This window comes from Patella vulgata, chromosome 9 (assembly GCF_932274485.2).
Source record: "Patella vulgata chromosome 9, xgPatVulg1.2, whole genome shotgun sequence".
Taxonomy (NCBI): domain Eukaryota; kingdom Metazoa; phylum Mollusca; class Gastropoda; family Patellidae; genus Patella; species Patella vulgata.
Window position 1 is genome coordinate 20582905 of NC_065887.2, and position 144179 is coordinate 20727083.

Here is a 144179-nt window from a genome sequence, read left to right on the forward strand (position 1 = left end):
ATGATATTACAATAATTAGTCTGCGAATTTGTGTCGTACACCGCCTTAAGGCTTTTGACGTAGTCATGGATAACACGTTACCGAGATACGTGCATTTAGAAAAGAACAAAATCAGGCCAATCGTGATAGGAGATTTCTTCACACGCTAATAAAATTAAAACTATTTATTGCAGAACTCTGATATTTTGATATGATGTATTTTATGTTGATAAAATGAGTTATGCAAAAAGGTCATTTTCTAAAACAAAATCGACATGGTCCATCTGCTGGCCCTTCACACCCCATTGATCACTATTAAGAATTCAATATAGTATTGTTTCAACTGTTTAAAGTCAAGAAAACAATATTTCTGTTGACATCTTCCATTCAGTACAGGCACACGGTCTTTATATTCATCTTTGTATCATTTTTAGTCTATTTATTCATTTAAATCATACCAAATATTCACAATTTAGACAGAGCAAATTTACTGCCCAACTGCTCAGCCGTTACATACGGAAACAACCGAATAAGTAACCATTAGTGACAATTTGCCGCAAGTGACACAAACGGATCTTCATCAATCCAAAGTTATCCATACGGAAAAAAACGATAGTCACGCACACACGATGAGTTCTATTCAATTGGCAAAATTTAGTGGATCTGGCGAAGAAACAGCCTCATCTTTTATTGTGGATTTTGAAAATCTTATGGCAATTCAGAAAGTGAACGATGATAAATTAAAATTATCAAATTTATCTTTCTATCTTAGTAGCGAAGCTAAATTGTTGATTCAAATCCTTTCAGCTACACAAATGGTGAATTTTGATAATGTAAAACAGTCATTTTTGAACGAACACAAAATAAATATGTTCTCGATACGTCAAAATTAAAGTACTAATTACAACAGCAAACAAGTGAAAGTATAGAACAATATGTTGTTAAATTAGCACAAATTGCTTTCGCTAGTGAAGGGAAAGTGCCCAATGAATTATTAGTTCACACGGCAATAGAAAATCTGTTGCCTAGAGTGAGAGCCAGTGTGACTCAAACTAACCCAAAGACAATCAACGATTTGAAACATGCCAAATGCTATTATAATAGCTAACAGAGTAGCCATGCTACAACCTTCGGATACTGTGGTAGCAGCAGTTAGCAGTATTGGTGTCACCGAAGGCGCCTTATTAAAATGTGCACAGAAGACTTTGAAACTGATGATGGCTAGAAACTACTAACCCACAGTACTAAAACAACCATTATCATCAACCTAACCCACAGTACCAAGACAACCAATACCATCATCAAAGACCACAGTACCAAAACAACCAATACAATCATCCAAGACCACAGTACCAGAACAACCAAGACCACAGTACCAGAACAACCAACACCATCCACCAAGGTCACAGTACCAAAACAAACAATATCAGCAACCGAGACCCAGACAATTTAATAACAGACAACGGTTTAACAGCAAACAAAACAGAGAATGAGTAAGTTTAATTGTTCTTCTAGAAATTGTAGTGGGGAGTATTGTCATATGTGTAAAGCAAAATAACCAATGTTATTATCGCCAAAATAATAATAGATACCAACTGAAATATACTGAGCGCCATGGAAAACGCATCATTTAGTTTTTCGTATAACAAAATGATCCTGTAAACATATCTTATTTATTTTGCTTCTTATTGTGAACAATATTCAAATGGGAACACATCAATAACAACACATTTGTACACTTATGGATGTTTAATCTGTAATCAACGGTACAAAGTCAGAGGGGTCAAAACCAAAAGTACGACACAGATGTCAGTAGCGCGTGTGTCCTCCACGTGCTCTTACGCACGCTGTGCAGCGACGTCGCATGGAATTTACCAATGTTTGAAAGAAGGCCTGGGGCAAATTGTTCCATTCTTGGACAGGAGCAGCTTCTAAAGCAGCAATGGTGTGCATCTGTGGTCTCCGATACAGACGGCGTCCAATCTCATCCCAGACATGTTCTATCGGTTCCATCTCCGGAGATGTGGCTGGCCAGTCCAAGACATTGATGTTGTTAGCAGCCAGGTAGTCCATGCTAAAACGGGCGGTATGCGGACGTGCATTATCCTGTTAGAAGTGATGAAGTTGTGGGTGCGCTCCATGTCTGGTGTCCTTGAGCCCATATCAAACGCCGCTGACGGTGATGATCCCTGAGGATAGCTCCAACATAAGGTCGTCGTGCACGGAGTCCTACTTCTCTTAGACGACGTCTTACGGTGTTGGCACTTACTGGTCCTTGTCTTCCGACGACTGCTGCACCTGTTCGAGTCGCTGGGCGGAATCTGTCACGCAGATGAGTGACCCGGATGTAGCGGTCTTGAGCCTGGGTTGTAACGCGTTGTGGACCAGGACGTTGACGGTCACGTGTTGATCCAGTAACTCGAACACGTTCCACCAACCTTACAATAGTGGACTGATGACAATTGAAGTGTTTGGCAATAGCACGTGTAGACATGCCAGCCCTGGACATTCCCATGGCTTAATTCCGTTGATTTTCAGTAAGTCTCGGCATCTCTAGCTCGATTCCTTCACACGTCCAACAACAAATTACAGTTCATGTACTGCACATTAAGTTGAAAACATGCTTTTAAAGGGCTCACACATAATGCTGCACGTGAATATTGGGGTTTTCATGTGCATCTCGTGCAATTTTTTTTTTGTGCACGCGGGCCGATATTTTTTGCGTTTGGGAGCATTGTGTGTAACAATAGTTCATAGTATTGCATAATATTATACATACAAAACCACCTAGTAATAACATATTTGGGAAAAAAAGTGATGCATTTTCCATGGCGCTCAGAATAGGATAAGGCGCCAGTTTCAAGCAACTCTTTGAGCAGGCATAATGATGACAAAAATACTTCGGCAAATAAAATTGGCCAAGTAATAATTATAGATACGCCTTTAGAACGAAATATGATTGAAATTTCAATTAAACACAAAGGAGAAAGTACACCATCCAATAATAATAGGTTTGGATTTTATGGAAAAATTTAAAGCAAAAATAGATGTTAGTAAACGTATTGTTTCATTCGGCAAAGGATTACCTAGCATAGCATTATAATCAAATAATATAGGATTAGTAAGACCTTAAAACAACTATATTAAAAGCTCACCATCACGTTGATTTACCTGTTCGCATTAGCAACATTGATAATGGGAAAATTGTATTGTTAGAGCCAAGTCCGATACTAGGGGTGACGAATGTCTTGTTAAGGTAGAAAACGGAACATCGGTTTTACGTCTCCTTAATCCAAATCCAACAAAGAAAGATATTCAAATGGTAAATGAAATAAATGAATCAATGATAATTGATCTACCTGAGGGTGATGAAATTAAAACATTAAAACAATACAACAAATGTTATGTTAACAACAGTTAAAACAAGCGCAGAAGCCAATGTAGATGTTTCAGAATTTGATTTGAGTTACTCCAACTGAACCAACTTAGGGAAGACAAAGGGCTAAAAACACCATATCGAAACCGGAAATTCTAGTCAGGTTCGAATACCATTTTACCGCCAAACACCAGAGTTACACAAGGAAACTTCGAAACAAATTAACGAAATGCTTGAAAATAACATTTGCGTAGATTTAGTAATTTTCCATGGAGATCGCCAGTAATTATGGTACAGAAAATGTCAGGAGAATGGAGATTTGCAGTTGACTATAGAAAATTAAATAAAGTAACTAAACCATGCTATTTTCCTATCATCCGCTTTGCAGATGTAATAGATTCGGTAGGCCCAGTTCAGGCCAAAATATTTTCGGTGCTTGAAATGGATGAACCATCTAGACATAAAGCCGCATTTAGTACAGAGAAAGGTGGTTATAAATGGACACGTATGCTTTTTGGATTCACTAACGCCCCATTTATCTTTCAAATAGTTATGACAGAGATTTAAGGAGACATAAATTGGCGGTATGCACTTGTATATGTTGATGACATAATAATATTTTGTATAATTTTTAACGAGCTCCTTCAACATCTGAAAAATGTATTTCAAAGTCTCGGAGAAGCAGGCGTAACATTGAAACAGTAACAGTAAATGCAAATTTGCAGCAAAAATCGTTAAATATATAGGACATATACTATTCAAAAAAAGTAGGGGATATTTGATTTTGGGGGCATAATACTAAAATATGCAAATGACTACGAAAAAAGTCACTATAGAACCTAACAGAAGAAACATTTCCAGTTACATGTGACGCCCAAACGCACCAATAGCTACCGCATGGAATGCAGGTGATGCTTGGGATCATCATGGGGGTCCAACCCAAGATTTGCACGACTCTGACTTTGAATGTTACAGTCATTGTGGCATTGAATTCCAGGGTGGAAACATCAGTTTAATTGTTTTAGTGACCAGAAAACAAATTTTGATATGCGTCGGCTTACCCAAAATGAAAGGTTACGTGCCCTTGGCATGCTACAGATCGGCACAACACAGGCGGTTGTGGCGCGGACGATGAATGTTTCTCAGTCTGTCATAAGCAGGCTATGGTCCAGATACCGTGATACACAATCTGTACAGGACAGACCACGCTCAGGTCGACCAAGGGCGACAACTCAAGCCCAGGATCGATTTATCCGTACCTTGGCCTTGAGAAATCGTGTCATCACAGCAAATCAGATCAGCGCTCGTCTTCAAACAGAAAAATGTCGCACAAAGTAGAGTGGCTCCAGACAAAATGTTTTAATCCATAGTCAACTCATTACAAATTCGTGATATTCAATTACAAGAAAAGTAAAATTAGTGTTTTATTAGGGCTCGATGAAAGTTAGGGAAGCAAAACTAGAAATGCCCGAAAAATTTCGGATTTATAGACAGCGGCGCCGGTTTTCTTTGAGAGGCGAATGACCCGCCAAGAAAATTTTGGAATATTTGACGGTCGCAAACGCGTTTTACTGCTAGTTTCCTCTGCCGCTTTCCGGCCCGATGCCTGTTTTTCGGGCAATACCTATTTTCGGGCAATACCGTTTTTTCGGGCATACCTATCATAAGAGAGCTTCGGGTATATTTTCGGGCATATGCATTGGACAAGAAAAAGACGAGAAAATACTTTTCGGGCAGTGTGGATCTCATAGAAATAAGTTAGTTATATTTTTTCTCTAAACGTTAATAGAAAAAAAAGGTCGTCGAATTTTTCATTGCCCGAAAATAATTTTTTGGGGGGCCCCCTTGCCCCCCCGGCTCCTACGCCTATGTTCTGGTCCCTTGTCAATGATAACAAAAACTCTTTAATCAATGATTATATGAAATCAGTCATTTAAATGTTTGATTTACAATCAAATTTTAAAACTTAATTTTAATCGTTGACGAAAAGGAATCTAGTCTTTGATTAGCTAATCTGACTTTTGAGAATGCCAAATTTAGTCAACTACTAATCTCTAATGAACTAGTTACTGTCATAGATTATTTCAGGTACAGTTAGAAAATATGGGCCTAAATTACTTAAGCAGCATTAATACAGAGAGAGAGAGAGAAATGGGTTTAACGTCCACTCGACTCAAACTAGGTCATTTCGGGACTTACATACATGTATGTTTTAATTTTATTTCAATAATTCGCTTGCGCGCAGGGGTCTTTAGCATTGGGAGGAAACCGGAGGACCCGGAGAAAACCCACGAGATTGGACAGGCACCACTACTCCTTGTCACGTACAACCGGGGATTCGAAACCACGCCAGTTGACTCAATGACAGGCCTTATGATACAGCAAGCACGTGCTACCATTCGGCCATCCAATCCCCCTAGCATCAGTACAACATTGTATGCTCTTAAGCATGGATGTCATTAGAAGCCGGCAACCGGCAAATTTCGCCGTTTACATTAGGCCAATTTCCGGCTACTTTTCAGCTAAAAAAGATCAGCAATTTAATTTTAATAAAATAATTTGGCATTATATTAATTGAAAATAATTTAATTCCTAAACGCAAAGCACACAGACGTATCAACTAACCAGTTTTTTCCGTGATACTCAAAGATTTACGACCTTTCTCCCGATATCCCGCACGGAAGGCTATTTCTCACGGTAAATGTTCATAATTATGCCAATGCTAGTTTTAGTTTCAAAAAGGGAGGTAACCCCCTTACTTCCGTTGTATAAATGGAGGCAGACCACCATTAAATTTCATCATCTCGGTACCCCACGAATTGTAGTTCGTCTATTTATAGCAATTCTCTCTCTCTCTCTTTTCTCCCCTTTTGTATGCCCATTTGTGTTGATTTTTTGGTCTAGAATGGATGAAGAGGGTTTGAATTAACATTTTCTGCCAGGTTTTGGTAAATATTCATGATTTTGAGGCGGAAGGATAAGAGGGTTATCAGGTTAGCTACGGCGATATGTACGGCAACTAGTTACATGTTTTTAGTATGCTTCTTCAAGTTTGTGTATCTCAAAATTTTGGTGGTCAACCTCATACAAATTTTAGTGCAAAGACATGACCATTTGTTCCTCTGTCTGTAGTGGAAAGCATTCAGCCCAACGAAAATTTGGGGAAAAGTTGGAGGTGGGCAAATAGGCCAGAATTAACATTGAAGTCAATGGGGAAATTAATGGTGGTCTGCCTCCAAATCGACCTTATGATTCTTATAAGTATATTGTAATCAATAGGTACATGAGCGTACCCAATCTGTTTCACAGAGAATTACGAGTCTCGTATAATATCTCTGTCATACATGACTGCCTTAACACGTGCTGTCACAGCACGCGGTGTGAATCATTGGCTGAATGGCGCGTGCATTGTTTACATAAGACATAACTGCTTCGGAGAGAATGCTGCATTTTAGTCATTTTAATACCCATTTACACTAAATCGGAAATAATTTTTAACTACAAATACGTCAAACGCCTTTATTTATTTTTCCAATATATGCAAAAAATGTTTTAGAATTTAATTCGTCGCGGGAAAAAAGTTAATATTTCTAGCTCATTAATAAGCCGCATCAATGTCATCCTTATCAGTGATTGTCGCGGCCAAGCAAATATTCACTGCGGATCAGTGTGGAGCGTATCTAATAAAATAGAGACCTGTATACTGACTGTACAAGGTCCGTTCCCTCACGCTCATTTTTCCTCATGGCTAGTAGTAAACGTCTATACGATTTTGACAGTTCTCCCGTGAACAGAAAACGTTTCACGCTACGTGACTTGAGCGTGAAATCGGAAGCCATTGGCATTGAGTGATTGACTGAAATTTAACTGACTTTCAATCTGCGATTTTAGATTACTTTTTCGTTTAAATAATATTACTAGCGGTTGTATTATAATGCTTTGATATCGATCTCAATATACGAAAATAGTCGGACTAAAAAGTTATAGAAATATAAGCGCTATTACTGTTTATGTGGGAGGCACTTGCGGGAAAATAAAACTCTGATGTCACGTTTCTAGGGATTTACATTCACGCGATTACACCCATAATTAGAAAACGGGATTTATTGGTTTTGCAGACTGAAAATGTGCTAATTCCGAATAAATGCAGCCTGCCTTTTATCTGGTATCATGAAGATTAAAAATATTTTATATATTTTTTCAAATTGTTACGATTTTATAAGTTTTAGCAAAGCCTAAACTAATATTCCAGTTTTTAAATCGGTAGACGTGCAATTCTATAATAAGGCTTATTATATCTTAAGACTTTACTCAGATATGACTGAAAAGCACTTATTTAGATTATTAAAGTTTTTTTGGATAGAGTTTTTATGTATATTTTCACAAAATGTTTTAAAAAAAACTTTCTGTCATTTAAAATATTGACCCGAAATGCACCTAACGCCATAACACACTCCCCACCCTTCGGTTTGCCCGCAGATTCAGGCCTGAGGCCCTAAACATTTGCTGCCCCTTACTTTAGCAAAATTTCCTGTTACTTGAAAAGTTAGTGACATCCCTGCTCTTAAGCAGTCATTGAGTGCAGTGAAACTCATAGAAATGATGTTAGAATGAAAAATAATCCTGGACAAGACAATTTAATCAAATCCACTCAAACGTCATTATGTGACCCAAAATATGATCTTTTTCACCTTTGAACTTTAAAATCTGGAATTTCTGACTAAAATCGCGAAAAAAAACCCCATGTTATTATTAATTTTTATTAGAAATTTCATATCATTATTGCCCATTTGTCAAGTAAACGTTTTTTTTTTTTAATAAATATGCATCAGTAGTAAAAAAACTCTTTTCACTTCTATGTCATTAAATAATCCATTGTGGTCCAGAAAGTTCATTGAGAATTTCTGGCGTGGTTCCCTTTGGCAGTGGTGCAGGGGGGGGGGGGGTGTCTGCCAACAGACAATATATAGTCCTTCATATGGGACAAAAAACATGGGTCCGAGGTATGTAAAAGAAACTGTGACAGTGGAAATCTAAATAAGAGCAGGCTGTAGTGCCACTGTCTGGGCAAATTTGCCCCATATAACACAGGATTCATCCTTTCTCCTCAAAACCTTGTTGGCACAGTTGAGTCTTAGGTTTTTATATGCACCTATATTTTCATTTCAATCGGAAAGGATGAACTCAGCTGACTTTTAGAAATCTTGAATTTTCTGTTCCAGAGATATAATGTTTTAACATAAGATAACGATTAGATTTCTTGGAAGGATCCTAGATCCTTATTAAATTTGGTCAACATCCAAGGTCCTTCTGGAAAAGCTGCTGTTGAGACATACAGGTATGAGGTAGCTGCTGTGTAGCCATAGGCCTATTTCCATGATTGTCATGAAGTTGTGTGGCTTCTTCAACGATAACACTCTATTTCTAAAATAATTTATTTTTTCAGCTTATAATTTTATGCTTCTAATTTAATTTTATATAATTGTCATGAAGTTTCATGACTTCTTCAACGATAACACTCTCAATTTCAGTTCCCTTTTTTAAATCTTCTTCAGATAATATTATAGGGTTTACGGTTTCTGTTGTCACAAGAGTAACTTCCCTTTTTCGTTTTTCCAGTTCATTGGCTATCACTAACTGATGTTTGTATTTGTCTAAAGCTTGTTTTGATTTTGAAATCAGCAATCTACTATCGGTTTCTAGTTTAAATGAAATAATATAAGCTGAGGGTAACCAGTCTTTCACTAATGGTTCTAACATCTTTGGGACTAACTGTAATTTAAGTTCCAGTGGTCCATTTGAAGACTGTATTTTGTGTTCACTCATGTCAGCTTTAGGAATGTAGAAATCTGACACTGCAGCAGCTAAATAAAGCATGACAGATGTTCCTAGTTTATTTAGTCGCTCGCAGGTAGCTTTCAATAAATGTAGATAATCACCAAGTGATGTAAACTCTAACTTGAGTAACAATTTCTCATCTTCTATTGTCTTGTACTGTTTTATAATCTTTGCTAAATGGTCTTTATTCTCGTGTTTTACTATAATATCTCCTGTAGATGTCAATTCTAAACTGTCGAAAAGGTCTCTGTTTAAGTGTCTATAAAATGGTTCCAGAGATTTGTGTCGATGTAAAAATATAACAGCATAGTTGTTTTGTAGAAAATATTCGGCGGATGTGGAACCCCTTGTACCAGAGCTAAAGTTGTCAATAAATCTAACGGTTCTACTTTCTAACGGCACAGTTGTTCCTCCTGAAGTAATTAGTATGATTTTTCTATTCAGACCAACTTGATGTTCAATGAAATCATCTAATTTTAAGCAGCTTTCTTCAAATTTGTCTGGAATTGAAGTTTGACTAAAAAATAAAATTTTATCAGTACTTTTCGACGCCATGTTTCTTTGCTGTTATTTAGAGTTATCTCCCTTTGTCTTAAATTTAATTTGCAGTCCGTCTGCATTGGTTTTGCACGTCGTGTATAATTTATTTCTATGAACATAACGGGATGCAGTTTAATTAGACATAATTCCATTGTCCTTGAGTTGACTCCAGCTCTTTATTCCAGAAATCACAAGTACGGCATGCACACCGTCTTAATAATGCATTTATTATTTACTAGATGAGTATATCTGACATCGCTAGATACGACCTTATATCAGGCCACTCATGAGTAAAAAATCAGTAGGTGTTCAGCTTTGATGTAATCATAAGCTTCAATACCCGTTAATAAATTAAGAGAATAACGTACAGGATTAGTATGGGCAATTTGATTAATTACCGGTCTATGTGTTTGTTGTTGCACCGTCAGTATCTGTTGTCAAGTATCCATGACAACCATTGATAATTTTAAGCCACACTGGTTCATTTCAGGTTCAGAAAGCAATATGGAAGAACTGAAGATTTGAATAACATGGTCGAATTTTGTTTAGTATGTATATGATAACTATAGAAACGACAGGTAATAATTATTAGATATCAATTCATATTAAGCAATATGGATTATAGATAAGGCCTAGCTAGATTATTAAACATACATATGCAAGAGCTAAATCTGATTATTGCAAGTCTTTTTTTAGGCTTCAGATGTCATAGAAATTATAATTTAGATCTTTATTTACACAACAACTACAAGCACAAAATCAACTCTGTAGACCCACGGATGGCTTGGATTTAAACAGGATTTCGTTGATTGATTAAATTTTTAAATGGCGTCTTAAGCGGAGATTAACCGTTACGTTGACGTCATACTCCCGAAAATAATTTTAGATCGAGGCTATAATGATAGATTGTACGAAGCGAGGCCGCTGTTGAGCAAGGCCGCATGTCAGTCAATTTGATTGAAAGTTTGATAAATACGGCCTTGATATAATGTTTAGTTGTGGTTAAAATGAGAGTTTGGATGTCGGTATTATACGCTCTTTTGTCACTTGCGTTTACAGAAAAATTATAGAAATTGATAAACATCGCAGCTAACATCACCCGAGTTGAATTGCAGCTCCATTGGATCACTGTTCGTGAGTTACGTAGACCTACCAGTTACAGTACAAGAGTACACGCAGGCTAACAAGAAGTCGGCTATAATTATGCCTCATTGATTTGGTCCATTCCTTTCAAACTTTCGCTTCTTATCTATATATAAAAGTCTTATTTTTAATTTGTAGTAAAAATAAATGGGATACGAATTGAATTGCAACCCCGTCTCAAACCACAGCCATTGAAAACATTACTTGAAAATCGAGATTATGTAGGTGGAGTTAACGCCTGTCAATCAAACGATCGGAGACGGTGAAGAGAGATTTGACTCCTAGATTTCTAGTCAAAAATTACAATAGTGATAACTTTGTTCAGAATAAAGTAATTTGACTGAAATTTTCAATATATTCTTCTTTCATCATCTATTTTTGAACTGTTATAGCAAGAATGGCCAACTCTCTATTAAAATCTCCCATAATGTATCTTTAATAGTATTATAGATTGAAATATTAGTCCACAGACCCAGGAGGTTGCACACTTATTTATACCTTCACTGCAATAGCCAAGGAACTCCTTTCATACATGGTTTATTTATAATATCATTAGCCAGATAGTGATGCATAATGTCGAATGTAGGCCTAGGCCTATCAATATATTCAGGCCTGGCTTGGCTGCAGAGGGGCAGCAAACATTTTTCTTTTGAGGGGGGGGGGGTGATGTCTGAACACTTGATTTTTACCCGTTATCTATCCGTGTTTCACATTCAAATGCACTCAACTATACTTATGTTTGACTAACCACAAATTCTCACTTGAAATGTATTGCCTTCGGTCTGAAATTATCTTGGTTGCATATTTTCTATGCAAATCTCCTCCACCAGAATTCCATATAAATAGACTTCTGCTCTGACATCCATCAGATAGAAAGTGGAGGGGGATCAAACAAAAAATCTTTTGTTTTTATTTAAAGTACTATGAACAATAGGATAAGGACAGTAATATATCAATCTGATTAAGGTACAGATCTATATTTCATTACGATTTTTTTATACTTTCAATGGTCTTACATGAAGATCTGGCCAGTTGTAGCGGAAGGTCACATCAGCGGCCTTTGACCCTGTGACGTCAGAGATTTGTTTAACCAATCAGCGTTGATGTTTCTTCTAGTGGATTACCCACAGTTCCGTGCACCTCATGCAAAAACACGCCGTAACAGACCATTTCATTGGCTAATCCCTTTCATCATCCAGAACCCGGGTTATATAACAACTAGATAACTTCCAGATCCTAATGTAGTAATGTCAAGTAAAACAAAATTTTGAACTATAAAAAATGAAACGAATTAGGATCTATGTTTTAATCAGATTGGTAATATATCATTTGCTGAAATAAGTAGATAGAATCAATTTTATTTTGTTCCAGTTAAAGATACATTTCCGCGTACAAACTGGGTGATTTGATGATATATTTGGACTAAAAACATATTCAAACTAATTAATTTCTCATAATTTTGCTTCAAATCCTTCTCAAAATATTGCAATTGCCAAGGAATACCTTTACTATAAAAAAAATCGATCAAAAGAGGTCATGTTTGTGTCACATGACTTACCTCTCTCAGTAGGGCGAAGTTGGAGGAGAATTCATTGCATACATAAGACGATGTTGTCTTTAATCGCTTACTATTTATTACAAATATCGAAGCCTAATTAAATTCTCAGATTATCCACTGCCCAAGTTTTTTTCCGTGGTTTTTAATTCAGAAACTGTTGTACGTCAGGATGCACATGTCAGATTTTTAACAAAGCCTTTAATCTTGATATTGTTATTGTATAGCCTAATTTTTAATCATATACGTTTGGTGAAATATGCATTGCAAACAGTCAGTATTTAATTAAAGGGGCATTTAGGTAAGATTAGATAAAGAGCTGACAGTTTTGGCTATAATACTAATAGTTAAAAAATAGATAATGAAAACAGAATATGCAGAAAATTTCAGTCAAATTGCTTCACTTTGAACTGATTATATTAGACAAAATGGCCGCTCCATGTACGCAAATAGTGTAAAAGTATGGTATATCAAGGTTGTGGACCCTCTTAATGGTCACATTTTTATTCGATTTTGATGAAACTTAAAATATGTTTATATACCAAAGATCTATAAGGTTCCTTTCGATTCTTGCTCTTATCGGACCGTAACTGCCTGGATTATGGCCCCTGATTATACGAAAAATTGCATTCGCTGTCATGCTGACTATCTCTTGCAAAATGTGGGCATATCTTGCATGGCAACCCCTTGTTTTTAATTTTTATTATTTTGTCGTTTTTTCAAATGGCACTTGAAACCATTATATCCGTAGAATACACGGCTCGAGTACCGTAGTGGTTGTAAAATGTTCACTGTGTGGACTCTTGATATGAGGATCGCATATTTCACAGTAAGATAACAACATCAATATTGGATTCTAATTTGTGTTTTTAATTTCGAATATTATGGATAATATTAAACTGGAGGTTTAGCTCCTTCAAAGAGGCGTTATGGGAGAGGTAAAGTTGCATATTGTCAGGCGTCGTTCTTGTATATAGATTATTATTTAGACGTTTAATCACATGCCAGCCCATTATCAATTCTCATAGACCATCGTAGAGTTAGATAATTGAGTGGATTATAAAATGCCTGCCATATCTGCGTTAAGCTATAATATGGCCAGGTTTTGGCCAAGCATAAATTTCTGGTAATTCGAATGACATTACTTATGGAGACTGCCGATAAAGAACAGACAATTGATAGGGCGTCCCCCATGGTCAGACAAATATGAAACAGACAATATTTGGGGCTTATTTCAGCATTATATGAAAGGCTTACTATAAAAACTTCATTCAGCAATAATCAAAGTCTGGCCACGTATTATTTTTGAGGATATAACCATATTGTCATTTTTTGAAAATTGGTTCAAAATATGATCGGGGCGCATTATCCAGGCAGTTAACTCTTAGTGACAAAATGAGTTATGATCTTGGTCACATATTTAGATCTACACCACTGGAGTGAAAATTTCTTCATCACAGCTGGGACCATTGAATTTTCGGGGATCACGTGGCTAAGTGGGTAAAATGCTGGCTCGCTAGCTTGGAGGTCGGGTGTTCTATCCCTGCATTGGCCGAGAAAATTATGCCAGATTTTTCGGCGTGGTTTCCTCTTGTCAGTGATGCAGGATGGAGGGCCTGACAAAGACAGCTGTCTAGTCGTTTGGATGGGACGAAAAATTGAGGTCCCGTGTACACATTGGCGTGCACGTAAAAGATCTATTGGCAGTTGGAATTCGATATAAGTGTAGGCCATAGCGCTGCTGCCGGGGCAAAATTTCCCTCATAGCACATTGTTTGCCGTATGCCCGTCTTCATTAGTCTTCATTTGATTTCACCATTGAATTTTCAACATCTGTAGGCCTATGCTCTATAAATCTAATAATTTGAAACTTTAATTTTAGTCCCACAGATAAAAAATATTTGTACAGTATTATCCTTGTTATGAAAAAAGAAAAAAAAACACATTGCGGGATAAAGTATGAGGAAATTATAATGGCACTTAATACAGAGAGGGAGGGGGATAAAGGCCTATATATATTTAATAATTTAACAGTTTATTTTTAGTCCCACAGATACATAAATATATTGTGCAGTATGATGTAGTCTGGAAAATAAAGACTACAAGTAAACATTTTGTTTTGCTTATTTTTCCAGTCTCAAATAAACTCACTAAAACGGCAACTAACCACAATGTTTAACGGTTGAATAAAGTAAATTTCACACTCTTTCGGTGGTGTTGGTAAGTTGCCGCCTGAGTGAGTTTATAAGATAGAAAAAGAACGAAACTACATGAGACGACTCTGAACCAAGAAACATTACAATGCATACGTCAATAAGTAAAGAAGAATATTTTTTCATGGCTTCATAAATAAGTTAATGAATGTTGTAACGTGAATGCCTATTTTGGGCGAATGTTTGCTGCCGGCACTGCACAAACAAACCTGTGACTGAACTTTTCTCATTCGCTGTTGTTATGATTAGAGCAGAAACAGGCTAAACGACAGGTTAGTAATTAAAGCACAAATATTTGAGGCTGTGAATCACCCTTCAATTGAAACGTTTAATATTTTGGCAATGGTACTTGAAAACAGTCTAGGACAACGCGATACTTCACAGTCGAGAATATATATATGAACTGTTTCCCTTAAAAACGCATTATGTAAGATTTAGAGAAAGGGTTGGCCATTCTTGCTATAATAGTTCCAAAATAGATAATTCAAAATTAATATATTGAAAATATCATTCAAATTACTTTATTCTGAACGTTATCATTGTTTGAAATTTTGACATAGATTGTTTATTATCATAGCAACATTACTTGTTAATCGAGACTCAGCCTCGCTTCTCCATTATTTTAAATTAAATCATTAAATGGCAGTTGTTTATGTCTGCACCATCCGATGATCTAGCTAGAGAGTTGATTATAGGCTTGTCATGTGAATAAATGTCTTAATAATAATTTACATAATATTTGAAGCCAAATAAAAACCTGCAATAGGCAGATTTAGATCTTACATAATGCATCTTTAAGGTTAAATTCTTTTAACTTTAGATTAAAATAAAAATGAACCTGTTTTATGTAAAGTGATTGACAGTTAAGTTATCAAAAAATTGTGAAAAAGTGCCTATAGTCAGCCTATAAAGTGCATAAATTATTCAAATATAGTTCAATCTATTAATCTTTTATTTTAAAAGTATTTTGTAATTATCTGATAAGGTTTCTATCCTGAATAGAAAATAAATATCATTGCTTAATATCTTCTGTTTGATTAATTGTGTTTGTTATCAGCCCATTATTACAACATAGTTGACTTGTTTATCTTGGATACAGCTAGGCTTATTATGGACATATATTTTACTGTGCTGGATGAACAAGGCTTAAATATTATTTGGTCATACATGAATAAAATAGGTCAAGCATGACTGAGTTAACAGGTATACTGAGTTAACATTCACTTAATTGTATACCTAGCTAGATGTTGTCTATTTAATAGTTGCAGGCTATTTCAATGTATATGGGGTGATATTGTGAAATGGATTTAAGATGTTTGATGTCGACATGTAATGGGTAAGGCTATGTGTATCATACATGTATGGATGTCAACATCATTTACACCTGTCACATAACAAGTGAGTAGCTGAGAGTATAAATTTAAGTTTATATATATGATTTTTGATATTGTGTTTATTATAATATTAAACACAATTCCCATTTAATCTTATTACAATGACTAGTAAATTGTACAGGTAGTTTGTTTTGAAGATATGTCTGTCTTATTGACCTAGAATGAAATTGTATAGTTACATATTATATGTATTTGAAGATGGATTATTGACCTCAAACAAAATTGAAGATAAAGTATGGTAAGCTTCTCTAGGTTTAATGAAATTATATGGAATATGTGTGACTTTCCAAAATTGAGTTAGTCGTTAATTGGTATTTTTGAAGTCTACCCTGCCCACCTGCATAATTAACACTTGTCATTATTATACTATAATTAGCTCGGTTATTATCTGACTTTGACAATTTTCTTATTATTTTTGCCTTCATCATGAGTTTAATGTTTTAAAATTGCATTTTAGTTCATCAATCAACTTGATACTTATTAATTAACCAACATTTATATTGTTTAGATATTTAACATACCAAAACACTACATACTCCCAGTGGTTCTCAACCTTTTTTTGCCAACTGAACACCTTGGAACACATGAAAAAATAGCGGCACACGAACAATATTTGGATTTTGCAAAATAAAATCAACAGAGACATAGTCATAGACACATAGAATGACTCGAACTATATAAATAAAGAAAAATGCAGAAAGCTATGAAATTATCAGTAGACACCAGTGAATACTCAATTGGGATCACATGGACATGGTTTTGCACATTTTCTAAGTGTGCCGTTCAAAATTTCACGGCACTCTTAGGAAGATCTCACAGCACACCTGTGTGCCACGACACACTGGTTGAAAATCACTGTTCTAGAACTACAATAAATGTTTTTAAAATTAACTTTATATAGAAAATAAGAGACAGGAAGAACTTTCCAAATTTCTTGAATTGGTTCCACCTTAATTACCAGGATTGACATATATTGTTGGATAAAATTACTGCAAATTCAGAAATTGGCAGGATTTTGTGTAATTGAGAATGCAGCTTTTAGCAATATTTGTCCATATTTTAGTTACTGCAAATTCAGAAATTGGCAGGATTTTGTGTAATTGAGAATGCAGCTTTTAGTAATATTTGTCCATATTTTAGTTAATTGTTCGATATGTTTCCTGAGGCATTAGGAAATATTCATTTTATTATGATTGTGAAATTGACAAATTATATAAATTTTAACATTGCCAATAGGACTACAGCGTATATGAGGAACACCGATATTACAATATTTGACATACTTTATGCAAATCAATTATTTATGACATATTAAATGCAGTGCTCAAAACATTAAGCAATAGTTTGTGAATATGCTGTGTATATATATGTGTATATTTTAATTGGTTGTGGTGGGGTTATTCCACACATATACATTAAATATTGCGAAATCTCATGTTGTTATAGTACAAGGTTATAATATATAATGACATTTTTATGGAGCTTGTGTTTTGTCTAATATGAATAGGTTATACAACAGGTCTGAATTTATAGCTATTAATATGGAGGGATATGACAAGTTATTTATGAAGCACCATTCTTATTAAGAATAATTTGATTGTTGTGAAATTCCTATGGAATAGTTTGACAGAGGTCGACTACTGGGTGTTTTATATATTTTGATATTAATGATTCTCGTTAGATGAACGATAGATAGTGACTGGTTTGTTATTTATCGTTGGATGAACGATAGATAGTAAGTGGTTTGTTATTTATTTAGTTCTTTGCTTAATGTATTAATTGATTTATAGTCGGGAATGTATTTTATTGATTATGTAAAGGATAGTAAATATAGAATAATAAATATATATATATAAATAGAATAAAGTGCTGTTGCAATATATGTATTAAAATTAAAACAGCCATACAAGTGCTAAATCTGCCTATTACAGGTCTTTCTTTGGGCCTTAAATATTATATAAATTATTAATTAGACAATTATTAACATGACAAGACCATAATCAACTCTCGAATGCCTCCAGTTTTAAGTAGATTAGAATGGTTTGGCCATCTAATGATTTGATTTAAAAATGGAGAAGCGAGGCTAAGACTTGAATGACTAGTACGGTGGTTAAGATCAATGCACACATCTTGTTAAAACTACAACCGTTGATAACTTCGCTCAAAATAAAGTAATTTGAATGAAATTTTCAATATATTAATTTTGCATTATCTATTTTTGAAATCTATCTTACATAATGCCCCTTTTTCTCAGAGAGGTATACCATTCATGATAAGAATTATATATCCTACATAGGTTGCTTAGATTCTCCACTGATTTGTATGTCAGGAGTTGGAATCTCAGCGCGATACAAGAAAAATCAATGAGGTTTCTCAAGCCGTGTTCACACTTGGGATTGCATGCCACGAAAAACCTTGACTGTTTGTTTTTAAAAAAGAATAGACCTAATTGCAGCTTTTAAGGTCAAATTCTCCTCCGTTGTCATTAGAATATAACCGCTGGTAATGTGGTATGTTAGTCTCAAAATTATTTAAGTTAAGTGTTTATTGGATCTTAAACCCTTGAATGTCGACTTTGAGTCTAAGTCGAGTCTCAAGTTGCAGACTTTAGTACTAAGTCAAGTCGCCAGTTCATCAAATGATCGTCGGCAATTCATGCCAAATAAGGCAAGTTAAAGTGTTAAGTCCCCTCAACGCGACTCTTTAGTTCTTAAAAGTTATGAGTTGCCACACACAAAAGCCAAGTACAAGTCAAGTCGAGATTAAAATATGTCAAGTCGCAAGTTGGATATTTGATGTGACTTAGGTCTGACTCAAGTTTCCACCTCTGGATGGCCGTAATCAACCTTGAATCAGTTATTTTGCCAAAGTCCCAAAATCTGCCTAAGCTCTGTGATTTTGTAATATTATTCGTTTTGTGATTTTTTGTTGATTTAATGAAGTGTAAGATTATCACTAAGGTAAACAGCTGTAAGTTGTATATTATTACTGAGCATGAATTGACCAGACACGGTTATTGTATCAAATAGGATCATATATAAATCAGTGTAGGGGTAGGCAGGATTCATTATATAACAAGTTTTATATCACCACATTAGGTATGGTGACTCATGCATGATCACATTTCCAAAGTCCGTAAGGAAAGACCTGCAATAGGCAGATTTAGCTCTTGCATAATTTATGTTTAATTAGCATTAACTATTGAAATGGCCTGTTTAGACGAGTTGTTCGCATAAGTCTTGGAGATACTTTTCTACTGTTTGCAGGAAAGGTCACTATTCTAAACAGAAATTAAGATTGGTTAAATCGTTAATGTCCAGTAAGGTTCACCTACATGTAGGGTTCATGTTCAGATGCAACTTTTTCCTCCCAAATTGGATTTAACATATCAGTCTGTTGATCACAACTACAGGAAACAGATTTTTGAAACTTGCAAAATGTTTACCCACAGCTGACGCATCCAGATGTCATTGGAATTGGTCAATGCTACTTAGTTTATTTTTCATTAAAAACCGTTCATACATTGTTTCTGTATAGATACTTAATGTTAAAGGACAATTATACGGTTAATGCGGGCCAAGTTGGCACCGCCAACCGATCAAAATGTCAACACTGTGTACATCCAACGAGGATGGTGTGCATCATCATAAGGATATGATAGAGGTTATATATGTAGCTTTCAGACTGAATATAATATACAGTTTATAATTCAATTTAAAAAAGAACTAAACAAATTGTATCTCGAAATAATTGATAGATATTTAGTATTGTTTTGAAATTCCACATGGATTGATTAATCAATAATGGTGAATACTAGCCTTCGGTATTGAAGAAAACAATAATAGATCATTAATCATTTGACAATTTTTATTGGTTATTTTTAAGGTGTAGATTAACAGAATTGTAGACATTTGATTGATGATTTGTAATTGGGCTGATTTTTATATTTTTCAAACAGTTTTTCAGATCCAATTATTGACTTTTTACCCAAAGATTTGTCAGTTTAAAATTCAACTCTACCTTCATGATTATCTAACTGACCTACCTCAGCAACTGTTCAGATCTAAATTATAGTGGAGGTCATCAAAAATATAGATATATATACAACTGGCGGTAGTTGTAACTTTGATGTCCATAGCAGTTATATCTCATAACAATCTGTCATGACATCATCATAGGTTGATATATTCGTTCATATCAACCGCTGATGACGTCATGACAGGTTGATATTTCATATCAACCACTAATGACGTCATCTCAGGTCATCAACCGCTGATGACGTAGATGATCGAAATAATACAAAAAAACACAGAAATAAATTTTTATTCTTTTGACCATTAAAATTTGTAATGGTACAGTTTCTAACATTCAGGACCGAAATAGACGGCGTACTTATCGACATACATGTATTTAGATCGGTTATCCATGTCTAAGACATCTTTCAGAATTATCTTTTCATCCACATTGTGATTATTTCTCCACACACTACAAGACTTGGATGTATTTATCGCCCAAGAGTTCCTTTATAAAGTATTTTTGGGTACAGTCCACTTAAAACAGTCGGTCAAATCCTTCTCTGAACATACCGAAAACCTTCAATCATGGTTCACTGTCAGAATTCTTGGAAAAGAATGCCTTTTGGTACAAATTTTCTGCAGGCTTTGGATAGATCCTCGTCGATATTTGCATTCACATCTATTCCATCGTCAATATGTTGGCTAAAAAGGATTGATTATTCTTCTGACTTCGTATTACTATCCATTTTGTTTTTGCTTTCAATTCAATAGTCCAAAATGGCGACGTATAAACAAAAACATGCACGTAATTGCACGTGATTACTTCGGTAATTTTCGCTATTTGGCGGAATATATCGAGCAATTATCCAATCGTTGTTGCCTTTTAATGGAAGAGGCCATTAAATTTAAGGGTAAAATTGGCGTTGTATATGTCGGATATAAACCTACTCTCCCTCGGATTGATATGGTAGAGAATGCTTGGGCTTCGCCCGCGCGTTCTCTACCATATCAACCTCGGGTAGGTTAATATCCTATACATAAATAAAAGTTATGTAAATCAGATTGATGAAGAAATAAAGTAGTCTAAATACGTCTTTATATTTGTTTATATTACATTGAGTTTGGCAGTATTACAGTCATTACAAATATTGAGTTTGACAGTTACAAGTATTACAGTCATTGTAAATATTGAGTTTGGTAGTTACCAGTATAACAGCTGTCATGCAATTATTGAGTTTGATAGTCATTGGGAATATTGAGTTTAACAATCATTACAAATTTTGAGTTTATTATTATTATTAACAGTCTTTGCAAATATTGAGTTTAACAGTCATTACAAATATTGAGTTTGACAGTCATTACAAATATTGTAAATGTTGAATTTGATAGTCATTACAAATTGTCTATTAACTGCAGCTGATGATAGAGATAAATCTTATCTATTTATTTTCATGTCAGAAATAGAAAACCATTATCAGTTCAATACTTAATTACCGTAGAAAACACAGACACATAATCATAATAATCATACAGTTTGATAATTCTCTTACGTATTAGGAAATGTTTTGTAACATGCTTTTCATGTAACAAGCTAGTGATTGTTCTTGGACCATGTAAATAGTTTTATTTTAAGTTGCAAATCATTATTGCAATAATAATTCTGAATATCATACATATTTTGGAGTGTTTTTATCAGGTTAAAATCTTGACTAAATATTTTACAACTTCTTGGCAGGGGCTAAGAAAACCTTTCTGTTTTTGCAAGCCTTTAACCTGGACATGTAATATGTCGCTGTTTGTTCATATAAGACGAGAAACCTAGCGCCAGTGTGACCTGATTAAATATTGGGATGTCTGTAAAAGCACCATGATTGACAGTGTGGTAACTGCTTTCCGGGCAAAATTCTCCCAATTTTCATTAGATATAAATATTACTATATTGTCCAGCATGATGTTAAAGCCGCCTAATAATCTATATAAATGTACAAATTTTCATGTTTTGTTTTGATTTCAGGAAACTATGACCTGTTATAGATTTTAAAATGACAAAATGAGATTAACAAATGGAGAAGTGGACACAACTCTTTCTTGCTTTTGGAAAAGAGTAGGATCTTCATCCAATCAAAGTCCAAGATCTAGATTTAAACATTCAAGTTGTGTGCATGGTAACTATGTATATATTTATGGTGGCAAGGATGGAACACAACCGCTCAAAGATCTCTGGAGATTTGATACATGTAAGCTTATTTTTATGGTGTGGTTTAAGGTTTTGGGGTTCAGATGACAAGCAAGAGCTTCTTTTTTTCAAATCAAAATGAACTTACAATGATCTGTCTGGACAGGTTCAGTGGCTGCTGACCCAACAAGGAAAATATTTTCATTGGGTTTTTTGTATTGAACAAAGTGCACAACTAGATTATTTTGATGTAGCTTATGCTTTCAAATTTTGGCGGTCTTACCACAGATCTGATCAAGGACAATATTCTTTCTCACATTCAGTATCTCATAGATTCTTTTGCACATTCAGTTGAGGTGTATGGATTCAACATGTGAACTATTAGTAACTAGGAAAAATATATTATCACTTCAGTACTGTGCTCACAATAAAGTAGCAACAATATCAAAATTGATCCATAATTTCTTTTGAAAATATTATGATAATATGTTTTGAAAATATTGTGATAATGAGGGATATGACAATTATCAGTTATGTAGCGATAAATGGTTTTATGAAATGGAATTTAGATGAATAAATGATATGAACAGAATGCATGTATTTGGAAGCATCACAATGTTAGGGTTAAGCATATTGCATGGATATCTATGTGTAAATCAATAGAAATGATGTAATCAAAAAGATTTATATGGTGATCATGCTGTTATATAGCAATTCCATTGGGAGAAATTACCAAATGAAAATAATGGTGATAAGGCGATACTCTGAATTCAACAAATGATGATAGGATAACAGATTCACAGAAAAGTGAATCGTTAAATTGGCTATCCCTGATGCATTGTTGCAACCCAGCAAAACCGCCAATCCAGAGGGCAATAATTTCATTTTTAATTAAAATATCTTTTTCTGTCAGACTTAGTAAAAGTATAATAAATGTGGGAAATGGTTTTATTTAAATGCTATTTTAATTGTCTTGTAGCTACTGAGGAATGGGATGAACTTGATACTCATGGCTCAGAATTAGGCCATCTTCAAGGTCACACATTAGTATCTTATAAGGTAGGTTATATTTATCACATTATTAGCAGTTTTTCATTTGATGTACAATTTCAGACCATAACATTTCAAGCAAATACTCATTCAGGTTGCGCAGTGATTACTCAGACTGTCGTCTGTTCTTGCCAAATAATTCCTACAAAAAAAAATTAAACCAGACATAACTATAATTTCAACACGTATTACTCTAGTTCAGTAATGTAGCATTGTTAGGTTTTGCTAGATTAAAATCTCTAAATATCCTTTGAAGGATTTCTAATCCTTTGCAAAGTATATTACTGTGAATGTTGGATCTCTGAAAGGAATATTGGTCAAAAACTGGTTAATGGCTATTTAGTATATTTACATATATATGATGAATTGACGTTCACATAAAAGAACCATTGAATTCAAAGCAAGACTAGGCTGTAGCTCTGCATGGTATGTACTTACCTTCATTAGCCGGTTCAAGCGGAAAAGTAGGACGTTAAACCCATTTCATGTCATGTAATCATTGTGATATATTTTAGCGTTTGATATTAATATTTGGTGGAGAGTTTACCAATACTGTTAATACAGCACCACTATGGATATATAATCCAGGTAAGATATCTTATGTACTTATCTTTTTTATATGAAATATTTAACAGCCATCAATAAAATCTGAGCTTTGAAAAATTCACAAAAATATGTGCATGAGATTTTATTATCAACCAATATCATTATTTAACAAAAATGTTTTTAACCAAACAAAAATAAATTGGGGATTATCTCCTGTAGACATCACAATAATGAAATTCACCATAAACGACATTACCGCTATGGAATTTAATCATCTGACCAACAGTTTATACTTACATAAACCTAAATGAATTTAATGTCCAATCCTTAAAGATACATTATGGGAGATTGTTGGCCATTCTTGCTATAACAGTTCAAAAGTAGATGATGAAAGAAGAATATATTGAAAAATTCAGTCAAATTACTTTATTCTGAACATAGTTATCATCGTTGTAATATTTGCCTAGAAATGGTAGCGAAATTTGTCTTTACCTTCGCCGATCGTTTGATTGACAGGCGTTAACTCCACCTACATATCTCGATTATCAAGTAAAGTTTTCAATGGCATACGGAAACGCTTTACAGCGGCCTCGCTAAGTACACTCTATCATTTAGCCTCGATCTAACTGACGTATTTTCATCAGGTTACCCCTTATTTGATTTAATCAATTAGTGAAATCCTATTTAAATCCGAGCTGTAGCCGAGCCATCCGTGGGTCTACAGAGTTAATTTTGGTCTTGTTGTTTAAATAAAGATCTAATTTATAATTTCTATAACATCTGAAGCCTAAATTAAGACTTGCAATAATCAGATTTAGCTCTTGCATAATGCATGTTTAAATATATGTTTTTTTTACTCTGGTTTCTTTTTTTTTCAGACTTAAACCATATAAGGAAATGTTGGTGTGATCAGACGGCAAGTCAACCATGTGGTAGACGAGAACATACAGCTGTAATATATAATAATAATATGTATATCTATGGTGGTTTTATAGATATAAAAGGGTCGACATCCGAACTCTGGCAATATAGCATAGGTTGGTTCTTAATCTAATTTCATTGATATCTTTATAATTAAGCAGGTATAAAGATATAGAGCAATTACTTGCTAATCTAGAAGAGAGACATCCCTTGAGCCTATAGGTAGTGTGTCCATCAAATAATAAACATTTAGAGTCCTGGTAAAACATACTTTGATTATAAAGGTAAATTCCTTAACTAGACTGTAATTTCAGTTAACTTGGGCATACTCCAGACGGTATGAAATGAGGGATATTTGGCACTACGTCCCACTCTTATTTCAAATTCCAGATGTCAAGGTTTCTTTTTCATGCTCTTCAATGTGTACGCGGGACCCTACGTCCTGCAACACTGACAAAGGAAACCATGCCGGAAAATCCTGATGAACTTTGTCGGCCAACATCTGGAGTGAACCAGAGACCTGGGTAGAAGGAAAAAAAAACAAAGTACCTAAAGTATTAGTATGTTTTCAAATTTGCTGCCACTGGTCCTGTCTACAAAAAAAATAATGGAAAATGTGAATCAGCCAGGAAATGATGGAGACATGTGTTCTTTGATACTTTCTTCAGTTTTATAAAATATTTTATATTTCAATGTAGATGAAGAAGAATGGTGTTTATTGCCGTCGCCAAGAGGAGATTCACCAGGTAATCGTCATGGTCACAGTGCTGTAGTTAGAGCTAATAGTATGTGGATATATGGGGGTATGAAAGACCTTACCGTTAAAACTGATCTATGGCGCTATAATTTTAGTAAGTATTTTTATCAGTAAACAACAGGCAACTAAAAAAGATTAACAGTAAAATGTGTGGTGCGAGGTAGCCCAGAAAATCTAGTCTTGAATTCATCTTGATTTGTGACAGCACACCACATAAAGTATAGTTTTTCTTTCGATTTTGAACCGTTCAACTTTCAGTAGCATTATCCCATTTGAATTTGGGTGTTAAACTATGAGTCAATTGTCTTAGTATGTTTCTCCCAAAAATAAAATTTTTGATCTCTTTTAGTTTTAGTGTTCACAATATATAATTTTGACCTCGTTTAGTGTTCACAATATATGACATTAGGTATCTAACCTTGATTTCTTGTTTTAGTTTGACATTATATGACATTAGGGATGCACAATTCTTTCATGTCTATATGATTTCTTGTTTTAGTTTCTGGGAAATGGTTCTTGATGAAAAGTGTAAATGGTGGACCACCTCCTTTAACTGGACATACAGTAGTTATGGTAAGAATAAAATCAAACACACTAATACATAACAACATATATAAGGAATGTATATGTTTAGTATACCTCTCACTTGTCTCTTTAAGGCTGTGGTCATCATTAAAGGGATTTTGAATCCCTTGCAAACTGCATGTATTGTGCAAGTTAAATATCTTAAAGAAATATATGTTCAATTCTGTTCAGTATTTACAAAGATATATAATGCACCTACACTGTAACGTTGATATCGTTGAGTAAGCAACAAATAACTGTTATAAATGAAAATATATGACACTAATAGATCAAAGTCATCAGTTTATATACATAATGTGTATTAGTTAGTTAAAAGTGTTAGTAATCAGACAGTAGTCATTAAATGTAGGTGTTTTGTCACTAAGGTGTTAAAACTGTGATTATTGAATGACATACACCACTATTGGTTAGGTTTGTGTATTCAATAGTGATGGGTGTTATAAATAGTCACATTTTTTACAGCTAGTTACACACTTGTTAATTAATGACAACTGTATAATCTCTAACCACTTTCTATGCATACTAAACATTAGTTTAGAATACTGACCACTTATATGATTTAATGATAAAAATTGTCATTACTAAAAGGCCTAGCTTCATTAGTCAACGGTATCTGCTTTCACGTGCTATAATCTTCGCTAATATCTTTTGATGGGCTTTTTGGACATTTTAGCATGGATTTAGCCGGCTTTAATATTTTTCCTGTCAATTGAATAGGAAAAATCAGATGTAATGAATTCAATTAATATGAGCTTTTTTTAAGATTTTTACTAAAATTACTTATATCGAAGTAAATAAGAAAAAAATAAAAATTTACTTGCAGGTCAGTGATAATATGTTGATATTTGGTGGTGAAAATCAAGGAAAACTCTCTAATGACATCTGGTCTTATCATTTTGGTGAGTTCTTTACACATTTAGGTAGTCGTGGTAGTCTTGTGATTAAGGAACTGCTATCTTTATTAGAATGTATGGGGTTTGAACCACAATCTGGGTCGAAAAGAACCTGCACTTGTTAATCATAGCACCTGCAGGGCTGGCAAGAAAAGATTTGCCTAGTCATATGATGGTTCACTTTGGCATGGACATAAAAGAAGCATAGACGGTTGGAAATTGATGAAGAGTTGACAAAAGCACCACTGTCTGGGCAAAGTTCTCCCATTTGCATTCCAAACATGACCATAGAAATATAAATTTTGTCTCAAAATGACCAAGTTTTGTGTTGACCAGACATTAAACCCCATTCTATGAAACATTTTTATGATAAATTAAACATGCGTTATGCAAGAGCTAAATCCGCCTATTGCAGGTCTTTCGATATGTAATTCATGTAATAAAAAGTTCTTCTGTTTCTGACAATGCACTGAAGTTTCACTATAAAATTACAGAGATATTATATATCTTCTGTCAGTAGTGTAGGAGGAGGAGGGAGGGTGCTGGCAAGGAGGTCATTCGTATAGGATGAAAAATTAAGATTCCATGTGCAAGTGGTACAACCCTTAACAACACTTAAAATTCAACAAAGAGTAGACAGTCACGCCTTTTGCCGAGTAAAGTTTCTCTTACAGCACACAGCATAGCATATGCCTATCTTCATTATTAAACCCCATTCCATTTCATTTATTTAATACAATATTGTTGAGAGCCATGCTGATCCCCACCACATACAAAAACATGCCTTAAAAAATGTTGTGAGGTCTTGGAGTATAATGATTTAGAAAACTGCTTTTGCTGCTAGATCAGTCTCTTAAACAAATTTTTATATTAATCATTTTACTACCCAGTTTAAATCCGTGCATTTCATTTCATCCTTGTCTGTGTTCTTGAAGACATTCTATAATATTTATTTTACAGAATCAAGTACATGGACAAAGTTAGAACATGACAACAGAGCTGCTTTACCTTCTATAACCCAACATTCTACTGTTGTTATACAGAATTATGCATCACACAAGACAGAAGGTGGTGCCAGAACTTCATCTGTTCCTCATTTACAAAGAAAGAAAATACGATCCAGCCAATATTCACTTCCTGATCGACCACAGTCGACGCCTCCAAGTGGCCCAGCAAATGCATCTTCAGTTAATTTTCATAATAAAATATTTCCAGCCACAAGTGATGATCATGAAAGATTATCAGATTTTTGTTTGCAATCATTGACAACAGTGACAGGTGACGTTGGATTAAAACGGAAGACAGATAAACAACCCTTGCTAGACGATAGCTCAGGAAATCTTAGTTTAGGTTACGATAATTGTGTAAAAGATATTTTATCCGATGAAACGGACGGTGTACAGTCAGATATATGTGAAATACTCTCTGACAAGGATTCACATTTGTATAAAAAAGCAAGTAGCAGACCTTCAGATTTGTGTTCAAAATGTCTTGTCAAGCACAAAGCTACAAAACCAAAGATAGAATATACCTCACAAAGATCTAGAATTTGTAGAATATGTTCAGAACCGTTAAGACGATCGCGGCATGAGAGTGATATTTTTATAGAAGATTTAGAACAAGTTGACGATGAGAATCAAAATGAAACCGAGCCATTGCCAAACTCTTTTTATGTCATGCATCATGACTGTAGTAATAATCAAAATGGCCGTGAAATAATAGAACTTGACATTGTTAAACCAAATTCAGGGAAAGATAATTGTGATATAGTTTCTTGTTGCTCCAAATGCAATTTCAAGCATATATGCAATGGAGACAATTGTAGTTCAGTTTCCTTATTTTTACCTTCGCCATCTAAAGAGTTTACTTCAATAGCAACACAAACTGATGATGTCATTCACGATGTGAGAAGACCTGTCACTGAAAGTAGTAGACAACAAGTTTATGAAGTGATGGAGGATTCCAGATCAGATATTGCAGATAAGGTATGCATTCACATTTGACAGATACCATATTTTCCATCTAGACATATGCGTTTTTTGAAGCCATGGTGACTCAGTGATTGAATGATGGAATTCCATCAGTTTAAAAATATCAGCAGTGACATACATGTACGATTAACACACCTACTTTTGTTTTTAGTTAGGCCACATGCTGAATTCTGGATTTCAAACATTTGCTTGTATAAGTAATTTAGAATGGGCTAGGTCCTGCTGTTGAATTCTGTTAAATATATTTCGATTATTCTGTATTCATACTATTCCAAAACAGGTATAACTGGTGTTTTGTTCATCCCGAATTTCTTTATTTATCGTCAATTGTTTTATTTTGCAAAAATTGTTAATCTTTTCAAACCAGTTTTACTTTTGTAAATGATCCTCATTTGTTAATAGCCTATATAGTCACATTGTATGACTTTCACATCTTAATAACTCTACCCTTTCTATTATATAATATATGAGATTATTAAGTAAACCTTTTAATCAATTTTTTTTTCAGAACATCACTGCAGACGGTAATAATATACAAGTGATTATATTTGGAGGTAAAACCAGTACAACAAAGACTACGGAAAGATGTGCTATTAGTATATGGAAGTTGAGCATACTGTTATAGTCTGTGATATTATTATACTATTTTATATATTAGGTCATTCTCGGGAACCCAATGAGGAGTGCTCAATAACCATTACTACTATGATAAATGTGGTGTTAGTTGTTATTAGTTATCTTTCCCATCTTTCTCTAGGAACTGGGCCTAGAACCCTGGCATATATTGTTACATCTTCATACAGATTTTAACTTGCAATCACCCTGTTTTAAATATCGAGACAAAGGACATCAATAATTTTGATTAGTCTGCAAACTTAGTAAAACCATTGGTTCAGAAAAAGCATTTAATTTATCTGCAAGTATTATTAAAATGACTTTTGATATTATGGCCTACATGCATGACAGAATAATCCCTATAGTGTCACATATTGTTGACATAATAATCCCTATAATGACACATGTTGTTGACATAATAATCCCTTTAATGACACATTTTGTTAGAAAATATATTTTTAAGTGATAATAATAATGATATCCATAAAGCACCAAATCATGGCACCGGTATATATAAAAGTTTACTAGCTCTAGTCTTAAGTTTTTTGTAACTTTTTGTAATGAATTTTGAAAAGAAGAGTTTTTAAGATAGATTTGACGATTACAAACAAAGAAGTCACAAAACGAAGTTTAGCTTCGAGTAAATTAACTCTGGTATCAATACCTGATTGAGATTGATTGAATGCTAACTTAATAAAACTGCTGCTTTGGTATCATTATCTAATTGATATTGTTTGAATGCAAATTTAATAAAACTTTTGTTTTGGCATATGATTGGTTAATATTAACCAATACTAATAATCATATACAATGCTGGACGACTATACATTGATCATATTATTATGATTAGTTAATGGGCTTTTTAGTGTTCAATAAAATAGCTCACAGCAAATTTAATCAGGATTAATTGTTCATCATAATGTTAACTGATTCTTTAGTATTCAGTGCAAATTAACTAGAGCTTAAAGTATGATTACATTAAATCATATTGATCTGAAGTATTTCACTGGGTGCCAAATTCTATAGTAATCAAACCATACTGCAGTGAGGTAGCAGTACATTGTACATATAGGTCACACAAAAATATTAACGATTTGTTCCATTAAGCCAAAACCTACAAGATATTTTTCATGTGTAAATATATTTCTAATAATGATATTAAATAAATAAACTAACCACAAATCAAGTTATTCAATATTTGAATGACATCTTACCCTGCATAAAGACTTAAAAAATCACAGTCTGTAAATAAGCATGCTGCATAAAGACTTAAAAAACCACAGTCTGTAAATAAGCATGCAGCATTGAGACATATAAAACCACAGTCTGTAATAAACCTGCTGCATTAAGACTTATAAAACCAAAGTCTGTTATGAACATGGTACACTTCACAAAGACTTATAAAACCACGGTCTGTAATAAAGTGCTGCATGAAGACTTATTGAACCACAGTCTGTAATTAACATTTTGCATAAAGACTTACAAAACCACAATCTGTAAAAAAGGAAATATGTTGCATAAAGACATACAAACCAGTCTGTAAAAAAAATAACCTGCTGCATGAAGACTTATAAACTGCAATCTGTAAAAGCATGCTGCATGATGAATATTTATAAACCACAATTTGTAAAATGTGTTGGGAACTGTCCTTTTATCAAATTGTGCATAATTTCCCAAAGACAAGAATTTAATGTTTCATGATATATATGCAAATAATCTGAATGATTATTAACTGCTTTATGTCAGCTTTTTGGCTGATAATGTTTAATGCATATTGGTGGATTAGTATTAATTCTAACTGTGATAAATATAAAAGATATAAAACCTATCTATGACTGTTGTTGTTGACTAAGCATAGATTTAATCTGGGAGTATATTGTAAATAGATATTATTAAAGTACTTGATTATTAATTAAATGTCCAAAATTATTTGCCTTAGAAGTCCTTTCCATCATTCTTTTTCCGTCACCAAATGGTATATGAATAAAGACGATATCTCTTATCGCAACTAGACATACTTTGCATGATACACAATCTGATTAAAACACAGATCCTGTTTCAATTCATTTTTTATACGCCCAAATTGAAATGTGGTTGTATATTGTCGTCGCCCCCGTCCGTCCGGCGTCCACAATTGCTTGTGGACGCTCTACATGTAGAGGCCAAAGTTAATATCTGATTGACTTTAAATTTATACACAGTATTTAAGGTCTTGAGACGAAGAAACCTATTGATTTTCAGCGATTTTCGATAATTATTTCCAGAGTTATGGCCCTTGATCACTTCAAAAAATCTTGTCGACGCTCTAAAGGCCAAAGTTAATATCCGATTGACTTTAAATTTATACACAGTGTTTAAGGTCATGAGACAAAGAATCCTATTGATTTTCAATGATTTCCGAAAATTACTGCCAAAGTTATGACCCTTGATCACTTTGTGACGCTCTAAAGGCTAAAGTTATCATCCGATTGACTTCAGATTGATACACAGAGTTTAAGATCTTGAGACGAACAAGTATATTGATTTTCAATGAATTTTTATGTCTTGAACAGCTAAATCCATGATTTTAAAAGTTTTGTATACAAAACGTTAGCATGGGGCAGAACTTTATAAAAACAAACAAATTCTAATGGTTTTCTGATAATTACTTCATAAGTTGTTGCTCTTAATCAGATTTTAGTGTAATATAAATGTTTCATTACCGAAAAAAGTAAAAATATGCAACAACTTTTGTTGACTGCCCGGATGATTTAGCTGTTGTGGGTGTATGTTTCGTTGCCTGGCAACCTATCTTATAGTTCAAATTTCGTTTTAATTGTTTTTACGACACTAGGATCTGGAAGATTTGTTATTATTGACATGTTTTGAATAGTGTGAGGTATTAGCCAATGAAACGGTCTGTTACGGCGAGCTTTAGGCGTGTTTTTCACGGAACTGTGGGTAATCCACTAGTAACACTAATGCTGATTGGTTAATCAAATGTCTGACGTCATAGACTCACTTGCCGCACGTATGACCTCTGATGTGACCTATCGCAACAACTGGTCAGATCTTCATGAAGTGTAGGCCATCGAAAGTATAAAAACACGAAATGAAATATAGATCTATATTTTAATCAGATTGCATGATACAAATCGTTTGTGTAAATATTTGATGTCCAGGGTTTGCTTTTTTTGTGGCATTTGAACACAAATTGCTACATTGAAGATTTGAGGTAATCAATTAATATTTATATAATGCTATTATCTAAATTTTGTTGTTATGCTGAAAATACCAATAATGTCATTTTATGATAAAAACATTTTTCTTGAAGTGATTTACTGTAAAGATATCCCATTTGAAGAAACCCAAAAAGCAGACAAAATGGTCTTCACAGGATAAGTTGAAGGATCATGAAGGAGCTTCTTCTCCCTTCATTTCACCTCCCGTTGTTAACTGTGTGTTATAGAATAAAGTATAAATATAGATTTTTGCATCTATAATTCATCTGCATGAAAACCAATAAAATATGTATATAATGTTATGAGTAGTTGCAACAAAGTATGATCAAATGGCAGCCAAATGGTACTCCATAATGTATTTGTCAGTCTGGCTGTTTGACATTGGAAAGAACAAAAAAAAAAAATCAAAGACAAAAAAAATTCTGAAAAACAATTTGTGTTAAATTTTGATCTTATAAAATGTTTAGGTCGACTGTTTATTTATAGATCTATGTGTTTGAATTTCATCTGATCTATATAATAGGGATCACAAAAACCTGTCAAAACCTTCATACAGAAAATGGTTTCAAATTTTTATCCAAAAGTCAGTTTAATTGGCAAACATTAATTTGTACAGTTATTTATTGATGTTGCAGGTCCAGGATAAAATCTTACAAAACTAATATCTAGCTTTAATTTGATGGACCAGAATGCCAAAATATATATTTTGTAAATAATTTGGAAAATTATTCACAATTGTGATGTATGTGTTCATGTTGAATATGTTTAATAATTAGTATTTTTTTTGTTAGTTTATCAAATAGATTTATTTTAAAAATTTGTTGTAAAGTTCATAAATTGTTAATTTGTTAGTAATGTTATATTTTAACTATTTTTCCCAATATTGTATAGAAAGGTATTTTGTTAAACAACCTGAGAATAATTATTATTATGAATTTAATTTTAAATTTATCTATTATTATACTGACTTTTGGTATTATAGCCAACAAAATTGACATAATAATCCCTTTTAAGATGCATTATGTAAGAGCTAAATCTGCCTATTGCATTTCTTCATTTTACCTTCAAATGTTATATAAACTCTTATTTATTTATATTAACATATCAAACCCATAATCAACTCTCTAGACTATCGGATGACATTTTACCTTCAAATGTTACTTAAACTATTATTTATTTATATTAACATGTCATACCCATAATCAACTCTCTAGACTACGGTATTTGGATGGCAGCTAGAGGTTTAAATGGATTAGTTTTTAAAATCTAACATAAAACGGAGAAAACAAGACTATTTATATAGCAGAAGGTTTGTGACCTTCCTTATGGCCAGATCTGTTAAGGATCTTAATGTATCACTATATCTATATAGTCTCACTGGATTTACATGCTATTTTTATATAACTTTCAACCAATTTATATACAATGTAATCAGTACAATGTATATTATCAAATATATGAATAATACACAATCTGTTATAGGTACATAGTCTTCTGGCATTTAATAAAATTCCTATCTTGATATATTTGTCTGTTTTTATAAGCCCACGTATTATAAGGGAGTTTATTCTTATCACCCCTGACCTTCTTTATACAAGTCTACTGTTTTGAATTTTTTAAAAAATTTCCATGATTATTTGGTGAATCATGAGGAATTATTGCCTTTGTCAACTCTTCAAATTCAGAGTTGCACATGATAATTACCAATGATTTTGAGATTGTGTTATTACTCTTGTGGTCCTGCTTCCTATCATGTCATAAACAGTACAGTTAACAAAGCTGCAGGTGGACATTTTGTTTTCATTGCCTATTATTATAGCAGTCCTTCAAATCAGGAGGTGTTAGGTGGCCGAATGGATTAATGCGTGCGCATGAAATCACAAGTGAATTATTGAAAATAAAATTGAACTGGTTGTTAGTCCCAGATTGATCTAGTTTGTGTGGAGTGGACATTACACTTCATTTCTCTCTCTCTTTTTGTAGTTATAACTTCCTTACTAGAAAGAACACATCAAAAACTACCAATATGCTAATTATGATGCTTTTGTCAAAAAGTGAACGATTCTATGAAAATATCGACCTAAACTCTCGGACGAACATCAGTGCACTGGGATATGCTCAAGTTATATACAACCTTGTTTTTAAGATTGATATTTTTGACCTAGGTAGTAGTTAAATGCTCCTGCCAGGAAATACAGCGCTGTCACAGCAGTCTAACATCTTGATGGTACCAAATAGTTGAAAATGGTATTTCAAGTAATTCCAGCATTTAAGGTGTAACACCTTGCCAGAAAAAAAACATGATCACAAAATGAAAAGTTCACTAAGAAAAGTAAAACTCAAAACAACCATGACAAACTGCAAAATATATAATTTATTCTCATACAAGTTAATTTACAAAATTGTATAATTTGTAACATAAAAATATGAAAATACTAACATTATTTCCCACTTAATAACAAATGTGATTTGTACATACAATAAGTGATAAATACGAAAACATGACACAAAAGATTAAGTAAAATTCAATGGTAACTACTTCATAAATAGATTTTATTGTAAAACTATAAATTTCACCATTCATACGACTGATATAATTATTCGAAAATCTTTCTTTAGGGTTTGGCCTATCTACTTTTTTAAGTTGGTTAATTTGGCATCTTTAATCCTTGTATCAAGAAGTTGCACTTGAATACATAGGCTATTAAATAACCAATGTTATTAATGCCCAACATTTACTACATTTAGTATTGTACATTATAAATGGCCAGTGCACAGTCAATCAGCAGTTGAAACAAAAATATTGGCTCATGAATGCAAGGGTTCTAATTGAGAGAGTTCAATTTAGCCTGGTCATAGAAGACACAGGAAGTATCGATCGTGTGAGATTTCATCATATCCTACAAATGGTATCTGGCAGAGAATCTACTAAGTATAGGACCAGCTTATAACACTTTGTAAAAGATTCCTTAAAATGATCACTAACATCATAAATTTATTAAGAAAAATACAAAAATAGGACAGAAGTTTAGAAAATAGCACTAATAATTTTTAGTAAAATCATACATAATTTCAATGTTGGATTTCATTGATCCAGGAACTAACATAATGTAATACATACCACAAGAAATCAATTCCAAGCAAAACATAGCATTACATAAAGCAAAAAGAGAGACCAATCAAAATTATCTGTCTTCCAAATCATTTTTGCCCATGTGTCTGCGTTTTAACACAACCTTTTTAAATGTTTGACCGCATTGTGATGTAAATTTGAATAACATGAAAATATGGTCTAACCTAAATAAGATTAAAATGAGGCGAGTGAAACAAAATGTTAAAATACATTAATATATCAAAGTCAATTAAAATGCCAGCCATATACAAAAAATCCAGTATAGGCAGCTTTTACCAAATTAATGCACAATGTGTATGTGAAATGTGAACAAGCCAACAGTGAGGCTGATGTCCCCCGCCGAAATCCCAAAATAAATAGATGACACATATTAATTAATCACACATTTATTTTTTTCAAAAGTATCGAGCAATCAAACTACACACTAAGTTTCATCACACTCTATCAGATAGAATCAATATTATCTTGTCCCAAAGCATAGACCAATGAAATTGAATAGCTCTGCTTAGCTTTAGCTTGAAAGGTTAATCATTGAAATCAGTCAAGACATTCACCTAATGAACATCTACATCAGGTTTAAACATTCTACCTCAATTAAAAGCAGAGTTTTTATGTCCCAAAGTCTTGACCAATCAAACTGCCTATCGCTCCTTAGCCCAGGCAGAAAATTTGCACAATCAAACTTAGTCAAGGTAATGATATAATGAATCTATATTCAGAGTTTCATCGCTCTCACTTCATTATAACCGAAGTTAACGTGCCCCTAAAGCATCAACCAATCAGATTGCTTATCTCTGCCTACCGTAAGCAGACAATGTTCATCATCAAGTCCATCAAGGTATTCACCTAATGAATGCCCACACCAAGTTTGAACATTCTACCTCAATTAGAAGGAGAGTTATTGTGTTCCAAAGTCTCGACCAATCAAATTGCTTATTGCTCTGCTTACCCTCAGCAGAAAATGTTCATTATCAAACTTAGTCAAGGTATTGATGTAATGAAGCTATACACCAAGTGTTCTCACTCTCACTTTATTAGATCTAAAGTTATCGTGTCCCAAAGCATCAACCAATCAAATTGCTTATCGCTCTGTTTACCCTAAGCAGAAAATGCCTATCTTCGAACTCCATCAAGGCATTGACCCAATAAACACATACACCAAGTTTGAACATTCTAGCTCAATTAGAAGGAGAGTTATTGTGTTCCAAAATCTTGGCCAATCAAATTGCTTATCGCTCTGCTTACCCTGAGCAGAAAATGCTCATTATCGAACTTAGTCAAGGTATTGATGTAATAAAACTATACACCAAGTTTCATCACTCTCACTTAATTAGAGAGAGACAGAGAGAAAAATGGGTTTTAATGTCCACTCGACACAAACTAGGTCATTTCGGGACTAACATATGGTTTAATTTTTAATTTCAATAATTCGCTTGCACGTAGGGGTCTTTGGGAGGAAACCGGCGGACTCGGAGAAAACCCACAAGGTTGGAAAGGCGACCCTACTCCTTGTAACATACAACCGGGGATTCGAAACCACGCCAGTTGACTCAATGACAGGCTTTATGATACAGTGCGCACGTGCTAACCATTCAGCCATCCAACCCCCCTCACTTAATTAGAACTAAAGTTATCGTGTCCCAAGGCATCAACCAATCAAATTGCTTATCTCCGCTTACCCTAAGCGGAAAATGCTCATCTTCGAACTCCATCAAGGTATTGACCTAATAAACACCTACACCAAGTTTGAACATTCTAGCTCAATTAGAAAGAGAGTTATTGTGTCCCAAAAGGTGTGACAGACGGACGAACCCATTTTAATAGTCCCCTGCTTTCTTCGAAAGGCGGGGGACAAAAAATGGAAACAAAATACTGAGTTTATTACAATCAATTTTAAGGAATTAAGTGACTGAATGTCAATATTTTATGTTCCAACCAATTCATATACTTGTTTGATAAAATTGATAAATAAATATCCTATGAAAGCAATACACCATAAACAGGAATAATGTATGTTTTGTAGGTAGGCTCTCTATTCTTTTACTCTATGTATTTGTAATTAAACAAGTTTGAACATTCTAGCTCAATTAGGAAGAGAGTTATCGTGCCCCAAAGTATCAACCAATCAAATTGCTTATCTCTGCTTACCCTAAGCGGAAAATGCTCATCTTCGAACTCCATCAAGGCATTGACCTAATAAACACATACACCAAGTTTGAACATTCTAGCTCAATTAAAAGTTATCGTGTCCCAAAGCATCAACCAATCAAATTGCTTATCTCTGCTTACCCTAAGCGGAAAATGCTCATCTTCAAACTCCATCAAGGCATTGACCTAATCAACACATACACCAAGTTTGAACATTCTAGCCCAATTAGGAAGAGAGTTATCATGTCCCAAAGCATCAACCAATCAAATTGCTTATCTCTGCTTACCCTAAGCGGAAAATGCTCATCTTCGAACTCCATCAAGGCATTGACCTAATAAACACATACACCAAGTTTGAACATTCTAGCTCAATTAGGAAGAGAGTTATTGTGTCCCAAAAAGTGTGACGGACAGACAGACGGACGGACAGACGGACAGACAGACAGACGGACGAACCCATTTTAATAGTCCCCTGCTTTCTTCGAAAGGCGGGGGACAAAAAGTGAGTAATAATGGTTGGTGTTGTTGAAACAACCAATATATATGTCATTAATATAAATACATTTATATGTAGCAAAATTAAAGCACAATGTGTACATGTATGTAAAAAAGTGAGTAATAATGGGAGACCAATCAAAATTATCTGTCTTCCAAATCATTTTTGCCCATGTGTCTGCGTTTTAACACAACCTTTTTAAATGTTTGACCGCATTGTGATGTAAATTTGAATAACATGAAAATATGGTCTAACCTAAATAAGATTAAAATGAGGCGAGTGAAACAAAATGTTAAAATACATTAATATATCAAAGTCAATTAAAATGCCAGCCATATACAAAAAATCCAGTATAGGCAGCTTTTACCAAATTAATGCACAATGTGTTTGTGAAATGTGAAAAAGTGAGTAATAATGGTTGGTGTTGTTGAAACAACCAATATATATGTCATTAATATAAAATACATTTATATGTAGCAAAATTAAAGCACAATGTGTACATGTATGTAAAAAAGTGAGTAATAATGGTTGGTGTTGTTGAAACAACCCTTAATATATAGGTCATTAATACTAAATACACTTAAAGATGCATCATGTAAGAGCTAAATCTGCCTATTACAGGTCTTTCTTTTGGCTTCAAATGTTACGTGTATATAAATTATTATACAGACATTAATTAACATTCCATGCCTACAATCAACTATCATTGGATGGCCGAGAATTAAATGGATTTAAACATCTGTGAGATCTAAGAAATTAATGATAATATGGACAATCAAGGCTAAATCTCGGTTGTCAAGTACTGTTGCTATGATAATGAATGATCTACCCTATATGTTTAAGCAGTCATATCTTCAAACAGTCATTACTTTGCTCAGAATAAAGTAATTTGAATGAAATTTTCAATATATTCACTTTTCATTATCTATTTTTGAACCATAATAGCAAGAACGTCTAGCTCTTTATCTAAATCTTACATAATGCATCTTTAAATGTAGCAAATTTAAAGCACAATGTGTATGTGAAAAGGTGGATAATAATGGGTGGAAGTTGAAACAAACTTAATATATACGTCATTAACATAAAATAAAATAGAAATGTAGCAAAATTAAAGCACAATATATATGTGAAAAAATGAGTAATGATGGGTGTGTGGTTGAAATAAACTGTTAAATATATATGTCATTAATACAAAAATGTAGCAAAATTAAAGCACAATGTGTATGTAAAAAAAGTGAGTAATATTTGGTGGTGAGGCTGAAATAAACTGTTAATATATATGTCATATTAAACTACATTTAAATGTAGCAAAATAACTATGAGATTCTATAGTGGTGCGTAATTGTTGAAAGACTATGTTCATTGAAACAATGTAAACGTGTTTGTTCATAGCACACATATTTTTAAATACGGTAAGTTAATTTCTTAAATTTATAACATACATAACAATCATTAATAACAACATTTGAACAATATCAAAAAATATTTGATAAGTATTATACAGGATAACAAAAAATTTCAAATTAATATTGAGACACGATTCTATACATTTAAGTAGTACCAAGTGCCATTGATATAACTAATATAAGGTGAGTTTGGTTGCTAATAATCCGAAACCTAGATTCAGATGTGTTTGTTTTTAAAGTAAAGATCAGGGCTTTCATGTAATAATATTGCCAGTCAGTAAATTTTTGACATTTTGTTTACCGCAGATCGGCAATATATTTTCCCAAAGAATATGACCATCTTCAGCATTTCTCAATTTTCAAAATTAAATACATTAAAGTGTTTTTACACACAAAATCTATAAATTAAAACTGTATTTATTGTGATTTCAGGTTAAATTCTTTGTAATTATCATTTCATGACATTTAAATTAATTGACAGGTAAATTCTACAGTTGGTCAATTTCACTTTCAGTCAGTCAAGACTGTAAGATAATAATAATAATAGTCTATTTATATTGCGCAATGAGCATGCTCAAAGCACAGTCCAAAAATGATCACAAGATATGCCTGAAAAGAAAGTCCTGCTATAAATCATCGCATCTGAAGCCAGATACAAAATATGTGAATCTGTTTCTTCAGATTCAAAATGGCAGTCATACACAAATCAACAAAAGAGTGTCTCAGGTCATTGAAGTTCCTAAAACTGTTTGTGATAATTCTCGCAAGAGAATCTGGATCTGGATTCTTAGCACTCAACCACTGTGTTAAAAAATGTACTGTATAAAATAAGCTTTTAATAACTTTCTACCATTACTTCTTTATGAAATACAATAATTAATACTTGTCTGGGGAATACATATAGCCTACATGTATTTTTCAAAATTGATAAAAAAAAATTTAATAAAAAAATATTTTTGATATTTTTAAGCTCTGATTCAATCAAACTTTCTACATTTCGTTGTTTTTAGAAATTACATAATATATGGATGGTATTCTTTATATAAAAGGCATAAAAAAATATACCATAGGGACATACCGTATGTAAAAGTACTTGTATCAAAAGATATCAATATTTTGATTGCGATTTTAACTATAAGAACATGTATTTTGATTTCTAATATTATTATTTTGATTTCTAATATTATTATTTTGATAATAATACAGTATTATTTTGATTTAAGGATATAATAAACAGATGTTGTTATGACTATGGTATTATAGCACCATCTATACTATAGCTTATCTGCACATTTCAAGTTGCACTAAAACATCACTATAAGGTGGTTTACAAAAACGCTGGTTTTTGTTAGAAGGCAGGTTTCACTATAAGACAGGGCTCAACTGCATCATATTAAAGCCCTTCAGTCTAATGTTGTTTTGCCGGTTACACTATAGCAGTTGACTCTAGCGTTATAGAGAAGCCTTCAGTCAAATATATAAGGGATTCGCTATAATATCACAGATTATATATCATTGGATCCCAACAATAGCATAGTGAAGCCCTATTGAATACTGTATAAATAATACATCTATGATATAAAACTAGAATATACTGTACATATAATGTTAAACTACTTATAAACAACCTTTCATATACGTTCACCTATTTGAAATATAGATTTAGAATAAATATATTATAAACTGTTCCTCAGTCTTCTCAATAGAAACTACACCTACATGTATCATTGAGTTTTGACTAAATAGTGTATTCCTCAGTTTTGACTAAATAATGTATCCCTCAGTTTTGACTAAATAAAGTATCCCTCAGTATTGAATTCAGTACATAAAGTATCCCTCAATTCTGATTAAATAAACTATCCCTCTGATTTGTTGATTTGGAAATTCAATTGTTCCCTCCCATTTATTAATCTGAAAATATATTTTTTTCACATTTGTATCAATATTAGCATATTGTCTAATACAATAAGCTTACTTGACTGACCCTCCCTTCATAATTCTCTGTCGTCTTAATTAGCCCAGTCGGAGCAGAACAGTAGGATGTTAAACCACATTTCATTTCATTCATTAGGTTGTGTTAAGTAGAAATGTGACTAGCTATACTATTCAAAAAAAGTAGGGGATATTTGATTTTGGGGGCATAATACTAAAATATGCAAATGACTACGAAAAAAGTCACTATAGAACCTAACAGAAGAAACATTTCCAGTTACATGTGACGCCCAAACGCACCAATAGCTACCGCATAGAATGCAGGTGATGCTTGGGATCATCATGGGGGTCCAACCCAAGATTTGCACGACTCTGACTTTGAATGTTACAGTCATAGAACCTAACAGAAGAAACATTTCCAGTTACATGTGACGCCCAAACGCACCAATAGCTACCGCATAGAATGCAGGTGATGCTTGGGATCATCATGGGGGTCCAACCCAAGATTTGCACGACTCTGACTTTGAATGTTACAGTCATTGTGGCATCGAATTCCAGGGTGGAAACATCAGTTTAATTGTTTTAGTGACCAGAAAACAAATTTTGATATGCGTCGGCTTACCCAAAATGAAAGGTTACGTGCCCTTGGCATGCTACAGATCGGCAAAACACAGGCGGTTGTGGCGCGGACGATGAATGTTTCTCAGTCTGTCATAAGCAGGCTATGGTCCAGATACCGTGATACACAATCTGTACAGGACAGACCACGCTCAAGTCGACCAAGGGCGACAACTCAAGCCCAGGATCGATTTATCCGTACCTTGGCCTTGAGAAATCGTGTCATCACAGCAAATCAGATCAGCGCTCGTCTTCAAACAGACACTGGTGTGAGAGTGAGTGGCCAGACGATTCGGAATTGACTGCATAGGGGTCATCTTCGCCCCCGACGTCCTCGCATGATCCCTTGTTTGAGAGATCATCACATTCCGGCAAGACGTCGTTGGTGTAGGGATTGTCAACACTGGGATAATCGACGCTGGAGCAATGTGATGTTTTCAGATGAGTCAAGGTTCACTGTTGATTTTTTGGACAGACGTAGGAGGGTGTGGCGTCGTCGAAACGAGCGCTTCCAAGACGTTAACGTCATCAGACATGATCGATTTGGGGGTGGTTCTGTTATGGTGTGGGGAGGCATCACTGTTGCTGGAAGAACGGCTTTACATGTTGTTGCAGGGCGTGTTACAGGCCAGTACTACCGGGACAACATCTTGGCAGTCCATGTTGTGCCGTTCGCACGAAGTCATGGCCGCCGTTTCATCTTCCAGGATGACAACGCAAGATGTCACAGGGCCAGGATCGTTACAGGTTACCTCCAACAACAGAACATCACATTACCTTGGCCAGCACTGAGTCCCGACCTCTCCCCCATCGAGCATGTCTGGGACATGCTTGGACAGAGGTTACGTCAACGTCAACAACGTCCTACCAATGTCCAAGAACTTGCTGCTGCGTTGCAACAGGAATGGGACAATCTGGACCAAAATGACCTTAGACGTCTCATTAAGAGTATGCCACGTCGGATCAATGCTTGTTTGGCAAACAGAGGAGGATTTACCCGTTACTGACTTGGTTGTGATGCTGTGGTAACTTTGCTGTTTGACCCCGGGTATCATTTTACCCTTATAATGGTCAGTCTGTGCCTTACTTAGTCTAACGTTCATTTGGAATAAATCGATGAATGTGAACTTCATTTCATTTTGTCATTTGTTTCTTCGTCAGTTTCATTAGGTGACTTTAATAACACTTAAAAATCAAATATCCCCTACTTTTTTTGAATAGTATATTTTTTCAGATTCAAAATATAAAGTTCAAATCGGAATGTCCAAAAATTAAACATATATATAAGGTTTTCAATTTAAATTTTTAATTAGTTGACTTCAACTGGTCTGGACCAAATTTCTTCTGGTGTTCAAAAACAATTTTTGCTAGTTGACTTCTGCTGGCTAACCCTAAGGATCTACGAGTGAGACAACGCTGAAACATTTTTAAAGGAGCACTGGAAGGACAAGAAAAATTCTTGAATTTGTGTTTTAGAGCTGGTTCAATGGCACGGAAAACGTGGAGTTTCTGAGATTTTATGAACAAATCGTAAATATCAGCATCTTGTGCTTCTTCTGCTGAGAGTAGCTTTCTCATGTCAGTAAAATCAGAGACATAGAAACTACTGTGTTCATAAGAATTAGCATCATAATGACCAGATTTACTATTAATGTCAATATTAGTAGGATAGGGTTTCTGATCGTAAATGAGATTTGGTTTATACTGCCAAAAACCGATCGGGAAAAACACTTGCCAGCCTTGTATCGTATTCATACGCACACGGTTAAAATAGTCTGGCGCTAACTCCATACCGACACTACTCAATAAGATCAAAGATTCTGGTTGAAATCGACTGACAACTTCATCTATAATATATAAATCTGAAATATAAGCTTCTTGATGAGTGAGACTAACCCATGATACTTTCCCCCCATTCTGATATTTCCTTTCGTAATACGCAACTAGAGATTTTAATACGGAAAATGTATCCTCGATGCCTCCATCTAGTTGATGTCTATAAATAAAAACAATTAATAGATAGGTATTATCTCCTGAATCCAGACAAGTTTTTGCGTAAGAGTCGAGAAAATTTGCAACTCCGTCTTTCTCATCAACTGTGACTGGTAAGATCAAGTTGACACGGGTATTTTCTGTGACATACGGCATGGGCACAATTTCCACACGACCCAGGGGTCGAACGAGATGTACTCTTTTCTCCACCTCCCAATTTTGTTTTGAAATATCTCGTAAGACCAAATCTAATGTGTACTCCATGCCTCGTTGTGGATCAAATCTTCGATAACCATTGACCAGACTTGAATACAGGAACATGTTACCATATTTTTCATTCAAGCGCTCTACAGATATCTTGATAACTTCCTGTACATCTTGTTTATCTACACCTGAAATATTATATCAGTAAATTAGACATAGATTTAAACTAAATTAAGGTGCTGAACACAGTCAGAAATGAGCTCTAATAAAAGTTACTTCAGCATAAGAATGCAGTGATACATACAAAAATAATCGTGATTAATCATGATTATTACAAAATGAATAATCACGATATCTTGGATTATCATGATGAGATCATGCTTGAAGAATTCATTATTGCGATTATCGGCAGCCATTGTTTCTAACAAAAAAAAAGAAATATTATCCAGACGCATAACTTGTACATAACATAGTTGCTGCTGGATAATCAATGGTTAGCAATCGGGCCAGTGAAGTTGGTTTCTATGACAACAATGCTCTGCTCAGCACTGCGCGTGGCAGGCAGTAGGGTAACTCGAAACTGTTCACAGAAGATTTTTTATTATCCTACTGCCATTTTGACGAGAATTCAGCTGAAATAATAAGAAATACTTTCCAGATTCTATAAATTTGATTCTCCCAAATCAAAATTGAGATTATTTTAAAAATAATCTTGATATATCACGATACAGCGATTATTTAGAAAGGAGGTGAATCACTAAAAACTATATATGGAATAGTGGTACTCTTGTCTTTATCAAGCTTGTTATATGTTACATCTATAGCTTCTTTTCTTACTGTATACATACTTAGGTTATCATTTTACTTTAAATAAAATATAAATGGTTCTGAATAAATCACAAAAATGTACCTTTAAGTTCTTTATAATTAGTGAAATCATCTTGAAAATAAATATGTGTTTCAGTGAAATAATCCCATCTTATCACATCAAATCTACTTTTAGGTTTATATGGTTCTGGAACACCTGAAACAAAATAACCATGGTTGGGTTAGCTGAAGACTAAAGGGAAGTAACTCTACTTAAACATACATTATGCAAGAGCTAAATCTGATTATTGCAAGTCTTAATTTAGGCTTCAGATGTTATAGAAATTATAAATTAGATCTTTATTTAAACAACAAGCCCAAAATCAACTCTGTAGACCCACGGATGGCTCGGCTACAGCTTGGATTTAAATAGGATTTCACTGATTGAATCAAATATGGCGCACCCTGATGAGAATACGTCAGATAGATCGAGTCTAAATGATAGAGTGTACTTAGCGAGGCCGCTGTACAGCGTTTCCGCATGCGAAAAGTGGGACACCAATTAAAATGAATGTACATGTATGTCCGACAATGTATGTTTGATTGTGCAGCTTTACAATATTGTGTACAATAACTATCTCTATAATTACTGCCATATATCTGAAAAACTTTTATATATATCTTACCAATAGGCCAGTTAACACTTTCTCTACCCCCAGGAGCAAACTGACTCATGTAGATTATATTGTCTCTAGTTTTCTCAATCTCTTTCTTTGTTTGATTTAATTCATGTTGACAAAAATATCTGTAATAAAAATATAACATACAGTACGTACTACACATCATATTAACCAAACATTTACTGTGGCTTAATTCAAAATAAATTGCATTCTACAAGTACAAATTAAATATCATGCATGTATAAATGTTACTGACAATCATGAGTGACACTAGATAATCATACATTCCTATAAACAACATGATGAAAAAAATTCATTTAGCTCAGTAGTGACTTGATTAGTAGTAGTAACGGTGATATAATAATACGTTTTTTTAAATCGGATAAAAATTGTGACCTCTATAGGGTCCACAAGCTAAAAACGCGATTTTTCATACAATCAGGGGCCATAATTCAGAAAGTTACGTTCCAATATGCGCGAATATCGAAAGGAACCGAGATCTTTGGGTTATAAGCATACATTTCAAGTTTAAATCAAATCGGATAAAAATTGTGACCTCTACAGTGTTCACAAGCTAAAAACGTGGTTTTTTGTACAATCAGGGGCCATAATCCATGAAATTAGTCTGATACATGCCAATATCGAAAGGAACCGAGATCTTAGGGTGATAAAGCTATATTTCAAGTTTCATTGAAATCGGATAAAAATTGTGACCTGTAGGCTGTTCACAAACAATTGTGGACGGATGGACAGGGGCGATGACAATATACGTCCACATGAAAATCCAGTCAGCCTATTTATACCTTAGCTTACACCAAGCTCATGAAGAAAGGTAACAAGAATTTATAAGAAATAAAATACAATAATTGCAAAATATAAACAGAGTTTATGATAGATATGGAGATCAATCAGTATCCTGGTCCATCTTTAAGACAAGCAAGTTATTTTACAAAGTATCAATAGTAAAGCACACAATGTCTGTATGCAACTGGCTGGTGAGTGGAAAAAGATTTGTGAACAAAATACTGAGTAGTTTCGAGTTCTGCTCTGGAAACAAAACAGAACAAATAGAATGTTGGCCAGCTACATCTACCCACATTATATGCCAGGGAGATAAAAAAGTCAATAAATTCTACAATGATGATCAATGTACTAACAACAATATTGATAGAATCTGGAAAATTTTGTACCATTTATTTCTCATAAGTGCGTGGGAGAGTAAGAACAATTTATGATAATCTATTAAATTTTACTCTATCTTAGCCCATCCTCTGCACACTTTACACACAATTCACTCTATTTCATGCAGCATCAATAACCAAGATAAGTTAAATTGTAATGGTTCACATACCTGTGTAATTTATAATGGTTAATATCATCAGGCATTGGGAATACAGAAATAGATGCATTGAAGACTTCTTTTTGTTTCAATTTGGGTATTTCATCATCAAAATCAAAATCTGATACTTTGAAATAGGTATAGCTTTTAGTCTGTAAACATAAAATGTTATTAAGGAACTTGAAGCAATGTATGTAGAAGTACATGTATGTCATTTCTATTTGACCATAAATTGTTATGCTAGGTTCAATTCTTATCTTTCAACCTTCTTCGTAAGCCCAGTCGGAGCAGAACAGTAGGATGTTAAACCCAATTTCATTTGATTTATCTTCTGAACTGAAATATTCTCTGGGATATGGCCACCAGAAAAGATTCCCACAATTACTTGGTACATACATGTACCTATGTGGCTGATTCATACGAAAGAAAATGATTACAGATTAAAATATATGTGCTTGTGACTGACATCGGTACAAAGGAATTCATTCAGTAGAATCAAAGGAATATAAAAGAAATTTATATATCTTACTCCAGTATGTTCCTGACAGTTCATATCAGTTGAGTGTAGAAGACACTGTCCTAGATTTAAACTAGGATCTGAGGAATGACAATTTGTTGAACACCAATCTAACTCAGCTAAAACTCTTGATAAAATGGACTGAAAGATAAAACACAGGAAATTAAATTAAATAAAGTATTAACTTTTAAGAGGAAATAACAACTTAATTGGTTTCTGCAAGCCTGTTCAGAAATAAGGCACCTGTCACAGAACTTGCAGGCACAACCCCTAAGGTGTCTTCCATTTTGTCTGGCAAAAGGTTTGTTTGAGCCTTGAGTGTTTTTTTGTGTGATTTTGTTGGTATTTCCAATACCTGTCCATGATGTCCAAAACAAAGTTTAAACTGTTAGGAACTGTACATGTATATCAGTAGTGCCTGACACTTTGTCAGATACAAGTAAGATCGTTATTTCCAGGCCTATCTTCCTGTAGTCAAAATAGTTTTGTCTTTTACATCTACATATCATTTCCCACTACAGTACTGTGACAAAATTGTGTGTTACTACATGTATAGATCATATACAACACAGTCACCCAGTTGATGTTGTATGTATGTGTCACTGTCTATTTGAAGACTCCAATATCGTAGACAAAAAATTATACATTTTTAGTATAATACTGTACATACATGTACATGTATTGCATGTATTTTTTTGTAATTGTATGCTGCTATGGGCATTTTTATGCAATAAAAATTTATCTATCTTACCGGTATCTTATCTTACCTGTATATAGTTAATAAGACCTTGCCAAAAATAACATTACGGTACTTCATTTCTAACCATTTTGACCCAAATGACAGACCGATGGGCTATCTTAAAATGTGAATATTTACCTGAGAGAGAATGATTCCCCCTTCTAAAGGGCAATATGTTCCACTTCCATCCTTCATAATTTGGGGAAAACCCATGTAAACATGTTGACTAACACTGATATGATTGACTAAGTCTATAAGTTTCTCTCCGCGTAAATAAGCTCTATCTGATACAAACATATAATAATCAAATGTCTCAGGATAATGTTCTGATATGTACTTCAACACATGAATGGGTACAAGGTGTGGATATTTATCAGAAAAGCTGACTACTGACATTCCTGCAGGTAATGTCTGACCCTTTTCCTCCATAAAGAATACCATTTTTGTCACATGATGTTGTACTGTTTTATTGAAAGCGACACCTAATGTGTCAATAGTTGTCTTTGATGTCATTACAGCTACAAATAGGCGCTCTCTAATACCCAGTTCTGTCGATGCATATCTTGGTCTAATGAGTTTTTTGGTAGGACTTCTTTGCGGTGCAACGTTTTCTTGTTGCAGTCGTAACTTTGGTTCAAATTTCATGGAGTCTTCTACACCTTGGATTGACTTTTGTTCTCTTTTATTGACTAATTCCTGTGGGTCATGATTAGCTACAAATGTTTCACAACTATTTTCACTGAACGGGGCATACATCATACTCATGGCGATGCCTAAACTTATTCCGATGATTGCTGGCATTAGCAGTCTACAACATTTGGGATCGATTATAACGTTGATTGTGTTATAGCACTGTAACAAGGTGACATGTCTTGCCATGATTAATTTATGTAATCAGCAACGGTGACAAATTATAAATTAACTTTAAGGGGAAAAAAAATATTCCGAAGTTATCTCCCCTTGACTAAACAAACTTCTCAAATTTTGACGTTTCGAAACCTCTCAATTTTTTTTTAGGACAAGTGGGTTAAAAGATTATCAGTACGAAACTCAGAAGACTTATTCAGTCAGGTACTACTTTTACTATTTAAATACCCATTTTATAAATTATTTTCATCCGTAAAACACGTCAACAATTTCTTCTTGCCGACATTTTCTAATCTCGTTAAACGCGAGAATAGACGACAAACTTCGAGACCTTTTCACCAACATGGCGGAGCAGGTAATAATGAAAAGTCACTGTTGACAAAAATGTATTGTAAAGCTTACGAATAGTAGACATTTGGCCATTCCTCCAATTTCTAAAATATATCTGGACGCGTGACTACAAATTCTGAGTCCATCTTTCTCGTGTCTTGCTAAGTAACAAGGAATTGGCCATTCCACTTGTTTACGAATCACGTTTTGTTGTGAATATATATGTGTGTAAAAATAAAATGTGACCATATCTTTTTGTAAGATATTACTTATTATACTTATCTGTTTTGTTTTGCCGTAGAACTAAGCCTACCCCGCATCACACAATCACATCATTTGCAATTCAAATAAATAAAAATACTTCAAATAGAGCTGACCAGTATCTTGAGAAGCTATCATCATTGACATCATCATTATTTTTATTTTTATGCAATGTTTTAAAACATATCAGTATGAATTCGACAACATTATTAAAAAAATGTATTGTAAATCTTGTAGATTCTAGATTTAATGATATAAATAATGGATAGTAAAAGTCTAGATCTAATGATATAAATAATGGATAGTAAAAACTATTTTTTTGTAACAATTGGATTTGGCAGTCTGCGATACGGTAGCTCTTGTCTGGTTGCTCGGGACAAGTAAAATTTACGGAGGACAAATAAAATTTTCATTGTGACTTGTCCGCCGGTACAGGACTGTTTTTCAATAGAATTAGATACAGAAATTATGTAAATGGACATCGACGATGATGACACATTAAAATTTTGCCAAATTTAAAAAAAGAATATACCCATTTCCCTGTGGCTTGCACTGTTGTGTTAATGTATGGGGTTTGGCAAGAGATTTGTTTATCACAGTTATCCAGTACTGTAGACCAGTTAAAAAGTACAACAAATTCTGTATCTACTTTCGAAAAGAGTTACTGGGGGTGTAACTTTGCATATTAAAGTGTTGGCTCTTCCTGTTAATCTGTGAAAAATGGTCACTTCTTATCAGTCAATTGATTCTCGACTGTTTGGAATACTGTACAATTCTTGTTTATTTAATATTTGTCAGCGAAAATAACGAAGTTACCTGACACCAAAGTATCTTTCTAGACGACCAGAGATTGAATTTTACACGACATTTGTAATAATGAAAAGTTAAATACATGTAGCCTATGATGCATTGGTGTACCAGTATAGCTAGAAAATAGATTGATAAAGGGGTAGTTAACGGTTAGATCAATCCATTTTCCGCGACTGCACCAAATTGAATACTCGGTTGCTGAATCTTGAGTTTTCAAACCTTTTCACCAGTTTAAACTTGTGCTAACTTTTACATTTAAAAAAACCTTTACCCGATAGATTGAAATACAAAGTTACCCTTATATTGGCCTTTAAGCGTAGACTACTGAAAGTGGTGTACATAAAATCATAGAAATTGCACCATATCGAATGCCAAAATGCAAAATTTTCTAAGATGAAGCATACCCCCGAACTGCCTTAGGTTAATCCATGTCTATGGCGCTCAATTCGAGCGTCTGCAGAGCTGTTTAGATTCAGGCCTTTGGAGCGCAAAAAAATAAACTACCTTGATACTTTACGCACGGCTACAGTAATAATTAATAAAACTCCTGCATCGGTACGGTAAAATCGTTGGGGGCAAGTAAAAGCTGTCATTGTACTTGCCCGCTGGCCAAGTTTGTAGTGCAGACTGATTTGACTTGTAACGTATTTGGTGGCTGGTTATGTAAGTGTAATGTGTTAGCAGACTGCATTAAAAATATTAGCACTTATATATTTATCGAATTATTACCCCCGCTCCCCCCCCCCCCCCCAAAAAAAAAACAACCCCAAATAATAATTGTATTTAATTATTGATGAAAGGTTAGAGTAGATCCAGTGATTGCAGTATATCAATTTTATTTGAACGTATGGTAGTCAGTCAGAAAATCTCCCAGCTTAAATTCAGTCAGATTAAAAAGGGGCTTATCAAAAGATATTTGTGAAGATTGCAGGTGCTTGTTTTGAACTATTTTGGACTGATATTCCTATATTAGGCTTAGAGTCTCAACTTGCAGATGTGGGAATATATGCATAAAACAATCAAAATAGAAAAAAGAATTCAGAATTTATTTAGTAATGGATTCATACAAAATGGCATTTTGTGCTACAGTAACCTTTTTGATGAGATTTTGTTGGTTACACAATTTTCCTATTATTGCTTGTCCTATTTGTATATCTCGTTAGTTTTAGGTTTTGAGTGTTGATATTCGAGCCAGCTTACTCAGTAGCATGTATGATCGAAACAATTTAACTTTGATCAAAACTTTGTTATTCAGATAAAGAAAATGGAAGTAGATGAAAGTAGTAGCAGTCATGAAGGCATCAAACAGTATTATATCAGTAAAATAGAAGAACAACAGGTGGGTAATGTAATGTTAGAAACGGTTGCAATTAACTTGTAATTTTAAGAATTATTCATTGAAATTGATAAGAAGTTCATGAACATTTTACGTCTCATTCATTGAAATTTTTTCTGCATCACAATCTTAAGAGAAGTTGGAATAAAAAATATACCAACACCACTCCCCTCATACTTCTGTATTTGTATTATTTATTTATTTTTTTATAGTTAATTGTAACAGAAAAAACACAGAACTTACGCCGTCTAGAAGCACAGCGAAATGAATTGAATGCTAAAGGTTTGTTGGTTATGATTAACTCTTTATAAGATATTAGTAAAAATTACACCAGGTAGCTATATAGTGTCTCAATAGTGTTTATACAGTATATAAAAAAAACATTATGAAATGCCGGTAAAGATTTAAAAAAAGATCGAAAACTGTAAATGTGATAATTTTAATTGTCTTTAAAGTTTCCCACATGATATGAAAAAGGGTGTGATAGGTTTTCTGCTCAAAGGACATTCTACAGTGAAATTAATTTTTTAGGGAAACTGAAAGAATTGACTTTACTATGTTAGGTGAGCCACAGTGGCTCAGTGAGTAAGGCGCTGGCTTACTATCTAGAAGGTCTCATTGTTGGTTGAGAGAGCTCAAAGGGCTGGCAAAATTTCCTTCATAGCTCATTGCAGGATATCACTGTAACCCGGGTATCATTTAATCTTGTGTATTTAGCATTAATTTCTTTCACATTAATTCAATAACAAATCTTTGTTTAAATATTTGTAAAAATCGTTTAAAATCACCAGAAATCATCTAATTTGTACTTGTATCTGGCAGTTATGAAAATGAGTGTTAAATTTCTTGATCAGGAAATTAAATACTTGTAAATTGAACAGTCATTATCAAAATTAATCAATCAGCTTTCAACTAGACTAAAGTACAAATTAGATGATTTTGGGTGATTTTAAATGGTTTTTACAAATTTTTTTAACAAATATTTGATATTAAACGAATGTGTGAAAGAAATCAGAGCTAGATACACAAGATTAAATGATACCGGGGTTACAGTGTATGATACACCTGTCTTTATTATTTAAGTTCACACAAAAGAGTAGGAAGCTGAACCTCATTTCATTCCTATGTATTTTTCGTGTTTATTTAGTCATTCTTGTTACTATACTGTAATATTATGGTACAGGTAATAAAGTTGAAGATGAGCACAGTGTTAGCTGAAAGATGCTTGGTGGCAACATACTGATCCAGGCTATGGGAAAACCTAATCAATTCAGTTTGTCATTGAAAGAAAAAGTTGGCTTACGTATATTATTCTACTAAATGTTAATTATATGTTTTCAGTTCGTATGTTACGAGAAGAATTACAACTTCTACAGGAACAAGGGTCTTATGTTGGTGAGGTTGTTAAACCCATGGATAAAAAGAAAGTTCTTGTCAAGGTAAAAGACAATTTCATGATCTATATATTTGCACACATTTGTAGAGACAGATAAAACAAAAAGTACAAAAATGGCGCAAATGCCACCATCAATCCCAGGTTCAAAGGCTCGAAATGTAATCAAAGTAAATCAACACATCAAATTTAGATAAATTCATGTCCATACCAGTACCACTTTCACATTGAAATGGCCAATCTGTCTCACAGAGGATTACGAAAGTCTTCTGATATCTCTGTAAAAGATGACTGCCTTCAACACATTACGTCACATCACGCGGCATCAATCATTGGCTCAATGGCGTGTGCATTGTTTTATTAAGACATTACTGGTTCGGGCAGAATGGTGCCTTTTACTCAAATACCCATTTACACTAAAAAGGAAATATTTTTTACCTACAAATACTTCACTGCTGATCAGTGTGCCAAATGACTCCATATCAAAGAGATATTGTAACTTTAAATAAAGAGAATCCGAAGTGGAAAAGCATTATGAAAAGTTATAGTGTTGGAAACTCATTCATACTTTAACATCCCCCCTCCCCCTCTACCACATTTTCACCACCATCTCGCACCTCTCACCATTCACTAGCCCTGGATATGACTGTTTATATATGATGTAGTAGTTATAATTAGATTTAGAAAATCTTAAAGTCGATAATATGAAACTTTATAAGTGATCATTTTCTGTATATTTATTTTTTTATATTGTATCTTACAGGTTCACCCAGAAGGAAAGTTTGTTGTTGATATAGATAAAAATATAGATATTAATTCTGTAACACCTAATTGTCGAGTTGCTTTAAGAAATGATAGCTATGTTCTACACAAGATTTTACCTAATAAGGTGAGATTTATGCGCTTCATTTTTTGAATTGACCTAATCAGCATTCCAATGTTGAAGGAAATTCTTATGATTTATGTCCACTAGAGGCGACAACCATTTCATGGTTTTTATACCCTTGTCCACCAAGTGAGGAAACTGCACAGATAATATCATAGCAGCTCACATAGAAACATACAAGTGCTTGCGATTGACAATTTTGGATGGTTTGGTTCGTCCCGGTCTTATATCACACCAAGAATCCATTTTTACAAATAATTAATTGTCAAAAGGATTTTTTGTTCTTCAAACACCTTATGTGTTAGGGCTATTCAGTCTATATATACATTGTTGGTCAGATATCAGAAGAAACCCCTTTCTTAATAAAATAGTTACTATGAATTAACAGAAAAATGGCAACAGTAGAAAGCAGAAGCATTATCATCTTTGTTATTGTGCGCGGTTAGTAACATCTGCCATTGAAATAGAAAGTATTGAAAGGGAAATAGGGTTTAATGTCCACTCAACACAAACTAGGTCATTTTGAGTCTAACATGGTTCAATTTTATTTCAATAATTCGTTTGGGTGTAGGTGTCTTCAGCTGTGGGAGGAAACCCACTAGGTTGTATAGACGATCTTACTCCTTGTTACTTACAAGCGGAGAATCGAAACCACGCTGCCCTAATGACAGACATTATGATCCAAAGTGCATGCGTTGAACCATTCGGCCACTCAACCCCTCGAAGATGAAGATTATAAGTTATAACTAATATAGCATACTTTCTCTACTTTGTAACTGAACCATGCAACAATAGGAGATGATAGAAACTTCTAGTTAAATTCATTTATCTTTTTCATTGCAGGTTGATCCATTAGTAAGTTTAATGATGGTAGAGAAAGTACCCGATTCCACATATGAAATGGTCGGAGGTCTAGATAAACAAATCAAAGAAATAAAAGAAGTCATTGAGTTACCAGTTAAACATCCAGAATTATTTGAAGCTCTTGGCATCGCACAACCCAAGGTATATTGGGCAGGGGGTTTGTCTTTGTCTGTAATAATTCATATTATGTGTACATACATGTAGGTGACAATTTGGTATTGACCATAAGCGACCGATTGCCAGTTAACATGTTGCCTGACTTTACACTAAATTTAAATGTTAACAACCTAAAAGGGTTTAAATGTTAACAAATTAAAAATGTTTAAATGTTAAACCTAATAGGGTTTAAATGTTAAACCTAATAGGGTTTAAATGTAAAATGGTTTAGGTGTTAACAAACTAAAAAGGTTTAAATGTTAACAACCTGAAAAGGTTTAAATGCTAACAGCCGAAAAGGGTTCAAATGTTAACAACCCACGAGACTTTAAATGTTAACAACCCAAAATGTTAACAGTCTAAAAAGGTTTAATTTGAATTAGTTTGGCTTACCAATCTGTCTCTTTGTGGTTTAACATCTGCTTTCACAATAGTAATATTGCAGACAAGACTTGGCTTATCTGTTCCATAAGTTTATCATTTTATCTGCTTCAGGTTATTTACTGCTCTTTCAGTTTACCTTTCACTACCCCATTACAACGTGGACCGGGGGGGTTGGATGGCTGAATGGTTAGCATGCGCGCGCTGTATCACAAAGTCTGTCATTGAGTCGACTGGCGTGGTTTCGAATCCCCAGTTGTACGTGACAAGGAGTAGGGTCGCCTGTCCAACCTCGTGGGTTTTCTCCGGGTCCTCCAGTTTCCTCCCATTGCTAAAGACCCCTACGCGCAAGCGAATTATTGAAATAAAATTAAACCATATGTTAGTCTCGAAATGACGTAGTTTGTGTCGAGTGGACGGTAAACCCCATTTCTCTCTCTCTCTCTCACAACGTGGATCGTATGCAGGAATACACAAATTAAGCTTGATCAAAATGCTGTATATTAATTGGTTTCATCTTTGTATTATACATTGCATATACTCTATTGGATAGTGGTTTCAGGAAAGACATACAAGTATGTCTTTATCTCATTTCAGTTTTAAATAAAATAAAATGTATTGTTTGCAATAAATTAATTACAGGGTGTGTTATTATATGGTCCACCAGGTACTGGTAAAACTCTACTTGCTAGAGCTGTAGCCCATCACACAGAATGTACCTTTATTAGAGTCTCCGGATCAGAACTTGTACAAAAATTTATTGGTGAAGGATCTCGTATGGTCAGAGAACTTTTTGTTATGGCTAGGTAATTTGTTTTTAACATTATGTATTTATTATGAAATTAGGATTATTTATAGATATGTATATATATATATAAAAAGCAGGCAATGTGTTTTAATTTTCTGGGGATTCAACTCTGCATTTCTTCTCACCTTAAAACAAAATTGAATGATTTAGTCTCAAAATTTGTGTTAAGATGGAGTGGGTTGTAGACTGGGGTGAAGATTCACAGAAGCGTAAATTTAATAATTTGTTTAAAAACATCCAAGATGATGAATTTTACAGTGGATAGAAAACATTGAGAATACAGCAATATCAAGTAGTTTCTCTAAAATTGAATTAGTTATGATTTATTTAGCTGATACCAATGTTCTTATCCTTGGTTGTCGGTCTTAATTTACCTAATATATGTACATGTATGTCATTAGAGTTTGTCTCAATATTGGGACAAATGGAGTTGATTATAGTTTTTAAACACCAACGTTTTAAGCAAGTATACAAATAAAACACTCACTGTGAAGTCACAGTTCCAATACAAGTTCTGTTTGTTTTATTTCAGAGAACATGCTCCATCTATTATATTTATGGATGAAATTGATTCTATAGGATCATCAAGATTAGAAGGTGGATCAGGAGGTACTGTATTTAATTTGTTTTTATTTTCTTTACTTATTCCTGTTTTTTAAGCATTACATGGACTCAGAATGAGTAAACGGCACAACAAAACAACAGCTTGACAACAATGCAAATAGTAACAACAATTCAATTCAATGTTAAAATGAATGTAATAAAGTTTGATACATGAACTAATATATTTTGCCCCACATTTTTGTTAACTAAATTTTTGCTTGATAACGATACCTGTATGTGTATTGAAACATCGCATGTTAATAAAATTCAGAAGTAGTATATCCATATAAGTGTGTTAATTTTAGTATAATCTATTTCTATATGTCTTATAAGTATTAATTATTTGATTATTTCCGTAGGTGACAGTGAAGTGCAAAGAACTATGTTAGAATTATTAAATCAATTGGATGGATTTGAACCCAAACAGAATATCAAGGTACTATTGTGTGATATACTTTATAGGTTCTGGGGCCACTACTTACACAACCACTCACAGGATTGAAATCTTAACTGGTCAATAAAATAAAACATATATTTATTGTATTGGTACTTCCAACAAAATCGGTAACATTAAAAAACATGCTGTATAGCAAGTCACAACATGTGTTAAGATGGCCCTGCATGTGCACGTCGGTGTGTACACAGGATCTCGGTTTTCTGTTCCATCCAAAGAACTAGACACTGTTCCTTGCCAGGCCCTTACAAAAGGAAACCCCACTGGCAAATTCTGAGGAACTTTCTCGACTAACACCATGATTGAATCTGGGACTTAGGTTAACGAACCAGCAATACTCACTCAGCAATTGAGGCCCCTATTCCTTAAAACATTGATTAAAAAATTTTATGTTTCTTTAAGTTTCTATATACAAATTTTATATTTGTCATTAATCATGTGAGTAGTAAACATTATGACAATGAATGTTTATTTGGTAATTTAATCTATAATTATTTTTTTTCTTAGCAGTTAGAAATATCTTACTTTCATTTCTATTGGTAAAATAGAAAAACAAATTAGGCATGAAATAACATTTTTATCTGTTTGTATAATCAGTTATAATCAATTTTATCATTAATCATGAATCAGAAAAGACAAAATTATAAAAAAAAATAGTTCAATGGGTATTGTTTTTTTTAAAAAAAGGTAATTTACAGATTTTATAGTCCCTGTTGTTCAATTCATTATTTCTCTATTTTTGATGCTATGTATTTTATTATATTATAGGTGATTATGGCAACTAATCGTATAGATATTTTAGATTCTGCTTTACTTCGACCTGGTCGTATTGATAGAAAGATAGAATTTCCTCCACCAAATGAAGAGGTAACATATTTTTTTTATAATATAAATGTTCTTTTATTTATAGAACAGGTAAATTCAATTTTTCGTTTGTAAGGGACGGTAACTGAGGTGGGATATACTATTTATATTCCTCTCTCTGTCTGTACAATTTTTGGGACACAATAACTCTGCAGCTTGGCGTAGTGGACCCTAGGTGAATGCAATGGTGAACATTTTCTGCTCAGGCTAAGCAGAGATAAACAGTTTGATTTGTTGGGACTATAGACCACATTAACTTTGATTCTAATTAAAACATACATTATGCAAGAGCTAAATCTGCCTATTTCAGCACTTTCTTTAGGCCTGAAATGTTATCTAAATTATTAATTAGACATTAATTAAGTTATCCAGATCATTATCAACTCTCGATGTCATCGTTAGCCTGCGATATTTACTGGATTAAGATCCGATTTGCTGCTTAACTTTCATTCATGATTAGATCATGAAATGGATGATCGAGACTGTGTTTTTTATCGTACTGACTTTAGTAATGATGATCAAACCTAGGCTGGAAATTCAATTGCTAAATTCTCGGTTCAGAGTGGATCAATTTGACTCATTATCTAGTTTTTAACTATTATAGTGAGAACTGCCAGCTCTTTATCTAATCTCCCATAATCTATTTTTAAGTAAGATTGATGAAACTTGATGTATAGTTTCATTGATCAGTACCTATACTATGTTCGATAATGAGCATTTTGTGCTCAGATAAAGCCCATATAATCAATTTGATTGATTGACATTTGGAACTTTGATTCTAGTTAAGTGAAAGTGACGAAACTCTGTGTATTGTTGCCTTGAGTAAGTTTGATGATCATCATTTTTTCTGCTCAGACTAAGCAACATGATTAGTTGATGCTTTGGAACATGATTCTTTGATTCTGACTGAGTGAGCGTTTAATGTTAAAACACTGAATGTTCATTCAGACTAGCTGTTTGGATTCAGTCCAGTCAAACATTTCCTTGTACAAGGTTTGGTAAATTTCTTTGTTATTTGATTTACAGGCTCGACAAGATATTCTTAAGATTCATTCAAGAAAAATGAATTTGACTCGAGGGATTAATTTAAGAAAAATTGCTGAAATGATGCCCGGAGCTTCTGGTGCTGAAGTGAAGGTTAGTAGATACTTTTATAAATTAGTTGTGAGTTGCTGAGACTTCCTCAAAATATTGGGAATAGGGTGAGTGAAATATTTGATTTCACCCTCCATCACCCTCTCGAACCCAGACTACTCAATATACCAGAAGAATTTTGAAAGAACTCTAGGGCAGTCTATATGAAAAAATGGGTCCAGAGAAATGAAAGGATCCTTTAAGATGCATTCTAATAATGTGACACAGGATAACCCAGTTTGGGAGTATCTGAAATCCTCCCCCTCCTTTAAGTCAGTCATCGGGTGGGTGACTGTATTGGTTGCATTCCATAAACCTATTTACTTTTTATTATAGGGTGTATGTACAGAAGCTGGAATGTATGCCTTAAGAGAAAGGAGAGTTCATGTTACACAGGAAGATTTTGAATTAGCTGTTGCTAAGGTAAGTAATAATATACTTATTCCATTTAACACTTTTATCAAAATGTTTAAAAACTTTAAAATAATTGGTTTCTGTGTAACAACCAAGTTGCTTTTTGTTTCTTATTCTTGGACAATCCTTTTAATTGTGAGGAAGGAAATTGGGTGTTTTTATGTTAAGATCTATGGGGATGTTCTGGGGGGGGGGTGGGTTATTTTTTGAAATAAAGACAGATCATGCAACCCTTTTAGGTGAAGACGTAGTATCTGAGAGTCTAAAAAATTTGTATTTCTGGTTTTGAATTTTTGAAACTATATTGATGTTTCTACAAAAGTTAGTGTTTAATAATTATTTTACCTTACTTTCAGATTATGTTAAAGGATTCAGAGAAGAATATGTCTATCAAGAAACAATGGAAATAATGAAACATTAATGTTAGAAGTTACTACAAATGTATATTTATTGCCATTTATTGAAAAACATTTTTTTCGTAATACATAGTTTTCATCTCCAGTCAAAGGGGTCAAACAAATTTGACCTGCATATATGTTCCATAACTTCATGTTGCCATTTTGTTAGCGTCTTAAAATAGACTGTGTATACGATGGCATTTAATGTGTAATATATTAATAATAAATTTCTACTTGGTGGATTTGATTGTTGCTTTGTAAATTAGAAATATGCAGTCGATTATTGACCATTGGTAGGAGGGTATTGGCGCTGGCTCAGTAACCAAGTGTCCAGAGTTTGATCATGGTGTTCACTGAGAAAGTTCCTTTGATTTTGAAGGGGGGGGTAGGGTGGTCGAATGGTTAACGCGTGCAAGTTGGATCATAAGGTCTGTCATTTAGTCAAGTGGCATGTTTTCAATTCCGTGCTTGTAAGTAACAAGGAACAGGGTCACCTGTCCAACCTCATGGGTTTTCTCCAGGTCCCCTCACACTACTAAAAACATCCTAGGCGCAAGCGAATTATTGAAATAAAATTAAACCATGTTAGTCCTGAAATCACCTAGGTGGTGTCCAGTGGACATTACTCCCCCCCCCCCTCTCTCTCTCTCTCTGGTTTGAAGCCTGGTTTACCTTGCTCAGTGGTTTAGGACAGAGATTCTGAAAAGGAAAAATGTCTAGTCATTGGGATGGGATTGGTTTTCCGTATACCATTAATATTATGTTAAAGAAAATTTCTCTTACATAGCAATCTGCTTTCAATAGCCTAGTTGTTGCAGAAAAGTAAGTTGTTTAACTTTTTTTGACCATTAAAAAATTCGGTTAAAAATTTCCACGATTTTGATTTTAAAACTAAAACCAGTCGGGTCAATATGGATGATGGTTATCAAATGGTGTTAGAAAAAAGTAGCGTGGTCCAATTTTAAGATGGTTGCAGCAACCCACCTTCATTAAGCAAGACAAGACCTTGTCTAAATCTGTCTAAATCTGTTGAACCGAAAATACCCGTTGAGACGGAGGGATTGGTGTACTTAAGTGGATTTATCTCCCTTAGACTACCGAATTAACCCTCTCTGTTTTGTTGGTGTATATCCATACATTTGATTTGAATTATATAAGGAAGTTATGCATGGAGTCAAAATAGACTCAAATAGGCTATTACACTAGATTAGCCGGATCGATTTTTATATTTTTTTATGATTGTTTAAAATTATAAAGATTACATTCTATTTGTAATGAATGGAACCCGAGGAATATGCGCCAGTGACCGTGCAACTGCTTCGGCTACATATTAATTTCGGTATGAATTTGGTAATTATAATGAAAGTAAACGGTCGTGTATTTCATCCTCCGAAAAGTGCGAACGACGAATGTCGAAAAATGAACAAAGTGAATTGCTGATGGGAATACATTCACTTCCCGCCTATATAGTATTGTTCTCTAATTATTCAGTCTAATAAAGAGCTTCAATCACTTAGCATTGCCAAAAGTACAGGTCTAGATGACATTCCAGCTCGCTTTTTAAAAGATGGTGCTGATGTCCTTAAAATACCCATTACATTTTTGATCAATTTATCCATTTCAGAGAATTCAGTTCCGGATGAAATGAAATTAGCTAGGGTCAAACCATTATATAAAAAAACAGTTCTCTTCTTGTGAGCAACTATAGGCCTGTGAGCATTATCAGTATAGTGTCAAAGAATCTGGAAAAAGCTGTTTATATACAACTGGAGACTCATTTGAAAGACAATAATTTATTATATGAACAACAATCGGGCTTCAGGGGCAGCTATTCAACTGACACATGTTTGATCAGTTTGTTGGATCATCTCAAGGGTCAAAATGTTAAGGGGAATTTTACCGGTATGGTCCTATTGGACCTGCAAAAAGCTTTTGACACAGTCGACCATGATATCTTGTGTAAAAAACTTGAAATGATCGGCGTCCGATCCACAGGATGGTTTCGTTCATATCTTTCCAACAGGAAACAAGTTGTCAACGTTGGTAAAACTCTCAAACCCCTTGGACATTTCTTGTGGAGTTCCACAGGGCAGCATCCTGGGTCCCTTGTTGTTTCTCTGTTATGTGAATGACATGATCATTAGCATACCTGCCCCTTGTAAATTAATCTTATACGCTGACGACAGTGCAATCCTGTTTTCTCATCCAAATCCTGAAATAGTATCTTTAAAACTTAGCGAAGCCTTAAAGGCTTGTTCAGACTGGTTAGTAGACAACAAATTATCCCTCCATTTAGGTAAAACTGAATGCATGTTATTTGGCCCAAGTAGAAAACTAAAGAAAACTAGTAGTTTTGAAATAGTGTGTAATGATCATGTCATTCAAGCAACAGATAGTGTAAAATATTTAGGTCTATATATTGATCATTGTCTCTCTGGTGAATTAATAGTTAATAATATTATTAAAAAGGTCAATACCAGATTGAAATTTTTATATAGGTATAACAAGTCTTTAACAAAGTATACTAGGAAATTATTAACCAATGCTCTTATACAATGCCACTTAGATTATGCATGTTCAGCTTGGTTCTCAGGCTTAAACAAGAAGCTGAAGAACAAACTACAAATTATTCACAACAAAGTTATCCGATTCATACACGGCTTGGGTCCCAGAGATTCAATTACCAAAAATTTGTACAAAGATTTAAATAGTTTAAATCTTGATAATAGAGTCAAACAACTGAAACTGAACCATGTTCACAAAATCTTTCATAATGTGTCTCCGGTGTACATGAAAGCCAATTTTCGCTTAGTGAGGGATGCTCATCTACATAGTACTAGATCAAGCATTTATAATTATGTTGTACCAAAATGCAAAAATAATACCCAATACTCAACTTTCTACTATTCAAGTATTCAGGCCTGGAATGAACTTCCAAATCAACTTAAATCAATAGAGAACATTGGCACTTTTAAGAAAAATGTTAAACAACACTTGCTAGCAAAACAAATACAAATGTTTTAGTTTATGTATGTATACCCCGATGTCTTTCATACCTCTTTGTACTTCACATCCCTTATGGTACACACACATTTCACTATTAATTGTCATATTCCATCCTTCATCTTTCATAAATGAATCTGCCCCTCTATGATGACATAACCTGATCCTCCTCCAAGGACCCCATTGGAAATAAACCTAGTTTTACTTTAAGCAGGTTTTTATGGGTTATCCTCAAGAGGCTGGTCATCCATGACATCATTACTTTTTCTCTCATCAAAACTTTCTCATCTTATTATCATGTAACTTCATATGATCATCTATATTGTCATGTATGATATGCCTCTTGGAAGAATAAATAAATAAATTAAACATGTAAAGCGTCAACGAAGAAGTCATTTTTCGTCTTAATAATAGAAATAAGATGAAATAGAATTAAAATTTACGCTGAACAAATAAAGAATTATACATTGGATTATACATTGTCTTAATTTAGAAATTACATGAACAAAAGTTAGAAATTAGACGATAACACGACATTAACAAATTCAGAATTTTGAATCTAATATATACGCCCTTCTGTATCGTATCACAGCTCTAAATTCAGTTACTAGTTTTTGTAAATATTTGACAATTCACAAAGATATAGAGACGTCCTTCATATTAAACTCTAAAATGTTTCGTAACTAAATATAGCCATAATTATGCGTTGGCGAGTCTGTTGTCCTTCATGTAAGCATATTCTCATTCTGCAGACGTCCTCCGATGGCCCGGTCTAATAACCGGGTATTTTATAATTAATGTTACATAAAAGCGATGTCTTATGTTTGCCTTATATAATTATGGTACCAGTACAGACTTACAATAATATGACAACAATAAATAAAGTATCAGATGTAATGTTTAGTCTATTTTATTTATATTCTAAAAAAATACATCTCTTTAGAAACAAACCGGAGGCCGCGGTGGCACAATGCGTAAAGGGCTGACTCGCTAACAAGAAGGTCTCGGATTCGCTTCCTCTGGAATTTTCAGGGTGGTTTCCCCATGTCGGTGGTGCAGGACGAAGGAACTGGCAAGTAACTGTGCTTAGTCGTTCGGATAGGACGAAAATCCCCATTTCATTTCATTTCGAAGCAAGCCAGACCGAATTACTTCGATTAATATGTATGTAGTTTTAGCTCCCAAATCGAGACTAATATTGTGAGACATTCCCATTAACGAAAAATAAGTTGAATATAGAAAATAAACTGATTATATTCGAATTTTCATACCAAATAAGTTAAAAATATAAACTGCAGATTTATCTCATACTGTATGTGAGTAATAAAAGCTAAATGCTGAAATTGAAATCCAAGATCTAAATTGATATATTAATTGTCCGATGTCTTCAATTTAGCTAGCTCAGTTTTTCGAAATGAACATGTTTCATTATGTTCGTAGCTTATTAAGAAAAGAATGCGCTGATGAATAAATCCGGATAGAAAGCATCAATCTGTCAGATCTAAAAACAAACACTGTAGCACATTCATAATTGCAGTAGAAAACTTGTTATGCTAAATTATTCGGCGTAACTATAGAATTCTGTCGTAGTCTGCTAAGGTAAACAATGGAAGTCAATTTCAATTTGTTTCTAACATTATCGTGGGTGGAAGTGATGATTAAACATCACGGAACAAAATTATGAAGTGGACGCAAATCGAGAAATTTCATTTCATTCTTCTTCAGTTTATCCCTTGCATGCGAGATAATATTTTTAGTAGCTGAAGTCACAGTCAAATTCCCACTGACGATCTGTGGAAAAAGGTAGGGCATTAGCAGTTTCTCAATTTCACCTTTGTGAAAAGAAAGGGGATATTGAAATGCAAATACCTATTCAGGTTGCGATATGATAAATAGTCATGGCCATTTGGCATGCTTTGAGAGTATGTTTACAGACGCAGAACCTATCGGCCCAACAGGACCACTGAGCTGCATATGCGACACGCAATAGCGCCACACACGTGGGAGGGGTTCATTGTCAAATTTGACACTTCAAGGAAGGGTTGATGAAAACTGCCGCGTGCTGGTTTATCTATCCATGTTTGCTTTCCTATCGGTTCTTGCATAAGATTTACTGTTTAGCATATCTTTCCTTTAGTGTGTTACGTTTAATTTGATCGGTAGACGTGTTCGTGGACGTCAACGTCAACCTACAAGAACTGGCCGTGGTACTTCAAAGGGGTGGGTCAGATTGCCCCAAATCGTGATTGGACGGTTGATTAGGAGCATACCACGACGAAATGCTGAATGTCTGAGGATTGGTGGAGCAACTACTCATAATATAGACAAAAATCAAAAACGTCCATTTTCACTTTTGACGGTGTATCTCTTTGCGAGTGAAATGGGGGCCGTCAGATAAGCCGCCCATATGAACTGTTTATGTTAATGTGTAGGCAATTGGCCTGTTTTAACATACACTGGTTACCTCTAATAAAAACAGCAGTGCATTTCCGCAGTTTTGTATTGTTTCTGAATATCCCCTACTTTATTTTAAAGAGTAGATATGGTTCTGATTAATATAAAGCACCTATATAGTTAGGCCAATTACACCCGACCCGCCAATTTGTAGCCTGCTAGTATCAGCAAGTTTTAATTTTTAGTCATTTTAACCATAGAAATATTTCTATGTTTTAACATGCTAGTAGCAGCGCCAAGGGCAGTCTCTGCGCCTATGGGGGATAACAAGGGCTGTCTGTAAATTAGTATCCGCTATTAGCTTATTTATAAATCATTATTTTCTCAATTTCCGATAAATCGGAATAAAAGATCGAATTTGTACAGGGTTCCTTCTTATGGCGATCCGCACAATTCTTTCATGTTAGAAAAATCTTTCAAAAAACGCTGACCCAAAATACAGATACCGCACGCCGACCCTCGAAACTGTATGTTACCGGGTTGTCGAACCCGTAGCGCTGAACCTAGATAGCGATTAGTCTATAGCGTAAAAGGCTATGAAGTGCAGTAATTATTGTTTCAATTATTGCTACACCGATTTGTTGAGGCCAACTCAATTTTGGTCAAGATGTAAATAGGGTTAGGGCACGTGATTGTTGGCAAGATTGTATGTTAGGGTTATGGTAAGCGTTAGGACTAGATCCAGGGTTAGACACTATCCTTTGCCAGAATGTCCATCCTGAACTAAAGGCAGAGAGAAACCACGCTGCAAAATCCCTGGGAACTTTCTTGATCAACACCAGGATCATTGTAAATAATCATACTATAGTATATATATATTGAGAGGAAGGTGGCCGACATCATGACATTTTAGCCCGACAATGCAACATTTTAAATGTCGTGGTGTCGGGTGAAATGTCATATTGTCGGATTAAAATATCGTGATGTCGGGTTGTTGGGTTGTCGCCTTATGAAGGGCGACATCACGACATGATACCAATCAGTCACCATACCTGCTGGGTTTTTTTATACCCACATTTATAGTATGTTTTATAGCGCGGACCAGTGAGCATTCCCTTCCAGTTCAATGTCAACGTCTGAACGCGCTATAATATAAAAGGAGTGTCTTCGTGCGATGGTAAATTTGTACAGGTAATCTATACCTTACTAATAATTTGGTGAAATAATAATAAGCTTAGACGTTTCCATGGAAAGAATCTGGGTGGTGGTTAATTTGTCTCTAACATTTTTGAGAGAAAAATAATCAAAATTAACACAGAAGTTAAAATTACCTTTCTCTTCCCTACTAATAAAATACTTAGGAATAGTTATTAGGTTCATGGACTGTTTTTCCTTTATACTCTTCAAAAAAAAGTAGGGAATATTCAGAAACAATACAAAACTTCGGAAATGCACAGTGTATGTTAATAACAGGCCAATTGCCTACACATGAACATAAACAGTTCATATGGCCGGCTTATCTGACGGTCCCATTTCACTCGCAATGAGATACACTGTCAAAAGTGAAAATGGACGTTTTTGATTTTTGTCTTAATATTGCGTAATTGCTCCACCAATCCTCGGACATTCAGCAATTCGTCGTGGCATGCTCCTAATCAAACGTCCAATCACGATTTGGGGCAATCAGACCCACTCTTCTTGCAGTGCCACGGCCAGTTCTTGCAGTGTTGTCGGTTGACGTTGACGTCGACGAATAGGTCTCCCGATCATGTCTATAGGGGAAAGGTCAAAGCATATGGACAATATGGTGACGCTGGAGGTAGTCATTCACGACAGTGGCACGGTGGACACGGGCATTATCATCTTGAAAGATGAAACGTCGACCTGCACGTTGAGCAAAGGGCAGAACTATCGGTGCCAGGATGTGGTCACGGTAGTACACACCAGTGACACTTCCTTGAACAATATGCAAGTCCGTTCTGCCAGTCATGGTGATTCCTCCCCACACCATAACAGATCCACGCCCGAATCTGTCATGCTGTCTGACGTTAACGTTAGCATGACACTCATTTACACGCCTCCAAACGCGAGCACGCCTATCGGTGAAATCCAGAGTAAATCGACGATTACCCTAATTTCTACGCTGCCTACACCATTGACGCCTGTTTGCCATGTGCTGGCGAGTTAATGGAGGCACAACACGCGGTCGTCGCGCATGCAAATGGGCTGCATGTAGCCGATTTCTAATCGTTTGGGGTGTAACTCGAATTCATGTAACTTGGTACAAGTTTACAGAAAGCTAATTGGCCGTTTGTCCTCGATTTCGCAGGACCTGTGTACGAATGTGTCGATCCTGGACTTGTGTAGTGGCTCTAGGACGACCTGAACAAGGTCTATCATCAACATTGTGGGTCTGTTGGTACCGGTTCCACAGTCTGCTGATCACAGACTGTGACACATTAAGCATGTTAGCTACTGCGCGCTGTGTAGAATCCATTCGATGCATGCCAATAACATGTAGACGTTCATCATGTTGAAGACGTCTCATTGCAAATAAACGTAACACACTAAAGCAAAGATACGCTAAACAGTAAATCTTATGCAAGAACCGATAGGAAAGCAAACATGGATAGGATAAACCAGCACGCGGCAGTTTTCATCAACCCTTCCTTAAAGTGTCAAATTTGACAATGAACCCCTCCCACGTGTATGGCGCTATTGCGTGTCTCACTTGGCTCAGCGGTTCTGTTGGGGCGATAAGTTCTTCATCTGTGAACATACTCTCAAAGCATGTCAAGTGTCCATGACTATTTATCATATGACAACCTGCATATGTATTTGCATTTTAATATCCCCTACTTTTTTGAAGAGTAGCAGCCACCGTCCTCCCTCCGTCTGATCGCCTGTTTCCAATCCATGTCTAAAAAATAGATAGCTGACAGCATTGACAAAATTACATGGCAATTTATACTAAAGAAATGACATGTCGTTTAATGTCATATTTTCTGCACATAATCCCACTAGTGTAGGAAAGTACAAAAAGATTCTTCGGAACTAAAATCCAAATGGGATTATTCGGCTTATGAAGACGGAAATGAAATGAAAGAAAATGGGGTTTAACGTCCTACTGTTCATTTCGGACTGGGCTAATGAAGACGGACACATGCCATGCAGTGTGCTACTCTTATATCGAATTCCAACTGCCGGCGGATCTGTTATGCGCATGCCAATGTAAACACGGGGGACCCCGGTTTTTCGTCCCATCGAAATGACTAGAAAGCTGCCCTTGGTAGGTCCTCCGTCCCGTACCACTGAGTAGGGGACACCATACCGGAGAATAATGAAGACGGACATCCGACATGCAGTTTACTAGTACATGTACATGTATGAAGAATCTTTGCCAGCCTACAATTATTTCAAATTCCAACTGTAAAAGGTTCTTTAGTTACTGGTACATGCATGCCGACATGTACAGAAGAACTTGCTTTATCGACCATCTGAATGACTATAGTTCCTGTCAGAACGGTGTCTCATGGACAAAATTCTTTGACAATTCCTGTTCGTCCATATGAAGCTTTATTAAGAAAATACTGACCTATCCTACTTCAGTTTTGTTGAGTTCCTTACCTTTTATAATTCACCGTTATTTCTCACTACATCTGACAGAAGTTTATAGTAATCCAATACTACTTTTAAATAGAGTTTTGCGATTCAAAACACTTGAAAATTGTGATGGATTATTATCAATATATATTATTATGTGTCAAATGTGGTGGGAACCAAAGAAGTACAGTGAAAATAGAAGGAAAAGACTCCAAAATAGCCTTAGAACATGGGTTGTGGTAAAGGCTAAAAGAGGTGTTTTTTTCATATTGCAGCTTAATAAGGACTGGCAGAAATAGTTAGAAGACTTCGTCCATGAGAGACCGTTCCAAAAGGAATTACTGAATGTTCCTTGTCGGGGGGGGGGGGGCTGAATGGTTAGCGTGTGCGCGCTGTATCATAAAGTCTATCATTGAGTCAACTGGCGTGGTTTCGAATCCCCGGTTGTACGTGACAGGGAGTAGGGTCGCCTGTCCAACCTCGTGGGTTTTCTCCGGGTCCTCCGGTTTCCTCCCACTGCTAAAGACCCCTACGCGCAAGCGAATTATTGAAATAAAATTAAAACCCTATGTTAGTCCCGAAATGACCTAGTTTGTGTCGAGTGGACGTTAAACCCCATTTCTCTCTCTCTCTCTGTGTTCCTAGTCAGGCTCTGTTTCACTAAGCCACTACTAAAGTCGCAATAGTTAATATATAACATATCTTTTTGTTTTTCTTTTTGTTTTCATATTCAATCTATTTTGTAAAAATTGAGAAATGATATCTAATGTTGCTTCATTTTCTTTTTTTTTCAGTATGGCATTTCTTCAATAATAATAAAAATAATATTGTAATAGTATAGGCCTACATGAAATCAGAAATTAGCATCTGGCTGTGAGAGGAAGTAGGCCATGTAAAGCAAAATTTAATAAACTATTATGAAATACTTATTGCTTTGGGTCGTTAAACAAATACTGCATAGGTTGTGAAATAAATCAACGTGTTCTTTGACTTCATAAAAGCATAAAGGGTTGATCGGGGCCTATTTTAACGTGTCTAGAGGCACGGACGAGCCTCGAAATGAGAAATCCGTGTTTCGAGAATTATAAATCCGTGCTTTGAAAAGATGGTATGTATCCTTGCGAATTTGAAAAGATTGCATGAGGAAATTTAGTAAGTGTGCCATTAGCAATCATTGTGATAATTAGTCACTGCGTTTGATTTCCTTTAAATTTCGTGTTTTGTGTATAAATGTCTAAAGATAAAGCTGTTGATGACGCAAGTAGTCAGCTGCAGGTTACGCTTCTTTGGATACGCAGCTATAAATACAAATCTGAAAATAAAATAACTTTTTTTGTACGGCTACAGTTTCACATTAATTTGTGCCCCAATTTTTGCCCGTTATGGCGCAACTGGATGGGTTATGGCATGAAGTGTAACAAAGTTTATGATCTTTCTAGTGTGATGAATTGGGAACATGGAAGCACAAATGCTATCGATAATCACCGTTCCGCGACCTTCAGTTCCGGAGTTAAGTCCTTGTGGAAGCCATAGAGGTTACCGTTTTAACCGTGGTTTTATTCCAAATTTGGTGCGAAGCATTATGGTCACGAGACGACAAACCCCATCGATATTCAGCGTTCGTAATATTCCGTTCTTGAGTTACCAAACTTTTCCCAAAACCTTGTGAACGCGATATAGGTTACAGGTTTATTTTCAATGTGAGGCATTGGGACAATGAGAGGATGAGCCCTATCGATTTCCCAGTTCCCTGACAATCAGGAAGTTTTTACTCCACTTCTTGTGAGCCTTTGTTTTGGTCACGACTAATTGGTCACGATTTCAGAAGGTTTATTCCGACAAAATAGAGCTGATAAAGGTGATGGTAGACGCTAAATTGAGCCTATCAAGTTCTGTGTGGGAAATCGTGAGTCACGTTTTGGAAATGTTGTCTGAACGCAAGGGGGGGGGGGGGAATACCCATTTAAAAAAAACATCTCCGGAAACGGTGCTTCGTCAATAAAACCTTAAAATAGGCCCTGGGTTTGATCATGACCACATGCGCGTTTTTTTTTTTTGGGGGGGGGGGGGGTTGTTGATTTCAAAACATTCATCATTATTCCTTCAGACGACGAATTTATCTAACGAGGCAAATTAATCTAAGATTGTCTGATATTGTATTGACGAGACATTCGACCCAATACACTTTCTCTCGTGTAAATAAGACAATCCTAAGGATTTATATAATTTATATAATTATTAAATCGGTAACAGAATCATGAAATTCTGATCTGAAAGTGAATTATTTCGGTAAACGCAGCGCATAACCAGATCACGGCTCGTAATGGGACAATTTCGCAAAATAGTTCCAGGTCTTAAAGATAATAATCAATTACGTGACATAATAAATTGACGAGAAGTAGTCTCTGTTTGAGCCACGGTTATACCACTGCCGAAGTGCTGTTTTCTGGGGGCTGTAGCTTATTCCAACACTAACGACGAAAACCTCAGATAAATAGTTAAGATTGTACTTTTAATAAACGAGTGTCCAAAACTGGCTAACGGTCACAATAACGAGATAGGTATCGCTAGGGCGAGCCGGTCACCAGACTAAAGTTACAGTAGAATATAGAACATATATACAAGCTTAGGATTAAAATAATTATATAATAATATTTGATCAGAGATGTTAAATTGTAAATAGGAAACAGATGTTTAAATAGAGAAGAAGATATAGACATACCAAGAAGGCGTGTGAACTATAATTACGTAATATATATCGTTACATTAAGTTTAAACCCAAACAGTTAAAAGACTTGAAAGATTAGTGAGATATCAATTCGGACATTGGTCAATTACTACCTTAACTAAAATTATATCATAAAATACATACAAAGATACACTATAACAACACCCTTCGACTTCGACAAGCTTTTGACCCTAAAAGCAAATAAATGAATTTATATGGATTTAAAAAATCGTCAAAACAAGGAAGTAAAGTATCAGTATGAACATAATGTAAAATTTACATGGAAATGCAAGAAAAACAATTATCAAAAATTATGAAAGATAATATTTACACAAATTCTCAATCAAATTGCGGATAGGTCCGATCATTGTGCCACACAATATGTCGCATACGTGCATGGTGATGTTGCAGATATGCAACATGCTGGTCATATTGAGCGAGAGACGGGTCACGTAACTTGGGTCCAGGTATTTTTTTCGCATGGTCCTTTATGTACACTTTAGCAAAATCATCCAAATCATCCTCGGACACCCACGAATTCGTCATTGCTGAGAGACCCTTCCAACGAATTAAACATTCCTGTTTGTCCTTTTTAATTCGTCTTCGGACAACTTCCTGGGTCGATTTGGTTGCCGTGTTTCGTTTGCGAAGGTTGTTTATTTCAGCATCATCATTTGTGCTCTTGGTCCATTGATCTACATGTTGACACACATTGTCTGTATTCGCTGGTCCTTCGTTGTTCGTTTGACAACTCTGATTCACACTTTCCACAGAACACATTGTTTCCACCGAAACCAAAGGCAATGAGTCGGTCTCCACGGCCACTTCAGCAGTTTTAGGCACCCTGGGCCCATTTGTATCACTTCGTTTAGAAGAAATTAACGATACCTGCTGAAAGTCATTTTTCCTAGATAGAAATTCTTGACGACGCCGTTGATCACGCTCTTTCTTTGCTGAAGAACGATGCTTCTTCTCCGGATTACGATGATCAGTAGAATTGCTCCACTTAAAACATATTTCTGTGGTACTGTAATCCTGTCTCAGGCTCCAAGTTACTGGTAACGTGTCCATATGCCTGATGACGGCCAAAGCTGCTGCTGGTAAATAGCGTTCCATATCCATGCCGTTGTGACTTTACTCGCTGAGAGGGTTCACCGGAAAATATGAGTAACTAAATACTCTGCCCGCTTTCTCCACCAATTGCCGAAGTGCTGTTTTCTGGGGGCTGTAGCTTATTCCAACACTAACGACGAAAACCTCAGATAAATAGTTAAGATTGTACTTTTAATAAACGAGTGTCCAAAACTGGCTAACGGTCACAATAACGAGATAGGTATCGCTAGGGCGAGCCGGTCACCAGACTAAAGTTACAGTAGAATATAGAACATATATACAAGCTTAGGATTAAAATAATTATATAATAATATTTGATCAGAGATGTTAAATTGTAAATAGGAAACAGATGTTTAAATAGAGAAGAAGATATAGACATACCAAGAAGGCGTGTTAACTATAATTACGTAATATATATCGTTACATTAAGTTTAAACCCAAACAGTTAAAAGACTTGAAAGATTAGTGAGATATCAATTCGGACATTGGTCAATTACTACCTTAACTAAAATTATATCATAAAATACATACAAAGATACACTATAACACCACCATTAAGAATCAAATCGGAATCTAGGCCACGGCGAATCCCTATAGTAACTGACTATTTTCAAAACCGACCGAAATTTAAAATATAAATTTACATTTGTTACAGGATATGCCAAATCTATCTAGAACTTTTGATTTGATGATTTTACATAGGTAACAAAATGTTTTCATAATTTAGCACTGAAAAGAGGTATTACGAATAACAATATAACGCTCGATATTTACAATTAAAAAGAAATGAAAATTACATTTTTTTTTTATAAATTAATACAAATCATTATATATGGACCTCTGGAAGGACATTTAATGTTCGTTAGATAATAATAATAGGCATACAGGTTCCTGCTATAAGTAGGATAGGGACTAGATAATCTACAAAATAAAAATCCCATTTATAGCCCCTATATTAGTATTATTCATGAATTGTTTTTGGTAACAACAACTGAGATCGACAGGTAATATAGTTATTTATTAAAGAAGTCTTCATTCCGCCAATAACCAGAAAATGGGAATAAAATTAGTTTTCCGAGTCCCGATTTATTTATTGAGATAATAAAAACTATACGACTCTTGTTAGTTGCTACAAGTAGATAAGAAAGGCTTGTCAATTGATATTGTGCAGACTAACCACAGCTGTGTAACTACACTCTCTCCATCTTGTCCACTCAACACGTAGACATAATAGTTTGTTTCCATTTAGCTTTTCAAATGTTGCAATTGTTTAGAAAAAAAAGGGTGTTTTGTTGCAACTAGTTGCACTTTTCGACACATTTGACAATGGAAATGTCACTTGGTGCCATAAAGCCGGTCACAATCTTTCGGCTTTTTTTCTCTCTGCTAATGAAATCATGTGTGTGTGGGGGGGCGGTCGTGTGTCTACAAGCATTTTGTGGGCGACGGCCCAGGGAATGTCTCCACTGATCTTTGACAAGTCAAAATGCCGGCGCCTATGGACAAAAACCACATGTTAAGGCGGGCTGTTATTTTCTGAGATCACATTCTATTTTAGCTTGCGCTGATTGGTGAAATAAAATATAAATGCCAAGAGAGACATTGGTTGCTGTCAAGTACATAGCGATTAATGTAAGATCTCAGAGCGACGAGCAATTCTTTGTTGCCAAATAGCGAACTTGTTGGATATTTGGCAACTTTTCGCGGACGATTTCCTTTATGAATGGCAATTGAAAAGTCAAAATATTGCCCATGAAAAAAGAGATAACTAGGTATAAATCAGCATGGGTTTTATAGAACAGAAAATTAATTTCTGGACTGATCGTCTCTTGATGTGCCATGTTTTTGAAACTCTATGAACAGCCGTAAACCTTTTTAACAGTGCTTATTTTCAAATTATATTAGGTTCGATTTTATTTCAATAATGCGCTTGCGCGCAGGGGTCTTTATCAGTGGGAGGAAACCAGAGGACCCAGAGAAAATCCACGAGGTTGGACAGGCGCCCTTTCCTTGTCACTTTACTCAATGACAGATCTTCTGATACAACGCACACGCATTAACAATTCGCCCCCCCCCCACCTTCCGCCGGTTCGTGAACGGGCGAACCCAGCTCAATTTTCGTCAAGGTCGCTGAGATGTAAATAAGGTTAGGGTACGTGATTGTTGGCGAAATTGTAGGTTAGGGTTCGGGTAAGCATTAGGGCTAGGTCCAGGGTTAGGTTTAAGAATTTGGGGGGAGAGGTTAAGTCTCCACATAAGCACTGACCTAGGATGATGAAAAATTAGTTCGTGATATTTCCTAGTTTTATTAAAATACATACAATACATTAGATTTATATACAAAGGCGATTTCACTGTTTATTGGTGTTGGTGGCGCTGATGGTCTTCCTTGGGTGGTGCTTCTGGTATTATTGTTTCTGAAGAGAAAAGAAAATAAATTTGAGGCTCTCGGGAGAGAGCCACATTAGTGTGTTTCCTACAACGGATTGGATTTTCTAAAAAAATCGTGTTTGTTCCACATCACCGGGTTACGGCTAGGGATTCTTATATCTAATTGATTTTAATTACTAACGGTTAGGCATAGGATTTGATATATGGTTTGTTTTGGGTCAGGGTGGAGACTGGTCTTATTTAATCTAATTTACTGTGCACTAGGATGTCGTTCAGATTTTTATTTTTAGAATATGCAATTATAAGTTTCTGTGTGAATATTTTCGGGTGATTTTCTTGGAGATCAGTATAGTGTTTTCTGATGATTTTGGACGCACTTGCTGCTGTTGCGCTAAATGGAACTACAAAAGGAGCTATTGCGCTAGCCGTATGAATATTCAAACCTAGGGGGGCTGTTGTTTTCAATTTGTCAATCCAGAATTTTTCTCTTGTTAGCCTAAACGTTTTAATTTCTTCTGAAGTTTCAAAGTCGCTCTTGGTCTTTTCTATTGGCGTGACAATGAGATCTGAAATGTCATGATTTGGTTGGTTGAAATGAATTGAGACAGGTTTGTCTTTTTTGGTGACTATGTCAGACCGGTGACCGTTAATTCTTTCCCTAAGTGCATTTTGAGTCTCCCCTACGTATTGCTTGTCACATTTTCTGCATGAGATTAGATAAATTATGTTTGAATTACTGCATGAAAGTTGGTCTAATATTGGGAATTTTGTGCCAGATGTTTTGTTATGGAAATGGTCGGATATGTTTAAGATTTTGCATGTTTGACATCTTGGATGGCCACAAATTTTGGTTTTATGTGCTGATTGTATATTATTTGTTTCTTTGGCGGCAAGCTCAGCCAGAGTGTTGTTTTTTATACGTCGTAGATAGCGTTTGGAGTATCCCCTTTCCCGTAGTTTGCTAAATACCAATGTACATGCTGACTCAAAGTCGGTCTTCTGAGTACATATCCTATGAAAACGGAGAATCTGAGATTTTATGATGCCAGAGAATGTATGTTTTGGGTGAAAGGAGCTTTTGAACAATAATTGATGTGTGTCGGTTTCTTTGAAAAATACTTTAGTTTCCAATTGGCCTGTGATTTTGGTGTTGTTACTTTTAAAAACGGTAGTATCAAGGAAATCTATGCTGTTATGGCTTACATTTGCGGTTAATTTGACAGATGGATGATGATTGTTCAGGACGTTGAAAAACGTCCAAAATTCGTCTAGTGTGTAGGTCCAGACTATGAAAACGTCATCTAAAAACCGCCCATAGAAATCTGGTTTTAATGGACAGAGTGGCAGAACTTCCCTTTCCCACTCCGCCATGAAGAGATTTGCATAACTCGGGGCAAATCGTTTTCCCATCGCAGTTCCGGAAGACTGAAGGTATACTTGGTTGTTAAAAGCGAAGTCATTCCTCCTCAGACAAATGTTGAGTAGTTTGAGGATTTCTTCGTCCGGCCTGGATGCTTGCGGGTTCCTAAGAAATGCTTTCCTAACTGCTTCAATACCTATGTTATTATCAATGTTCGTGTACATGCTTTGTACGTCGATGGATATTAAAACGGTGTGTTCGGGGACTCTTAACTGTTTGATTTTCTGAATGAAATCGTTAGTGTCTTTAAGGTAGGATGGGTGTTGGCATGCTAGGGGTAATAAGAAATGGTCTATATATTGTGATACGTTGTATGATTCGCTGCCACAGTCTGATATTATTGGGCGTCCCTTGGGTATTTTATTAGGTATAAACCATTCTGTTTCTGGATTTTTATGTTTTTTTGGTAGTGTATAGAGATGTCTTTGTCGGCAGTCAGATTTAGCAGATAGATAATCATATTGTTTTGCTGTTATGTATTCCTTATCCTGCAATTCATATAAGATGTTGTTTATTAAATTTGCGGTGTCCTTAAAGATTGGTTGGTCTAATTTAGTGTAATGTATAGGATTACTTAATTGTTTTTCTGCCTCTGAGATATAGTCTGCACGATTCATTATGACACAACACGAGCCTTTGTCGCTTTTCTTAATTATTATGTTTTTGTCCTTTTTAAGGGTGTTTAATGCCGTTTTAGTTGCTCGGTTGAGATTTGGTTTTTGTGACTGTGGTTGAATGGATGATATTTCTATATTCATTTCGTCGAAAGTTTTTAGGATGGCTGGTGATAATGACTTTTTAGGTGGTTTCTATGTGGATTTTACTGTGAATAATTTTTTACCTCTGCCGGGTTTGTTCCTAAAAAAATAAGTCAACGAAAGTGTTCTTTGGAAGCGATCGGTTGCCTGGGTGATGGGGTCTATGGATGTTATTGTGGGGGTTGGGATGAATTTAAGGCCTTTATCAAGAATGTTCATTTCTAGGGGGTTGAGAAGTCTGTCGCTCAAATTGACAACTGTCTGTCCTAAAGACGGCTTCTCATTCCTTTTCCCTAATCCTAGTTTAAATTCCTCATCCAGCAGTTGATGATCTCTCTGGCCGTGTCCGGGCTCCAGTGGATTGCGTCGTTACCTTTCAGTTCTATTTTGCCCTTGAAGGTTGGTAATGTGGTGGCGTTTGGTGAAGGTGCAGTGGAGATCAGTTGGTTGTAGCTGGTGATGTTTTGGTAGGCGATCGGATTTTCTTGTCGGAGTCGGGAAGAAGTGGGGATCTGTGTGGCGAAGAGCTTGGTTGTTGGGAAAGCTGCTCTGGTCACCTTGAGTAGATCTAGCATCTGCTCGTGTATCCTTGGTCCACTTTCCTCCCTGTTGTTGAGCCCGACGTGTATCACTAATTCCTCTGGTGCAGGACCCATGTAGTTCTGGAGTATCTGTCTGATGTGGCTGATCTTGGCTCCAGAGTAGCTATGGATCTCCCAGTCCCCGACGAAGGATGCAATCCTAGCCAGGTTAGAGGATCCAATAACCAGGGTCTTTGCCATGACGGGTGGTAGGAACCATAAATCCTTCTCGTCTTTACCTTTGTAGCTGTGAGGTCTCTTTAGGGATAGGTTGAGTGATCGCCTACATCTGGTGGAAGATCTGGTGGCGATTCTAGGGTTAGGAATGATGGGCGATCTAGGGGACAGACAGTCGACAAGCGCGTTTAGTGGCGATATAGATCCCGAGGAAGTAGGTGAGCCAGACACAGCCCGGGGCGAACTGGTTGATCTAGCTGCACGCTTCGAGGGAGTGTTAATGCAAGTGCCTTCTCCAGGGGATAATTTTCTCTTGTTGGGTGTGTATCGTTTTGGTGTGTCCCGGAGAAGGTTGTGCGTAATGTGCATGGGTGATGGGGGAGGGGGCGTGACAGTTTTAGAGACCGTGGACAGTAGGCGGTGGAACTCTGTCTTCACACTATCCTGAAGTCGCTTGCCGTAGGACTTCTTGGCCCATGCTAGGGCGTGGCTAGAGTACTCTTGTACAGCATCTTTGGAAAAGTGACGTGACTTCAAGTACTCCAGTTTCTCCGCTAGCATGGCTCGGTAGTGTGTCGACAGGGATGAGGCGACGTCCTTGGCCCATTTCAAGTTCAATGTCTCAATGGTAGTGGCTATGGTAGGCGTCTTCATGGCCGGCTTCACGAACTTATTCAGGTCTTGGATCTTCCAAGTGAAACTTCTGGTTGGTGTTCCATTCTCCTGACTCTCCATAATGGTCAAGTGGTGGAGGCATTGGAGGACCTGAAAGAAGGCTTTCACGACACCTGCATTTTCTGGGGGTGGTTGGCGCTGGTTTGGTTGTCGTTTTGGTTGGCGCTGGTTTGGTTGTCGACTTGGTTGGTTTGGTTGTCGACTTGGTTGGTTTGGTTGTCGACTTGGTTGGTGCTGATTTGGTTGTCGACTTGGTTGGTGCTGGTAGCGGAATCCGGGTGGTGGTTGGTGGAATCCTGGTGGTGGTCGGTTGAAGCCTGGTGGTGGTTGGTGGAAGCCTGGTGGTGGTTGATGGAGGCCTGGTGGTGGTTGGTGGAAGCCTGGTGGTGGTTGGAATCTGCTTCGTAGCTGTGGCCATTCCATTGGTAGTTGAGTTGGTGTGGGAAGGAGTGGGCGTCTGGTGCGGGGCCTATCCATGTTCCAGTAGTGGTGGGGTTGGAGGAAAAAACTGCTTGTGTGGACGTGCAAATGGGACAAGATAAGAAAGCTGTAAAGACGAGATACAGTAGAGATTGAAGAGAAGAGGGGGGGGGGGGAATAAAATGTATCTATATAGAATGTTGTGCAGTATTTGTTTACTGTGGTATTTGTTCTAAGAAATGGAAAATGCGAGACAAAAAGTAAATTAGCAGAGAGACAATGTTAGATATTCGACGTATGTGAGTAGATTGGTAGAAGAGCTCGTGCTCAAGCGTGTACTGATTTCACAATATGTACTGGTAACGTAACAGAATGAAACTAGAAATATAACACGTATGAAACAAAGGGAAATCGTTTGAACTTTGAGGTTTATTAATTACACAGTATAGTATATTGTGTAATGTCAATTGTTCAATTTAAAACTATAAACAGATATAAAAATAAAAATACATAAAAATATAAAGAGAGAAAAAGAATCTTACATATAATATAGATGGGTCGTTCCTCGATTATATCGCGATGCACATTTCGGAGTGGTATCCTTTATCAAGCGATGATATCGCTTCACAACAGAGAATGACATGGAGAATTGTGTTTATCACAATGCGATCATTTTTTATTTCTGGGCAATGCGAGCTAGTTGAGTTGTGTCCTTACAGCGTAGTTTTTGCCTACACTTCTTCGATTTCCAAAGATCAAGTGGTCTTTTATCAATATGAACAAGGATGGGTCATGGACCCCAGTTTAGGACACGACTATTGTCACTCTCCTAAACAATCCCACTGGCGCAAATCCCAGACGAGTGAACAGATCATGCAGGTTCTTCGCGGCCAACGCCGGACGGAATTCAAACTATAATACATTCTCGCCGATTGTCTACGCGCTCGACTAACATGGTGCCATTTATCTAACAGCCATGTTTACAAAGAAGCTGTAGTTTCAACTTAAAATTCACCCGGATATTTAGATGTCAACCATCTCTTTCACACGTATTTTATTACTCAATTACCATCAACATGTGTCTAGGCTTTTAATTCCGGATCATCGGATAAAAGTTCTAATTACCTAACAGCAAGTTGGACGGCTGGAAAATTTCGATTGACAACGGTTCTTCGTTGATTCAATTTATTCATGTGGTGCCCGAAACGCTTTCCTTCAATAGATGCGAGGATGCACGTCTTGGTTAGAAATACAGTTATCTTAATTGCTAGATCAAAGAACCCCTATGAAGACTTAATAGTGAATCAATAGCCAGTCTTCGATAAAAAGGAAATTTTCTTTGATTCTGGATAAGCAAGACTTGAGTGCCGCGATCAATTCGGGTCGTCCAGTATATTCTTAGTTGATATAAATAACCTAATACGACACAATGGCTATGCAAGGGTCAACCCCGATCATCAGCGGCATCAAGAACAAAGGTGAAATAAGTGCACATTAATTATTGATGGCGTCACACGTAACACACAAGACTGATTTAAAGGACAATATATTGGTGTCAGCCATTATCACATGTGATAGAACTGGTTAAACACGTTCCAAGTATAATTTTAACACAGCAATCATTGCAGCGATAGAAGATTTAAAAAAACCCGGAAATTACGAAAGCAAAAGGAAAACACAAGTTATCCTTCTATATAACCGAATGAAGGAACGAGAAATAGCAGATACATGGCGGAATTTCTGCTCCCTGATAATTCGTTCGAAGACCAAAAGTTATTTTATGAGACTGTGAGAGGATATCTGACAATTTATAAAAAGCCTTGACTGTCAGTAGATAAGAGAAAACGAAAAAAAATAGAAAAAGTCCGCGCATTACCATGTTTTTATTAAAGGATAATATTGGTGTCAGTCATTATCACATTGTTATAATTGAGACTGTGAGAGGATATCTGACAATTCAAAACAGAAATTGACTGTCACTAGAAAAGAGAAAACGAAAAAATATGGAAAAGGTCCGTGCATTACCATGTTTTTTATAAAGCAGAGAATGAATAAAAACAAGTGAATATATGGACTATTTCTATTTTTCTCGTGTTCTCTTATCTATTGACAGTCAATTACCTTTTTGAAATGCCAAATATCCTCTCACAGTCTCACATAACAACTTTTGATCTTCGAAGGAATTGTTAGTGAGCAGAAAATCGCCCGTGTATCTGTTATCACTCGTCACTTCAGTCAGTTATATAGAAGGATAACTCGTGTTTTCCTTTTGTGTTCGTCACTTCCTTTTTAGAAACCTTCATTACAGTACAACACATCTATCGTATCAATGATCTCTGTGTTAAAATTTTATATGGAACGTGTTAACAATTTCTATCACATATGCGATAATGACTGACACCAGTATTGTCCTTTAAGTATAGAATACATGAAAACTAGGGAATTTACTGGATATTTCTCTTTTTTTCTCGCTTTCTGTTATGTAGTAACATTCAATTATTTTTTTATTTTATTTTTTTGGGAATTGTCAGATATCCCTTACAGTCTCAACTAAAAATTGGTCTAGGAAGGGATTATCAGTGAGCAGAAATTCGCCCGTGTATCTGTTATCCCTTGTTCCTTCAGTCAGTTAGATAGAAGGATAACCCGTGTTTTCCTTTTGATTTCGTCACTTCCGCTTTTTTTTAAAGTCTTCGATGCGCATGTATCGTAGCAATGATCTCTGTGTTAAAATTATATTTGGAAAGTGTTAAACGAATTCTATCACATATGTGATAATGGCTGACACCAATATTGTCCTTGAAATGTCGTAGCACTTACGGGTTGTAAACTATTGAACAATGTTAATAATTATTATTATTATTATTGTTCGATTTATAATAGCGCTTCATTACACGTGAAGTGTTTCTAAGCGCATATCACAAACATATACTTCAAACACACAGAAACAATCAAAATCTGGAGAACATAATAACCTACCACAGACAGCAATGAACAGGTAAGGCACTAGGACCCAGAAAGAAAAGTATATATTAAAGAAGCACGATATTAGAACTAGTAAAACAAACACACAGCACTAACGGGAGCCACGGTGGCTAAGTGGGTAAGACGATGGCTTGCTAGCCTGAAGGTCCCGTCTTACATCCTTGGGCGAAAAAATTTATCGGGTTTTTCCGCCGTGGTTACAACTTTCCAGTGGTGCAGGGTGGATGGCCTGACAAGGACAGTTGTCTAGTCGTTCGGATCGGACGAAAAACCGAGGTTCCGTGTATATATTTGCGTGCACGTAAAAGATCCCTTGGCAGTTGGAATTCTTTATAAGAGTAGACCATAGTACCGCTGCCCGGGATAAATTTCCCTCATAGCACATTGTATGGCGTATGCCAGTCTTCATCAGCCCAGTCGGAGCAGAACAGTATGACGTTAAACCCCATTCCATTTCATTTACAACAATAACAATCATAACAATACCTATAAAACAAACACACAAAAATAAACAGTCATAACATTACCAGTAAAACACAAACACGACACCAATAAACAATCATAACATGAATAAGACAACCGAATAACAAACAAATACACATCAATATATCAATATACAAACGTAAAACTATAGTATGGAAAATACACATCAATAAACATCAGAAAATAAATGAGAGAGAGAGAGAGAGAGAGAGAGAGAGAGAGAGATGGGATTTAACGTCCACTTGACACAAACTAGGTCATTTCGGGCTAACATGGTTCAATAATTCGCGTGCGCGTAGGGGTTTTTATGTACAACCGGGGAATCGACAGACCTTATGATACAACGCGCACGCTAACCATTCGGCCATTTACCCCTCCCCCACCCTCCCCTAAAACAAATGAGACAAAGGTATAATAATAGAAGACACAAACATAATAACATGAGTTCACAGATGACGTTGATGACACAAATCATCAATATAGAGGGTAAACCATCCACCTGTCCAGATGACAGCTTCCACCCTCCGTCTCATCCCATATGCTGAATGGGCAACTGCTTCCTTTCGCGATGAAGAGCTGCCTCCAGTTAAGTCTGTACAGGTGAGTCCCTTGCCTGTACTCGGCACCCCAAGATGTCCCTAACTGGTTGAGGTCAGTACTCATTGCGGCTAAGGTAGGGTCGTCACAGATCAATGTAAAGAAAAAGGCTATCATCTGGTAACGTGGCGGGTTTAGCCGCTATTGTGGACTCAAAATGACATTTTTCATAATCAATCATCATGTTGAATTGTGTTTCTGATTTTGCACCCCCATACTTTGTGACTCCTTTCTTTTATCTCTAATACGGCATCTTGGAATTACTTTCAGAATCATGATTATAATCTCAAAACTGAACAAACTCATTCAAAACCACATTTCTTTGTCCGAGGTTATATTATTAGGGTTTCAACGCCAAACCTTGTAAGACAAGCCATTGTGAAAAAGAAGGAAGTGCTTAAATATAACAGTCCAGGTTATATTTCACAATAAAATCTAGATCAAATGTTAGTCGGTCAGTTCAATTATTTTATTCTCTAACTATTATTTTATACAAAACCATTCTCTGCTCTATGTTTTATCAAATAATAATTCTAGATTAACTGCCGCCAACAGAGTTTATGTTTCCGTGTTTTCAATTAAATGTGTACTGTTCTTTCAATTTCGTTTAATGCACAAACATATTTTCTCCATTTTTATTCCCATTGCACTTAGTACAGAGGAATTATTGAACATGCACTAAAATAAATAGTAAATCATTCTCATGCTCTAAAATATCAGTGTATAAGTCCTAAAATACATTTAAAGGAATTACATTTTTTTGTTATTTGATTTTACAGATTTTCTTGTCTAAAAGTAGAGTTATTGAGTAATAAACGGTGATTGGAATCGTTTGAAAACCCCATAATGAAATTAGCTGCCTATTTACAGTCATCTGAGATTAAAAAGAAAAGTGATTTAAAATCCCATGTTGCTGTCAGTTTCTAACTGTAATTAACTAATAGAATTTAAGTTTTGATATGTACCACCATTACAGTCCTCAGGAGATTCGTGTTCTCGAAAAATTACTTCAAATTACCAGCTGGGTTCTATTGGAGCCTGTCTAAATATTTGTCGATTGGCCCTAGGAAAAAATCTTTTTACATTCAATTAGGATATAAGTGGGGCTTGATAAATGGCCCAGTTTATATAAAGAGATCTTTGTGAAAGATAGAAGTATTCCGTCTTTTTACCCCAAGCATGCAATCAACTATCAAACAATTAGGCTATGTAATTTACAAACAAAATAAAGCAATTAGCAACCATGATGGCTGTTGCAGTCTTCCTTTTTCCCAATTTTTAAGATGTGAACAAGACAAATAAGCAATAAGAACGCCGAGCTGACCTTTCCGTCGTTAACGTATTTTGTATCAATGTATTTAACAAACAGTATAATTAATGACACTTCAATTAAAGAATTAAATCTAGGTTGTAGACACCTTGTCTATCAAAAGAGGGGAGAAACAGGGTCAAATTCTGATAATTAGTTTTCTAGAAAGTTTTCTTTGTCGTAATACTAATAACCCAGAAATTTAACTTGTAAACAATTATTTGACTCCTATACATTGTTATTCTGATTTTTCTTTCGTTTTGGAAGGCTAGTAATGGGTTGAATAAGCATTGTTATTACTGAGATAATAAATTATTATATATAGTGATTGAAATAAATAATACTTCGTGTAAGAAAATAAACTTTATGGGAGTATGTTGCCGTTTACAGATACTCACCGGCGGATAAATTAGGAAATGAAATGGGGTTTAAGCGACTGGATTAAAAAAGACGGGCATACGCCATGCAGTGTGTTATGGGGGAAATTTTGCCCGGACAGCGGTGCCACGACTTACTCTTATATCGAATTCCAGCTGTCCAGGTTTCTCGATTTTCCGTCCCATCCAAACGACTAGATAGCTGTCCTTGACAAGCACTCCGTCCGGCACCATTTCGAAACCGTTAGGCTAGCGAGATTGGTTCTTTAATTTTATTTATGCTATAAATGACATCTAAATGATTATTTTAATTAACTTACACATATTAAACGAGTGTGGGGCGCTAACACCCATCCTCGGTATCCCCAGTGGTTTCATTCCGTTCTACTCCACTAACCCCTGGGTTAATCTATGGGGAGGACACATTTTCAAGTTATCCGCCCTTGATAATTGTGCTATTTTTTATCGACAAATCCCACAAATCGTTAAATGAAAAGAAAGTTGGCAAAGGGAAGTAACTCTCAGCGGACAAGGTTGGAGTTAGCCTTAATGAGAGAAATCCAAATTAGGCTAAATGCATATTTATTAACAACAAATTAAAAAATGTTATATTAATGAATACCGGGCGTTTATGTTTATGTTTTGTCGCAAATCGTTCGTTCGGTCGTTCCTTCGCGGAGTTTTACGTCCACGTGATATCGTTGAAAAGTTATTGTAAATCAAATTGCCAAGTATAAGTTCAATAATAATAAACATAACAGAATTAAACATTTCAGACAAAGAACGAATAGTAATAATAATAACAAAAGTCAAACATATAGATGTTATACATATTTGAAATCAGCGAAACATACTACGGATTTTGATAATACAATTAGATATAAATGAATTAGAAATATATACATAAATCATTCAGTAAATAGACATGAATATGGTTATCTACCCTTATTAAAACGAAAGCGAAACGACAGGTTTGTAAACTGTGATTGGTTCGTAGAACATAACTACAAACAAGGCCAGGGCAGATAATTTGAAATAATGGAAACCCTATGGATTAACCCAGGGTATAGTGAAGTAGAACGGAATGAGTACACTGGGGATACCGAGGATGGCTAACACCATGCGCACTGGCGACACGTTCGCCCTTGCCGATTAATACAAAGCTTATCGCCTAAGGGTTAGAACTCATTTAATACGGGATGTGGAAATTAGGTTTCAAAATTATGGGCAATGTTGTCCTTCGCCTCCATTCAACACTGCACTCTGTATCATTTTTTATTTTTAAATAAAGTTTTTATTTAAAAATCAATAAAACGACATAGTAAATAGTTCACATTACATGCACAGTGTGTAACATCATATTAATTTTTAGAATCTCATTAAAATTTCAAGAAAATAATTATTATACAAAACATTGATGTATTATTGAAAGTTATAATATATTTTTTTATAATTCATTTAGCAGAACACAAAGAAACTAAAAGCAAAACAAAACACAAAAATAGCTAGAGGTATGAAAGGAATCCTAGAAAGGAATATTAGAGGTATGCATTTATTTATTAAGGTTTCGTTTATTTCATTTTCTTTCTGTTGTTTACCTTTCAAGTACATGTAGTTTCAATAATTAATTATTGTTGGTCAAATATTTTCTATTTTTGATTTAAAGAGGTAATATTTTGATTAAAATATTAAATGATTTACAAAGAAGAATTCACGATATGGTTTCAAACCTGTTTCTTTCAAAAAACAAAATGAATATTTGTATTTTGTAATTGTACTGAAATGTCATTAGCTGAAAAGATTTCATGCAAATCATTCCATATTACGTGTGCGTAATTGCAGTATATAAAAATGTTTTCGAAGGTTTCTATATTTGAAGAGCAAAAAGAAGATTCTTTTAATTGGATTTTAAATAAAAGGTCGTTTGTATGTATAATTTTAGGGAGGTATTTAAATTGAAAGTCCTGTAACCTAGTGTTAATGTCGTTTTATAAACAAAATTGAAGACACATGAGATTTTACTTTTTTCTAAATTAAAACTATTCTCCTTTTCCCATTTACTTATTGAATAAGTGTTTTTTGCTTTAATCTCATTTAGTGATTTTTTATATATATTTATAAAATTGTTATTAATATTGTCAGACACACTTTGTTTTCTTACTATAGGCATAGACTCGTAGTCGATTATATCCAAAAACTCTTTAACTTCTAAGCAAACGCTTTTCATTCTTAATATTTTATTACTATTCATTATCCTATTGATTAAAACGTCTTCTTTATAAACAATCAAAAATAAGATATTATCATTCATCAATTCTTTGTCTATTAAAAGGTTTTGTTGTTAATCTTTGTATGCTTTTGTTCCAGATGATTTGATTTTGGGGGCTTATTAGCATATCGATTTTTGATGTATAGATAGGGAACCAATTATTGAAAATCTCTTGATAAAAGGGAGATAATTTTTAAAAAAAACCTGCTTGGTAAGTTACATGCCGGTAATATTTGTCCATCGTAATCGTTTAATATATTAGCGTACGGAATTTTCCATGATTGAACATTTTGTGATAGTATCTTTTTTTTTATCCAGAATACACTACGACATATCATCATTTCTTTAAGTCAATCATATTCAGTCCCCCTTTATTTATATCTTGATTTATAACTGTTCTCTTTAGTTTATAAGGCCCGTTCCATAGGTAGTTATGAAATAATTTATTAATGCTTTTAATTACATTTTCAGGTATAGTTTTAACTGATGCAGCGTATAATATTTTAGATACGCAGAATGTTTTTATTATATGGATTTTCCCTATTAAACTTAAGTTTCGTCTTTTCCAGGTATTCAAACAATCTTCAGTTCGATCTATGCAATTTTTAAAATTCATTTTTTCAGAAATTATTCGTCTAATAAATAGGTAATACCTAATATTTTTTATATAATTCTCACGATAAATAAAACCTAAACTTAAATATTATCACGTATTAGTGTGGTTCATAACTAAACCTTTTTTTGCGATTGAACTCTGCCATGTTCCATGCCTTTCAACTTGGGTTCAAACTCATCACCAGCAAATATTAGAATTTTCCCGCCAAAAATGGAGGCCTCTGCCATTTTGAATTTTTCCGCCAAATATGACTTCCCGTTACAGCAGAAAGATAAAACTTGGCACAATGCATAGGTACGGCACATAGATGATCTGCGATTTATTTCAGAATTTTAGCGTCAAAATTAAGGAGAGTTGCCATTTGGTATTTTCTTTTTCTGTAGAATTTATTTAGAGCACCATGATTAAACTCCGCCAAAATGAAATAAACAAACCTATCAACTACATTAATCATACAGGTTGCACTCGATGAATATATTATCATACAACAGAGCCAGAAATCATTCAAATAGTCATACAATTTTATCTATAACAATCCAGACGAGCCAAAGTGCACTTCGTATAGTCAGGAAAGTTAGTGCGATGCATTTCGACTGACTGTAGCAAGGCCTCCAACTGTTCGTCGTTAGGTTTAGGTGTTGAAATAGTTGTACAGCCATGGGTTTGTGGGTTGTAGTTTCGGTACTTGTGTATACACGACCGCCACAAACTCTTTGTCGTGCTGTGGAGCACTAGCAGGCAGACAAGCTTTAAACCAGTATTGCGAAAAGAAATTCAGATATGAAACACCCTACTCTGCATGTATTTGAAATCCTAGACGAATTTCTGAATTTTGAAACTACATAAATTTAGCGCAACATCTGTTGTGGTCTAGGCGGAGACAATAATTATGGTCAGGAATAACACATTCACTACAGGGCATGATCCCACTAAACATCGAAAAAGAACAGGCATGACCTAATATGTTTTTTTAGTTTTAAAAACCTCTGGTTGGCACCCCTTAGTCTGCGGATCCACGTTTCCGTACGTTGTGCTTCGCCCATGTAGATTCCAAGTCAGTTGGCTATTTGGGGTATCTTTTATTTTGGAGAATTTAGGGTTTGAACCACGATCCAGTAAACTTTATTTCCAGTCACACTCACAACCGAGCACATAATTACATATTTATAAAATACAGATAGTGACATATTGTATTTTCTTTTGTTTGTTATACCAATGTAGTTTTAACTATTTTGTTCTTGTAATTATTGAGTTTTCCGATCATAAAGTTTAAAGATTTTCTATCACATTTAACCAAATATATTGTATGATGTATGTTTATGTTATGTAGGTATACATGTGAATAAACAGTTTAAAAAAGATAATCTCAAATGTGATATTAAAAATCTCTGTCGAAAACTACGAATATGGGACGAATTCGGGGATTTAGATTATTTTAAAGAGGATTTAAAAACTAGATAATGTAAAGTGTAAAGGCAATTTGCTGAAAATTTAATTCAAATTGATCCACTATATGAACCGAGGCTAGCCTTGATCATCAGTACGATAAACAACATAGTCTCGATTATCCATTTAATCGTTAAATCGTGAAGGAAAGTTATGCAGTAAATCGGCTCATAATCCACTAAAGATCACAGGCTAGCGATGCCATCTAGTTGAGTATGGTCTGGATAAGTTAATTAATGTCTAATTAATAATTTAGATAACATTTCAGGCCTAAAGAAAGACCTGCAATGGACAAATTTAGCTCTTGCATAATGTATGTTAAATGTAAAATAATGTCATATTATGTATTATACTTTATGACCCTTTCTGGTACTTTACCTGACATTATTTATGATCCATTGTCATTGAAATCTATTATTCTACGAATGTATATATGTATGGCTAAATTTTAATTATATTATATATACATATACATTATTGATATCTGGAGACGCCTATAGAGGGAAGACAACTAGCTTATGATTCAATGTATTTCTGAATGAAGTAAAGTGGTGAATTTTGAACCTAGACGTATTTTATTTTTATTAATTTTATCTACCGTAAACATAGAAGTTTATCACCCTACCTTTCTACACCGACTGGGCTTTACGGGCATACGCCATATAGTATGGGCAATGAAAGTAATTTTACCCGGACAGCGGCGCTACGTCATTCTTTTTTAATAGAAATCGAACTTACAAGCCTTCTTTTACGTGCATGGGACCCCGGTTTTTCGTCCCATCCGGTGCAGGGCGGAGGGCGAGGCAAGTAAACGCGTCTAGTCGTTCGGATGGTACGAGAAACCTAGATCCACTCATGCGTGCACGTAAAAAAAACCCATCGACAGTTGGAATGTGATGAAAAGTATGCAGAAATGCCACTGTTCGAGTAAAATGATCCCCATACTTTACTGCATGGCGAATGACTGTCTTCATTAGCCCGGTTGGTACAGAACAATATGACGTTAAACTCATTTCATTTAATAGCCCTGGTTTCCCAGTCTGTTAAACGTACATTTTAACAACCAGTGGCGTATGAAGAGGTTACTTTTATGCCTGTGATTAATAGGCTGTTGTTTTGAACGGTTTTATAACATTATATTTGTATCTGGCTGAAGACTTTATATTTTAAAGGGTAAATGTTTTGTCTACAGAAGATAAATGTATAACTTTGTTTACTAGGCTGTTGTTTTGAAAATCTATTATTCTAGACATGCGAGGAGTGTAATATATCCCACGGGCCCTGTGATTTATAATCTAAGCTGAAATTATATTATCTCTGGCAATCCTTAGGGGTCTGTCCATAAACACGCCATAAAAAATTAGTAAACATAATAATATTATATAGCATAAATCTTTATTATCCTGTACCTTAAAGCAAACGTCTGTGCAAAATTAAGTTAACTTTTTATAATTGTATATGTATGTAATAACAGAAAAAAATTTCACAGCTATGTTCCTAATTTAGTGCATTATACATCCCAAAGGGGATTCTGATAAACTAGGAATATATTTCAAAAGCAATCATCATTGATGTTCGTCTTAATTATAGGACCTACTAAAATAAATAAGTTTTGGGTAGGCTTCAATGTTTAGAAAAATTCACAAATAGTTATATTTATCAGTTGTTTACATTGCTGATTGATTTTAAATGAACAATGCGGGGTGTGATATATTTGTTTATAACTTGTAAGTAAATTACTGGGAATTTTAACCGTGAATACTTATATCTAGAAACCGTAAATAAAATTTGAATATAGCTGGAAAGGTAAGTATTATCGAGAGAATAACTTTAATATTTTGATTTTTATAAGCACAAGCGAAGACGATGGGGCACATCAGCAGTCCATTAAATATGTACTAATGTTTTACTTCTTTATGTATCGTGTGAAAATGCCGAATATGCATGCATGACCACTTCATAGCTTGTCCATCTTTAACAGAATGACGATGAGCATGTTTACTATCTTTTGATAAATATTTACATTGTCGGTTGTACGTGACAAGGAGTAGGGTCGCCTGTCCATCCTCGTGGGTTTTCTCCGGGTCCTCCGGTTTCCTCCCACTGCTAAAGACCCCTTGGCGCAAGCGAATTAATGAAATAAAATTAACCATATGTTAGTCCCGAAATGACCTAGTTTGTGTCGAGTGGACGTTAAACCCAATTTCTCTCTCTCTCTCTCTCTATTTACATTGTTAGCCAACATTGTATTGATTGATGCTCGAAGTGTCCGTATAGCAAGGGCAACAAAACACAAGCTTCGTAAACTTTATTAAACTTTAATGGAACACATGCGGTCCATTGGTCCAATATGCTGAGTAGTAAACTTTTATTAAATTTTAATGGAACACATGCGGTTCGTTGGTCAAATAAGCTGAGTAGAAAACTTTTATTGAGATTTAAAGGAACACACGCAGGCCATTGGTCCAATAGCTGAGAAAACGTTAAGTGTGATTTAAAGGAACACATGCAGGCCAGTGGTCCAATAGGCTGGTAGGAGACACTTCGACCTGGGGGAAAAATCCGCAACAAATTATTTTTGCTTTTTTGTAAGTAGGTATGTACATAGTGCCCCAAGAAAAAAAAAATCCACCGCAATCTATCTCGGGCATTTGTTGGACGATTTAGTTTTGGTATCCGACTTCATGAATGATCCCCCCCCCCCCCCAACTTTACGCACTCTAAATGTATTACAAAATTACAAGTAACCATAAACACACTCAAAACTATGATTTTTTAAACATAATATTATTAGCGCAACTATTAAACATACATTATATTATGCAAGAGCTAAATCTGTCTATTGCCGGTCTTTCTTTAGGCCTGAAATTATCTAAATTATTAATTAGACATTAATTAACTTATCCAGACCATAATCAACTCTAGATGGCATCGCTAGCCTGCGATCTTAAGTGGATTGTGATCCGGTTTACTGCATAACTTTCCTTCTCGATTAAACGATTAGTTGGATAATCGATACTATGCTGTTTAACGTACTGACTTTAGTAATGATGACCGAGGCTAGGCAGAAATTTTATTCGCTTAGTTCTCGGTTCACAGTGGATCAATTTGAATGAAATTTTCAGCAAATTGCCTTTACCTGCCAACTCGTTATCGAATCTCCCATAATGTATCTTTAATATTCACCATACTCGTCGGATTTGGTTTAATGAACTGTCATTGAATTGTATGCTGACGCGGATGGGTGGTGATGACTCAGTTTTTGTTGACTTTGTGGTGAATTTAATTTCATTATGCTGTGTGTTGAGGTGGTCTAGTAAGGAGTGTGGAGGGGGTGGGGTGGGGCGTTACCAAGTCGACAACATCGTAGGCTGCGTTGATGTTATTTCACAAATCTTTGGTGTTAAGTGAAAATAAAAGTTTCGATGGTTTTGGGCTGTTTTGTAGAAGATATAATTTGGGAGCCCACATGTAACCCGATTTTGATGATGGCAGACGTGTTTCGAGTCTTTGGTTTGATGAGCAGAAATGGGGTCTTTGATTGTCTCTTTGTTCGCAGTTACTATGGTGATTACCATGTCTTTCTGAAGTTCTTTGAGGGCTTTGAGTGTGGTTGTTGGGTTGTCACCTGTGAGGAGGCTAACATTGATAACACTTTTGGTAATATATTCATTCAGAGATGTTTTAAAAGGTGCTTGGGTTGAGTTTTAGTTGGTTGATATTAAGTATAGTTTTGCATTGGCTTCAATCTGTTTCGAAGAATATTACATGTATTAGGAGTTATGTGGGGGCGAGCTGGTGACACTGAACTTCAGATAATTTGAACTGTTTTTCATACCCTAATAGCGACGAGAGAATCTGCATTGACACTTCGCCAGAAATAAACATCTTAGTAACCTGAGATTTTTACAATTGTGTCATGTGACATGTCTGAAGTGTTCTGTATAAGGTAATTCAATAGTCAGTGAGCAGCTAAAAAGACTAGTATACGTCCTCGTCTGGATCAAAATTGGATTCGTGTGTCAAGGATTCATGATCCAGAATCATTAAGGTCATCAAGAGATGCGGTCGTTCTCGCGATAAAGAGTTACAGTGAGTGCGGTGAGTCAATTATTGTTGGGAACGGTCCGATTTACAGTTTGTACGTTCCACGTGGCAGGGATACTTCATCGCTGAAATGCCTGGGAGTGGCCATTTTATGATTCGCTGGAATATGTTGATGGTTTTCAGATACAATTTATAGATTAGTCATGTGGTAATATAGTGGGATACCCCACTATTGAAAAAATCGGGCCATTGCCATTCTTATGCTGAGAATTTTGCAACAAGTTGCGTGCTATAAGTAAATGTGCTCATCTGGCTTAGCCTTTGATGGGGGGAAATAGGAACGTCTGGATGGGACGGCAGGAAGTTCACCCAATACTACCTAACATAATTGAAGTGTTATGTTAGTTTTCCGCAATAATGAGGTAGTATTTATTAGTTAGTATTGGGTAGTAGTGGGTCAATCGCCTAGCCCGACGGGGAGACCCCAACACTGAAAATGTCCAGAGGTGGTCTAGTTTAATACACGTGAATTTGCTGAACATTTTTCAACATGTTTCATGTGCTTAGTAAATTAGCTAGTAGTGGGGGTAGGGTGGGGTGCCTGGCGAGTTTACCCCACCACTGACAATATCTGACAGTTGCCACTTTTGATGCACGTGACGATGCTGAACATTATCCAACAAATTTCATGCAGTTGGTAAATACGCTGATCTAGCTTAGCTTTTGGGATGGGCAGGGGCAGTTATGGGCGTCTTTACAATTAGAATCCACCAACATCGGAATTTTCTGATTTTGTCGTTGGTCTAATAGCGGAAAAGCATTTGTGATGCACAAAAATATTCTCAGCATGCCGCAAAAAGTGACGAAAAGTTAGAAAAAATGAGGATTTTATAAGTCGAATGGGTACGAAAACCAGAACGATTGAAACGTTTTTCCCCCAAGGCCGATTTTGGTGGATTTTTTCCTGAAGCTGTACTCATATACACCTTTCATAAAAAACAAAAATCATTTATTTCGGATTTTGTCCCCAGTTTACCTAAATTTGAAGTTCTCTTGCCAGCCTACAATAGCCGAATAAACTTTTGTAAATATACTCAGCCAAATTAAAAACTTGACACTGATGAATTTCAACATGTGGATCACGTGACTTTTGAGCATATAAAGATGAAAAACCTTAAAAACACGTGCAAACACAAACTCGTGAGGTCAATCGATGCAAGTTTGCTTAAACTGAACACGCACACGTAACTTGAACTGGAAAAACAAATTAAAATTGTTATTTTCATCTTTGTTAGAAAATGCCGCGCCTTTCAAATGAAGAACGTCAACGTGCTATAGGTAGGCTCTATGCTGGTCAGTCTGTGGTCACTGTTGCAAGAGCCTTTAATTGTTCACGCCAGACAATAATTAATCTTAGAATGAGAGTGCTTTAAACTGGAACTATTGCCGACCGCCCAAGGGCGGGAGCGACACGTGTGACGTCACTCCAGGAAGATCAAGCAATACGATTACGTCATCTTAGAAACAGATTTGTCACTGCAACCTCCACAAGTAGAGAGATGTTTGGTGGAAGGGTAACTGCACAAACTGTTCGAAATCGCTTGCAGACTGCTGGTCTTCGAGCTCGGGGGCCCTATAATGGACCAATATTCACACCTCTTCATCGCCGTAACTGACTTGTGTGGGCCACAAGACACATAAGATTTACTCAAAGACAGTGGAATTCGGTTGTCTTTAGTGACGAATCTCGATTCACTTTGAGATTTGCCGATGGCAGGGTCCGAGTGTACCGCAGACGAGGTGAATGTTACGCTGAAGTATGCGTCAGAGAAGTTGACCGATTTGGTGGCGGCAGCGTCATGGTTTGGGGTTCTTTTTGTGCACATGGACGTTCTCCTCTTGTTGTTGTCCAAGGGAACTTAAATGCTGTCCAGTACAGGGATCAGATTTTGCAACCTGTTCTTCTTCCGTTTATGCAGAGACATGGGCCTGGGCTAACGTTTCAACAAGACAATGCTCGACCCCATACAGCAATTGCTACCCAGAATTTTTTAAGAACTGCCGGTGTCCAAGTCCTGGATTGACCGTCGCTTAGCCCCGACCTTAATCCTATTGAACAGATCTGGGACGAACTGGGTCAAGTGAATCCACCACTGACGTTGCAGGACCTTCAACATGTTCTTGCTGAGCAGTGGCGACGTCTTCCTCGGGTAGTGTTTACTAATGTTCTGAGATCCATGAGAAGACGTTGGGTGGCAGTACGAGACGCTAGAGGAGGCCACAACCGTTACTAAACACTTTATTCCGATTGTTCTCCAAGTCTGTGAATTTCATTTTGGGGGGTACTGTGACATCACGAACGTTATCAGTGTCAAGGACTTTCGGCGAGACGTATTCTTGCTTGCTGTTGATGTCAAGGTCGTCTGTGCACAACATAACACTAAAATAGTTGCCTTAAACCAAATATTAAAAATCTAGTCCCAAAAATCCCGAGTGTCAAGTTTTTAATTTGGCCGAGTATATTTAAAGGAACACATCCTGGTCAATGGTCAGGGGCGGATTGGGGCCAGGAACCGGTCCGGGATTCCTTGTCGGAGGGACCCCTTGGCCCCTTTTACTGACCGCGGAGCCCGGACCGGGGGATCCCCCTGGAAAATTTTGAAAAATGAAGCCAAATATGCGATTTGGTGGCATATCTGATTATAATCTCTGTCAAATAATATATCTCATAAATCGATTAATTTACAACCATCAACCTGTGAAATTATCATATCGTCATATTATTAATTAACTTATTATCATTGTATCGTCAAATAATTACTAATAATTAGTAAATTTGCGGCCGACAGTGTCGGGTGAATCCGATGAAATTTTCGGATGCAATTCGGAATCCCCATTGTAGGATTCCGAATTCCGGCCCACACCCAGCACACCCGGCCCAGAAAGTCTATTATACCAGCCCATTCTAGACTCCAGTGATGGCGTGGCGGCCCGTTAAAGCCACCGGCCACATACAAAATGATCATCATCGCTCCATGGCCGGTCCAATAGCCCCCCCCCCCTGTATAATGTTCAGCAGAAAAAGGTATTTTTAGACGAATTGGACAAAATTATTTTTTTCATTTTTTGTCCGACCGGCCCTTCGGGCGATCGCCCGATGGCCCAATCCGCTCCTGTCATTGGTCCAATATGATGAGAAAACCTTTATTAAGATTTAAAGGAACACACGCAGGCCATGTTCCAAATAGCTGAGAAAACGTTTATTAAGATTTAAAGAACACACGCAGGCCATTCGTCCAATATTTGCCGAGAAAACGCTAATTAAGATTTAAAGGAACACATGCAGGCCATTGGTCGAATAGTTGAATAAACTTTTGTTAATATGTAAAGGAACACATCCTGATCATTCGTCCAGTATAAGCCAAGAAAATGTTTTCTACCAATCTGTTTCAAAGAGAATTACGAGTCTTCTCTAATATCTCTGTAAAAGATGACTGCCTTTAACACGTGCCGTCACAGCACGCGGCGTCAATCATTGGCTGAATGGCGCGTGCATTGTTTACATAAGACGTTACTGCTTCGGGCAGAATGCTGCCTTTTAATACCCATTTACACTAAATAGGAAATAATTTTTACCTACAAATACGCCAAACGTCTTTATTTATTTTTCTAATACATCAAAAAATTTTAGAATTTAATTTGTCGGTCGAAAAAAGTTAATATTCGAGACTCATTAAGTGGAATTGATGTAATCCTTATCAGTGTTATAGCAGCCTAGCGAATATTCACTTTTGATCAGTGTGGTTTTCTACTATTACTAACCTGAACAACCTCTTAATATTATTAACTTTAGAATCTTTGTTGACAGTGTGATTCCAATAAAATATGATCACATTTAATCGTGGGCGCATAAAAAATAATTAGAATAGTTTCATCTATGATTCCCATCGTAAATACACAAACGAATTAAGTATTTGATTTAGACAAAAATATCACTACTTATCGATGATTGTGTAGTCTAGGTTATTCCCATTTTAAATCAATTTTTTCACAAATAATCGAATGTGATAGACGGGTATCGCGAACGATGCAAGATACGCTTACTCTTTCTCGAATACCTGGTGCCACTTTCAATTAAGAAGTTCAAAATCCTTTTAGACAATTTGGATTGTAATTAACTTTTATATCTAAACTACTTAGAAAATAATTCTTATTGGAATGCATAGAAATAGATTCGTTAATGACAATTTTTTTTTTAAATGGAAGCCGTTTTAGAATTGGAGAGAGTGGGAAATATTAGTAGACCGTTTCACATAAAACGAGGTGATACATTAAGCACAAGATAGTGAAACTTCCGCTCGTGTGAAAGATTCAGGAACGATAATTCTCAGGAGTTTCAAAATTGTTTTAGAGCAGACATCGATGACGTTGTAACACACACCTTTAATAGATGACGCAAATTGGACTCACTAGGGGTTTACGTGCCATAAAAGTCCATTTGCGTCAGTATATACGCGTTTTCTGTGAAATTGGTAGACATAACAATTACTTGACGTGGCACCAGAAAGAAATTGCCAAAAAAGTTCTAATACTTTGGGACAAGAACTTTAGAGCTTCGAATGAAAACTGACGATAATTATTTGAAGGTACTATTCCAAAGAGAATTAGTCTGCTCAGTAACTTTTCTAGGTGACAAGATTTTGTTTCTTAATTCCTTAGTTTGTAACAGTGCAGTCTGACTGGAAAACTGATTTGCTTTGACTTTTACAGTTCCAACTATCTCGATCTCAACATAATTCGACTGCAAATAAATTCAATAAGTAAAATCAAGGAAACTATCAAATACACGGAAGTACTTGATGTAGTACCAAGCTCGGGATTTTTGTTGCGGGGATCGGTCGCAAAAGGACCTCCCCTGGATGCGAAAATATTTTTGACTATGACTACCTGGGCAAGCAGGAGGGTCATTGGCCTTTCTAACAGACCGATTGTTTCTAGATATGTTGTTATTTCTGGTTGATCTAACCCCCTGCGTTCATTCCCTGTATACACATTGATTCATCATAACATACCTTTCTTTTGTAAGGTCAGAAAGTGTGGAGTGAATGTCTCGGATAACTTTGACAAAGAATTTAAATGTTGGTTTACTAGAAAGAGATCTTTCTTTTTTTAAAAAAAAAATTAGCCCCTTAGAATGCATGTCATTTATCACCCAATAACACGTTCTACAATAGATATTGCTTGTTTGACAACTTTCATATTCTATTGAGCAATATCTCATAGGAGATTTCGCTTTACATGAATTTGATTGGTCAATTTGTTATTTATTTGTGGGTGTAAGAAAGAAATAGACGATAAATAAACTCGTCTATCTTTATACCAAAAAATATTTTTTATTTATTTGTGGGTGTAAGAAAGAAATAGACGATAAATAAACTCGTCTATCTTTATACCAAAAAAATATTTTTTATTTATTTGTGGGTGTAAGAAAGAAATAGACAATTAATAAACTCGTCTATCTTTATACCAAAAAATATCAACACAAGTCGATAATGTAAAAGAAGAACGAGACTTTGTAGGCGATTCTCTATATATTACGTTATGATTATAAAGTTACAATATAAACTATGATTTTAAAGCCCTTAATCAACATAATTAAATATCAAAATAATACAACGATAAATCGTTATATTTGCCTTCGCTAAGATTCGATGAAAAGAACACTGAATAGATGAACCCAATAAAAACAATATGAGGATTTACGAAAGCTGCAAATAAGAACGTTATGAACGTTATTGCTGTCCATAATTGACAATGAGTCGTCTCGGTGAAATTAAAGCTTAAGAATATTGATATGCAAGATTGGTTAGCTAAGTTAATATTACATGATAGTCTTACTGAATATACCAATTTTAAACTTGAGTTTAGACAAGATCACTATTTATCTTGTAATGTAGGAATAAAGCTGAGGCGTAATATTACACGATCACGTTTAAACCTGTTACCAGTCTCAGGGAATTTATTGAAAAGATGTATGCCTAAGAACCCAAGTATGTCCTTTATGTAATGAAGGAAATAAAAAAAAAACTTATACCATTTTATGTGTACTTGCAACAATCTAACCGATTTAAGAGTTAATTATCTTCCAACAGACTACATTAGAGATTATTATGATGCAAATCTTCTATATAAGTTATGCACTGATAGAGATAGATCAGTATTGATATCTACAGCACAATATATTGAGAAGGCGTTGTGTTCTAGAAAGTTTTAGTTGTCATTCGTTGTTAACTCCACTGACACCCCATCTTGTTATTATTTATTGATATATACATGTATAATATACTCAATAACCGAATAATAATATTTATTATAGACATATTTATGTACGTTATAATCTGTGTACTATGGATATATGACCTTTTATCACTGAATAAAATATTATTATTTAATAAGTAGTCTCTGTGTATTGACATGTTCAAGTAATTTAGCTAGGAAATGATGCCGATGTATCGTGAGTATTAATAATGAGTATCAGAATCGAGTTACACTAGAAATAGCGTAGTATTCCTATCAGTATGAAGTTTAAATAGAAACACAACTTGACAATCACCGCAGAGTTAAAATAGACACACATCTTGACAATCAGTACAGAGTTAAAATAGAAAACAGAGAGTAAACATGTGAAAAACTGTCTTATTTATAATCATCGCTTTGTTGCGTCGTATCTATTTAATCATATTAACAGATACAATCTAAAAAACTTCCACGAAAATCATGTTGTTTATATCAAATTACTATGATTCGTGCAGTCAAGGTGGACGGAGACAATTTATATATTTAAATTCATTTTCGTGTTTATATTATATATTTTTTATTCCTTTCACTGCACGCAGAAAATATCTCCAAAAACCATAATTGCCATCTTTAAATATTTGACTGCAGATTTGAAAAATACATTACGATTCATTCACAAGATATTTGGAAAATGCACAAACACACAAGGACACCAATTTAAATAAAATTATGTCATTATTTCTTTTCGTTTTTTATTGTTCTGATTTGTTTTACCTATGTCATGTACTATCAGAGAAGGTTAAAACCTGTTAAATCGGGTTGACCAAGATCGTAACTGCGCTCACGTAGCCACACGAGATTTAGGTGATCAGTCAAAATGGCGACACTCATCTATACTAGAATTATACCCAGTTGACATCTTCACAAACATTCCAAGAACTAATTCAATTTATGTCAAGTCAAGGCCATCTATAATACAGCCAGTGAACATCAAAATATTGTAAACCAGTTCCCGTTTGCATTACTGAGTTCCAAAGCCCAAGCTATTGATGAAATGTAACTATTCACCATAAAATCGGTTAAACATAGAATAGCCTTGACCCACATACCTTTCACATGACCCTTAACATGAGATTGTGGAACAATTTTTTTTCCGAAATAATCAGATCTATTAATTGAATAATAAATTTCGTACATCAACCAAATAAACTCTCATGATGTTTTTCTTTCTCCCTTTTCACAACTAAGATTTTACGTATCCTACCGTCACACAGAAAGAATTAAATCACATACAGTTGCCTAGTGGTTGTTGTCTATTGGGTATTACCTCCTTAGATCGTAAGATATGGACTTCTGAACATACGACAGAACACTGATTTTATCATTTTGTTTCATTTGCAATGCTCCGTAACATTGGAACTAAAGTTTGAAATTTGATACTAAGCCAATTCAGTTTCATTTTATTCCATTTTAAGTGTAAATCGCAAATGGTTTTGTTATTTCGTTAATTTTTTCATTTGGTTTGACATGGAATGAACCAACAACGCAATACATGTAGCATAACAAACGAGTATTTGATTATAACTAAAAAAAAAATAAAACCCGAGTCAATAAAACGTGACGTTTTAGTTAGTTTCAAATCAAGTTTAGTGTAATTAAATAAAATCCCGTTGACAGTTTAAAAATGGCGATGTTATTCATGGTTTATCTGATCAGTTAACGTTTTATGGAATGCAAATGATACAAGTTTATGGTTAAACAATCTGTCACACAGGACCATCTATTTACCCAATAAAACATCCTGATTGATCGAGTAGGCATCTCAGTCGTTATCCCAAGTTCATTTTAGTGTGATTTAATGCAGAAATGAAACTTGTTTCATGTCCGTCAATGAAGAGAAAACTTCCCAGATAACATATAACATAGTAAGTGCATGTGGGGGTAGGGGCATCACACACCAACAATTACAGAGGACCAATCTACGGACATGACACAATATACAGACACCACCACAAACAACAAACGCATATATATTAGATCAAATGAATGGATCCCGGGGCTAGCCGTAAGCGTCCACTGGACTGTAGTGATACAGACTTCGCTCAAAATGAAAAACAAACTAACAATAAGGGCAGGTAACTCGATAAAAGATTATTTCCCAAACGTTGTATCATGCTAGTGTCGGTCATAGTCGGCTATGTACTACCAGAAATCTTAATGTAGGCACATTGAAGGAAAAAAAGACCCTTTATAAATAACCATTTTCTTCAAATGAAGTAAAGGGGCAAGTTAATAGCTTATAAATACATAAATATGCGCTGTTTTCCAAAACGCAAAAAGAAATTTGAAGAAGCTATCCCTATCATATGAAACTCATCTGTCAATTTAATTTGGTTGTTCATTTCAGATAAGCGTAATACAAACTAGGTCATTTCGGAACAAACATATAGTATATTATCATTTCATTAAGTCGTTTGTGCGAGTGGGATATGAAGAGGGTAAGTAAACCAGAAAACCCGAAGATAGACCGCTGGCACCTGACCGTACTCCTGGTCCCCCACCGCTATAGATCACATGAAAAGAACTGAAATCTCGCTATTTAACACGGCCGAAAGCGTTTTTTCAAAACGTGACACATTATGGTTTCGATCATTGATTTGTACGTGACAGGAAGTGGGGTCGCCTGCCTAAAACCATGAGTTTCCACTGGGCTGTCAAGTTTCCTCTTGATGTTAAAAACCCTGCCTTCATAAGCAAACCAATTAATAGCCCCGTTACGTCATAGTTTAGATTAAGTGAGCGTTAAATACACACTCAGTGTAAAAACATATATTTAATTTCTCCTCTAGCTAAGTCACTTAAGAATTTCGATCGAAAATATATTAACTGATAAGAATACAAATCTTGAAGGTGACATGTGATGTGTAAACACACACAACATTTAATTAATGTCAACAAACGTTTTCAAAAATGCATCGTTCAATGTTTTTTACATCGCTATTTGCTTTTCCCATAATAAGATTACAGTCAGAACTATTTTTTCGGTTGGATTTCACTCGTGTTTTAGTCACACGCCATAAACTGGCGAACGTCTATGTCGATAATTTCGAAGAAGAAAATGGTGATATTTGAAGAGCAGACAATGTCATTTTAACTATTACGAGTTCTAGTAGAAATCGAAAAGACGTAAGCAAACTCATCGAGAATTATTATTGCTATGAAATTCAAGAAAATATCATTTTTATCGGGTTATTGCACAATGGGTTGAGAAGTGAGAAATGAAGGAAACCCCCTACATCGGTTATTGATAGCCACTGAAAGTCGTGTCGATGACGCTCTTGTCTGATACTGGGCCACTAGGAATGGTGTCCAATCATTGTTCTGGCATTTGTCCGATAAAACCGAAACCAATGTAACTACCCTAATTTCCGTACTTGACGAGTTCAGTGGAACACCACACGGATCATAAGGGTTGGTTTTACTTAAAATAATTGGTGCTTGAAAAAAGACGAGGTTTGTTTAATATCCGTACTGTCATAATCTTGTCAGTTTGCGTTTAACAAGTACTCGTCTGTTTGGCGATCTCAAACAAATCTAAAAATACTTCCTGGGGTAAAGTATATGGACGGCAAATTTTTAGTGTAGGAGCTGCAGTGAACGGTGGGAATTTGTTTCTTAGTTTGGGCAACAGAGAGAGAGATAAAATGATATAAATGGGATTTAACGCCTTACTGTGCTGCACCAGCCGCGATAATGAAGACGTGAATACGCCATACAGTGTGCTACGGCCTATGCTCCTTTTTTGTATTCCAACTATGTACACGCCATGTTGAACCGCGGGTTTCCGTATCCAAATGACTGGATACTGTTGGTGCACCGCTGACAAGCGGAAACCACGTCGAAAAATCCCAAATCTCGCGGAACTTTCTCGACCAACTCCGGTAGTAAAGACGACACCAATTGGTTTTCGAATCAGCGACTTACTTACTGACACGAGGGAGAGACAGACAGATAGACAGATAGAGCCGTGTATGAGACGGGGTATCTTTCTTTTCTAAAACACTATCCCACTTGTGCATTTGTTATGTTTTTATATACGATCAAAATTACCAAACCTTATAACAAAGCCCCAGTCAGTATAGATAAATGTACTTTTACTTGCACAGACACATCAATTTGTTTATTCAACAGATTTATTTTAGATTTAAATAAACATCACATAAACTAGACATCTAAATAAAGCCAGTGGAACATGACGCAACACGAACGCCTGCTTGTCGTACAAAAATATCATAAGCGGCTTAGTGAACACGCCGTGATATCTGAACGATTAAAGGATGTAGCCGATAGATAATATTTATATTTATGAAAATCGGTCAAGCAAAATTTGAAAGGTTCAATGTCCAGACAGTTTCAGGAAAGGATTGAACTTTAGCGTTATCTTTATAAATACAATAAAAACATTCAACAAAAATAATCATTTTTCTGGCAACATAATCTGGAAATCATATCGTCTGTTTTCAGGACGATCGAGGAGGTCATTTCCACACTGGAATCGTGGTTAGAGCTTGGGGAGGGAGGGGGGGGGGCTAACGTTTTGCCCCAGCTTTGTGGTGTTTGACTGAGCGTGTTGAAATTTCCGCCTCCCAAAAGATGAATATGTAGCTTAGGGTCATGTATAAATATATTGTGGCCAACTGCAGCCAAAGTCGCCAGTTATAAGAGGTTATAATTTAGTTCTTCATTTCATATATGCGTAATACAAACTAGGTCATTTCGGAACAAACATATAGGTGGCTAGGGGCCATGTATAAAGAGATGGTGGCCAACTGCGGTCATAGGCGGCATTTTGTAACTAAATCGGCAAGTTTAATAGATCAAGATTAGAACAAAGCTAAATATAAAACAATGTGTATCAGTGAAAACGAACGGAATGATAGATCTGCAGAAGATATAGTAGGCCAAAAGAGGAAATGCGTACCATAATTTCATAGCACAAAGATTAGACAGAAAGCCAATTAGTTACTAAACTGAGTCAATAATTGGCCAGACACATGGGCCTGGTAAGTGTAACAACTATTAACAGGGTAAAGTCAAAATATTAAGGCCAACTGCAGATTTCGTCAAGGTCGCGAATAGGGTTAGGATAAGTGAGTGTTGGCGAAATTGTGGGTTAGGCTAGGAGCTTGCCTTGTTTACATCTCGTGACCTTTGACCAAATCTGCAATTGACCTTAATATTTAGACCTAACCCCGTTAATAGGGGGATATGGTACTCGTGATTACTTCCGTCCGACATTTACCCCAATTAGTGTAGGCTATATATTGACCACCATTAAATTCCCCAATTCGTTTAGCCAAATCCTTTTATTTACAGTATTCCTCCATCCCCCTTTGAATGGCGACTTTTGTTGACCTTTTGGTCTAAAAGTGAAGAAGAGGGGTGGCAGAATATTCATAATTTGGAGACGGATGGATAACGATAGGTTGGTTATGTGGGTCACTTGGATGTACTGCGGATCGTCACATGTGGGACTAGTATTCTATTTTCAGTTTGTGGACGAAATATTTGCATTCTGAACTTGACACATTCGTTTAGGCACCCGTTTTAGAAAACACTCAAGCCATTGAAAATGTGAGAGAAAGTTACAGCTGGCAAAAGATACGAGAATTAGCATTATATATAGCCATACTTCCTGTTATAGTCTGTCTGTTGGGTTTAAAATACTGTGAAGAGTGTCATGTCATGAACATTCATGATGTACATACAGGGGAAAATGCGACCATGTTAATACCATTATTAGTTCTTATAATAACTTAACTGTGCCGACTAGGAATCCAACTATTTGCCGATTTTTCATTGTCTGCAATATGACTGACGATGAGCGACATTAGTGAGTGGCATTATGGATGTGACCAATGAACTTGGTTAACTAAGAGATTTATAATCCACATACATAAAATATACACAAAATATATATAATCAAACATTGAAATGATAATAAATCCACTTTATCATGGCGGATATTGTACATCAATAATTGTCAACTGGTGCATCTATTAACTGATTGGAAGAGCCGGTTTATGGTAACAGAAGATTAGTTTTAACTCCCCCAGTAGTACTACCGGCTCCATAATAACAAACTTTTATTGCCATCCATATTTTAGAGCTAATTCACATCGCTAATGCCCGTCATTGAAGTGAAACATGGCGCTTGTTAGCGTGTGGATATAATATTTATGCCACACATAATAAACCCAGATAATTCGCCATAAAAATGTTAGAAAATGAAATCACGCGTTTTGGTATGCTAAACAGAGGATCTTGGTAAAACCGGTTGAAAAGTGTGTATACGTGTGTATGATTATGCTAATGCGAAACTAGGTTATAGCGATATCTAGAATTGACTGCTTAATTAGTTTTTAATCTCCATTACGCAAGGAACAATTGACAAATAAGACATAACCATTCAAAAGCGACGTAAATATCAACCAACTAGTCACATCAGTGTCCAAGATTGCAATTGTTATCAAATCAAAAGGATGCTAAGCAGTCTGAAACAAGTTATGTCTGACAATATCTATTGATATAAATTTGAAAACAAACTGGCAGCCACCTACGTAGACAACAGTTTTTCAATGTAATCATAAAAACACAATACATGCACTATTTTAATGTAAAGCGCTCCTATGTGGTCTGGGGATACCACCATCCACTGCATTCACTTCGCGTGTTTTGAAAGATCTAATTTTTGATTCGCAGCATATTATATGCTCAAATGAGAATGTTTGAAAAAAAAATTGAAGCCACGTTTACATCACCGTCACTGGTATCTAAACATTAAAAGTATCAATAGCGCTTGCTTCGGAAGCTAACAAGTAGTTGATATGCAAGATAAACCAAATTTTCCAAGAGATGGACGGAAAGCGGGCAAAATCGACAGGGCTCATCCTCTCATTGTCTCTATAAAACAAAACTGCCTTTAAAACAGTAGCCTCTATGACGTTTATATTACAAGGTTTTCGGAAAAGCCGGATTACTCTGAACATCAATAGGATTCGTCCTCTCATGGCCCAAATTTGAAATATATCGTTAAGGGAGCGAAACGGTGAATATCGGTAAGGTTCGTGATCTTATGACCCCAATGTTTTAAAAGTATATTGAAAACTGTAACCTGTTATACGTCGCTGTCACCAGGCATTCGGCAAAGAGAGAACAGGCTGGGGACTTGCATTTAGAGGAGATTCACCCTTCAAGACCAATTCTTTAATTTCGTACCATTAATTGTTCACAATCGAACCCCTACTGCCACCGGGACATATCCAAGCCATCGTGTTAGCTCTACCACTGTATATTCTTCTGGATCTTTTGAAAAGCAAGCGCAAGAAATAATTATCTTCTTCGTCTAAAATTATATCCTCCGAAAAAGGCAATGCTTGAAAGACCTATTATCATTGACAGAAGTCCTAAATTAACCCCATGCGTGTCTGTGTTTGTCCGACTTACTAGTTACAATGCCTGATGTGATTGTGTCAAAATATTCGACGCCATCAATAGAAAATGCTTATTTAGGAGTCGTTCAACTTTTGTCTTAACGTTTTCGCACAAGAGCTACTACCATCTCAAGTCGGCGCAAAAAATAAAGCAGCCAAACAAATCATCGATCGAAGTACACAAACCATGATGTCAATTCCAACCGGTACTTAACTTAACTCTTTTGATTCGCCTGTGTATATCGATTAAAATCAAATTTGTGAATACATTTTTCATGATCTTAATACCTGTTATCTGATGCATTTTATGATTCTTTCTGGTCAAAGATTTTGAAGTGGGAATTGTATGGCTGGTAATTGAGATGAAACCCATCGGACGTCGGAATCGAGTTATTTCCCCTGTCATTATTCGCTTGTTAACACTACATGGTTTAAGTTAACACACAACCGTTTTATTGGGATACGGTTTAAAACATGCATGAATTGTAAGGTTGATATTATTGGAACATTTATTGTCGTAGTTTTATTGGCTTGGAAATATAATTTGTTTGTTTATATAAGCCATTGTGTTCATTAAACATGAAGTTCATCTCGATGACCGAGGCTAAGATAAAACTAAGAAAAGATAACCAGGGCACATATTCTAGATGTCCACCAAAACATCTAAACTGAATTCGCGTAATAGAAAAAAACATAATAGTAACGACACAACCTTGGTAATGCACAATGAATAATGCCCTGTAATCTCGTCACATGATATTTTTGCGTTGTGTTGAAATCGTTATCTTTAGAAATGAAATGGGGTTTAACGTCCCACTGTTCTGCACCGAATGGGCTTATGAAGACGGGACGTTCTCGTTAGACATAAGCTATCATTTAAATGTTGATTTTTTTCAATCTAGACTAGAGATTCAGCCATGTTCATGAAATTCATATTGTCAAAGAAAGAGTTGATGGATAACGAAGTAAAAAAAAAAACAATGTATCATTTTTCTTCCTGGATCAACGAAGATAATAATCGGTTAAAGCGATAGCTGCATATATCTACATTATTATATTGCATAAAGATGCATTAGCATTAAGTAAGATTAAGATGATACAGCTGACAGAATTCGCTTTAATAGTTCATAGATAATGAAAAAGTAATATAGTGAAAATTTCAGGTAAATTATGAATGTTAGAAGTTTTGTTAAGAATAACGGCATTTCGATTTCTATTGCTACCACCGTTACGATAATAAACAAATTCTCAATTATCCATTTTTAAATTAACTTATCAAATGGCGACAATGTTTCAGTCCGTTAAAATTTGGGAACATCCGATGGACTAGAGGGTTGATTATGGGCCTGTCAAATGTCAAATTAATAATTTGTATAACATTTGAGGTTAAAAGAAAGACCTGCTCTTACATAATGCATCTTTAATAGGTTGTTAAATCACTAGCACCAGAATAATAGCAAAGTACCTCCCTTGTTTTTTTATACGCTCTGTGGAATTGGCAAAGCTCACCGTTGATATTTTAACTTGAAAATGATATACTGTATTAATTTCGCAATTGACAATCGTGAATTATAGGATCAATACAACTGTTCTTTAACAGAGCGGGTCAAAGATTTAATGTGTTTAAAAACTTTTTTTAAACACATTTTAAAAATTCCAATTTAAAAAATGCAGCTATCGCTTTTAAACCATACCAGGAAGCAATATATATTAATTTCGCAATTGACAATCGTGAATTATAGGATCAATACAACTGTTCTTTAACAGAGCGGGTCAAAGATTTAATGTGTTTAAAAACTTTTTTTAAACACATTTTAAAAATTCCAATTTAAAACACCAATGCACGTTAACAAACGATCACCTTGAAATGGTTGGAGGTGATCAGTTTCATCAACATGGAATGATCTGATTACATTGAAACAAAAGATCCGTTGTAACATTAAACAAAAATATCTAATCTTTTAACGATTTAATCTGATATAAATATAGTGGGTGTAGGCAAATATGGCGATACTTCCGGTTTATCTTTCTGAGTAAGTAAATGTCACCTTGACCTTGTTACAAACATTCTCGTGGCAGCCACGTGAATCAACAAATACAACCCGGTGTTGCGGTTTGACACAGTACCCAGTTCGGCTGTGTTCTTTATTTATTTTTGTTTGTATGGATAAGGTACAGAACTCTCAAAATAACCTCTCTATATAGTTGAAATCACTGACCGAGAAGAACCTTGGAATGTATCCATAGTACCTATTCGTGCGGGTGGTACACATACTGAAGTATACCCGTGTACACATTCGGGTACATGTAAAATTAACCAATGTCACTGAATACAACAAACAATAATAGTTATACGTTAGTCTCAAAATGACCAAAGTATTGTGCAGACAACACATTAATCTTTATTTCTACCCTGTTCATTTTAGCAACACAAAGAAGCGACCTTGACCTTGATACGTTTTCTAAGTGTAAGTATAAAGATACACAGTTCATTACTCAAAAGACCTGAATATTGATAAATGAAATACATGATCAAATCAAGGAATGTAGATTAAATAATGGAAAAGTTGAACATCTATTTAGATCGAGATTGATGGAATATGAACAGGGCCAAACCGCAACACCAGCTATTTTTTCGAATTAACCATAAACAACTTATTGTCATTAAATTATAGTTTCCCATGATTGATTTTAATTTGATGAACACACAATTAATATTAATGAAGAAAAATACAGTATGAAAAGGCAGTAATTATAACAATTACACATTTCCATTAAATTTAAAAAAACCAGAATGCTGTAATCAGAAATGGAATCGTTTAATATTAGCACAGAAACAACTGATCTGTTCCCCTGTCATTAGAGTAAGCACTCTAGACCAAAATCTTTTGCGTTTCGTTTAATTTCTTTTATGTATTGTAATGCATTAAAATCTGACATTATGTTATATGTAAAGAGTGAGATTGTTGACAAATCCGATTATCTGTCTAGGTATAAGGAACTTTGTTTTGTGGTAAATTGTGAGAATTTTAAATTCCAAGCGTATAAGAGTGATCCGAAGGGTTTTGAGTGTCGGTGGTGATGAATGAAAGGGCGTATATCTCTTTGCTTTAGAATGTCAAAGTAGAAGTAAATTGGTCCAAAAGCACATATTTATGTAATATTAGTTTATATAAAGGGAGTTTTCATTCAATTTTATTGTAATTTCTAATCAATTATGTTCGGTGAAATACCCGAACAGTCTTCATTAGCCCGGTCGGAGCAGAACAGTAGGATCATTTCATTTCCAAATTGACAGACTTAATTAACCCCTGATTATTTCATTCTATGCAAGTTTTTTTTTATTATTACTTTGTCGTTTGTGAATCAGCCATGTTTAATTGCACCCGCATTGTCTTCTGGGGTGTTTTTCTTTGTGCATTACAAAAAGCGCTCGAAACCGTTATGTCAATAGAGTACAGGACGCCGTGTACTGATTTTCAAATATTCACTGTTTCTTAAATATTGGATATTTAGGATCACACATTTTCACGGCAAGATAACAATTATATCAATATTGATTGAACTGGACCAATACTGAATTCTAATTCGTGTTTTTAATTTCGAATATTTTGGATACTATTGAGTTAGAGGTTTGAAACCTTTAATGAATGAAATTCTGCTTTTCTGCCCCAACCCGGCTAATGAAGCGGGGCATACGCCATGCAGTATACTTTGCGAGAAATTTTGCCTGGATAGCAGATGAATTCAAAATACCAAAGGTGCCAGTGGGTGTTCACCAGAGCGCTACTTTACACAATTTTCAGTAGGGGATCACGTGGCTAAGTGGGTAAGACGCTGGCTCGCTAGACTGGAGATCGGGTGTTCGATCCCTGCATTGGCCGAGTAAGTTCATCCAGATTTTCCCGCGTGGTTTCCCCTTGTCAGTGATGCAAGACGGAGGGCCTGACAAGGACAGCTGTCTAGTCGTTCGGATGGGACGAAAAACCGAGGTCTCGTGTACAAATTGGCGTGCACGTAAAAGATCCCTTGGCACTTGGAATGTAGGCCGTAGCGCTGCTGCCTGGGCAAAATTTCCCTCATAGCACACTGTATGGCGTATGCCCGTCTTCATTAGCCCAGTTTAGGAGCAAAACAGTAGGACGTTAAACCTACTGATTGTATACAAAGAACTGCCACTGGTTGTGATAGAAAACAAGCTAGATTACAACCAATCGTTAAAATCAAAAACAAATAAAGGAAACGAAATGTAATGTAAATCTAATTTTTATCAAACTATCTAACACAAATGTCATATATTACTATACATAAGCAGTTAACTTAATTTTTGAAATTCATTCCTTAGTTGTAAATAATAAAAACGTAAACAGTAGCCTAAGCGGGGTGAGTGGATCGTTTGTCCCCGAGTATGTCTACCAAGAGTGACACATGTCATCCGATCATCATAATCAATTACACCGTAGGGGTGAAACGTATATTAGTATTCATTACATATAGTCTTATAAAGTTATAATGAAGTACTATAGGGCAGGTTACGACCGACTATTCTTCCTCCTACAATAAATCATCACAGTATTCCCCCAAGGGTCTTATAGCAGTTACTATCTTACTTCTGTGAATCACAATTGTCAATTTTATATTCAATAATTCACGTTTAATTACGTGTTTCGGCACACGTATTGTTTCTGTATTTTTTTCTGGGGAGGGGGGGGTGGGTGGGTAATTTAGTCAATTTGTGCAGCCAAAACTGTACACGGTGCAAACATTCTGCCAACGTAGGTGTGGATGACCTCCGTGCCTCTATTTATTAAATATAAATTGGGTCATCTTTAATAAACAGGAACTGTTTTACGGATGGCACAAAAACTAATCTCAAATTGCCCATATCTCGGCTATTTCTCAACGGTTCTTCTTCGGAAGTTCGCTCGATTAATATTAACATAATGATTTGCGAAAGTTTTCTTCATCATTTTGTCGAGATATTAAGTTGAAACTTAGTAGAAATAAGGAGCACATCGATACCTTCAAAATGGTATATTAAAAATTAAAAAAAAACTGTGACGGCTTCCGGAAACCTCCGGAAATTACCGAAGCTTACCGATTTTCCCCGAACATGAATAGTTCTCTCTATTTTAAAAATAGACAAACAATGACATATAGGGGTGTTAGCCCCAGATATTATCTTTCATTTTCAAAGACCTTGTGCGATAGCATTTTCAACCGCTTGGCCGCCATATTGGATTTTACAAAAAAACATTCAAATCGATATTCAGCCGCCAGTTTAAAATCGATTTTCGAAAACATTTTTTGGATTGAACCTCCTCCAATTGGCAACAATTCTTAGGGAGCTGATATTTGAATTTCGATTTTGTTTACTTCCGGCTTCAATTTTGAATTTTGTTCGACTTTTCACCTTCTAGGTCGTGACCTAACCTTCCCCAATGACACTTGACCTTTGTATATATGAAGACCCTCATGTCTACTTACAATTAACATAAAAAAGTTCGATCCTAACTTCCGGTTTTGGATGTTACTATGCTCAATAATTCATGTTGTAACTTGATTGTTGACGTGACAAGGCGTGACATAACGTGACGTGACGTACCAAAACACGTCAGTACTCTTTGGAGTTCTAGTATTTATTTGTTTCTTGTAATGATTTCTTTGGTTTTTGTCAAGTTTGAACAACTATTGGTTAGCAGAGCGATCTAATCCGTGCACTTTAGATCATAAGGTCTGTCATTTAGTCAAGTGACGTGGTTTCGATCTCAAACTTATACGTGCCAATGAGTAGGGTTAACTTACGTAAACTCGTCGGACTTCTTTTTTTCGTTACAAAGCGCTATAGACCACCACGCGCAAGGGAATTATTGGAATGTCGATCTCAAACTTCTACGTGCAAAAGAGTAGGGCTGCCTAACTAACACGTCGTTTTTCTCCGGGCCTTCTTTTCCTCCCAAAGCGTTAGGGATTCCTATTGAAATCGAGCCATATGTTAGTCCGAAATGACCCATCTCTCGCAGAGAGGTCTGTTTTTCCTTTTCTATATAATATTCATCCCTATACGGGGCATGGCCGCCGACTAGGCCTAATCAGTAATTAAAGGGACCATTTCGATATGAAATTTAAGTGCCAAAATATAGACAAATGGTGTATTTACCATGTCTTACAATTTCAGCTCAAAATATTGTGTCGTTTGGACGTGAACGTCAAACTCGCTAATCCGGACACGTAACCTTTTTAAGATTTCGGACCAATTTCTTCGTTGGGTGACCTGGTAATCTATTGTCGTTCCTTTAGAGATCTATACAGTGTATGACCTACGTGCTGTACTTGATAATGAAAGGTAAATTTCACCTAAGCGTTATTCTTATAAAAAAAAGTCTGGTTTATCCAGACACCGTATAATACATCTTGGCACACCAATCTCCATTTCCCGATGAAGGCTGACGGGTTTAAGTTGTTTGACAACGTATCACGTATATTGAGTTAGTTGCTCTATCCTAAGGTAGAGGATTTTAAGGGCTTTTAACACAGTTTGATTCTCCAAAATATAATCGAGATTGACCCTTTAAATAGTCTGTTCAAATGCTATTATAACCGTTTTTATACGATAAAACTGCAGAAAGCTGTGTATAATTGAATTTCACGATACCCTATAGTATTATGATTATATATATTTTTGAATTATAGATTTTCTCGACTCTCTAATAGAAGATATCAAATCTGAGCACAGGTCATTTATAGAGGAAAAACAGGGTGCCAATTTCATGGGTAAGTCTTTATTATATAATAAGCTAAAGCACGTCTAAAAAACCAGTGATATTTTAAATTATCTTTGGGAATAAATTGTTTAGATTTCCAATTCATAGCAAGTGTTTTGTTTTTCAAGATGTTATTTATTCCTTATCCCACAAAAGCGAAGAGTTAAATTTGTTTTAGATGCCTCTATATATCAAAGAAAAAATAAGACTCCTTCAATTTCGCTTGTCAATATCTCGGCACCAGTTTCCATACGGAGTCGTGTATTTTATTCAAGTAATGGGAATAATTGATGGATAAATACAACAGCAAAAGATCATCAAGTTTCCAAAGCTGTCAGTTTCTGTCATACTTAAGCCAAGAAAATTGCTGCGAGGATTTTGACCAGGGGGCACCCGAAACGCTAGACAGAGAAACACAATCAAATCATCCGAGATTACAAAGAGAAAGAAAAACGGGCTGTGATAGCCCACAGTAAATATCTAAAACTATCCACATCTATACAAGTAAAAGAGATACGATAGTCGCCAATCATACCCTGTTAATACGTTTCAAGTTCGCCTCACGCGCTGCTTTAGGCTTTTCACTGTCAAAAGTCCTAATAATCAAAGACAGAAAAGACATTTTTTTAACACGATATGTAGATTGCCCTAAGTGGTTAACTTGGTTTTCTAATAACTTGTTACACACTTTTATCGCTGATAATTTTCTTTGTTAATAAAACATCCAAGTACGTTTAGTGAACGATTGCCTGCCGAATGCTGTTTATACTGATGGCATTACCGATGGAAATCTGTTAGAAGAGTGCTGGAAGCCAGTGCCCCTCTGTGTTTTTCGAGAAGGATTATCCATTTATAGATCCCTTAAAAGTCGCATAGTCACCCTGAACAGTTGTTTTAATACAGTTTAAATTTTTCTTAATTTTTCCAAATCGATATTGACTCCATTAGGCCCATTCCGTTTCCATGCCTTCAGCTTTTGCTGTATACCTAAAATACAAAAATATGTACTATTTTTATTGATCAGTATGTTCAACATAACATAATTTCTCGATTAAGGGAATTTCTTTAGGACTATCTCAAGCAAGCACAATATTATAGAGTTCATTCGATTCCCTGTGTGTTTAAAATAATTACTATTTGATTTTTATTCAGCATACAACATATCATTTGAAAAAAAGTTTCGAAATTTTTTTTGGTTGTTAGTGAATGGGCTTTTAAAAGAGTGACGTATAATCATAATTTGAAATCACACCGTTTCCGACCTTTTACCCAAATAAAGATATTTTCGAATGTCCAGTTTTTGTATCAAACCACTATACTTTCAAACCCCCATGCGCATCGCCCTTTCAATAAGATTGATTCACTCTGGTCTATCGTAAAATTAAACCTTTTCATGCCCCATTACGGCCTATTATTTGTAGCTTATTTCTTTGAACTAGAGTCACGCTATTTTGCAACTGAAAGCGCCTTGTATGAATATATGTAAATATTTATGGGCCACATAACACCATTAGATAGATCAGAGTTGACAAAAGTGATTATGGTTAACATTAAAAATCGAGTTTTACGATAGATTTATGCATTGGAGCTAAAAGGCTTTGAACATACATCATCTTCTTGAACTATCATTCAGTAACACTTGTATCTCATGTTAAAAATAGGAATTCACTTAGCATTAGTCATTAAAATAGCGTAACAAGTCGTATTTTCGAGTAATTCACCTTTTTTTTTCGAAACATGGCGTAAATGCTGCATTCAGAATACTTCTCGCCATCAAACTTTTTACTTTAAATGCCATATTATGAGTTCTTACACCTTTATTTAAACATTTAATTTTAGGCGAATAACATACGGTACGACTTCTCAGTCAGCGTCGTACCTGCTGCTTAGAATAGCGAAATTGGGTATAATTAATCCAACAAGCAATAGGGCTGGGTTTGGGGGGGGGGGGGAATTGGAACAAAGCGTTTTCAGAAATGCAACAAAGTCTTTAAGAACAAAGCAACAAACAAACTGAAGAAAAATGGACGAAAATGAGTAAACATGGGATGCCAGTCAAACAGTTTTGGTCAAAACAGCGACCACCATTAATTAGCTAAAATCAATACATGTAGTTATCTTTCTTTCAATTAGGATAAATTAAGACTGTAAGATGCTAATCAGATTTCGTGATATAAGATTATAACTATGACAGATATATTCGAAACTTGTTAAAATTCAGTAGTTATCTCCATTTCAATAAATCAATTTATCTATTAAAATGTACTAGCTACCGTCTGATAGTTTTTGTCTCGTGACAACCACGTTCTCTTTAATCGTCAGAGAGTTTGATAATAACTGACTCCTTCAGAATGATGACACTATTTGGTAACAAAGAGTCATAACTCTACAAGTGATCTTCGAAAATCGCTGGCAATCAATAAAGATCCCCCGTTTCCTTGATGTAGAAAGCGCTAAACATTTCAAAATGAATGGATAAAAACTATTGATTTATTAGTGCTAAATAGAACCAGGAGCCAAAGACCGATCTGATAAAGGGTAAGTGCGTCAATATAAAGTGACTTTATTAAAAACATGTAGGAAGGTACTAATTGGACCAAGAACCGACTTTGACTTCATCACCGCCATCTTGGAATTATCAAAAATAGAATTGTCCAAGGAACAAAATGAAATGAAATAAAATGTGGTTTAACGTCCGCCTGTCTAAGGAACAAACATGCATTTTTCATGTCGATGGTACGAAGAACGTCACCACCAGGAAGAAGACGAATAACACGAACGACAAGATACATCATTTAAAAAATATGCTCTAAATGGCAAATTGTGAATATATTCAAAACAAATTACTATGGCTTTTGCCTCTTAAAATTAATTTTAAAGACTGTGCACGGAAATTTAAATTCGCTTAGATTTGAATTTAATTTCCATCTTCCTTCTTTCATCCTACGTCTTTTCTATTTTCGTTGACGATAACCAGCGCCAACGAATGCCATGCAGTAGGAAAAAGCCCAGCATGAAGATTCAATGTTTTAAGATTAGTGAAGTCTAGAATTAGCCAGATAACGTACAATTAAATGTATACATAAATACAAATTTAAGAATATTAATCTCAATAAAGAGAAGACCAGATATATATATCAAGTCCTGATCATAGTGTTTAACTCGACTCTTATGATAACAATAAGTCTAGTTTTCTGCCGGTTAAAATGCAAGGCGTATTTTAAAGACATAATATTTTCTCCTGACACGAAACAGGCTACTACTTGTTATGGAAACTACATATATCAGATGATTAACATGCAAGTGTTTCAAACTAAATTATATTGATTATGCGTTAAGCCAAATTTTACTTGCTTATTAAAGTTGCACACTCTATTACCAATTGCAGGGCGACCGCTCATAGATCCTGTAATCTGGAAAACCCTAGTAAGTCAAATTTTGGTGAAAATGAGTTAGACCCATATTTGGACTTATTAGGTTTTTCTCCTTCAGTTTAAAATGTTAAAGTGTGCGAGTGTTTTTTCATCTGGAAGAACCTAGTATGTCATATAAGTATACTGATGTAATGTATACTGACTTACTAGGTTTTTTCCAGATTACAGGAGATAACCGGAATCCATCGCTAGCTATCCTTCGTAATGGAATCAACAGTTTGATTTTGATAGTAATCTCCAGTAGGGACTGACTATCAATTATTAATATGTTTCGTTTCCGAAATTTTATGTTCCGATATTTGAGTCAATTTAACTTCAAGGACAGGACGATCAGACATTTTGATTTGTTTTGTAGTCTGGCAATCTATGTTCGTTCAAAATTTAATATCCATGGTCACTATAATCGATTGGTTGTTCTTATATATGTCAACACAGTCGGATATTATTTAAAATAAGTTAACAAACGGACTAGCGCTTAATCTATGGATACATGTAAACATCTTGTCCAAACGTTTGAAATTATATGACCGATCAACCCATTTAAATACCTCTTTTGGCATAAATGAAAGAGTTTTGGTATGTTTATTTTTCTTTGATGCACCTGGTCGTCATTAGTGAGATTGATATCCCTTGCCACCCACAGTTCCGTTCCGTTTATAGACTTGATATAGCTATAATGAGTTAAATAATGTATAACAGGGATATGTTTAAAACAAGATAGTCACCACATTCCTGAAGTAATGGCCCGAGAAACCCCTCTCTTGAGTGGGATTAGGGCTAATCAAACGAACCACTGCGAGAAGTATGGACAGTCGCTATACATATTATCTTCATTACAATCCTTTGACGCGTCTCCTTCTATTCCAAATGAATCCCAGCCGAAGATTATCTACAGTTAATATTTCAATTTAGTGTTAAATAATCAATTTGAGTATAGTTTACCGTAGATTAAGTCCGAAAAATGCCCATCAGCACCTTTAAAGGCGTCACACAAGATATATATTATTGAATCTGACGGGTTATATCTGCCTGGACGTTTCGATTAGAAACTTTTATCTGAAAATATAGGATTTGGTTTCCATACGCGGTTGGGGGGGGGGGGGGTAGTAATGGGGGGGGGGATATAGTTAAGATTCTATCTGTATGAAACCTGTACATATCCCAATATGGTTTACATTGCTAAAATAAAACACAGAGAGAATCATCCTTGAAACATGTGTGAAGTGAAAAGTAACTGTGTTCCATAAAATTGTGTCTAGTTAATTTTTGTCTGCCACTTATCAGAGTGAATCGCATGTAGGTTCCCAAAAACATTATCGCCTAAACCAAATATTTGTCGCCCGCTCAGCCAGCCACGTAACCATAATACTTTGCACGCGGTGGGCCAATCAGCAAACGAGTTGTGTAGACAGCATGGCCACATGGTGTTTGTGTATATTTTTTAGGGGTTTTAAAATAGGGTTAGGGTTGCGGACCCCCCCCCCCCCCCCAATATATATTTCACGGCTACTCCTCTGGTGGTCGGTGCCAAAATTCCACCTCAAATCCAAATTTCTGGATATAGTCATACTTGCCTAAGTTTTAGTGGTAAGTATTCGATACGATTAGCACCCCACTCATATAAATAAACAAACGCAATCCAATCTACCCGAAACGATTCACCCTTGGGTAATATATATATGAAACGACAAAAATTTGGGCACCTTTTCTTTGTTGGAACTTCCACAGCTATGAATCATACACGGCTTATACTGGGGCATATTTAAATTCACCCAAAACAATATATTCAAGTCTTTATTTTTATACTCTATGAGAATTCAAAGGAGAAATTCCATTGTTAAGTTTGTTCCTTCGTTCGTCGGGTTCTCTTCCCCTGAGGGTGATGCCACAGAAAATGTCCAGTGTTAAGTGCGTGAAATAGCTTTATTTCAACTTGATGAACGCTGTACTCCAAAATATGGAAAACGTTCCATGTCATATATTCAGTTATAATCAGATTGGTATGAAATTGTTGTAAACTGTACAGTAAACACTAGCGTCAAGTATATAGCACTTTTTATGATCATTCATATGCTTTGTAAATGAGTTACATGGCCCAAAACGATTCAATATTTTGAGATAAAACTTTCGGATATGACTATTTCTTCGCATTGTGGTTTCTAATTTGTAAAAACGGCTACACTGATAGTTTGTGTCTACTTCTTTATGAAATTCGGATGGATAACAAACATGTCCAGAATTTATATACTATGTTGAAATAAAAAAAAATTAAAAAAAATACTGTTGAGATGAAGGAAAAAAATGATTACTGATTTATGAGAAATTCACCCACAGAGCAAAATATTACGGGCTATGGGCATTATGTGTAGGATAAAGCACCAGACTGAGCTTATGCTGGGGAAAGAAAGACTGAAGAAAATAACCCGAGAAAAAGAAAAACAGAGACCGGCTTTCTTCCCCAGCATAACCGAAGTCGATGACTTTATCTTGCTTATAAACCGTCAATGTTTACATGTACGCAAGATGAAAATATCCCAGACTTCCGTAAGAAAAACCTTATATATTATGTTTTCTTATGGAAAAATACCCCTACCCTGGAAGAATAACCCATTACAGGTTTAAAGAAAATCTTTTAGAAGAATAACCCCAAACTTCCTTGTATATATCCAAAGCCGCCCCCGACTTTCAGACCACAAGTTATTCCGGTCATAGAAAATATACTCCAAAGATCAAAGAGATTTATCGTTACAGGTTTATAAATAGCTTTAATATGATCTTTGTGTTTAAATGACGACACAGTAAAGAATAACACATAATGAAACTACTGTTCTTATAAATAATAGTTTATGGTATTATTTATTGGCATTGTAAAACATGTAGTATGTGCTTTCGGAACACTTGTGAAATTTATGCACATTTTCATAACATGTATAAGAATTGTTAGAATGTTCCCAAGTCATATGTTATAAAACAATATGATCTCCCACGCATCGGAAAAATAGCATATCCCAATAAAGAAACTTCCGTCAACAACAGCCGTTCGATGACAAGACACTTCCACGCATTTCTATTTCGTTTAATACAATAGATGAAAATTAAATGTCAGCTAAAGCTTCATTTTGCAATAATAAAAAGCAAAATGTGTTTAGTTTAGTTAATTTATTGATTACATTGCATGAGAGAGCTTGATAACAATCACATTATTTATTAACGGATCGACGGACGGTCTCTTATGTGTTCCACGGATGGAACTGATCATCCTCCCTGGAGACATGATCTTTCTAGTTTCATAGCCACACTAAAGGTTGATGGGAAAAAGGCTAATTAATTGATTTGGGCGGCAGAACAGGCGATTTCTGTGAAGGGATTAAAGGGGAATTGATTCAGAAGAAAGATGCCAAACAAAGATGAAATCAGATTGAAATATCACGCCATATAAATTAAAAAGGATACCGTGTGTTTGTGTGGGTTGTTGAAAGTCTTTTCTAATCAAAGATAAATCGTCAGTGTTCTGTGAAAAACGTTATCATTTATTTCTGTCTAAAGTATAAATTAGTATCCGGAAATGTTTTAGGTTTAAACGTTCAACGTTGAGGGAAAAACATATTTATTTCTGATGAAAGTATAGATTAATCAGCATCTAAATTACAACACAAAATTTAAAAGCAAAACAATGTTAGTGGTTTATTTATTTATTCATTCATTTTTTATTCAGAATTGAAAACTTAAGACCTGAATTACCAAAATTAGATGTATTTTAAGAATATCATTTGGCTTTATTATTATTATTCCCCCTTCTTTCTTAATTTGACTACAGTACCCAGTTATCCAATTCATTGCTTTTTATACATTTATAGACCAGAACCATTTATCCAGTAGAAACATACTCGGGGAAATGAAAAGTTATGGTTAAATTACCACCAGTAATTGTATTTTAAAGAATTGAATTTTAATTTTTTTTTACCACACACCCTGTTATTAAATGGATGAATGAATAAATAAAATTAAAATTTCATGACGGTTAGTAGGAGAATATTTAGAGAATAAAATACATAAGTGAATACAAGACATGGTAAGAATTGCTCAAGACTGGGTTTCTCTTGTGTTGGTTGGAGTCCGCAGGGATATATAGGTAAGTGACGGTTAGTAGGAGAATATATAAAGAATAAAATAAATAAGTGAATATACAAGACATGGTCGGATTTACTCAAGATAGTATTGATTCAAGATAGCATTTTCATTTCACTTCAACATGTTTAATCTCAATTAAAATTAATTACCCTTTTCATACAATTTATGGAACCATATTTCATTTCAGTCCAGTGTAGGCATAGGTAAGATCCATGGTGTAAGTAACAAGGTTCAAAGTCAGACATATACCGCGTTTAATAAATTCCAAACAACTTTGCAAGGGCCAATCAATTAAATGCCACATTATGTTGCAATTGTTGGATTTTATTGATATAAAATAATTGGTGCATGTAATCGCGTCATGACCTGAATACATATTGTAAACATCCTAAATTAGGCAATTGTACCTTGAAACTACAAGGCCCTCATCATTACGTATCGAAAAGTTGATTTATTTCTGGTTATACTTGTTACAGTGATGGGTGCCACATAGGACCTATGGAAATTGATATTGATGGTCTCTCGTCTTCAACGTTGATTTCGCCATATTAAAACCCCAACTACTGTTGCTATGCCAGTGATGGAACATTGCGTGCCGTTTTGTAGACTCATTATGGCGCGGGTCATGATAATGTATTTATGGTAATTACCAATTTTCTAGCGTGTTAACATCTTTTAAAAACGTCGCTTCTTTCCACTAGATTGTTTTCCAAATATATCCGGGTTATTGTAACCGACTTCAGTCTTTATCTGTGTATATCGGGAGAAAAACCAGACATTAATTTCAGTGGACATGGTGAGCTGTAACTTTGATTTGCCGCAAATGTTGAACGAGAATCGAATGTATCATAAAAGCATGACAGCGATTGAAAGTAATATGTCTGTTTTGATATGTGATTCAATCATGAAACAAAAAGAACTGTCGAATTTTGTCTGAGTCTGGCCCCCACTGTTAACTGACATATTTTTTTAACACCCTCCAGGAGTTCCTGTAGACTAGAACTCTTGTACTGTTATTTCATTTTGATATGAACAAGAGTTAATATTAAACATACATTATGCAAGAGCTAAATCTGTCTATTGCAGGTCTTTCTTTGGTCCTGAAATGTTATCTAAATTATTAATTAGACATTAATTAACTTATCCAGACCATAATCAACTCTCGATGGCATCTGATTTCTCCGATAGTAAATAGCTTAGAACAGTTCAGCCATATTTTGAATTAAGCTAAAAATGGAGGAGCGAGACTTAGCTTCGAACAACCAGTACGGTGGTTGAAATTATTGCACATGTCTTGTCAAACCTTCAAAGGCTAATATCTTCGCTCGCAATAGAGTAATTGGTTCATTTAAAGCATTAACGAACAGCGAAGGCAGAACTTGGGTACCAAAAATAACAAATCCTTTCAAAACTCTACTATAACAGTTACTATTTTAAAAAAAACCAAAAACATTTGTTGTGCATCCAGACCCACCGATTAACCGCATATGGGACAATGATTTGAATGGATACAAAATTTAAAGGAGCTAACCATCTAACTCAATATTTTCCATAATATTAGAAATTAAAAATACAACTAGAATCCAATATATGCCCATTTCAATGAATATTGATGTATTTATCTTGCCGTGAAATATATGATACCAATATCCAATATTTAAGACACTCTGAACATTTTAAATTCAGTACACGAGTTGTATACTCTATGTTTTCGCAAAGAAAACCGCATACTACAAGACAATACTGAAGTAATTAGCAGTGGCTGATTAACAAAAAACAGAGAGAGAGAGAGAGAGAGAGAGAGAGGGGGGGGGGGTTAACGTCCACTCGACACAAACTTGGTCATTTCGGAACTGACATATGGTTTAATTTTATTTCAATAATTCGCTTGCGCGTAGGGGTATTTAGCAGTGGAAGGAAACCGGAGGACCCGGAGAAAACCCACGAGGTTGGACAGGCGACCCTACTCACGTACAACCGGGGATTCGACACAAACAACAGTATAATAGTTATAAAATCCCGTGTAGAATTGACTAAGTAAGGGTAAAAGACTGTCGTTTAAAATGGTTTGTTTACGTATTTCACCGAACATAACTGATTAGAAATAACAGTGGTATTTATGAAAAAAATTGAATATAAATCACTTTATCTATATATATATATTTGTGACTGTCGTTTGTCTGTCTGTCTGTCTGTCTGTTCGGGGTTGGCGGCTACACTAGGTCTGCCCCGAGTCTGAAATTTAGGGTATAGGGGTAGCTCGGACCGGGGAGTAACATAGGCCAGGTGGCGTTAGTCTACCACTTCCGGTTTCGGAGTCATCGCCGAGCGAACCCGGTCTGTTCGGGGTTGGCGCCTACACTAAGTCTGCCCCGAGTCTGAAATTTGGGGTATAGGGGTAGCTCGGACCGGGGAGTAACATAGGCCAGGTGGCGTTAGTCTACCACTTCCGGTTTCGGAGTTATGACCCCCGAGCGAAGTCGGTCTGTTCGGGGTTGGCGGCTACACTAGGTCTGCCCCGAGTCTGAAATTTGGGGTATAGGGGTATGATCCCCGAGCGAAGCCGGGTATCCTGCTAGTATGTATTAATATTACATTAATATGTGCTTTTAGACCAATGTTCGTCTATTTTAAGGTTCCAGAGAATATGGGTAAACACTCTTTCAGTACAAAATAACATAAACTAACAAAACAGTCATTAGATTTTTCTTCATTTTCTTTTAGGAATTTGAGAGTTACGACAATAAAGCCTGTCGACAAATATCGTAACCTTTTTGTCCAACCTATCATTGACCAAAATGTTATTTCAAATAAATACCTTCCAGATCTTTATGATCTATTTATCTCAAAATCTGACAACCATCGTCTCATATAAATTATTTGCTAAACGATAAGAGATGATAGGAAATGGAAAATTATTGTTTCTGGTATAAAGATAAAACGAATGTGTAACCGAAAACAAAAATGTCCAGACAACTTCCTTGATTAAAACAGTTTTTGTTACTATCCTTTGTTCTACTAAAATTACTGAGTAATTTCCGCGGCGGAATTAATATAGAAATCATAACTTCACTTGTATCGAACGCCAGATAGGTTCTTTGGACCATATGGTTAGTATGACTTTTATTATCGATATAAAAGTGTATTCGTTGTAACGATTGGGACGAGACCACGGTTACTTCCCCTGATTTCAGTACACACCAATACGGATATTCTGTGTCCCATTTCCTCCCATTTACATGCCAAGCTGTGTTGACTTTTTGCTGTCAAATCAATATAAAGGGGACGAATTCCTATTTTCTGTTAGATTCTGCTTAATATACACGATTTCTGGGTGGACGTACAAGGGGGTCAACAGGCGATTCTTAAATAAAACCTACGGTTTAAAGCGATCCCACGAATGGTTGAGACTCGAAATTGTGATGATCCTGTCCACACAAGACCGTGGTCAAATTGAAACCACATGGTCATAGTTCAGGTGGGGCAATCTTTAGTTTCAATGGAAATTTTGAAAATATGCTACAGCTGACCGAACGTGTGGGATTTAAAAGACAATATTGGTGTTAGCCAATATTAAATATGTGACAGAACTGGTTAAACACATTCCAAATTTAACACAGCGATCTTTTCTACGGTAGATGCGTAACGAAGCTTTGAGGAAACGGGTAGTGGCGTAAACAAAAGGAAAACACGGGCTATTCTTCCACGTACCCGATTGAAGGGCAGAGCTTTAACAGATACACGGTCGATTTTCAGCTCACTGATAATTTTTATAAATATAGACACACAATTATTATTTTCTTCTTAAAAGCTACGCCTGTCTCCGTCACGTGGATTACAAATCGCAACATGGCGAATTAGTCAAGAGAGAAAACAGTTTAGATCTACAGCTTGTTCAGTAATGCTTGGAGAGAGAGAGAGAGAGAAATGGGGTTTAACGTCCACTCGACACAAACTAGGTCATTTCGGGACTAACATATGGTTTAATTTTATTTACATAATTCGCTTGCGCGTAGGGGTCTTTAGCAGTGGGAGGAAACCGGAGGACCTGGAGAAAACCCACGAGGTTGGACAGGCGACCCTACTCCTTGCCACGTACAACCGTGGATTCGAAACCACGCCAGTCGACTCATTGACAGACTGTATGATACAGCGCGCGCACGCTAACCATTCAACCATCCAACCCCCCCCCCCCCCAGTAATGCTTGGACTATTTACTGATGAAGTTTGTGCTACTATGGTCATAGAAACATGTCAATATATATGGTTAAACCCCGAGACAAGCATATTCATATCGGTATATTATTACAAAGTCATGTGAATTATAATTCTACAGACTACACCAAGTAGATTACATATAGTAATTCTGCATGCGATTATAATGGACTAGAACTTTATTCCAAACTTGTAGCCTATCCAGATTGAATTTTAGACATGATTTGCACATTTTAAGCCCCCCTTGTAATTTTCCTTTTCGTGGGTGTGGTTTTACAGAGAAATATTGGTATGCCAGATGGATAGAAGCACCGGCTTCTGAAATCAACGTCTGGTTATAAGTATGTGTACGAGGCATGATACGCTTACTGTTTCCAACACACATAATACCACTTCCCATGTTATAAGTTCGCATACCTTCCCTGTATTTTTTTTACCTTTGTATACAAATACATTTGTCTGGTGCGCAGTTGCCAAATAAAAACGAATTTCACAGTTTGTTCAATTCGGACCTTAAGGAGACTACACAAAAATCCACAGAGAAAACTTTTCAATGAACTTTTATTGCACGAACTTTTAATAGGTCATATGTGGTAATGGTAAATTAAGATCGCCTAATTGTCGTTTTAGAGCGTATAGCAAATTGCAATTTGTGATACACTCGACAGAGACAGAATTACATAACTTTAGTTTATATATAGGACTACCAGAATAAGCTATAATTATCGTTTAAGCTGTGTAAGTAGATAATTAATATAAACAAGTGAATGCACTGATTTTCTTCTATTTTTCTCGCTTTCTCTTATCTAGTGACAGTCAATTCGTTTTATGAATTGTCAGATTCGAGTAGATATCCTCTCACAGTGTCATATAACAACTTTTCGTCTTTAAAGAAATTATCAGTGAGCTGAAATAAGACCGCGTATCCGATATAGCTCCGAAGCCAGCCCTTTTTTACTGCTGAAAGTGCCTTTTCTCAGACCCAAATATGTCCGTTCCCAACCCGTTGCAGGGATCCCAAATAACTCAAACCATCGACCCAAACACGCCAGTCTGGTCTAATTAATGGTTCCACTTTCAAACGAATTCTTGTTGTTTAGCTGACGGTGCCCTAATCCTAGAGAGTGACTATAGACAGACATCAATGATAGCATCTTGTGGAATCGGCGGCGTATACTAACTACTATACACTCATGCCCATCACCGACGCGCATTAGTGCAACTTGATGTAGCATTGTTTCATGTGTGGACAGTACAAGTTACAAGGCTTAAATAGCGAAGTGGCTAGGGAATAGTTTCGTCTCTTTTCCCACCATAATGCCTCGCTCGCCTTGAAAATTTTCGAGTCGGGTGGTCAACTGGCTTTTTTGCTCGATTTTAAGGCTCTTTTTCAACGATTTCCGAACGTTTACTTAGACGAAAATATCAGCCAAATAGCTCTTGGAATGGCTACATATGCAGGAAATGACGGGTAATTTTCTTGGGGGACACCCCCCCCCCCTCTCTGCGGCGTGCCGCGTCTCCGCGGTCAGTGCCCTCATTTTGCGGTGCCCCCCCCCCTTTTCAGCATTCCTAGATCTGCCCCCGAGCTCTCTTCTCCAGTCAGTTATATATACTCTTCAAAAAAGGTAGGGGATATTGAAATGCAAAAATACCTATGCAGGTTGTGATATGATAAATAGTTATGGACACTTGACATGCTTTGAGAGTATGTTCACAGATGAAGAACTTATCGCCCCAACAGAACCACCGCACTGCATGTGCGACACTCAATAACGTCATACACGTGGGATGGGTTCATTGTCAAATTTCTATAGGTCGTATTTCTATAGGTCATCGGCTTTCCTCCCACTGCTAGAGACCCCTACGCGCAAGCGAATTATTGAAATAAAACTGAAACATATGTTAGTTCCGAAATGACCTAGTTTGTGACGAGTGGACGTTAAACTCCAGTCTATTGGGACAATAGTACTTTACATAGGATTGGGGTAATAATTGCCCAAACCTAATCGAGAATTAAACTGCCAATCGTTGGAGACAATTTAAGCGATTTCTTGTCATATAAAATCGTTCACCAAGAATAAAAAAAATTCAGTATCATTTCTCATTATGTTTTTGTTTTAAAACGTCGATTTTCCGGCGTGGTTTCCCCTTGTCAGTGATGCAGGACGGAGGGCCTGACAAGGACAGCTGCCTGTTCGTTCGGATGGGACGAAAAACCGAGGTCCCGTGTACATATTGGCGTCCACGTAAAAGATCCCTTGGCAGATGGAATTCGATATAAGAGTAGGCCGTAGCGCCTCTGCCCGGGCAAAATTTCCTTCATAGCATGTATGGCGTATGCCCGTATTCATTAGCCCAGTTTAGGAGCAGAACAGTAGGACGTTAAACTGGAGACTGTATGTCCTTTGGCTGAAGTTTATCATTATTTGGTTATTATATATCTAGTAGCCGCTATCCGGGCAAAATTTCCCTCATAGCACACTGTATGGCGTATGCCCGTCTTCATTAGCCCCGTATATGAGCAGAACAGTAGGACTTTAAATCCCATTTCATTTCATTTCATATATCTAGTATACTACAAGAACTCTTTTATTTCGTACTATTGATAAGGGAGACAACTCATATTGGAAGTAGACTACTTATTATTTTTCTCCATTGACGTCAGAGAGAGAGAGAAATGGGGTTTAACGCCCACTTGACACAAACTAGGTCATTTCGGGACTAACATGTTTTTTAAATTTTATTTCAATAATTCGCATGCGCGTAGGGGTCTTTAGCAGTAGGAGGAAACCGGAGGACCCGGAGAAAACCCACGAGATCGGACAGGCGACCCTACTCCTTGTCACGTACAACCGGAGATTCTAAACCACGCCAGTAGACTCAATGACAGGCCGTATGATACAGTACGCACGTGCTAACCATTCGGCCATCCAACCGTCCTATTGACGTCAGTGGCAAAGGACAATGTTGGTGTCCACCAATATTACTTGTGTGATAGAACTGGTTAAACACGTTTCAAATATAATTTTGGTTAGCACGTGCGCGCTGTATCATAAGGCCTGTCATTGAATCAACTGCCGTGGTTTCGATTTCCCGGTTTTACGTGGCAAGGAGTAGGATCGCCAGTCCATCCTCGTGTGTTTTCTCCTGGTCCCCAGGTTTCCTCCCACTGATAACTGGATTTGAAGACATGGGAAGTGACACAATCCAAAGGAAAACACTGGTTTTCCATATATTATATACTCTTCAAAAAAAGTAGGGGATATTCAGAAACAATACAAAACTGCGGAATGCCCTGCTGTTTTTATTAGAGGTAACCAGTGTATGTTAATAACAGGCCAATTGCCTACACATGAACATAAACAGTTCGTATTGGCGGCTTATCTGACGGCCCAATTTCACTCGCAAAGAGATACACTGCAATAGTCTCTATGCCAATCTGCCAAAACATACCTTGTTACCTCCTCAACGAATACAAAACCTTACAGCAAAAATGATCCTCGGACAGTCAAATCCTCGGAACTTCACATTTTGCCTATAAACGACCGTGGAGAATATAAACTAATGCTTCTATAAGTGCTTAAACAATCTCGCTCCCCAGTACTTGATAGATTTGCTTAAACCCAATCCTAACCAATACTCAACACGATCTTCGTCCTACCTACAAAACGAAAAACATATGCGGACAGGTCTTTCATTCCAGTGTTGCCAGTCCACGGCCATGGAATGATCTACCCGATCTAATTCTCAAAAATCAATAAAAAGGTATAGTATGAATTGAACAACTATATCATTATTAATTGTTTAATCACTGTCTAATATTTTCCGCCACAGGGGCATCATCAGGACATAACATACCAATATTAACAATAACGATAACGTAATACTAAGCAACGTCGTCATAGCGACGTTATGTATAGTAATCCGGGAAGAAGTTAATAGTTGGACACGGCTGGTCAATTTCCTTTCGCATTGAGTTTTGCTCCGAACATTTTTATGAAACGAAGCTCTTTGGTTTCAAGCAAAATCGTGTCTTCAAAATTCAGTTTAAAGATTGGGCTGACTTTAAAGCAACCCTTCCCACATTCATGCAAATGTTTGCTCACGGGTATCATTCTATTTTCTTGAATTTTGAATTGAGAGCGATGAAGATTAATCTGCGACTTAGTTGGTGGTCAGTCTGTCCAATATATCGCTCACCGCATCCAGCACACACTATCATGTACACCACATTCTTTGAATGACAATTCATGTTTTGCCTAAATGTAAATTGGGAGATGGTTATACTGGTTCCTTCGATTATACCATCACATAATTTACATCTTTAGTCGCCGCACTTTGAAACACACGGTGGAGTAGAACTATTTTCTGTGTCCATATCGAATTTAGAAGATGTCAGCATCCTTCGGATACTCGGCGGTTGTTCATAACTGCTAATAAAGTTTGTTGTTCGAAGGATGTTCTTCATTTTTGGGCACCTCTCTAGAATCGACATGTTAGCCTCCACAAAATCCATTGGTCTAGTATAACTTGGATTAAAAGTCGTTACCAATTTCATGATGTTTTCATTTTCAGTTATGGTTTTTGGCGTTCTTAAGGACTGCTGAAGGAAATTTAAAGCTTCCTAAATTGCATCTTTTATCACCTATTGAGCGATAAGGAACAGAACCAAAGTTAAATATTAAACCTGCGTCATTCAGTCACAATGCCACCTCCCACTAAAACCCTTCAGATATATATCTTGGAACGTATAAAGAAACGAAACGAAATTTAGATTTGTTTTTAAGCAGATTGCCAATTACGTCGAATTACTATATAGCTTAGTAATAACCAGTAATACTAATTTACATTCCACAGAATTGTCCCCTGTATGTTCAGTTACCAAATACCATTGGAACAGTTGATTAGCTCCAACTGGCGTTCCTAGTTAGTGTAGAGTGGACATTACACCCCATTTCCCCGTCTTTTTTTAATCCACGCACGGGATTACTGCCCCAAAAACGTAGAGAGAATTTAACGTCCACTCCACACAAACTAGGTCATTTCAGGACTAACATATGGTTCAATTTTATTTCAATAATTTGCTTGCGCGCAGGGGCTTTAGCAGTGGGAGGAAACCGGAGGACCCGGAGAAAACTAACGAGGTTAGACAGGCGACCCTACTCCTTGTCACGTACATACCTTACGATGCAGCGCGTACGCGCTAACCATTCGGCTATCCCCCCCCCCTCATAAAAAACATAAGTTGAGTAGGCCTTTTAAAAGATATGAATAATACAGTTATGAATTAATAGAATTTTAACTTTAGTTATAATTTTCTTCCATAATCACCATAAAGGAAGGTCAACTAAATGCCCTCGAAACACATTTTGTTTGACCTATTATGTCTGGTTTACAAATAGATTTGACTATGTTGTACCTCACAATAAATCGCCTCGCCATGATTTAGTAATAATATTAGGTGCTTTAATAATCAACACTTTTTATGGCAGCGAATCGTGTAAAATTATTACTTTGTGTCAGCTTGATTTCTCGTAAACGTGAGTACCCTGTTTTACACAACTTAAATCAATCGTCAAGTTCGTGACTTCTGTTTCTCCAACTTGGTAAAAACTTAGCGAAATTTACAGAAAACAGCACATATCAGCGATTTTATTGGAAATGGACGGATGGGAAAAGTTAATTGAATCGAGTTGAGACCATGTTACCTATTAATGTTGATATCCACTGACGATGTTATCAAAAAGCACGTGCCCCAGACAAAACCACGTTTGCAATGCACTTGTTATCGATTACGTAATCAAATTGTGGCCGCGAGCTAGGTATACACAGTCACAGACAGTTTTTTTTTGTCTGTTTGCTTCTTCAATAGTATCGTTGAAAGTATACAATATGGTGATAAGCTCGTGCGTCTCAAAAGAATGTGCATAAATACGAACAGCCCTATTTATTTGCCGTTTAAAACTATGTTTTACTCTGTCTCTTGTTAATATACTTACTCACATTTTACAAGTTATACATACCGTACATTCACTTTCAGTACGGTGTTGTAAAATATGTATTCGCATTTTACATGTTAAACATACATACATTCACTATCAGTACGGTGTTGTAAAATATTTATTCGCATTTTACACGTTATACATACAGTACATTCACTATCAGTACGGCGTTGTAAAATATTTATTCGAATTTCATATGCTATACACACATTACATTCACTATCAGTACAGTGTTGTAAAATATTTATTCGAATTTTATATGTTATACACACAGGAGTATATTGAATATCAACACAGTGTTAATAAATTATTTTTACAATCAGGCACAATAAAAAAGGACGGTTTAAGAACATCCTTTCTTTGCCGTTAGGCTTTAAAACTAAAACTTAAAGGTTTGATGTACAATATCATAATATACATGCCTGATGTAAAGATTTGCCGCAAAATGACGAAATGCATATAAATATAAATTCTTTTAAAGAATGTTTGATTTTAATTCTATAATAAGGCTTAAACGAGCTAATTCTTTAATCTTTGGCACCTAGAAATGCACACAAATGGGTCGCAACACATATAATAATGTACGAAGGTATATAAACTGATTTACATTCAATGTTCGGCGAAATACGCGAAGAGTCCTAATCGAGTAGAATTATTTGGCGTCTGGTTACTACGGTCTATACCGACAGTATTCCCCCTGTGATATGTTAGCCTCGTTAATCGAGTCGCGTCATTATAAATAGCGCCCAAAAGCATTGTGACATGCGATTCGTGTGCCAATTTTAAAATGTTCACTGTTTCTTAAATATCAGATATCAGAAGCCCATCTCTTCACGGTAAGATAACAACACCAATGTTGATTCAAATTGACCAATAAGTCGTGTTTGCAATGTTGAAGACTGTGGATGATATTGCGTTAAAGACTTAGCTAATTAATGTTAAATAACGTATTGACCGTAAATAGCTTTCCAATGTCTACACAACAATCCAGTTTATTTATCATAATATTCTTTCCAATACAAAAATTAAAAATTGTGTTACATAAGAATTCTATAATCTACGTCCAAATATCTTTAACAACTTACTGTCTGAACCGTCTTGGATTTTACACGGATTTCTTCGATTATGAACAAACTACGTAAATGGTTATATAAACTTGCCGGGGTGTTTGGAATTACCTTCGCTTAATAACATTGATTGAACATTAAAATATTCCAAAGAATAAAAAAGTTATCTCTTGAAACATTGAACTCCTCGCAAACTTTGACATCGAGAAATACCAAAATGGAAGCTAATTACGTTATTCATCGCAATATATATTAGCATTTCGTACAAAGGGGTGGCAGCAAGCCGTGGCTGTCGAAACGGTGTGTGGCTTTTTTTTTACGACAATTCAAATTTTGTGTATGAATAAGTTATTACTCTCGGCCCAGTAATGAGTTTTGGTGTTTACACATAAACACACCCATAGTTTACGCCCGTTGTCAGTTATTTTCTTTCCGTCGTGTATTAATTACTTGATTAGAGAGTTGGGTGCGATGGTTTTCCTTTGAACACAGTTGCAAAATAACAAGAACGACATTCGTTTTAAGGGCCATAATTTAACCCTTAAATAAGTTGTTGATGAACTAGAGCAGTCCTGACAATTAACCTCGCCATACAGCTATAGCCGGGGTAAATGCGTATGTATTGTACATTTTCCCCGGCAAAAAATAGCTGAGGTCCTTGAGCATCCCCTTCTCTTTGGGTCTATTTTATTTTTATAAATTCATTCATCGATAATTTAATACCAAAACGTATCAACAAATCAGATACCTCCACTGCTGGTTTCGTTATCGACATACAGTTTCATATCAATTCTAATCGTATATTATCACTGTGGAAGAACTGTTTAGAATTTTAAAAACGTGCGTCTCCATAACACCGGCTTCATTTTGAATTCGCTGGGCAATATATCCACACGACTGCACTCTCAATTATAAACTATTATAAACCTGTAATGGTAAATTTCTTTGATCTTTGGTGTATATTCTATGCCCAGAATAACTTGCGGTCTGAAAGTTGGGGGTGGCTTTGGATATATACAGGGAAATTTGGGGTTGGTTCTTCTGAAAGTTTTTCTTTAAACCTGTACCGGGTTATGCTTCCAGGGTAGGGTTTTTTTCCATAAGAAAACATGATATAAGTTTTTTCTTACGGGAATTCTGGGATATTCTCATCTTGCGTACATGTAAACATAGACGGTTTATAAGCAAGATAGATGCGTAATGAAGGTTTCAACAGCCGGAAGTGACGAACGCAAAAGGAAAACACGAGTTATCCCTCTAAATAACTGACTGAAGTGACGAGCGATAACAGATACATGAGCGAATTTCTGCTCACTAATAATTCCTTCGAAGACCAAAATATGTTGTGTGAGACTGTGAGAGGATATCTGACAATACATAAAAAGAATTGACTGTCACTAGATAAGAGAACACGAAAGAAAAATAGAAAAGGTCCGTGCATTACCATGTTTTTATTAAGTACTGTATAGCATGAAAAAAAACCCAAGGGAATGCACGTACTATTTCTATTTTTCTCGTGTTCTCTTATCTAATGATCATTCAATTACTTGTTTGAATTGTCAGATATCCTCTTACAGTCTCATATAACAACTTTTTGTCTTGTCTTCGAAGGAATTATTAGTGAGCAGAAATTCGCCCGTGTATCTCTTATCACTCGTCACTTCAGTCAGTTATATAGAGGGATAACTCATGTCTCCCCTTTGCGTTCGCCACTTCCGATTGTTGAAACCTGCATTACGCATCTATCGTAGCAATGATCTCTGTGTTAAAATTATATTTGGAACGTGTTTAACCAATTCTATCACATATGTGATAATGACTGACACCAATATTGTCCTTTAAAGAATATATTTGAAACCAAAAGGCTAATATCGAACTGCAACAGGCATTAAGACCCTAATCTCGACGGAGCTTAGGGTATAACGGTACATTAATGCAGTCGACTTCCCTTAAGACAATCTAATGATAAATGTGCATGCGCCATATTTAATACGTTTCCATCTCGTGATTATCCTACATTATTATCTATTGTGGCTAATACAGGGGCAATTAACTCTCCATTACCTAACTTATATTACGTGAAGAAAGAATGACGGGATTTTTACGAGCCTCTAAAACATTGTTAGGCGAAAAGTAGTGACATTTTATCATAGTTGAAATCTCTTCATAAACAAACCCAACAGGATGGTTGATCACATCAAAACACGCCATGCAACAATTCTAGTTCTCTGCCATTAAACAAGCTACTGCACCTTACATCCCTCGGGTCCACGTAACATGCAATAACTCGCTTCATTACCAAAAGAGGTAAAATTCAAGATTAGGACGAAAAGGAAATGACATAATCAAATATATAAAAATGCATTAAAATTACATGAGTACTCTATCATGAACAGCATGTTAAAGGAAATTAATTAGAGTAATTCCCCCTTGCTCTATTTTCTCGATCTGAAAAAAAAACTGCTTAATGTACTATTTCTTTATTGTAGTTTATACCAATGAAACATTACTTTGAATGGATTGACACTGATCACTGCAAAGGTATGAAGTTTATAACTTCATTTATTTTATGATCAGTAGTGGAATACCGCGTTTTATCAGTGAAATAAAAATGTTATTCCACTGGCTAAAGTAGTCCATGTTGTTTTTACCTAAAATGATTGTAAAATCATAAAATAAATAGAACATTTGTCGTTTTGTCGTGAATAACATATTTTATTTCATCTCAAAGCAAGAAAACGTTTATATTTTCACTCATGCTACGCATTCGTGAAAATATAAGTTTTCTTTCTTCTCGATGAAATAAAATATGTTATTCACTCTCAAACGACAAATATCCTCTATATATTATGTTTGATTTTCTAAGAATAGATGGTGTGCCGTATTACTACAGATTAATATTAATATTAATATTCTACAACAAATTATCTCTCAGTTCTTTCATGCTTCATGCAAAGGCGTTTCAATTTTGGAAATGCGTTAGGTGAGTTGAAGGGAACTTCCTCTCGCCAATATTATTCATAATATTCTATCTACAAAAAGGTATCTCTCAGTTCTTTCATGCTTCATTCAAAGGCGTTCCAATTTTTGGAACTGCATTAGGTGTGTTGTAGGGCACTTCCTCTCGCCAATATGGACATCGTTATTTTTTCGTCTCATCCGAAAGACTAAACATTACCCCTAACACGTTGTAACCGGGCTTGAAACATTCCTAGATTCTTCTTGGCCCAGGTCGGGACTCGACGCCGGAACATTGTAGTCGCGTTAGTTCAGTGCTCATCAACTCCCGAGTGTATTTCCTGTTTATGTATAATATTACAAATATGAGATGTCTCATGTTCAAACCGAGCTTACATCATTCAAAGCATTGATAACTGAGCGATACCTCGATATGGTAATAGAATATAATAAATATAAAAATTGATAATGGCAACCACGTGGAAATACCGGTGATATGTTTACTTTTATCTCCCTTTCATCTTTAATCGATTTCATATCTAGGCTTCTATTTTATCCTGTTATTATAATATTGCTTTATTAATAAAATCAAAAAGCAACAACATATAAATAGTCATCTCTTATCTTGTATTTGTGTTATTTATAAAAACAACTGGGTCGCGTATTCTCATCAATTACATAAATCTAACGCGTTGGTAGGGAGGGTGTGCGAATGGTGCGTGACAAGAAGGGGGTCGCCTACATGACCTCGTAGGTTTTCTCTATCACCCCCCCCCCCCCACAAACACACACACAGACATTCCCGAATTATTAATGACACCAAAAAGCTATATACAATGATAAATACTCGCTGGTGTGTAGAGGCACTGGTTTGTCTATAGGGCGCCTATCTTTAAATCATAAAACTATACACTTTGGACAGAGTGCATCGATAGTTTTAAAACAAATAATATACAAAATATACGCTTACCTTAAATGAAACAAACACTGTATTAGATGTATAGCAAGTTTATAGCAACCAATTTAGTTAAACACTAATTAAAGTTTATAGTTTGCAACTTAAGACGCTGCCCTCACAATACTTGCTAGTACTCCAATACAGATTATACCAGAATTCATCTAATTAAGGTAGCGTTTAGAATAATCTTTAAAACAACAAGACGGATTATAAGATTTAAAATATACATTGAAACACTATTACAATATGCGGCGTTGCCCCTTGGTAGTTCAATATCACGTGATTAACAACATGGCCGCGACCCACTCATACCGACGAAACTATGATCTAGTTTTGTTGTTTAGGGCTTTTGGGTTAGTAAATTAACCTTGGTTCGAATTTCAAATTTCTGTCAAATGATTTAGTGTGTCGTATAAAAGCAGTCGACTAGCTCGCCACTAACTTTATAAACAGTTAACAAAAGACCAATGGGGTATAAATCTGCATAAAATAGTTATGTTGGGTTCTTTTCTATGGATTAGGCCTATACATCAACAATTTTTACCAACCCGACCAAACACATTAGTCCCATTGTCCAAATCCAAATCAGTTTGTGTGACAGAGTAAGTGTAAGAACTGCTGTTATACGTATCAGAAAGTGACTAAACTAACTTAACAACATTAACCAACGAGTCCTTACGTTTACTAGCATTGTGATGGGCATTATTATATAATATAATATACTTTGGTAGTGGACAATGATATTATTTAGTTAATTAAAAGAATCGTGATATCTCAGTCTGAACTCGTATTGACCTGACGTTAGGAGGCCGAAAGCAAGGGTAGTAGTTAATGATACATCGCAAAGCCTTTTAGGGGCCCTGGACAAGTCAATGGGTGGTTGGGGCGGGGGCTGAATATTATGAAAAAAAATTCGATTTGGCGCATTCGGAGAGAGAAATGGGGTCCACGTCCACGCGACACAAACTAGGTCATTTCGGGACTAACACAAGGTTCAATTTTATACCAATAATTGTCTTTAGCTGTGTGAGGAAACCGGGGGACCCGAGAAAACTCACGATGTTAGACAGGCGACCCTACTCCCTGTCACGTAAAAGCGGGGAATCGATACCACGCAACTTGACTCAGTGACAGACCTTGTGGTCGTAAGCGCACGCGTATAACCATTCGCCCCCAACCTTCCATGGAATGACAATGATTTAGTTCAAAGTTACCTAAGAAAACAGACAACATTTGATTAATTACACGCATATCCCATTTACCATAGTCCCATTTTTCAAATGACACAGACGTGGACGTGTTATATTGCAATGGGAATTAAATATTTAAAATGCATTTCCAGATTAGAAAAGATATACAGCTGTAGCCGTCAATCATACGCGAGTAAACACAAAAAAACGGAAAATCTAGAAAATGAAAATCACAGTGTGTTATTTTCTTGCTTATAAATGTGAGCTGAAAAATATCGATAATTAAAGACAATGTTAGGGTGACCCACCATAAATAAATATCTCCAAATATCTCGACAATTACGCCATAATATTTATATATATGCCAAGCCTCAAATCAGTTTCACACAATTATAGTCACTAAATAAACGTTCATGTTGTACTTAATAAGCTATGACCATTAATCATCTATAAATAATAGACTTAAAACTGGTTCCAAGTGTCGTCCATAACATCCAGACACTTTTGAGTAAAAGATAGGTTACGTGCCCTTGTTTTGAAATTAGTCTCGCTTAATCAGTCTATCGACAATTCTACGTCTGATTGACAGGTCGGGATAATCAAGACTACTTTTTTACGAAACATAACAGAAAGCTAGAACAAGAAATTGAATTTAGAAATAAGCACGTTAGCTAGCCCAACAATTGTTTTAAGAAGCTTGTATGTTAAACATCTAATTAATTAATAACATTATTCTTTTTATCCAATTTGACTATTCCCCCCCACCCCACCCCACCAAACACACACACAAATAATGAAATTGCTAATATTTGCTTAGCATTGCGGAAAATGCTAATTATCTAACTCCGTCAAGACATTTACCTCATGAACAAGTTTGAATACTCTACGTTAATTGGGATCAGGGTTATTGTTTTCCAAACTCTTTACCCAGAAAATTGCTTACCCTTACTTAGCCCAAGCAGAAAATGATCATCACCAGTCTGTCAAATTTTTGACTATACACCTTTCACATCTAAGCATCAAGTAAACTTTCTTGGGATACCTGGTAATTGGCATTCTGACGAACTTGCACCAATAATTAATACTTTACAACATGATTTCCCCTTTTTGCGTAAGAGTAGTAACACACTTGCCCCAATGTATTCTAGATGAGAAAACGAGGCCCAGATAAAAATAATAATTCTGACTTGTCGGTGATTTCCCAGGTTCGAATGCGATTTTGGCCGACAAAGTTCCTCGGTATGTTCCAACGTGACCCCCCCCACCCGTACCTTATCAGTAGCGTAGAATGTAGGGTCTGGCAGGGAAAATCGTATTGTCGTTCGGGTCGGACGAAAAACCTGGGACTCGTATACACGTTGACTTATCCATAATTGAACCCCTGACAGTTGGAATTCGAAATAAGAGTAGGCCGTATAGCGCCTTAGTCTGGACAAAAATCCTACCATTGCACACTGTATTTTCTGTGTGCTGGGGAAATAAATATAGTTTCATTGTTTATATGCCACCTTAACATTGAGCGTATTAAGAGACATCACATAAGGCGTTTTTTTATATTATATTTTAAATATCCATATGGGAGAAGTTCTCAGTGTAAGACGTCTACAAATAATACCTTATGTAATCTGTACATTTTTATCAGTTTACAGCCTTAAAAATGTTACGATGGCTTATTTTCGAAAGTAATTGACAAGTTTTTTTTATATTATATTTTAAATATCCATATGGGAGAAGTTCTCAGCGTAAGACGTCTACAAATAATACCTTATGTAATCTGTACATTTTTATCAGTTTACAGCCTTAAAAATGTTACGATGGCTTATTTTCGAAAGTAATTGACAAGTGAAATAACTAGATTGATGTTTCTAATAAATACCCCGCTCTGTGATCATCGTGTAATGAAAATATTGCGTGTAAAGTCCTTCCAGACAAACACACACATATATAACCTCTAATGTCAAATGATTTCCACCAATTACCTATAAGATGCATCAAGTCTGTGCCGAAGGAAAAAAATCAACAGGAAGTCAAAATGACTTAACAGTTACTTTACTTTAGTCATGGAGTCCAGGGTTACCCCGTAGACAAAATTCTACGTGAACCTAATGCACCGTGTCTGCGCGAGTAAGGCTCTCGTTAACTAAACTGGAAGTCTCGGTTTCGATTTGAAATTTCATCCTTATTTTTCAGTCTGGTTTTTTTTTGTCAATGGTGCAGGCAGGACGCGCATAAAAAGAACCCTTGACTTTTGGAATTCGATGAAACTTTTCTGCATAGCTTGCTGTATGTCGTATGTACGTCTCTAGACCGCAGGCTCAGAGCGTGGGGGGAGGGGGGCATCAAATGGGCACAAAACCAGACGCAACCCGATAATCAAAAACTAATGGCCAGTTTACTGAATGTGAAGGTTTCAAATATAATATTGTTGTAGCCCAAAACGGATATGTTTGGGGTTCTGATAATTTTGTTGAATATTTATAAAAGTCTTCTAGAATGTCTTAGCAATGGCAAAATAATCTACGCCCAAGATTTGGTCTGTCAATGGTAGTTATGACCACCCTGGCATTATTATACTCGTCAAATTCCACGATTGTCAATGAGTGAATAAAAATACTGCAACTCAGAATGGGTCGTTATTAACTGATGGAGACATATCATAACAAAGTACAACACAGTTTTGATTGGCGAGAGAAAACGACGGGTTTTCCAACATAGTAATAACCAGTCGGCAATGAACCAAATCGAATGACAGTGGCGTGTTATCTTATATAATGTCATGATGTTTTTCCTACGTCAAAATTGCTTTTCTTTGGTTTTTACCGCAAAAAATCGAGAAAGAAGGTACAAAAATATTGGACTACAATATCGATTAAATCTCCTTTTTAGAATTTAGAGGATTCGTATTACTTTTGATACCGATTCATTTTATAGGTGGTGCTGCTGGCTTGTTTTGTTCATCTCGAATTTATATCGTCAGTAGGAGATGTCAAACGATGAGAGTTTTTCATTTCATCACATCTTTGTGAATACTGAGCGGGATTGGGCTATTTTCTGACTTATGTTCCTTTTAGAGAATCAATTATTACAGAAGTATGGTTTGCAAGGGATTGTAAAGATATGGCTTATATTGGCGTGGACGTGGCGAAGGAATACTCGGCGAAGTAAGAGCGTTGTGGGGTCATGTTAGGAACGTGGAGAGCATGGGCACGAAGGAGCGTGGCAAGAGTTTAGCGAGGGTGTCTGGGGCGTGGTCTGTGCGCAAAGAGAACGTGGGAAAGGGTAAAAATTTCGAGATTCGGGGGGTACTGAGAGTGTAGCAAATTGCCTTAACAACTGAGGTTTCCCCCTTTCACCCTGACCTCGCTATACTCTTTCCAATTTTTGCTCCTAATGATGTCTTTGTAATCTGTGAAAATGGCATTCGCAACTAAAATCACTAATTGTTGCCTATTGAATTGTTATTTGACTCAAAACGGTACAGTTTAACCCTTAACAAAGTCATCCCATAATTATGTAATTATGACAATTGGAGCTTCGGCATCTATTTATGCCAGAAGCCACTGAACTGAAAATATTACCCAAGGCAAAATTTAGTTACATTGCACATCGTCGAAAAATATCTAGCAAGTAGTTTATCAAAAACGTTTGAATAAAGTCAGTTTTCGTGTTAAGGAGATAAAAGGCTTTTGATGTCTGTTTTCCGATAGCGTTAAACATGTTCATCAGATAACACCTTGCTAGATATGAAGGGAAAATTGTGGGAAATAGTATCAATATCAACCTTTGAGGAAATAAAACCCAAGCAAGTGCTTACAGGGTATTTATAAACATGGATCCAATCTTGAAAGTTAAAACTGAAAAGCATAACACGGCCTTGGGCTACACTGCAATTTCTGTAATCGATTGAAGCTGAGTGAATAGGTTTTGACGTTTGATGATCAAAATACTGAGTCATTAGAGACTAACATATGGTAATTTTCATTTTCCATGGTTACATCTGCAAACTCAGGGAGTATGTAAACGGTTTAGCCTCGTTTTTTGTCCGATCCGTACGACTAGTCACAGCTTAATATGCAGATAAACATCGAGAAATAAAATGTATGTTTCTGTAAATATTCTTGGCGAAATAGAGAAATTTTCAGTTTCTTTAAACCGACAAATTAATTAGACGTTTCATGCAATTTAACACGACTACATTCTGTTGTATCGAATGATAACATAAAATAGAAGAAACGCCACATTTATTTCCCACCTTAATTTACGTAATTTCCTGTAGGAAATATTGACTGCAATATCAATCAAGTAAAATGTCTAGAACTAGATACAGCTTCTGAATATTCTAACATAACAATCGGCATATTACATTGGAAACACTATTATCAAAATCTAATGTAACATGGGTGGTTGGTTGATCGAATGGTTAACGCGTGTGCATTGCATCATACGGTTTGTCGTTGAGTCAAGTGTCGTGGTTTCGATTCCCCGCTGGTACGTGTCAAGGATTAGGGTCGACTTTCCAACCTCGTGGGTTTTCTCCGGGTCCTGCGGTTTCCTCCCACTGCTAAATAAATTTGAACCATATTTTAGTCCAAAAATTACCTAGTTTGTGTCGAGAGGACGTTTAACCCATTATCTCTCTCTTTCATGTAACATTTCTTAAGCCCTGATCCCAACAAGTTTTAATATACTCTTCAAAAAAAGTAAGGGATATTCAGAAACAATACAAAACTGCGGAAATGCACTACTGTTTTTATTAGAGGTAATCAGTGTATGTTAATAACAGGCCAAGTGCCTACACATGAACTTAAACAGTTCATATGGGCGGCTTATCACAAAGAGATACACTGTCAAAAGTGAAAATGGCCGTTTTTTGTCTTAATAATGAGTAATTGCTCCACCAATCCTCAAACATTCAGCAATTCGTCGTGGCATGCTCCTCGGTCCAATCACGATTTGGGGCAACCTGACCCACTCTTCATGACGTCGACGAACACGCCCCCCTATCAAATTAAACGTAACACACCAAAGCAAAGATACGCTAAACAGTAAATCTTATGCAAGAACCGATATGAAAGCAAACATGGATAGGACAAACCAGCAAGCGGCAGATTTCATCATCCCTTCCTTGTAGTGTCAAATTGACAATGACCCCCCCCCCCCTCACTTGTATGGCGCTATTGCGTGTTGCACATGCAGCTCAGTAGTTCTGTTGGGCGATAAGTTCTTCATTTGTGAACATACTTTCAAAGCATGTCAAGTGTCCATGACTATTTATCATATCACAACCTGCATAGGTATTTGCATTTCAATATCCCCTAGTATATATTCGACCAACAACATTGACCTTTATTGTGTTTACAAAATTATGATCTGGAGGGTAAACCATGAGATAATTGCATTCCGGTCGAATTTCGATATGAGTTTGCCTTATGTCAAAGTTTATCACAAAAGCAGCAGATGACAAATATCAATTAATGCACATTTATTTGTTTATTA

General features: G+C 35.7%; 4 protein-coding genes across 5 annotated transcripts; 2 read left to right on the forward strand and 2 right to left on the reverse strand.

Moving 5' to 3' along the window:
• Window positions 1-8774: 8774 nt before the first annotated feature.
• LOC126831753 (phosphopantothenate--cysteine ligase) lies at window positions 8775-9777 on the reverse strand. The gene has a single exon (XM_050562408.2). It carries the CDS (start codon window positions 9746-9748, stop codon window positions 8819-8821), a length of 930 nt encoding a protein of 309 aa, XP_050418365.2. The 5' UTR covers window positions 9749-9777; the 3' UTR covers window positions 8775-8818.
• Window positions 9778-10222: 445 nt separating this feature from the next.
• LOC126831740 (uncharacterized) lies at window positions 10223-33254 on the forward strand. 2 transcript variants are annotated; one of them, XM_050562391.2, is made up of 10 exons: window positions 10223-10311; window positions 22069-22291; window positions 23210-23289; window positions 23796-23868; window positions 24705-24863; window positions 25446-25598; window positions 26004-26077; window positions 26913-26988; window positions 27943-28967; window positions 29482-33254. In XM_050562391.2, exons 2-10 carry the CDS (start codon window positions 22105-22107, stop codon window positions 29596-29598), a joined length of 1944 nt encoding a protein of 647 aa, XP_050418348.2. In that variant the 5' UTR covers window positions 10223-10311; window positions 22069-22104; the 3' UTR covers window positions 29599-33254. The 2 variants fall into 2 exon arrangements, with proteins under 2 accessions (XP_050418348.2, XP_050418349.2); XM_050562392.2 differs by lacking the exon at window positions 10223-10311 and adding an exon at window positions 15836-16042.
• A 1911-nt stretch (window positions 33255-35165) lies between these two features.
• LOC126831736 (chondroitin sulfate synthase 2) lies at window positions 35166-49980 on the reverse strand. Its single transcript, XM_050562387.2, has 6 exons — window positions 48959-49980; window positions 48094-48222; window positions 47577-47716; window positions 46232-46350; window positions 45649-45762; window positions 35166-44926 (listed from the first exon to the last, which is right to left on the reverse strand). Exons 1-6 carry the CDS (start codon window positions 49697-49699, stop codon window positions 43848-43850), a joined length of 2322 nt encoding a protein of 773 aa, XP_050418344.1. The 5' UTR covers window positions 49700-49980; the 3' UTR covers window positions 35166-43847.
• Window positions 49981-49996: 16 nt separating this feature from the next.
• LOC126831748 (26S proteasome regulatory subunit 8) lies at window positions 49997-61021 on the forward strand. The gene is made up of 13 exons (XM_050562402.2): window positions 49997-50042; window positions 52344-52427; window positions 52637-52706; window positions 53766-53863; window positions 54581-54706; window positions 55547-55708; window positions 56747-56910; window positions 57445-57521; window positions 57875-57951; window positions 58738-58836; window positions 59860-59970; window positions 60304-60390; window positions 60738-61021. The coding sequence occupies exons 1-13, from the start codon at window positions 50031-50033 to the stop codon at window positions 60789-60791; spliced, it is 1221 nt and encodes a 406-aa protein (XP_050418359.1). The 5' UTR covers window positions 49997-50030; the 3' UTR covers window positions 60792-61021.
• The last annotated feature ends 83158 nt before the right edge of the window (window positions 61022-144179 follow it).

Coding starts and splice junctions, on each gene's coding strand:
- LOC126831740 (XM_050562391.2), top strand. CDS start 22,105: ATGAGATTAACAAATGGAGAAGTGGACACAACTCTTTCTTGCTTTTGG. Junction 23,290..23,795: donor ACACATTAGTATCTTATAAG/GTAGGTTATATT, acceptor GATATATTTTAG/CGTTTGATATTAATATTTGG. Junction 28,968..29,481: donor GATCAGATATTGCAGATAAG/GTATGCATTCAC, acceptor TTTTTTTTTCAG/AACATCACTGCAGACGGTAA.
- LOC126831753 (XM_050562408.2), bottom strand. CDS start 9,748: ATGGCGTCGAAAAGTACTGATAAAATTTTATTTTTTAGTCAAACTTCA.
- LOC126831736 (XM_050562387.2), bottom strand. CDS start 49,699: ATGGCAAGACATGTCACCTTGTTACAGTGCTATAACACAATCAACGTT. Junction 47,717..48,093: donor ACTGTCAGGAACATACTGGA/GTAAGATATATA, acceptor TTATGTTTACAG/ACTAAAAGCTATACCTATTT. Junction 45,763..46,231: donor AAGTGTTAACTGGCCTATTG/GTAAGATATATA, acceptor ATTTTGTTTCAG/GTGTTCCAGAACCATATAAA.
- LOC126831748 (XM_050562402.2), top strand. Junction 54,707..55,546: donor ACAAGATTTTACCTAATAAG/GTGAGATTTATG, acceptor TTTTCATTGCAG/GTTGATCCATTAGTAAGTTT. Junction 57,522..57,874: donor ATTAGAAGGTGGATCAGGAG/GTACTGTATTTA, acceptor TTATTTCCGTAG/GTGACAGTGAAGTGCAAAGA.